Genomic DNA, 144,179 nt, shown 5'->3' with positions numbered 1-144,179 from the left:
TCTTTTATCTTTATTAGCTAGTGTTTTGAAGTGTTTCCTTATGCATGGAGTAAGGGCGCAAATTTTGAATTCTTGGTAAGAGTAGTAAACGTACCGGCTTTGTCTAGGTCTGGCGGCTTCCCCGTTAGGCCTAGGTGGTAGGAGGGACCTATTTGATAGGCTTATTTAATTCTTTCAGCTAGCCCTTCGGATTCTTACATGGGGTAGGGAGTGATCATTTTCTATTTTTGTTTGGGATAGCGGTTGAGCCGGCTTTGCTTGAGATATTTGGCGAACTTGCTCGTTGGGCTTAGGGACGTAGGCCTAGCGATGAAATCGAAGAACGTGAAGGCCGCGGGGGACGGCGAGCAAGTACAGTGCGACGAGTGTCTGCGATGGTGCTTCCTCGACGAGACTAATTTCTAGAATTTAGCAGACGCGGAGGGGTCTAGCTTCACGTGCAGGTCGTGCGAGGGTGCCCGGGAAGTCGTCCAAAAACTGGAAGGGAATTGGGCCGCTAAGTTCGCAGAGCTTAAGGCTGACCTGAGGGAGGTGCAGGAGAAGCGGGTAGCACTGCAGGCGAAAGTTGACAATTTCGTCAAGGTGGAGGGGGCCCAGGCCGCGCAGTTAGTAAGGACCGTTGCCGAGCTTGAGGAAGAGCAAGAAAGGAGCGCCGATCTGGAAATGCGGCTCGATGCGCTTGAGACGCGGGCAGCGGAGAATGTCGGGTCAGGACAACAAAGCGGTGGCAAAAACTCAAAAGGTAGGGTAGACCCTACAGGCGAAGTGGGAGGCAGGGAGCCAAAGCAAGCGGTCGTCAGCTCGCCGCCGGTGAATCGGCGTAGTTATAGTGAAGCAGCGCAACACGCCCCGAGTGAGGCGACGCTGCAGCCACAGGGGCGCCAACGAGCGTGAGGAGAGGAGGGGAACAAGCTAACCCCAAGGAATGAGCTCATAACCAATGATAAGAGGCAGCATAATGTGGAAGTTAGGAGGGAGGGAGGGAATGCCATAGTGCTTATCGGTGGGGATTCAAATATGAGGAGGTGCAAAAGAGCTATAATGGAGCGTGCGAAAGGTGCTAAGCGGGTAGCAGTCGGGACGTTCCCAGGCAAGACAATGGACGCGGTACTTAGAAACAAAAAGCGAGCTTTCTGAGAATGTTGCAGAGCGCAATGTGGTAGTGGTAGCGGCGGGGCTAAACGATGTCTTGAATGGTGAAGCCGCAATAGTAGTGGAAAGATTAGCGGAGGGAGTTGACGATTTAAGGGCGATAGCACAGGAAGTCCAGATCGTGGTATGAACAGTGCCGGAGGTGCAAGGACGGAACGGAGAAATTCCCAAGGACGTTGTGGCTGTTAATCGTGAGATAAGAAAACTAAGCCAGGAGAAAGGATTTGAAGTGGCAGACATAAACAGAGAAGTGCATAGAGCCGGCTTTGGCGGAGGCTTTACACGCGATGACATCTACTTTAATGGAAGGCTAGGAGCCGAGATCGGCTGGCGCCTGGCAGGTCGAGCAGTAGCTTCTTTAGGGGGTCCACTGCGCCTCAGGGCGTAGGGATAGATAGAAACAGTGTAGAAAGTGCAACAAGAGAGGCTGACGCCAATAAGATGGCCACTAGGAGGTCCAGGAAGAAAACTACAAAAAATAAATTTAACACCAGGATCAGGTACATACACATGCAAGGCGGTAGAAAGAGAGCGAAGTGGTTAGAAATACAACAGCAGTTAAAGGACGAAGAAGTAGGTGTATACGCGCTATGCGAAACACATCTCAGGGATCTAGAAGACCCACCGTTTATTGAAGGCTACATCTGGGAAGGGAGCAACAGAACAACAACGGAGAAGAAGAGAGGAGGAGTAGCTATGCTGATACATCAAGGAACAAATTGGCAAAGAATAAAGTCAACTTGCAAAAAACATGTTTGGGTATCAGGTACAATTGCCGGTAAAAAGACATGGCTAGGAGTAATATATTTAGGGACAGGGGCCAAATGCAGGCAAGAGAACAAGGATCTAGTGAAGTGTCTCGATGACGATTTAAAGCAGTTTGGAGAAGGTGCCGATATTTGTCTGCTGGGTGACATGAATGGCCACATCGAGGATCTGGATGGATATACAGATTGTAATGGGAGGTTGATGCTAGACTTCTGTGAGCGACACAACCTAGTTATAGTAAATAGAGAAACTAAGTGTGAGGGAGAAATCACGTGGGAGTCCCGTAACAGACAAACGACTATTGATTACTGCTTAATGTAGCAGGGGTTGTATAGCAAGCTCGCAATAATGGAAATAGACGAAGAAGGGAAGTACAGCCTCGGAAGTGATCATAAGCATATCAGTCTACAGTTGGGAGCCCTGCTCAAAAGAGAAATGCAGGGAAGTCAAAAAGAGTACGCAAAATAAATTACGAACAAATAGCGCAAATAGCGGCCGGCATAGAGGAAGCAATAGAGAAACATCCCATGGAAAGGTGGAAATATAATCAGTTAGAACTACTCATTAGTACAAAAATAAAAGACGTAAAAGGGGTAAACCGCTGGAGAGGAAAGAGGAAGCCACGAAGCGGAATAAGGAAAATAGGGAGGCCATCGAACAACGACGGTTGGCATCTCGGGAACACAGAGAAGCAAGGAGGGCGCAGTTATCTGAAGAGGAAATAGGCCAAAAATGGGAATCTTATGAACAAAAGAAACAACTAGTGCAGGTGCTCGTCCAGGCTAAAATAAAGCAATCCTCTGATCGCTGGCTGGCTGAAGTTCGCGATGCAACTAATAAAGGGGGGTCACGAAAATTCTGGAACCATATAAGCTGGCTGGGTAAAGCGTATCACAGAAAGCAGGAACAGATTCACGGTGCCGAAGGAAATTGTTTAGAGGGAGATGACGCTGTGAACTACATCGGTTCAGTTATAGCAGAGTCATTTAGGAAAGACGATAGGGTAATCGCACCAAATGAGGGAGCAACACAGTATAGCATAATAGAAAACAGCTTAGAACTGACCAATCTTAACTGGAAAAAGGCGGAAGCAAATTTTCCAAAATGCACGTCCGCGGGGATAGACGAAATTCTAATCAAGTTAATTAATGAACTTGGCCCAAGAAGCAAGGAAACGCTGATAGAAGCATTGGAGGCAGTCATAACAAATAAGCAAATTCCGCACAGCTGGAAACAGAGTAAAATGAATTTGATTTATAAAGGGAAAGATGATAAGAAGAACATAAAATCCTTCCGACCAATTACGATAACATCAGTTATATATAATCTGGCGAGGCAGGCGGTGAAATTAAAAATGCAGTCATGGGTACAAAGTAATAGAATACTCGGAGAACTTCAGAACGGGTTCAGAAGTGGTAGGCGCTTAGATGATAGCCTGTTCGTGCTTACCCAGTGCATAGAAATAGCTAAGGCGGAATATAGACCTCTGTATTTAGCCTTCGTGGACATAAGCGGTGCATACGACAGTGTGAACAGGGAACTCCTGTGGAACATATTAAAAGATGAAGGTATCGGTCATGAGGCAATTGATTTTATACAGGAAATATATCGAGAAAATAATGTTGCAGTAACATGGGAAGGAATTAAGAGTATGACAACTGTCTAGGTACACAAAGTATTAAGGCAAGGTTGTCCTCTATCATCGCTGCTGTTCATGCTTTATATGACAAGTATGGAAAGAAGGTTACAACTCAGCAATCTAGGGTATAATCTGTCGTACAGATTAGGCGGAAAGGTTGTTGAGCAACGACTACCGGGTTTAATGTATGCGGACGATATTGTACTGTTAGCAGAGAGCCAGGAAGATTTGCAAACTCTGGTTAATTACTGTGGAGACGAAGGAGACAGTTTAGGTTTCAGTTTTAGTGCAGCTAAGTGCGGTGTGATGTTTTTCAACGATACAACTGATCAGGAGCTTACAATACAAGGCCATGAAATACCCCGAGCGGCCGAATAGAAATATCTCGGGGTATGGATAAACAAAAAGCAGATGTACACGGAAAAGCACAAACAGTCTCTCATAGCAAAAGGGCGAAGAGGTGCCGGGATAATGAAGCATAAGACATTCTCGGGGTACAACAGGTATGAGGTACTGAGAGGTATTTGGAAGGGAGTAATGGTGCCGGGGCTTACTTTCGGGAATGCGGTCCTGTGTCTAAGGGCAGTGGTTCAGTCGAGACTAGAAGTAAATCAGATAGCTGTGGGAAGATTAGCACTAGGTGCCCACGGGAAAACAACGAACGAAGCAGTAAAAGGGGATATGGGCTGGGCATCGTTCGAAGCACTGGAAGCTCAGAGTAAAATCCTATACGAAAAACGCCTGAGGAAATTGGACGATAACAGGTGGGCAGCTAAGGTATTTAAATACCTATACAGAAAGAGCGTTGACTCACAATGGGGGAAAAGACCTAGGAAGCTAACCAGTAAGTATGCCAGACACGAGGACGAAGAAAGACGGAGCATTAAACGACAGGTTAAAAGCGCGGAAGGTAAAAATTGGATAAATTCAATGGAAAAGAAGCATAGTGTTGAACTATATCGAGACTGGAAACAGCAGATCAGGAAGGAAGCGTTTTATGATAACTCAAGAGGCAGTGCCCTCCTTTTTGAAGCTAGGTCAGGATGTCTTAGAACGCGGAGCTATAAAAAGTGTCGCGAAGCACTTTGAGCAGAAAACGTTCGCGACTAGAACGCTGAAGCAGCGAGAGGTAGTGTAGCCGACCGAGCACCGAAACAAGGTTGTTCTTTCTCGTCGTCGCTGTCTCTCTCCTAGCCACAGCCCCACTGCTCCTTATTTTACAGTACAGTTATCTCCCCCGCGGAAAAGGAAGCCGTCCCGGCGACCTACGGGTAGGACAGCACAGGCGGATCATAGTAGGGCTTGAGACGCTGGGCATGCACAATTTCGCGTCCACGACGGCGATGATCCAAAGGTAGCTCGAGGGGTTCCACAATATAGTTGACTGGAGACGTTTGGTTGATCACGCGGTATGGGCCTTGGTACTTCGACGCGAGTTTCGGTGACAGTCCGGTGGTAGAGGCTGGAACCCAAAGCCACACTAGCGAGCCAGGAGCATACGATACAGGAGCATTGGAACTTTCTCGATGGTGCTTCTGGCGTTGCTGGTCTTCTGACGTAAATATACGGGAAAGCTTGCGACACTCTTCTGCGTGTGCAGCAGCTTCGGATAGGGTAGTCGTTTCCGTGGAGTCAGAGCGGTACGGAAGGATAGTATCCATTGTGGAAAAAGGTTCGCGTCCGTACAGGAGAAAGAAGGGCGAAAATCCCGTGGTAGTCTGCGTGGCAGTGTTGTAAGCGTAGGTCAGGAAAGGTAGAACATGGTCCCATTTGGTTTGGTCGGATGCAACGTATATGGCCAGCATGTCACCAAGAGTGCGATTAAAGCGCTCGGTCATGCCATTAGTCTGCGGATGATACGCAGTAGTGGTGCGATGAATGATGCGGCATTCTTTGAGGAGAGCCTCGATGACGTCGGAGAGGAAGACGCGGCCTCTGTCACTGAGTAGTTCCCTGGGAGCTCCGTGGCGAAGGATGATGTGGCGCAGGAGGAACCAGGCGACGTCACGTGCAGAAGCGCTGGACAAAGGGGAAGTTTCCGCATAGCGCGTAAGATGGTCGATGGCCACGATTACCCAGCGATTGCCATTTGATGTGGTTGGCAGAGGTCCATAAATGTCGATGCCTACTCGATCAAAAGCACGTGCTGGGCAAGGCAAAGGCTGCAATGGCGCGGTTGAACGACGAGGGGGATCTTTACGGCGTTGGCAAACCAGACAGGAGCGGACATAATGATGGATGAATCGATACATCCCCCGCCAGTAGTAACGAAGGCGTAGACGCGCGTATGTCTTCAGTACCCCTGCATGCGCGCACTGGGGATCGTCGTGGAACGCTGCGCAAATATCCGAACGCAGGTGTCGCGGGATGACAAGCAACCATTTGCGGCCGTCCGGGAGGTAGTTGCGACGGTATAAGAGCCCGTCGCGAATGGAGAAGTGATGTGCTTGGCGACGTAATGCGCGATTGGTAGTGGGTGTCGATGGGCTGGACAAAAAACGTAGCATGGACACAATCCATGGGTCATTCTTCTGCTCCAGAAGAATGTCCGTGGCAGCAAGGGAAGACTCGGACAATGAAGCCTTCGGGAAGCTAGCCTCGTCTGTTAGCGGCGAACGAGACAAGGCATCCGCATCCGAATGTTTTCGGCCAGAACGATACAGCACGCGAATGTCGTACTCCTGCAGTCGAAGGGCCCATCGAGCAAGACGACCGGACGGTTCTTTTAAGGACGACAGCCAGCACAGCGAATGGTGATCAGTTATGACGTCAAACGGGCGGCCATAAAGATACGGACGGAATTTGGTTATGGCCCAAATTATAGCCAGGCATTCCTTTTCTGTGACAGAATAGTTCGATTCAGGTTTAGTGAGTGCACGACTGGCGAAGGCAACGACGTACTCATCGAAGCCAGCCTTTCTCTGAGCGAGAACGGCCCCAAGGCCAACGCCACTGGCATCCGTGTGTATTTCAGTTGGAGCACTTGGGTCGAAATGGCGAAGGATTGGTGGTGACGTCAAGAGACGACGCAGCTTCGTGAAGGCGGCATCGCAATCTGGTGACCAGGTTGAAAGGTTGTGGCCACCATGAAGAAGCTGCGTTAAAGGTGTTATTATAGAGGCAAAATTGCGGATGAAACGGCGAAAGTATGACGCTAATCCAATGAAGCTGCGCAGTTGTTTCAAAGTCGTTGGTCGGGGAAACTGGGCAACAGCTTGTAGTTTCGCCGGATCAGGGAGTACACCTTCTTTCGACACGACATGGCCGAGGATGACCAGCTGGCGGGCAGCGAAGTGACACTTCTTCAAGTTAAGCTGGAGGCCAGCATCGGCGATGCACTTTAGGACGCGTTCAAGTCGAAGTAAGTGGGAAGGAAAGTCCGTTGAAAAGATAACGATGTCGTCCAGATAACATAGGCATATCTGCCATTTGAGGCCGCGCAAGATGTTGTCCATCATTCTTTCAAATGTGGCAGGCGCATTACACAGGCCAAATGGCATCACGGTGAATTCAAATAAACCGTCAGGTGTGATGAAGGCTGTTTTCGGACGGTCTGACTCAGCCACTGGCACTTGCCAGTACCCGGATCGTAAGTCTAAGGATGAGTAGAATTCAGCGCCTTGGAGGCAGTCTAGCGCGTCGTCAATACGGGGTAGCGGATAAACGTCCTTGCGTGTGATCTTATTAAATCGCCGGTAGTCCACGCAAAAGCGAATTGTGCCATCTTTCTTTTTTACCAGCACTACAGGAGAAGCCCAGGGACTGTGCGAAGGTTGTATGACACCGCGTTCGAGCATGTCTGCAACTTGCTCAGCGATCACGCTACGCTCCGTGGCGGATACACGATACGGCCTGTGGCGTAAAGGCGCATGGTTGCCGGTGTCGATGAGATGGACAACAGTAGAAGTGCGGCCTAAGCGAGATTGTTGTAGGTCGAATGACGTGCGAAAGCGGTCTAGAAGATGGACGATCTGGGCGTGCTGCGCTGGAGTGAGGTTGGGATCAATACTCTGGTAAAATGTTGGGTCACACGGCGGCGTGGGAGGAGAAACTTGAAGGCCCAGAGTGTCAACCGGAGGAGAAGCCGGGTCGTCAGGCACATCGTAAAGGAAACTTGCTTCGATTCCGTCGGCATAACCAAGACACTCATTGTGGAGCAGCCTAGCAGGGCAAGGAAACAGGTTTGATACATAAAGTGCGCTCGAACCTTGTCGAATGGCAAGGAGGGCAAAAGGAAGCAAGAAAGGATGGTGGCGAGTAACAAGCTTAGACGGCGTGAAAAAAACTGTGGAGTCGGAAAACCCAACGCAGGAAACGGGTACAAGTGCGGCAGAGTATGGAGGAATCTCGGTGTCGGCGGTGACGAACACACGACCGGAAGTGTCATCAGTATCTTCAAAAACGTTGGTGCCGAATGGCGACAGCGCGAGTTCAGCACGGGCGCAATCTATAACGGCATGATGAGAGGACAGAAAGTCCCATCCTAAAATCATGGCATGGGAGCAGCGAGGCAGAACAACGAACTCAATATGGTATAAAGCGCCGCTTATAACAACACGCACGGTACACTTCCCTAAGGGTTCAATCGGCGCAGCGCTTGCTGTACGTAATGAAATGGCTGAATAAGTCGTCGCTACTTTTCTAAGGGTAAGACGAAGCTGGTCCGAGATCACTGATATTGCTGCTCCCGTGTCTACAAGCGCATGAACGGCAATGTCTTCTGCATAAACTTCAAGGACATTCGCAGGAAATAAATGAGGTCTTGAGGAGTTCGCTAAGATCGCAGTTCTTGCCTCCGGAACTGCGGTCCTTAGTTTTCCTCTCGGATAGCTTCAGGACGACGGATAAGCGGCGACAGAGAACGCCGACGGGGAGACGGAGACCGACGGGTATTGGAGGGTCGGGAAAGAGGAGACGAGGCTTCGAAGGGCTGAGCGGCAGTAGCACAACGGGACGGATAGTCGAAACCGTTACTTTGTGCCCTCGGAGAATCCGAAGGATACCATCCACGCCGACGGCAAAGCCGTGCTACATGCCCAGGTAGGCCGCACGAATAACAGATAGGCCGATTGTCATGGGTGCGCCATGGATTGAGAACAGCGGGCGGAGACTGTTGGAAATATTGGCGAGGTGGGCGCACGGGCTGCTGTGGCGACCAGTAGCTGCTTGGGGGGGGCAGGAGAATATGTTGCAGCTGCTTGCGGAGGTGAGGGAAAGGCGCTGGTAAGTCTGGATTGATTACCTGCAGACGGAGGCCTTGGATTAGCGACAACGCAGCGTACGTAAGTGGCACAGGCGTAGGAGCGGTTGATGAGCAAGTGGTACTGCGTTAGCGACTTGTTCTTGTATCATGTGACGGAGATCTGGAGACAAGCGCGGCTCTGAGGCTGGAGCGACTGGCAGAAGAGAGAGTTGGCGCGCCACTTCTTCTCGTACAAATTGCTTGATTCTGTCAAAAATTTCTGGACTGCAAGGAGTAGAGGTGACACCATCACTAAGAGCTGAAAGCGCGACGTCCGGAGCGAGTGCTTGGCGCGTAGAAAGCCGTTGTTTGCGCAGCTCCTCATAGCTCTGGCAAAGCGTTATGATGTCGTTGACCGTCTGAGGATTCCTTGCCAAGAGCATTTGGAAGGCGTCATCTTCTATGCCTTTCAAGATGTTCTTGACCTTGGCATCTTCGGTCATATCTGGGTCTATACGCCGGCAGATGTCAACTACATCTTCAATGTAGCTCGTAAAGGTTTCGCCCTTTTGTTGGGCACGACAGCGAAGCTGTTGTTCAGCCCGAAGTTTGCGCACAGCAGGGCGACCGAATACTTCCTGAAGTGCCGTTCAGAATGCTGACCAGGTGGAAAAGTCAGCCTCATGGTTGCGGAACCAAAGATAGGCGACCCCGGAAAGATAGAATGGTACGTAGCCAAGCTTGTCAGCTTCAGACCATTTGTTGTGTGCACTCACTCGGTTGTATGATGACAGCCAGTCCTCTACGTCATGATCGTCAGTGCCATTGAATATGGGAGGATCCCGTTGGCGTGGCGCACCAGGACAGACGACTGGAGGCGGTGTCATGGGTGGCGCGGTAGTACTAGTCTCCTCAGGCATGGGAGATGTGAGAGGGATCGTCCGGCTTCGGAGTTCCAGGTTTGCAATAAGTCCAGCACCTTCCACCAAATGTCGCGAAGCACTTTGAGCAGAAAACGTTCGCGACTAGAACGCTGAAGCAGCGAGAGGTAGTGTAGCCGACCGAGCACCGAAACAAGGTTGTTCTTTCTCGTCGTCGCTGTCTCTCTCCTAGCCACAGCCCCACTGCTCCTTATTTTACAGTACAAAAGAAATTTAACGAAAAAGAAGACACATGTACTGTGTGTGGTAAATCTGTAGAAACAATAGAACACGTCATACTAAAATGTGATGGTATCAATCCCGATGTCGATGCGGCCACAGTCACGCTTCCTGAGGCACTAGGGTTCAGAGATAATAATAGTCATGTAAATAAATATGCGGTGGAAATTAGCAAAAGGCGATTAGAGGATTGGTGGCTAAAAAGCAGAGAGGTGACATAAGGTTAAAAGGGTAGGAAGACGTATTTAAAGAAAATCGAGAATTTTAATAACACGCAGCACAGGTAAAAAAAAAGAAGGAAAAAAGAAGCTGAGCATGGTGGCAACTGCCATCACCCCGTTTCGAAGGGGACGCTCCTACCTTCCATCCATCCATCCATCCATCCATCCATCCATCCATCCATCCATCCATCCATCCATCCATCCATCCATCCATCCATCCATCCATCCATCCATCCATCCATCCGTGCAGACTGCGCGTCGTCTGCTTCGAATATCAGTTTCGCAGCTGTTGTGTCGGTTTCTATGTTTGCGTTTTCAGTGTTATTACAGCGTTGCGTGTTTGTTCTTGGTGTTGTGAAAGATTGAGTGCGTGGTTGTTGTGTTCGTGTGCCTGTCATTACGAGAACTGCTGCACTATGAATGACAGCACTTTACTGGGCCAAATATCTGAAGTTCGTGGCTTCTTATATGACTATGCTAATCATCCAACAACTTTTGAAATTCTGCACATCTAACTTCATTTCAGTGACTCTTTCTATGCCTTATGCTATCGCCTTATCTGTCATTGTCTGCCTGTGAAAATGATTTCAAGTGTGCACAAAGTGGTAGTAAGCTAAAACCTAATTTTCTTGGGCATTGGACTGAAAAAGAAAAGAAGTATGCTATCAGTCATGCCACTTCTTTACCCTTCTGCCAAAAAACTTACTGGAGGATGCTGGCATGAAATATCTGCGACACTCTGGATCTGTTATTTGGCACCAAGCCGAAGGAACTTGTTGGTGACCAAGTTGTGAGACATTATCTGGTGATCAGTTGTTGTGGGATATTCCGTGTTTGCATTTGTGATGTGCTAAAGAATGTGGAAAGTTCTTCAACTGGTCGGTAACTTGAGGCTCAATGTGATTTCGTGCAAACTTCGATGTACACAGCTTTGGCTTTAAATTGAATGTGAAAATGGATCACAGTCCACTGATCCTGCTCTGGTGGCTCAGTGGCTACATTCGTCAGCTGAACAAAAGGCTGCGGGTTTGAACGCCAGCTGCTGCATTACGACGGGAACAGAATGCAAGAGTTCTCGTGTAGCATGCTTTGGGGTCACGTTAAAAAATCCAAATTTTTCATCTGGAGCCTCTCCACTACGATGTCCCTCATAGCCAACGTTCTTGCTTTGGGTCATTTAAGCACCATTGGTCCGACCTTTGTGTGATGCCCTCTGCCGCTTCTGCCTGGGATGGTCCAGACCACTGACCAATCTCTCGTCCGTGTGGCCACTGCTTGCAGGGACAGTTCTGCACGCTGGAAGGCAGCCCCCGTGATAGGGCACCGTGAGTCCTCGCCCCCAGTGTCAGTGCCTCCGGCCTTGTCCAGAGTGGTGATGGAGTTCAGACTCGCGAGTGTATTCGTGTCAACCTGCCCTTGTCCTGCCAACAATTCGAACCACGAATCCTGCCCCGAACCCAGCTTCCGGTCCCTCGTCTCCAGCATGCCTGGACCCAGCACAGGCCACAGCATGTCTGACCTCCTGAAGATGACGCAAGACTGCTCTGTAGCATTGCAGCGGCTAGAGGACATGGTACCACGGCCCCACTACATTTCACGAGAGTGCTCAGTAGTGCTCGAGAAGCTGGAACACATGGTACCTGTGTCCCACTACATTTCACGAGAGTGCTCAGTAGTGCTCGAGAAGATGGAACACATGGTACCTGTGTCCCACTACATTTCACGAGAGTGCTCAGTAGTGCTCGAGAAGCTGGAACACATGGTACCTGTGTCCCACTACATTTCACGAGAGTGCTCAGTAGTGCTCGAGAAGCTGGAACACATGGTACCTGTGTCCCACTACATTTCACGAGAGTGCTCAGTAGTGCTCGAGAAGATGGAACACATGGTACCTGTGTCCCACTACATTTCACGAGAGTGCTCAGTAGTGCTCGAGAAGCTGGAACACATGGTACCTGTGTCCCACTACATTTCACGAGAGTGCTCAGTAGTGCTCGAGAAGCTGGAACACATGGTACCTGTGTCCCACTACATTTCACGAGAGTGCTCAGTAGTGCTCGAGAAGCTGGAACACATGGTACCTGTGTCCCACTACATTTCACGAGAGTGCTCAGTAGTGCTCGAGAAGATGGAACACATGGTACCTGTGTCCCACTACATTTCACGAGAGTGCTCAGTAGTGCTCGAGAAGCTGGAACACATGGTACCTGTGTGCCACCACATTTCACGTGAGTGCTCAGTATTGCTCGAGAGGTTGGAACATATAGTACCCGTGTCCCACTACATTTCACGAGAATGCTCAGTGGTGCTGGAGTGGCTGGAAGACACGGTACCAGGCTTGCACTACAACACATGGTCCACCCGCACCTTGGCCGGAAAAGAGCGGCTCGCCAAAGCAGCAGCGTGCACCAATGGGGCAGGTGCTGCCGTGGCCTTGGATAACGAGTGGATAAAGAGCCACGTGCAGGAGCAGCTGAAGCCCGGGCGAGGTGACAAGGATAGTGTGGCCGTGCGCACTTGCGGTTACACCGTGACTTGGAAGGACCTGAACACTGTGCTGGGTACAAACTGGCTGAATGACGTGGTCATTGATGTGTACATGGCGCTTGTGGCCGAGCGCGCCAAAGAAGTTTCAGGCGGTCTCCGCGTTCATGCGCTGACCACGCACTTCTTCAACGTGATGAAAAACCGGGGCTATGACGAACAGGGTTGACTTGTTTGCTTTCAACCTAGTGCTCGTGCCCATCCACGACCTCGATCACTGGTCACTCGCCATTCTGAATATGACAAACCAGACGTTTGAGTTCTACAATTCGATGGGTCGTAAGAACTGGAACTGCTATCCTGTGTTGATGGCATACCTGAGGAAAGAGCATGAAGACAAACGGAAGTGTCCACTCACTCCAGAAGTAAAATGGGAATGCCAGTACATAAAGGACCTTCCACTCCAGACAAACTCTCATGACCGTGGTAAGTTTGTGTGCCTCTATGCGGAGTGCCTCGCGAGAGGTGCGTCATGCAATTTTTCAGCTTGTGACATGCAGCAGTTACGATATAGAATTGCCTTTGAGGTCTTGTCGGGGAAGTTGATGGATCACTGACACTTACTGCTGCTTCCTCTGGAGATGAAGACAAACTGGTGCGTTACCTGGGAGAGAGACTTTGCGGATTGCAGCCTCCACGCATGTGCCTGTGTTGTTTACATGAACTTACTTGATTACCTGTGCTAGGAAGTCTGTTGACACCTTGTCTGTGCAGACTGGACATTGTCTTCGTTTGTTTTATGCGGGTTGGTGAACCCCGTTGATTTTTGCAATGTGATAAAAATGTTAAAGATCTTCAGGCCTCTGCCTTCTGCCAATCCAAAGGCCAATGGAAGCCTCTACATTTATTTTTGCACAATGTTAATGTGCTCTACATATTTGTGAGGTTCTCGATAAGCCACAACCCTTAATGGCCATTTTCATGGAAAGCTGTTTCGTTTTTGAATACTCCATTTTCATATTTCAGGTGTTCTATAGGAGCTCATAATTTTTACTCATTTAATAACCTTCTTGCCAAGCTCTCTTATTTACAACAGGCCGTCTGTGAACTATACTCAAAGCAGGGTGTTACTGCTTGTTTCCTAAGAGAAGACCTGTTTTTAAAGTCCTGGGCCACCTTTTAAGTGTATTGACCACGGGAAAGATTTAATTTTTGCTGTCCTCACTCTCATATAGAGCCATAATAATGACAATCCAGTGCCCTGGTTGTTCATTATTGCTGCTGCAACATTTATCGCACCCATTACAGCAGACTGACAAAAAGAAAGCTTCTTCCCGAACAAATTTTTGTATTAGGGTTGGTATTGTGGCACGGTGCTTAAATCGATGTTATTGCCGCATTTTTTAAAATTATCGTGTTGAGTTTTGTATGGGCACAAGAAGTGTTGTACATCAGAATTTCATGTCCTGGCATTGGGTACTCTATCACTCTTTTTTTTTTCTCCATTGAAAGGACCCCACGGAGGAAATAAATGTTTATGTATTCTTTTACTGTTAAACATCCTCATTTTGATGCTTATTTCTTACCATCATTTCTGCAGCTGGGCTAGTCTAAGTAGGCTGTGGTTGGTACTTTGATCAAAACGGTGAATCAGCATTAACCAAAGTGTTAATTTGCTGTGTAGTTGGATTATTTGTGAGCAGTGAGTCGTGCAATAGTTGAAACAGGTGTCATGTTATAGCTATGGACTGCGAAAGAATGCAAACAGACATTTGGCTACTGATGCGTTACACCTTGGCCTTTTTTTTATGGCGATATCCACTATACTCGCCGACAACATTCTGTGGCTATGAAGGGAAATCTGTGGAGGCATAGCATGCACATGTGATAGCACTTCCAAAAAGAGTCCCACGTTTTAATCGAGGTTAGTTTAGGTTGGGCAACCCATAGCATGAACATTTTATTAGCAACAGTTAAATAAGACAACACACACCACTGAGTGTAAAGGTTTACTTATTTTGTGGCTTTTCCCTTCCGCGTCTGGGCAGACGCGAAATCGTCGCACATGGAAGCTGCGTCGATTTAGCGTCTGTTCCGAGCAACCAAAAGATGTCAGATGCTGCCGGACTACTTGGCGTGGCAACACGTGCAGCAGCCACATGCCTGTAGTTTTCCCTTGATAGCCACAGAAACTTGTCCACGAGTATAGCTGATATGGATCAGTCGCTCTCATTCTAATCCTTAAGCAAACACTCGGACTTAAGTATTCTGGATCTGCCATTGCCAATACGAACTGCTCCATGCCGGATTGCTGCGGGTGTTGTCAGGTGCAAAAAGTATCGATTTCCATGTGTAAGTGTTTGCCATTGTTGAGGGATCGGGGCAACTTCGGCGTAAATACCAGTCTATTTGCCAGCATAACGACTGCATAACTGCCAATTTTTATTACTTTATCGTAAAATGCCCACTTTTTAGAGCTTGTCTACGATTGTCATATTAAGGCCAATTTTACCGTTTATCATTTCTGGCCAGTTTAGGACAAAACTCATTTTGGATGAGTACAGATAGAGTCGTCCACCAATATTTTAGAGGCTAATTATTCTATGCCCTCATTCATTCTGACCTACCTGCAGCAGTGCCATTTTTTCCATAGAACCAATGGATAACGGCAACTGAAATTTCAGCCTTTGTTCTGTTAATATTTCATCAAAATGTTCATTGGAGGACATCTTCGTTTTGTGTGTGGTGCACATCATTCTTCCTGTGACCAAACAGCAGTGTGCTTGTTCACAGCGTCCCTAGAGAACAAAGTCTGTGATGTTTTTCATACACAGTTGACATCATGACAATTAAAACAGTGTTAGCATTTTGCACCAATATTTAGTAGTTTTTTTCCTCGACTGCAGTATTTCTCAACTGTTAAGGTTGGAAGATCTGGCGTAATCTTGTCAATAGTAGTGTTCAGGTGCAACTGAGTCCCCACATGGGCAGATGAGGCATCATTAAAAAAAAACAGAAAAGGAAAAACTTGCAGTTTCATGCATAAAGTAGGGACACGGTAGTTGGTGCAGTATTATGCTCAGTAAAGTTTTTTTTTTCGTGTTTCATGCAGTATTGGCTGAAGTGAACATTTCCAGATGCAAGCGAGCAATTTCCTTTCAAGAAGAAGTAGAAAAGAATTGGTGCTTCTAGTTCGATTCGTCGTTACCCACTAGCATTATATTGACACGTGTACTTATCTTTATCGGGCGACCACGTTTCGCCGCCTAACAAATGTTATCCCACAGCGCGGGACGCGCCTGCATGCATCCGAAGTTTCTGGGAAGTTATCGATGCTTCTATCCGGCTGTCTGTTGTCGCTGAACCTTGTGTTATCAGATTTCATCGCGTGACGCGAATGGTGTAGAACTTTGTGGAAGGCACGCGGGTCCCAACGATTAGTCTGGAACATTGGACGACTGCTGTATAAAAGCCAACGCGCTTGGCCCGCTGATCAGAATTTCGACGATCGCCGACGATCACCGCCCGCTGCGGTGACAGGTAGCGGCCTGGTGACGGCGAACGGGACGGCCGTCGAGGGCTCCACTGAGTAGCGGCGAGGTAATCGCGAAAAGACCGCCTTCATCACCCCAGACGGCCTCTACGAGTTCAAGGTCATGCCATTTGGACTGTGCTCGGCGCCTGCAACGTTCCAGCGCGTGATGGACACGGTTTTAGCAGGATTGAAGCGGCAGACCTGTCTCGTTTACTTGGATGACGTCGTTGTATTCGCCGGAAATTTCGACGATCACCTTGGGCGGCTTGCCACAGTACTAGAGGCCATCAAGTCATCAGGGCTCACTCTGAAACCAGAAAGTGCCGCTTCGCTTACGATGAGCTTCTGTTCCTAGGCCACGTCATCAGCAAGTCTGGAGTCCTGCCCTGACCCGCAGAAGACAGCTGCCATCGCAAAGTTCCCGCAGCCCGCCGACAAGAAGGCAGTGCGTAGATTTCTTGGCATGTGTGCCTACTACAGGCGATTTGTCAAGGACTTTTCACGCATCGCTGAGCCGCTGACACAGCTAACTAAATGTGACGTCGAGTTCAAATGGGAAACGCCGCAGGCCGACGCATTTCAAGAACTAAAACGACGCATGCAGTCGCCGCCCGTACTTGCGCCTTTCGACAAGCACGCCGATACCGAAATCCACACTGACGCCAGTAGCCTAGGCCTCGGTGCCGTCCTAGTCCAGAGAAAAGATGGACATGAACACGTGATAGCTTACGCTAGCCTGTCGTTGTCAAAAGCGGAAGGCAATTATTCTACAACCGAAAAGGAATGCCACGCCATCGTTTGGGCTACAGCGAAATTTCGCCCTTACCTATATGGCAGGCCATTCAAAGTGGTCAGCGACCATCACGCGTTGTGTTGGCTAGCTAACTTAAAGGACCCTTCAGGACGGCTGGCACGGTGGAGCCTCAGACTACAATACGACATCACTGTAACATACAAGTCTGGACGAAAACACTCAGATGCTGATTGCCTATCACGCGCCCCCATTGAGCCGCCGCCGCAAAATGACGATGACGACGACGCCTTCCTTGGAATAATAAGCGCGGAAGACTTCGCCGAACAGCAACGAGGAGACCCGGAGCTAAAAGCCCTAGTCGAGTATTTGGAAGGGCACACCGACGTTGTCCCTAGGGCATTTAAGCGTGGATTGTCTTCGTTCACGCTACAAAACAACCTGCTCGTGAAGAACTTCTCACCAGTCCGCGCCAGCTACCTTCTTGTTGTACCGTCACACGCTGCGTCCAGAAATACTGCACGCCCTACACGACGATCCAACCACTGGGCACCTCGGATTCTCCCGGACGCTGTCGAGAATACAGGAAAGGTATTACTGCCCGCGTCTGGACGTCGCCCATTACTGGACGTCGCCCATTACGTCAAGACATGCCGAGAGTGTCAGCGACGCAAGACACCCCCGACAAGGCCAGCAGGATCACTACAGCCGATCGAACCTCCTCGCCGACCATTCCTGCAGATTGGGATGGATTTGTTGGGGCAGTTTCCGATGTCAACATCCGGGAATAAGTGGATCGTCGTGGCGACGGACTATCTCACCCGCTTTGCTGAAACTAAAGCTCTACCAAAAGGCAGCGCAGCCGAAGTGGCGAAATTTTTCGTCGAGAACATCCTGCTGCGACATGGTGCCCCAGAAGTCCTCATCACCGACAGAGGAACGGCTTTTACAGCAGAGCACGTCCAAGCCATTCTGCAGTACAGCCAGACAAGCCACAGGAGGACATCTGCCTACCATCCGCAGACGAATGGTCTCACGGAACGCCTGAACAAGACCCTCGCCGACATGCTAGCAATGTACGTCGACGTCGAGCACAAGTCGTGAGACGCGGTCCTGCCGTATGTAACCTTCGCTTACAACATGGCAGTGCAAGAAACAACACAGATCACGCCGTTTAAGCTGGTTTACGGTAGAGAAAAGATAGCTGCCATCTCTATAACTTTTTGTATGTTTTATTTTTTAATTTGAGCTTGTGCAATTTTACTATTGTTGCATCAATTATTACTAAAAATAGCACCCTTTCACAAATAAGTTCTTAAGATGCCAAAGGATGGGGTGGCGCAAGATTGCAAAATGTGCATATAAGAAATTGTATGATTGTGCCTTGTACCTGTGTCAGTGCAGGATGCCACATATCAGACAGGTAGCTGCAAGTTCCTGAAGGAGGCAAAGCCTGCAACAGCAGAGTTGGGGGAAAAGTCATCGGTCTAAAAACAGTGTTTTGCTTTTTATTTCCTGCTGTTTATAGTTTACTGCTGCTTGCGTGCTGCATCTAAATGTAAATCATCATTATTAGAGTGCGTGTGTGTGCCACAAAAGGCGTGTGTTTAGAAAAACATTCATGTTATTCCCCCCTTCCATCAGGTAAGCGTGTTTCTTTTTCTTTTGAGTTTTCAAGCTTGATGGTTGGCAAGTATGCTGCTTTTAAATCAACTAGTGGAGCACATAACACGTTGTAGATCGACAGTAGCAAATTCAATTGGCCGTAGATATATATGACGCGAGCAGGAGGTTGCGGACGGAGACAAAGATGGTCGACCGAACACTGCCTTTATTCTTGGTCTGCTTCTTTCTCCACTGTTGCACCGTACCGTACTATTATGCGGTTCGTCACATGCTTCCCCTTCCCGCCGAGAGAGGTACAAGGGCGGATGATACCATCAGAATGTCATCACATAATGCCACGTGCGTTTATTTCGGCTGGTAGCGACGGCAGCTCGCGTCGCTGCGACACGACCGGCGTCGCTTGACGCGTTTCGATCATGGACGCGAAACGTATAAATACGGAACCACCGCTTGCGCTGGCTCAGTCCGACGAACACGCGCTTGCTGCTTTCGCCGTCACTGCATTGTTCGCTTGATTTAGGGCACAAGTTCGCCCATTAAACTCTCTAAGTCTACCGCCGACGCAGTGTCCCTTTCTGTCTGCCTGCGTGCCAGGTAGCTCACCGTCACCTACGTGACATTTTGGTGGAGGTGCTTATGCTTCGGACACCCCCTCAAAGCCGTGACCAGCCCAAGTGCATCTGGAGCTGGCGGCGCGGAAGACAGCTCCAGAACGAGTTGCAACCTTCAACAAGTGGTCTGACGAAGGCAAACTTCGGGACGTCTTCTTCTCATCTCGAAGACTCTGCTAGAACCTGGTACGAGAACCAGGTGCTGTCCCTGACAACGTGGGAGGCTTTCAAGAGGCACTTATCTGCAACTTTCGCAAGTATTCTGCGCAAAGAACGAGCTGAGGCCTTGCTTCAAACTCGCCAGCAGCATCCAAACGAGTCCGTAAACGTCTTTGTGGAAGAAATGCAAAAAGCTCTTCCGCCACGCGGACGCTAACATGACTGAAGACAATAAGCTTCAGTACCTTATGAGGGCCGTCAAGGAGCAACTTTTCGTCGCTCTCATTCGCAACCCGCTGAGGACCGTCGCCGAATGGATTAGCGAAGCGGCCACTATCGCGAAGACGCTCGAGCTTCGCGCAAAGCAATATGACCGCAACTTACGCGCTCCTCCGTCAGACTGTGACGACTCCCGAAGCGCCTCCGCAGTGGACCTTCGAGATACTATCGTGCGCGACGAGCTGCGCAAGTTGCAACCGGGTGCGCAACCACAAATATCCTCGCTCGTCGACGTCGTAAGAGACGAGGTACAGCAAGCGCTGGGCACACTCGATCCTGTCGAAACGGCACCAACCCTATCGCCACCTTGCCAGGAGCCACGCATTTCAACTTACGCCGCCGCTCTGCAAAGCCAAGTGAGGCCAACCAGCTGGCGACGGGAAACGTACACGCCACCTCAACGCAGCCAAGCCTACCCGCCGCGCCCGCAGCAAGCCGTCCACTCAAACACGTTCCGGCAAACCACCACGAGGAAGACTGACATCTGGAGAACCCCAGATCGACGACCGCTTTGTTTTCACTGGTGAGCCGGCCACCTCCTACGAGAGTGCCCCTACCGTCAGATGGGCCTCCGCGGGTACAAGATGGATGCCCCACGACCCCTTCCAGGCCGACGGCCTCGAGAAATTGAAGCCTATCTTCGAGCGACCGAAGATGCCGCCCCACGTCGCTTAAGGTCCCCGTCACCCTACCCACACGGTTCGTCTTCGCCGTACCAAGGGTACGCGAGGGAGAGGTCACCGAGCCCTCGTAGGGGAAACTAAAGCCAGCGACGTCGGGAGGTGACGCCGCTCTCGAGCGAAGACCGAAAAACCCGCCTACAACCACGACGCATTCCGACGCTTCGTTGCATTCCGACAACACGACGCGACCCGACGCAGCGACACCACAAAACACGAAGCCGCGACCCGACACCACAAATTCGATGGCGCGGCTGAAGCCCACAACAGCACCTTGCCACGAGGCTTCCACCCGACGCAGCCGCGACCATGCGAAGCGACAGACCACACAGCAGTCAGTGACCGACCGACATCGAACCCGAACACCAAAAAGTGCCGACTTACAAGTTACCCCAGATGGACATCCAGTGGTTGCACTCGTTGACACGGGGCCGACTACTGCGTCGTTAGTGGGCGATTTTTGTCACAACTCAAGAAAGTCAAAACCGCATGGGAAGGTCCTCAAATACGCACAGCAGGAGGCTACCTCATAACCCTGACGGGACGATGCACTGCGCGAGTGGCTCTTCACGGTCACACCTACCCTGTGAACTTCATCATCCTACAGCACTGCTCTCGCGACGTAATCCTCGGGATGGACTTCCTGAACGAAAACGGTGCGGTAATCGACCTGTAGACGAAAACCATAACACTGACGACAAAACGGTCAGAAAGAATGCAAAGCAATCATTATCATCGCGCCGCGTTCACCATCCTGGACGATCAAGTGAGCCTCACGCCAAATGCCTAGCGTCATGGCACTCGTCGAAACAGACGCGTTCTCAAGTGGCGATGCGATTGTCGAAGCCAACTTGCAGCTGCTTCTGGATCGCCAAATTTGCGTCGCACGTGGTGTCGTCCATCTGCGTGAAGGCAGAGCGGCTGTGCTAAAAACCCATTTCAGCACGGAACACAAGCACCTCAACAGGGGTACGACGGTGGCTGTCTTGGAAGAGTTCGCCGAAATAAGCGACGCATTAGCACTCTCCGAGTCGTCCCATGAGGCGTCGTCGACGGTGACTGATGAGGTGAACTTCGACATTAGCCCCACCCTGTCTCAACAAAAGCAAGAAAAGGTACGTCGCCTTCTGCGATATTCCGAATGTTTTTCAATGTCGTCGAGGATCCGGCAAATGCACATAGCGAAGCATCGCATTATAACCGATGAATCAGCTCGTCCCATCCGCCGAAGTCCCTATATACCGCGTTTCAGAGCGGGAACGTGAAACAATAAAGACACAAGTTGAAGAAATGCTTCGCGATGACGTCATTCAGCCGTCCAAGAGCCCGTGGTCTTCACCCGTGGTGCTTGTAAAGAAGAAAGATGGTACCCTACGATTCTGCGTCGATTATAGGCGTCTCAACAGCGTCACGAAAAAAGACGTCTACCCGCTTCCGAGAATCGACGACACGTTAGATCGACTGAGCGGTGCCAAGTATTTTTCGTCGATGGACCTCCGGAGCGGCTACTGGCAGATTGAGATCGACGAGACGGTCGGACCGTGAGAAGACTGCCTTCATCACGCCGGACGGTCGTAACGAATTTAGAGTCATGCCATTCCGACTATGCTCAGCGCCGGCGACATTTCAGCGTGTCATGGACACCGTGTTGTCTGGGCTGAAATGGCAGATATGCCTCGTATATCTATCTCTACGACGTAGTCGTTTTCGCATCCACCTTCGACGAGCACCTTAACAGGCTGGAGACCGTGCTAGAGGCAATTAGGGCGTCGGGACTCACTGAAACCAGAGAAATGTCGTTTCGCCTACGAATAGCTCCTGTTCCTCGGCCACGTAGTTAATCGCAAAGGCGTGCGTCCGGACACCAAAAAGACGGCAGCCATCGAAAGTTTCCTGATACCCATTTGTAATGTCTGCTCCCGGCGCGGGAGTTATCTCTATTCAAGGTAAGAAGACTGGACTCAGATAAAACTCAAAGGAACGTTTATTCCACTCCGTGTAGAGCGCCGCGCTTCCTGTGGCCCTCTCTTACCCGCCCAGTTATCGCACCAGTTCTTCCATAAAGCGCGTAGGGGGCACTACTCGTAGGTTGGCTTTTCTTGGCGATGTTACATCGCCCCAGACTTTTATTCAGTCTGCACTTGGCCGACGATGATTTCTGAAAAAAACCTTCGGCTGGGTCTTGCGGGCTTGACGATCCGGGTTTCGCCAGGTATTCCGTTGAGATGGTTCATTGTTTCCAAGTGAAGAGGATCTAGACCCTGTGTTGTCACCCTGGGTTATACCTGTCGGAGTGATGCAGTCGTCCCAGTCTTCGAGTTCTGGACTATGCTGCTGACCTACTTTGATACGTTTGAAGAACGACGCATTTCTTAAAACCCTCCTGCCGTCTCGCTCGGCAGTTACAGCTGTGCCTTGAATTCTCGTCACCGTGTAGGGGAAAGGCTCGTAGGCCGTCTCATGGGAGAGAGGCGAGTGTCGCTAAGGAGTACTGCATCTCCCATTTGAATTGTGTGTGGCACAGCGTGTTTTCTGTCATCAGCGTAGTCCTTCATTTGTTGCATCTTCTTTAGGTCTGTTTCTGCCAGCTTTGCATGCATGCGCTTCTCTGGAACTTCAGGAAGCTTCGTTTTGATCTTTCGTCCAAACAGCAGTTCAGCAGGCGTGAAACCTGTTGTTGAGTGAGGTGTCGCCCTGTAGTTTGGAAGGAATGCGTTTAGCTCCGCTTGCCAGTCTCTCTCTTCAGCACCAGCACTCTTCACCAGCTTTTTGACGTTTCTCATGAATCTTTCGACCTCTCCATTGGCTTGAGGCCATAGATGAGTGACGCGATGATGGTGAATTCCACAAGATTTCATGAACTCTGGAAACTCCTTCCCGATGAAGGGAGGTCCATTGTCTGTCTTTAGTGTGTGTGGCATTCCGTGCACTGTGAACATTTCGCTTAGTTTCTCCGTCACAGATTTTCAACTTAGCAAGGAGAGTGCTGCTGTCAGAGGAAAACGCGAGTACTCGTCGACAACCACTAGAACGTACTTGTTGCCAGGTAGGGGCCAGAAAAGTCTGCTGCCACAGACTGTCATGGTCCATTTGGAAGTGGTGTGAAGATTAGCGGTGATGTCTTGTTTTCAACCACGGTTCTCTGGCACGCTTCAGTCTTTTATAGCCGCCTCTACTTTCTCATCAATCCCCGGAAACCACACTTTTTCTCTAATCAATTGTTCGGTCTTCACCATTCCTTGGTGACCTCTGTGTGCTAGACTAATGACTTGGGCTTGTGCTCGTTCAGGAATTATCAGTCTCGTCCCTCTTAGCACAATGTCATTTTCGGCAAGTGTGAGCTCGTCCTTGATTTGAGCAAAAGGTTTCAGCCTGTCGCTTTTCCACATGTCGTCACAAGTCTTTTGGTTGTTCGTTCGCAGAGCCTTGATCAAACGCTGCATCTGAGCATCTTCTGCGTACGTTTTCTCGATTTCTTGCAAAGTCAGTGCATTTGGAACAGCTGATTCCACGATGAAGGAGACATACTCTTCTATCGCACTTGCTTCTTCACTGGGGACGACACTGTGGGTAGGTGGTGCATGCCTTGACAGGTAGTCTGCAGGGTTGTTCTTCCCTGCAATGTATTCAATCTCGAAGGTGTAATGCTGTAACCTCAGGCTAAGGCGTTCAAGCCTTGCTGAGAACTTTGTGCTGGGCTTTCGAATGATAGACACCAAAGGCAGGTGGTCTGTCTTCACCGTGAACTTTCCCACTGCGAGGTAGATGTGAAAATGTTCAATAGCTGCCACTATGGCCAACATTTCACGGTCGATGTGGGGATAACTTTTCTCTGTTGGCGTCAATGCTCTGCTGAAGTACGTCAGAATGCTGCGGCTTTTGTCGCTTGGATCTTCTTGAGCCAGCACTCCTGCTATACCTTCTGGTCCAGCATCAGTGATGACGTGGGTCTCTTTTGTGTCGTCGAAGTATGCCAGGGTGCGCATTCGAGATATTTCTTTCTTCACATCATCTAGGGCCTTCTGGTGATCTTCGTTCCAGCAGAATTCTGTGCCGGCATGTGTGAGCTTCCTCAATGGATCCACCATCTGGGCTAAGCGAGGAATGAATCTAGCGAGGAATGAACCATGCCGAGGAGGCTTCTAACCTCGGTTGGGGTTTTTGGTGCTGTCATTCTGGCTACTGCTTTAACCTTTTCTGGGTCCACACTGACTCCTGCAGATGAAAACACGTGTCCAAAGAATTTCAGCTTGTTAGTGCCTAGGACACACTTGTTTTCATTCAGAGTCAGCCCGGCATCTTCCAGGTGCTTCAACACCAGACGTAGTCTTCGGTCGTGCTCTGTTATGGTGCGTCCAGAGATGAGGATGTCGTCACTGACATTGATGATTCCGTCCTCATCCGGAAGTACTTGCCTTATGGCGTCTTGAAAAATCTCTGCGGCGGCATTGACACCAAACAATAGTCTTTTGTATCTCCTCAGACCACAGTGTGTAGAGAACGTCGTTATCACCCTGGATTCTTCAGCAAGCTCGAGCTGATGGTAGTCCTCTTTCAGGTCCAACTTTGAAAAGTAGGCGGCTCCGTTCAGAATGCTGATAACATCTTCTACTGTGGGCATGACGTGTCTTTCTCTAGCAATGGCCACGTTGGCTTCTCGCATGTCGACACACATTCTGACTTCGTTGGGATCATGGCGTTTGGGAAGAATGACGATCGGTGACACCCAAGGTGTTGGTCCGGTTACTATCTCTATGATGTCTAGCTCCTCCAGGCGTGTGAGCTCGGTCTCCAGCGCTTTTCTCATGTGGAAAGGAATTCGACGGTGTTGTCGCACGACTGGTTGGACGTCTTGTGACATGTTCAGCTTGACTTGAAAGTTCTTGAGCCGACCGACCTTGCCAAACAACTTTGGAAACTCTTTCTTCGCGTCAACACTACTGTGTTCTGTGACCAGCTGAAGTATTCTGATGAGCTTGAGATCAGAAGCTGTCTTGTAGCTCAGAAGCGATCGATGTGTCCCTTTTACGATGTATACTGTCACTTCGATGACTTGGTCTAGGGCACGGAATGTTGCAGAGAACTTTCCCATGACTGAGATTTCTTGGGTGATTCCATATGGTACCAGCTTTGTGGTTGTGTGCTCTAGCTGCATCGTCTGTAGGTGCTTTTGCCACGCCTCTCCGATGACGTTGACACCTGCTCGAGAGTCTACACAAAACTCAAGTGGTGTGTCGTTGATTTTGACTGTTACCACTGGTAATTCTTGCCTGTGACTCTGCACGTGAAAGACGCAATCCTCCACGCTTCTGTCCAGGTGAGTGCTTGCGGGGGTGCCCGTGACGTCAATGGAGTGTACAGTAGGTCTTTGTCTGCAGAACTTGGCGAAGTGGTTTTTCTTTTGACACTTGTGGCATGTAGCTCCCCATGCTGGACAGCGCAATTTCCCTTCTTTGTGAGGCCACGCTCCTCCACAACAGCTGCACTTCGCAGCTTGCTTGTTCTCTGGACGATTGCTCGACAGCGTGTGTTCTGACTGGTTGCTCGAAGACGCATTGCGACGCCACTGCTTCTTTGTGACTTTCTGCACAAGTTTGACGCGCTCGCGGCCTTCCATGCTGGTCGCTTGAAACTCTGCTGTCTCGAGGCTGCGGCATACTTCCATGAGTTTCTCCAGCGTGACATTGCGCTCTCGTAGTGCACTGCGGCACAGCTTAGCTGAATTGGTGCCTTCTATCATTTGCGATACGATTTCTTGTTCTTCGTTCGCAAACTCGCATGTCGCAGCCAACTTTCTTAGTCTGACTTGAAATTGGTCCACTGTTTCTTGGGAGCTTTGTTTTGCTTGACGAAAAACATGCCTCTCGTAGACTACGCTCTTTCTTGGTGCGAAATGTGCGTTCAGCTTCGCGACTGCCGTTCCATAGTCCGTGCCTCGATCCGGAAGCGTCAGAAAAATGTCGTGCACCGCGTATCCTGCGTAGTGTAGCAGCATAGCGTGTTTGCGGGCTACATTCTGTATGTTTGCTGCTAGTAGAAAGTTGTCAAAACGGGTTTGCCATTTCGTCCACCGCTGGGCGAGCGACGTCGGGTCCGAGTACGGGTCGAATGGCGGGAAGGCGGGCATGCAGCATAGCATCCATCTTGCGTGGCTTTTTTTCTTGCTGGCATCCGCTGATTTGTTTCTTGGCCTCTTCTGGTGCCGTAAGGGCTTCTTAAAATTGGATGATCCTCGTCGCCCGTTTGTAATGTCTGCTCCCAGCGCGGGAGTTATCTCTATTCAAGATAAGAAGACTGGACTCGGATAAAACTCAAAGGAACGTTTATTCTACTCCGTGTCGAGCGCCGCGCTTCCCGTAGCCCTCTCGAATTCCCCGCCCATTTGTAGGTTGGCTTTTCTTGGCGATGCTACACTAGTGAAAAGAAAGCTGTCCGTAGATTTTTGGGGCTCTGTGCGTATTACAGGCGTTTTGTTCAAGATTTCTCTCGAATCGCAGAGCCTCTAACTCGCCTTACGAAAGCCAACGCGCAGTTCACATGGAAGAAGCCCCAAGAAGACGCTTTTCGCGATCTTCAAAGACGCTTGCAGTCACCGCCAGTACTCGGCCATTTCGACGAGAGCGCTGACACCGAGATCCACACGGATGCAAGTGGCATATAGGACTCGGTGCTGTATTGATTCAAAAGAAGAACGGCCTGGAACGAGCCATCGCCTAACCGAGCAGATCCCTGTCGAAAGCCGAATTGAACTATTCGACGACCGAAAAGGAATGCCTCGCTGTCGTTTGGGCGGTCACAAAATTTCGGCCGTATCTTTACGGGAAGCACTTCAAGGTCGGCAGTGACCACCACGCGCTGTGCTGGCTCGCTAACCTGAAAGACCCGTCAGGTCGCCTCGCTCGTTGGAGCCTGCGACTACAGGAGTTCGACGTCACCGTCATGTATAAGTCAGGCCGAAAGCACACAGACGCCGGCTGCCTTTCGAGAGCTCCTGTTGAATCCGCCCCGCCCTGCGACGATGACGACGATGCCTTCCTTGGGCCCATAACCTCTAACACCTTCGCACAAGATCAACGTGCCGATCCTGATCTACGCTGTGTCGTTCAATATCTCGAAGGGAAAACTGATTCAGTGCCAAAGGCATTCAGATGTGTGCTTTCATCGCTGTGCCTGCGCGACAAAGTGCTTGTGAAAAAAAAACTTCACGCCGTACAAAGCGGCATATCTACTCGTCGTGCCAGTCAAGCTAAGGCAAGAGATTTTAGAAACGTCTCACGATGAGCCGACAGCAGGGCATCTGGGATTCACTCTAACTCTCAGAAGAATTCAAGAAATGTACTACTGGCCGTGCCTGAACGCAGACGTCGCACGCTACGTGAAAACCTGCCGAGATTGCCAACGTCGGAAAACACCGCCTACAAGGCCAGCCGGCCACCTGCAACCAATCGAGCCACCATGGAAACCATTCCAGCAGATAGGCATGAATCTGCTCGGCCCCTTCCCGACGTCTACTTGCGGGAACAGGTGGATAGGGGTAGCAACGGACTATCTGACGCGCTATGCCGAGACAACGGCGTTAGCATCGAGAAATGCAATCGAGGTCGCCAGATTCTTCATAAAGAACATCTTTCTCCGTCATGGTGCACCCGAGGTCCTTATTACGGGCAGAGAGAGAGTAAAACATCTTTATTAATAATATTTGAATGGCGAGAGCAGTGCGGGAGGAACCCTCAGTCCAGGGTCCCTAAGATGATTCCGGCGATGTTTCGAGCCCGTTGTATCACAGCTCGGAGGACCTCGGGAGGTCCGTCACGGAGGGGATCGTCCCACAGCTCTTTGTTGCGTAGGGGGTAAAGGAGAGTTGGCAAGGGAGGAAAGAGGTTTGCAGTGCACTCAATCGTGACGTGGAAGATTGTGGACGAGCTGCCACAGCCAGGGCAACGATCTGAATAACAGTGTGGGTAGAATTTATTGAGAGAGACAAGATTTGGAAAAGTTGCGGTTTGTAACTGGCATAATGCCACTGCTTCCTCCCGCGAGAAGGACGGCGGTGGTGCGGCGTGGGTGCGACGAATGCGTGTATAATGACGGAGTATGTCTTTGTAACGGAGCAAGGGACTCTGAACTAGTCGCCTCACCACGCTGAGTCGCCCGGAGGGAAATTTCTCGGGCAACCGCATGTGCGCTTTCGTTACCCGGCAGCGAGGTATGACCAGGGGTCCAGAGTAAGTGGATGCGGGGAGGTGTGGTTGGTGTATTTTGCGGGATTTGTTTGAGAATTTGGTGCGCCACTCTCGGGATGCCATTTCCTGATAGGAACGCCCGGCATGCCTGTTGCGACTCCGTCAATATATACACTTCCTCGGGAACACGGATGGCGTATCGAATTGCAAGAGCAACACCGAGAATTTCTCCGTAAGCGGCATTAGTTCCGCGCATTGCAGCAGAGTCTCTCAGGGATTCGGTGCCATCCAAAACTACCGAGGTATACATAGTAAAATATTTTTGCGCGCACAATTGAATGGCGATAGCAGTGCCAAATATTTCATACCAACTCGCCCAACTATCAGTTCTACCGAGGTATAGCCCTCTTGAGTGCGTTATGTGTCCGTGTATAAAGTATGTGTTTCCGGGATGTTTGCAAGCATGCGGCCAATGTATCGTACACGGGCTTTGCGCCGCCCTTTGTCATGCTCGGGGTGCATATTACGTGGTAATGGATGAATACTTAGTGCTTGGGGTATCGCTGGCGACAAGATCGTTGGACGGGTTTCAGACTCAAGGGGTGGTACAGAGTATCCTATAGCCGTGTGAGAAGATGGCGGCCAGTAGGAGTGAATAGGAGGCGCTGGCGATGGCTGACCCAATGTGCCTCTAGCAGCTCGCCTAGTGTGATGTGTCCCGAAGTTAAGGAGACGGCGTGTGGAAGTATAATTCGGGAGGCCATGGGCCAGCTTCGTCGCTTTGCGAATCATTGCGTCTATGCGAAGTTGTTGCGCTTGGATCAACCGCTGAAATGGGAGAGGGTATGTAAGGCGGATGATCACGCATGCCTCCACCAAGCGCAGCAGGTCCTCTTCTCGAAGGCCCGAGCGCCTGTTGGAGACCCTCCGGATCATCGCCAGAATTTTCTCAATCTGTCTGGATAGAAGGGAAACAGTGTAGTTTGACCTGCCATCCGCTTGGACGTGTAGGCCGAGGATACGAGCACGATTAACATGTGGTATCGGTGTGCCATCCACGTGCACAGTGATAGGGGGAGTAGAGGAACGGCTCCGGGGGCGAATGATTATGAGCTCCGACTTTCCCGGAGCACATCTTAAGTTGCATTTTCTCGCGTACTCGGAAACTGTATCGACTGCTTGCTGCATTCGGTCCTGGATGGCTCCGTCGGAACCCCGTGTCGACCAGATAGTAATGTCGCCCGCATAAATAGCGTGGGCGACATCAGGGATCTGCAGTGGTCGAGTAGCCGGGGAAGCCCTGCGAGCGCGATATTGAATAGAGTAGCGGAAAGAACTGAGCCCTGGGGTGTCCCACGTCCTACAAGGCGAATCGTACCGGATCGATGCGGTCCCATTCCTACGGTGGCTGTGCGATCTCGAAGAAATGCGCGGATATAGTTGTACATACGAATTCCACAGTGTGAATGTGCAACATTGCGAAGGATGAGGTCATATTCAACATTATCGAATGCCCCTTTGAGGTCTAAGGCGATGAGTGCTCTCGTTTGGGCGGACAACGGAGGTCCTATGACTTCCTCCCGCAATTGTAAAAGCACATCTTTGGCAGACAGATGAGCCCGATATCCGAATTGAGAGTTAGAAAAGAATGATTTTTCTTCGAGGAAGGGCTGCAGACGCCGCAAGAGTACATGTTCCATGAGCTTACCAATGCAGGATGTTAGGGAGATGGGTCGTAAGTTTTAAACCTCAACAGGCTTGGCCGGTTTGGGGATCAGTGTGATGTCGGCGTGTCGCCGTGCTTGGGGAAGCATGCCCTTGCGCAAGCAATCATTGAAGATATGGGTGAGGTGGTTAATATCCGCGTCACTGAGGTTACGAAGGGTGGCGAATCGGTTGTGTTCGGCTCCCGGTGCCGTGTTGCGGCGTAGGTCTTGTAGGACCACCCGCACCTCGTCAGATGTGATGTCTGCATCGAGCAATTCGTTCGCCTCGCCTGCACAAGGATAGTCAGGGTACTGCGGCGGCGGGCCTGTGGGCATGAAAAGGTTCTCTAGCTCTCTGGGGAGTGTCGAGACATCGTCCCTGTACTTGTGCATTAAGATGTGCAGTTGTTTAAATGTTTTTCCCTTTGTTGTGGTGGGATCTGTGAGTGAGCGAAGAATCGACCACGTTTTTGTTGTGCTCAATGTGCCTGAGAGGCGATCGCAGAATCCTCGCCAGTTATTACTCGTAAGGATCTCTGCATACTCCTGGGATTCCCGTGTAATTTGATCTATACGTTTCCTAAGTTTGCGGTTGAGGCGTTGTCGTTTCCATCGTCGTGTCAACCCTCTGCGGGCGTTCCAAAGATGAAGTAAATGCGGGTCTATGTCTGGTGTCTCGGTTGTAGTGTGCAGTGTGCTCGTGGTGGCCTCTAGATCTTGTGCGAGAGAGTCAAGCCAGCGTTCGTACCCTTGGCGCTCAGGTGGGTCCTGGCGACGTTCCCTGAATTTCGCCCAATCCGTTATACGGACATTTCGCTCGGACCTGCGCGCACCCCGTAATGACAAGGTGGTCGCGACAATGTAGTGGTCACTACCAAGGTGCTCCTCTAAAGGCCCGTGCGCAACGACTGGGCCAGTATTGCGCACGAAGGTAAGGTCAGGGCAGGTGTCACGAGATACGTTGTTGCCTATCCGAGTGGGGTGCTCTGGGTCGGTAAGCAGCGTGTATCTCATGTTACAGATGGCATTCCATAAGCGGGTCCCTTTAGCTTGCGATTTAACGTAACCCCATGCAGTATGCGGAGCGTTAAAGTCGCCGGCAACCACACACACCCGTCCAAACCTACCAAATTCTGTTAGTAGGTGCTTAAAACAGTGCGTTCACGAACGGGGGGAACTGTATGCATTGAGTATAAACAGACTCTCGCTGCGTTTACCTTGCGTAATTATTTCCAATATTTGGTGAGGAATGTCAATGTTAGTGGTATGCATGCGACATGTAGCATGTTTCGAAACTAAGGCTCCCACAAGAGGAGAGACACCCGAGAGCGTGCTGTAGCCGGATAAAGAAGGGGTGCAATTGACTTCCTGTAAGAGGATGACATCGGGAGGGTTCGTGGATGTGGCGATATACTGCTGTAAGGAACCTCGTTTTCGGCGGAATCCCCTACAATTCCACTGCCACACCACTAGTTGCTCCGCGTTACGCGGCGCCATCATCATCGCGAAAGAAAGGAGGTGGTCGTGCGTAGGGATGCGGGCGCCGGATGCCCACATTTGAAGGTTGCGGCCGAGAGCCTTGGTCGGAAAGCGCGCTTTCGTTGTTACCGCTAAGCTCAGTAACTTGCATGCGTGCGAAAGTGCACTCTATACATGATTTCACTTGCTCCGTAATCCCTATTTGAAAGGCCTCCATTTGGCGTTCTATTCTGTCCAGAGCCGCCTGCATACTAGTGCTTATATCTGCCTCCAGCGCGTCCATTTGTTTTTGCAGGCGCTCAGAGCGCGCCTCCATGTCACGATGTAACCCGCCGTGGTTGCTCAGTGGCTATGGTGTTAGGCTGCTGAGCACGAGGTCGCGGGATCAAATCCCGGCCACGGCGGCCGCATTTCGATGGGGGCGAAATGCGAAAACACTCGTGTACTTAGATTTAGGTGCACGGTAAAGAACCCCAGGTGGTCGAAATTTCCGGAGCCCTCCACTACGGCGTGCCTCATAATAAGAAAGTGGTTTTGGCACGTAAAACCCCATAATGTAATGTAATGTATGTCACGATGTAGGCGGGCTATTTCTATTAGAGGATCGGGATTTGATAACGAATTGGTAATAGGTGAAGGGATAGGGAGAGATTTACGTGGCGGAGCGAGCTGTACGGGACCCTCCGCCCGACCTACCTCCCGAGGCGCCTCCATTGCTGTTTTCTTCTCCGGGGTCCGCTGCACCCCTGAAGGGACCAGGGTCACCTTGGCTGGGGCGTTGGTCTGCAGGGCCTTCTTGTAGGGCTGTTGGGAAGATGGGGAAGGAGGGTGCCTCTCTGGGAGGCGCACCGATGCCTCGCGGGATCGGGACCGAGACTTGGAGCGGGTCCGGAGCTTGCGACGGGATCTCGAACGGGTCTCCGACCGGTCTTGTCTGGTCTCCTTCGTTGGGGCGCGCGACGGTCGGGTCTCCGCCGTATCTGTGGTAGTGGTCGGGTCGCTGGAGGGTTGGAGTTCACGCTGCTCTTTCTCGAGAGCTTTCCGCACCCAAGCTTTGTTCAGTGTCTGCCTAGCACGCCGCGGGCACTTTGGATCCGCTGTAGGGTGGGTCCCGTCACAGGATCTGCAGTGTGGGGTGCACGGATGTGACGGGGTGGGGTTGTCAGTCCCACACGTCGCGCAAATGACCACGTGCTGCGTAGGACAGTAATCAGCCCAATGGCCGAGCTTGTGACATATCTTGCAGACTAGTTGGCGGGGTCGATGGGGGTAGCAGCGGAGTTCTGCACCATAGAAACGCACGTAGCGAGGCACTTTAAGTCCTTCAAATGTTACCAACGCAACGTTGGTTTGACCCATCATTCGTGCTTGAAGTATTTGAGTTCCAGGAGCCAAAAGCTCATCCACTAGCTTGGAAGACGGTGTACCGGGCAAAAGACGAGGAACAATTCCCTTGCATGAGTTGTCTGGGGCCGCAAAATATGTTGTGATGGGATAGACCCGCTGACCAAGGTTCAGCTCCCTCACCTTGTACAATGCGTCGGCTACGTGTGACTGGGGTGTGCTGATGATTGCCAAGTTCTGCTGAGGTCGCAGTCGGAATATGATGTCCTGGCGATCGTCGGTGGTGAAGCCGGCTGCACTCCACAGAGCACTGGCGAGTTCTGGGCGTGTCCACTTATCGAGGCAAAGTCCTCCGTGAGGCCGCAGAATTATCTTTTCGTCGTGCAAAGGAAGTTGAGGCAGGTTCTGATTCCGACTGCGCTTGCGTACGGTAGGCTGGGAGGCGTCCGCAATGCCCGAGATGTTCTCGGATGGTTGCGTCTTAGCGTGCGTTTGACGGATGCGTCGCTTATGTATGACTGTCTTCGAACAGCCACCTGTGTCGACGTCAGTTTTGTTGTCGTAAATGTTCGGGGTAGCATCCTCCTCCATCCTTTCCCCGGTCGGAGTGTCTACCTCTCGTTGTTGGCCGGGAAAATTGGCGACGATGGGATCGGCGGCCACTCCCGCGGTATCCATCTCGGGCGTCTTCGTTGTTGTCGAGGAACGCGCGGCGGCGTTCTCCGTCGCCGATTGCGACTTCTGCTCGTTGGAAAATGACGTTGCGGTAGATAAATGCTCCATCGAAACAGAGCGGTGAATTGGCCGAAAGCCCTTTGCACGCCCGTTTAGAACATGGGCCTCGGAAGAGCTGGTCGCTTGGCGCTCTTGGTTCATGGTGTAGAAAACACGCCAAGGCAGCTATGGGCCCGGCAGGGGCAGCCGCATTGGAACTGCTTCAGAGCTGTAGAGGCGCGGGGAGCGGCAAGAAATCCCGGGAAGAAAAGGCGGTCGGTGGGAAACGGCGAGAAATTTCGCAGCTCGAAAGATTAAGCCTAACGACCACGGGCAGAGCTATCCTCGAAATGGTAGGCCTGCAAACAGGATCGAGGCAAGTCAAACATCCCGCTGGATTGCCAAGAAAATCTAATCATTCCCCCCTTTCCTCGTGACATGCATCCCATATTCAACACGGAGAGGAGGGAAAAGAGAGCAGAAGCACTAATGAAACGCTTCGATTTGGTGGACAGTAAGTCGGTTGCGTACGTGGACACGACAAGTGGCAAGTCGGGTGCGGCGGTCGCCTCTGTGGTCGACGGCCGAGGTGCCCCCGTATCGGCCGCCACCATTAGAAGCCACAACACGGAAACGGCTGAAGTTGTGATAGCGCTCGCTTGCTTGGGAACGGAAGCAAATTTCATAATTAGCGATAGCAAAACGGCCATCTGGAATTTAGGAAAAAATAGGATCTCGCCGGAAGCGGCAAGGGTTCTGGCCAGTAGACGGCTAAACCGAAAAATTAGCCTAATTTGGACCCCCGCACACACGTCCGTTCCTGGCAACGAGGCGGCCCACGAGTTAGCCCGAGCTCTCTACTTCCGGTGGCTGTGGAGCCGCCCGACTTCGGAACATGGACGAGCGTCTGCAAAATACGGAGACTGTCGAAAATTATCGGCTACGCAGGAGACTGGTGCCACCACCGGATAAAAGTCTAAACAGAGGCCGTCGCATGGCGGCGCCTGCAAGCTGGGAACTTCGTAAACCCGGTCTGGGCATACCATGTTATACATGATAGAGAAAACGATAAGTGCAAACACAGTGGGGCGAGAGGGACCCTCGACCACATAATCGGGGAATACGCTAGCTCCCCAGAGGCTGAAGCAAACAAATTGTAAAGAGGCCTGGGAAGCCCTGGTACGGAGCGAGGACCCTATCTCCACAGCAACACGCCATCTGCCTGGTGGAAGAAGCCGCGAAGAGTCAAGACCTCTTTGCTTGCTTCTAATCGTGGAGGCCCCCGTCCACTAGGCCTGTGTGCCGGGGACGGGGAGTAGGGGGCCTGGTTCTGCTGCCTCCTCGCAACCTTTAACATCATCCTTCTATATGCGCGAGAGCTGCTTTGCAGGGTTTTTTTATTCATATTTGCTGGCGTTATTTATAAGTATTGTTACGATGGGGTGCGTTTATTTAAAGATGAATTAATGAAAAGGGGCCGCGCCACCGCCGAACCGCTGCAAAGACAAGCGCAATTCGTTCTCCTTTTCCTCCGTTCTCTCTATAGCTTTAGCGTTACACTCCTCCCTTCACAGACGAAGCCCGCTGGGCGAGTAACTGTTACGTCCACTCGGAGTCACGGGGATGACAGCGTTTCAGGCGGGCGACGTGAACAAGCTGCGTCTTCTCAGACAGGCAGCCATAAGAAACGAGACGAGCAATCGAATAGGTCACATCACTTAGGCAATTGGTGATGACGGAAGACCCGGTGTAACGAGCCTGAAACTTCTGGCACAGGCCGCGCTTGCGAAGTGGTGTCCAAAGGCATACTATGTACCCTTTGTCGTACGACACATTCTTATGGTGTGAATCGTAGCTGATCTTGGAGCGGTCCTGGGATGCCAAAGTACCGAGCTGAGCTATGCGTCGTGCTTCCTCAGCGCGGCAGAGAGTCTGGACAATAGAAGAGTCCGGGTGAGAAATAAAATGTAGAATGGTGTCAAGGAAGCTGCGGGGTGTTCTGATATAAAGAAGATAGAAAGGACTGTAGCCGGTAGTTTCATGCTTTGCAGTGTTGTAGGCGTACGTGATAAAAGGTAAGATATCATCCCAGTTTTTTTGCCTGGAATCGGCGTACATCGAAAGCAGTTGGTAAAAGTTCTGTTAGTGAGCTCGACGAGACCATTTGTCTGCGAGTGATACGGGGTCGCTTGGCGAAACTGGCAAGCCACGCAACAGCTCTTCGACTACGTCGGCCACAAACTGGCGACCACGATTACTCACAGTAACACGAGGGGGTCCATGACGCAGTATGACGGAGGACAGGATGAAGCTCGAAACATCAAGAGGCGTGGCCGTTGGCATCGCTGCGGTTTCAGCATAACGCGTCATATGGTCGACGCAGACGATAATCCAACGGTTGCCGTCTGTTGAGCTTGGGAATGGACCGAGGAGGTCCACTCCAACTATTTCAAAAGGAGATGTTGGTGGCGCCACAGGGTGAAGGAGTCCGACTGGAGCAGTATTAGGGCGCTTGAATTGCTGGCACTTGATACAACCGGCGACATACTTTTCTATATCCCGTCGCATACTAGTCCAGTAGAATCGGCCCTGAATCCGGTGGTATGTTCTGGTGAAACCTAGGTGCCCAGCGGTCAAGTCGTCGAGCATAGCACGGAGCATGTGGGTTCTCAAATCTTTAGGAAACACTAAGAGGAGGCGGCCGCCATCAGCCGCGTAATTTTTTTTGTAGAGCAGGTCATCTTCGATGACAAAGTCATTTTTACCTGTTGGCTGAGCAGCTGAGGCGAAGAGGGCATCCAGGCTGCGGTCGTCACGCTGTTCTTCCCGGAAAGTGGTTAAGTCGGGAAAGAGAATGTCGTCGATGGCGGCCAGAAACTCATCGAAATTGTCGGCGTCACAGGCACTTGTTGGGAGAGGGAGCCTCGAAAGACAGTCGGCGTCCGCATGATGTCGGCCACTCTCGTAAAGGACTGCAAAGTCAAACTCCTGCAAACGTAGCGCCCGTCGAGCAAGGCGGCCAGACGGGTCGCGGAGACCAACCAACCAACATAGTGAATGGTGATCAGTAACGATCGTGAAGCGGCGCCCGTAGAGATATGGACGGGACTTCTGGACTGCAAAGACAACAGCGAGACACTCTTGCTCAGTGACCGTGTAATACTGCTCGGCCTTGCTCAACGAACGGCTGGCATAGGCAATGGCATGCTCGGCGTCACGAAAACGCTGGACGAGGACGGCGCCGAGGCCAATTCCACTCGCGTTGGTGTGCAATTCTGTTGTGGCAGAGGGGTCAAAATGGCGAAGTATGGGTCCGGAAGAGAGCAGGAACTTCAGTTGACGAAACGAGGAATCGCAATCTGCTGTCCAGGTGAAAGGGTTATCCTTGCGCAGCAATGAAGTCATACGGTAGGCAGTATCGGCAAAGTTGGGCACAACACGTCGGAAGTACGAGCAAGGACCCAAGAAGCTCCTCAGCTCGCGTTGTGACTGCGGTTGTTTAAAGCCGCTAACTGCAGCGACCTTCTGTGAGTCTGGTCGCACGCCCTGCTTGTCCACTAGATGTCCAAGTACTAGTGCCTCTCGTTGGCCAAAGTGACATTTCTTGGAGTTGAGGGTAAGGGCAGCTTGTTCAAGGCACGTCAGAACAATGTCCAGTCGGTGGTTGTGCTCCGCAAAAGTGCGGCCAAAAGTGACGACGTAGTCTAGATAACAAACAAAAAAAACATTTCAGGCCGCGCAGTACCGTGTCCATAAACCTTTCAAATGTTGCAGGCGCGTCGCACAAACCAAACGGCATGACGTTGAATTCAAACAAGCCGCCTGGGGTCACAAAAACAGTTTTCTCTTTGTCAGCTGAATGCATGGGTATCTGCCAGTAGCCCGATCGGAGGTCTACAGATAAAAAGTAGGATGCGGAATCAAGGCAGTCGATAATATCATCGACCCGGAGAACTGGATACACGTGCTTTTTCGTCACAGAATTGAGACGCCGGTTGTCGACACAAAACCTCCAGGACCCATCTTTTTTTTTTTTTCAAGAGGATGACCGGCGCAGCCCAAGGGATATAGAGGAATCTTGAATGACGCCCTTGGCTAGCATGTCGTCGACCTGTTGAGCGATGATCTTGCGCTCTGACGCGGACACGCGGTAAGGCTTCTAGAGGCCTGATGGGATGCGCAGACCCCGTGTCGATCCTGTGGCGAGCTCGCGTAGTTGGAACGCGAACTTTATTAGCGTTCTGCGCGAAATTAAATAATCACGCATATTTGATAAGGACGCTGACCAGGGCTTGACGCTTCTCTGAAGACAGCGACTTGTTGATCATCTTTAAAAAGGCGACGAGTCTTCGGGGACACCAGGGTCAGCCCCGTGCTCTCGGGATTCGTGTGACATGTCATCAGATAAAGCGCCTATACTGAGACTGGTATCCACTTCAAAAGAGGCAAGTCGCACACCGCTGGGCAGCACAACAGACTGGGAGTCTAAATTGTACATCCACAGTGTAGTTGTTCTGCAGGCCACAGAGAGGACGGATCGAGGTACGAGCACACTTTCCTTCACAACCATCGAAGGCACAGGCTCAACAATTGCATCAAATGTAACGGCGTCGACACCGCAAGCAGCAACTCGAACTCTGTATAAGGAACGTTCCGGTAAGACAGTATCTTCAATGACGGCGAGAGCGCATGAACAGGTAGCAGGTTGGTCGGCAAGAGGACACAGGAAAAGCTCGCCAGTACCGCAGTCAACAGTGGCACCGCAATGTTGTAGGAAATCGAGCCCAAGAATTACTTTGGGAGTGGATTGAGCAAGCACTGCAAATTCGGCTTGATACACGTTATCGGGGAAATAAACGTTCGCGGTGCACACACCAATAGGTCGGAGCAGCTCTCCATTTACAGCACGAAATGCAATAGCGTTATCCCAGCGAAACATCACTTTACGGCCTAGTCGGGTTTTTAAATCCAGGTTGATAACGGAGACAGTCGCTCCTGTGTCCACTAAGGCCAACGTAGCATCATTGTCCACTGAAACACGAATCTTGTTATGACACATGTTGACTGGCGGAGGCATAGGGGCTTGTAGTTGATGATGACTGGCGACCTCACCTCCATTGGTCACGCCGCCTAGTTTCCCGGCGGTGGTGACGTGAGACGTCGTCGGGGAGATGGAGACCTGCGCTGTCGTGAAGGCGGCGGCGTCAAGCTCCACACAGATGCTGGTGAGTCGCTACAGTAATTCGCCTGGTGGTTTGTCCTGCTATCGGAGTCAAAAGGCCAGCGTGTCCCGTCGTTGTGCCGATTGCTACGCCGATAGAAAGTGCGCGGTCGTCATGATGGTGACGCGTGACGGCGATGCGGACAATATCTGGCGACGTGACCACGAACACCACATTGGAAGCAGATGGGGCGCTCACGGGACGCACCGAAATTGTCAGTAGCAGGATAACTGGCACGGCCGTCCCACTCTTGAGACACTGCAGGCAGTCTGGGTGAGTAACCGTCGTGGAACTGATAACTGGGATGAGCATTCATAGTAGAGTTTGGCGCTCTTGAACGAGGAGCGAAGTTGTAGGCGTGTACGAAGGCGGCGTTGATGGACGTCTCACGGAAGTCGCAGTCAGAAAAGTGCTCTAGAGCCTGCGCAGTCGAGACGGAAGCCGCCTCATGTCGGTGAAGCTCTTCGCGCACCATTTGCCGAATAACTGACGCAAGGTCGGATGGAGCTGGGACCACGTCGACACTGGCGACGTTAGTTACGTTGGCCAGGCGGCCGAACTTCGGTGTGACACGCCTATCTTTCAGGACTGCAAATGTGCGGCAGTGCCGAATGACGTCACTTACGGAGTCCAGACTGTCTTTTCCGATGAGGAACTGGTACACGTCCTCGGCGATCCCTTTTAAAAGATGACCAACCTTGTCCTCTTCTGTCATCTGAGGGTCCAGGGCCTTGCACAACTTCAGCACTTTCTCGATGTACGTCGTGCAGGTATCGCCGGGTACTTGGGCTCACTGCATTAGGTTTGCTCTGCACGCTTCCTTTTAGTTGCCGAATCTCCAAAGCACTTCCTGATTTCGTCTACGAACTTTTCCCACGTCATCATGCTTTCTTCGTGATTTTGTAGCCACACAAACGCGGTTCCCTTGAGGAAGAAGGCAACGTTGTTAAGCTGGGCGGTGGCATTCCAGCCATTGAACCGACTTGCGCCTTGGAAAAAGCTGAGCCATCTGTCCATGCCTTCCGCGGCTTTTCCGGCGACGGTTCGTGGTTCGATGTAGGGCTGCCATAGGTAGCTGGAAGAGTGTGGCGGGTTGTCGCCGTTGGAAGCCATCTGTGGTGGCAGACCGGCAATTCGGCGACTTCGGCGAAGCTCCACGGATTGCGCTTCTGCGGGCGGTTCGTCGTCGTTCTTCGGGGGCGCCGTTGTTTTACCCAGCATCTCCACCGAAACTGTTACTATGGGGTGCGTTTATTTAAAGATGAATTGATGAAAAGAGGCCGCGCCGACACTGAGCTGCTGCAAAGACAAGCGCACTTCGTTCTCCTCTTCCTCCGTTCTCCCTATAGCTTTAGAGTAACATTATTATAATAAGTATTTTGATTGTGTTTGTCGCGTATTTGCCGATCTTGCTGTCCTTGTTCGTGACCGCTTGCTTTGTCCATCTCTTGCACGGATTTCTCGGCTTCAACATATTGTTACGCGCGAAGGAGACCGTTTATCACCCTTACGGATGAAGGGCACCGTTTACCGGTCGCGAAGGTGAGCGCAAAAGCGGCCAGCTGGTTGATCAACTCAGCGTCGTTCTCTTCTTCCTTCCACCACTCGGAACCGCAAGCACGTTCACCGGTCTTCGTTTTCTTCATGCGTAATTCCTCTCGTCGCAGACGAAGCCCGCCGGGCGAATCAATCCATTTGTCTTGACGTGGACGATTTCAAGCGGGCGACATGGACCACTTGGGTCTTGGCAGCTCTTCTACCACTCGCCGTGAGGCGAGCTATGTTACAGGTGACTTACGTGAGTCTCTTAATAATCACAAACGCTCCATCGTAGGTGGCCAAAAGCTTTTGGCATAACCCGCGTTTCTCTACTGGAGTCCACAGCCAGACTAAATCACCAGGGCGATAGGTTACCGGACGGTGGCGAATGTAGCGTGCTTTTGATCTGTCCTGCGATGCCAAAGTGCGCAAACGAGCAATACGAGCTTCTTCGGCAAGGCAGAGAGTCTCGGCGACAGTGGGATTTTCGTGACTACAGAAAGGGAAAACAGTGTCGATTGTGTACCGAGGTGGCCGTGCGTACAGCAGGAAGAAAGGGCTATAGCCCGTAGTCTCGTGCTTGGCGGTGTTGAACGCGTACGTGATAAAAGGCAATACGTCATACCAGTTCTTGTGGTCGGATGAAACATACATAGATAGCATGTTTACAATTGTTCGGTTGGTGCGCTCCGTAAGCCCATTCGTTTGTGGATGGTATGGTGTCGAGTGACGCATGTGGGATTCACACAAACGAAGCAGCTCCTCCACGACGTCCGCTGTGAATTGCCGTCCACGGTCGTCGATGACCACGCGAGGCGGACCATGTTGCAGGACGACATATTGCAGCAGGAATGTTGAAACGTCAATGGCAGTTGCGGCGGGCACGGCCACCGTCTCGCAGTAGCGTGTGAGGTAGTCGACGCAAACAACTATCCAACGATTTCCCTTGGCTGATTTTGGAAAAGGGCCTACGAAGTCAATGCCCACTTGTTGGAAAGGCGTGCTTGGAGGCGGGATCGGCTGCAGGAGACCAGCTGGAGCAGTAGATGGCCGTTTGTGGCGCTGACGCTGCATGCAGCTGGCCACGTACATACGTCTCAACAGACTGTCGCATTCCAGCCCAATAAAAGCGTTTCTGAATCCGGTAGAGCGTCCTCGCCAAACCTAAATGGCCAGACGTAGGGTCGTCGTGCATAGCACTCAGAATAGCTGTGCGAAGGCTCTCCGGTACCACTAGGAGAAAACGTGCGCCAGTGCTGGAAAATTTCTTCTTATACAGGAGTCCATCACGTACACAGAAATGGTTTGCTGTCGTCGAGGTGGTCGTAGCGGTGAAGAGCGGTGTTAGTTTATCGTCTTTTCGCTGTTCGGCTTTGAAGCAGTCGAAGTCTGGAAAACGCGGCGACACAGAAGCCACGAGGAGATCGAAGTCGTCGGCGTCACAGTCCGTAATGTTAAGTGGCATACGCGAGAGGCGGTCCGCATCAGCGTGTCCTCGACCGCTCTTATAAGAGACGGTGAAGCTGTATTCTTGCAGTCGGAGCGCCCAGCGCGCAAGGCGGCCACAAGGGTCACGCAGATTCACAAGCCAACACAATGAGTGGTGGTCGGTGACCACTGTAAAGGGACGTCCATACAGGTAAGAACAAAACCGCTGAAGCGCGCAAATATTACCGCGAGGCATTCTTGTTCCGTGACAGTGTAATTCTGCTCGGGCCTACTTAATGAGCGGTTTGCATATGCGATCACGTGTTCGCGGTCACCGTAGCGTTGAACTAGGACGGCACCAATACCTGTGCCACTGGCATCCGTATGGAGTTCCGTCGGAGCTGAAGGATTGAAGTGTTGAAGAACTGGTCGTGACGTCAGCAGAAACTTCAACTGATGAAAAGAAGAGTCGCACTCCAGAGTCCACTCAAAGGGGGTGTCCTTTCGTAGCAGGCATGTCAGCGGACACGCGACGTCGGCGAATTTAGGAATAAAGCGGCGGAAATAAGAACAATGCCCCAGAAAACTACGGAGATCCTTGACAGAGCGCGGTGCACTGAACGCTTCAACGGCTGCTGTTTTCTGGGGATCACGGTGGATGCCATCCTTGTCGACGAGGTGCCCAAGCACAATGGTTTGGCGGTCTCCGAAGTGGCATTTCTTAGAGTTTAAAACTAGACCAGCGTTTCTGATGCAGTTCAGGACAATATCCAGACGCGAATTGTGTTCGCTGAAGGTGCGGCCGAAGATGACGACGTCGTCGAGGTAGCACATGCAGATGTTCGACTTCAAGCCGCGCAGAACAGTGTCCATAAATCTCTCGAAAGTTGCCGGAGCGTAGCACAGTCTAAATGGCATCACATTAAATTCGAAGAGCCCGTCAAGGATTACAAAAACAGTCTTCTCCTTGTCGTCAGGATGCATCGTAATTTGTCAACAGCCAGATCGTAAATCTACTGAGGAAAAGTAAGAGGCGGAATGAAGGCAGTCTATTGCGTCATCAATACGTGGGAGTGGGTACACATCCTTTTTTTGTTACAGCATTCAAACGGCGATAGTCGACGCAATATCTCCAAGATCCATTTTTTTTTAACAAGAATCACTGGAGCTGCCCACGGTCTCACTGACTCTTGTATACAACTCCCTTTTTCATCATTTCGTGCACTTGTTCGTTGATAATCTGGCGCTCTGATGGTGAAACACGATATGGCTTTTGTCTAATAGGATTTACCGAACCCGTGTTGATGGTATGGCGCGTTCGAGACGCAGGGATTGCAGGTATTTTGTCCTTCTCCGCTAAGTCGAATACCGAAACATGCTTCGAAAGCACACCCACTGACGTTCGGCGTTCACTCGTGCTGAGCGATCTATTTACCATTGACAAAAGGGCCGTTTCCGAACTGGGGCCATCAGGTTCTTCCGGAACATCTGTAAGTTCAGCCACCGATAAGAAGGCGTGTTCCCTGGCAAAGGTTAATTTGAGGCCATCTGGTAGCATAACGGGATCCTTAGAACAGTTTACGGTCCATAAGCCAGTGCGTGCGCCTTTGATCGACACCACAAAATGTGGCACCAACACATTCTTCTTCACACAGTTAAAGTGCATCGATTCTACGGTAGCTTCGAAGCTGTCGGAATCGGCGCCGCAACAGACAACGGGAACACAAATGGTAGATGATGCAGGTACGACCGTATCACCACAAACACACGGTGTAGTTTCGCGATCTACAGGGTTCTCCAGGAGTCCTGACGGAATCCTACCACTTATGAATACCTTCCCTGTGCGGCAGTCGACAGTAGCACCACACTCCCGCAAGAAGTCCTTGCCGAGAATAACATCATGGGTCGACCGCGGAATAATTACAAACTCTGTCGTAATAACATGGCCTCCGAAAAACATATCAACACTACGCACCCCAATAGGTCGCAACGGCTCGCCACTCACTCCACAGAACTTTGAATCTTCGTCCCATTTAAACAAAAACCTTTCGCCCTAACACGTGTTTAAAAGAGACACTCATGACCGAAATAGTTGCGCCTGTGTCCACCAGAGCCATCACTGGGACATTATCTACAAGAACGCGCACTTTGTTTTTCAGCATCAACACAGGAGGTATTTCTGTCAAGCACGTCTCCAGCGACCTCACCTCCATCGGCCGCGCTAGCTATAGTTTTCCGAGGGGACGTGGTGCGCCGCAGCGGTGAGGGAGAACGGGGAGCACGACGTTGCGGTGGGGGTGTCAAACTCCTGTCAGATGCCGGGGAGCGATTCCGGGAGCTGCTCGGCCAATACTCGTCGCCAGGTGATACGTGTGCTGGCCACGGGGCGCCGTGTGGCCGTTCGGAGGGCCGATAAAACTCAGAGGGCTGGCTGTACCACGTGGTCATAAGCTGGCTGCAAAACCGCGATATATGACCCGGGACACCGCAGGAATAACACACCGGGTGGGGTCGGAACCTTGGTTGTTCGTCGATGAAGCGGATATTGTCATTTTCCCGCGTGTATAGTGGGTTGGTTCGTGGCGTGTGTCACGACGATACATCGGGCGTCGAGAAGGCGTGCGCTGAGCGCGTTGGCAATAGCGCGGAGTCGGAGGGCGTGTTGTCATCGTCGACTGTGGCGCTGCGCTGTACTCTACGGCCGCTGCGGTAACCATCGGTTGCGAAAGGGCCGAATGTGGCGCCATCATAGCCTCACGTGACGTGTACACGCCATGGTGGTCAGAAGTTGAATGCAACTCTTCGCGGCGGCAAAGTTCCTCGCCTACAATCTGTCGGATGGTCGAAGGAAGGTCGAGGCAAGGACTCGTGTCCACGCTGGCAACCGTCGTAACGTTTGCCAACCGACCAAACTTTGGCTCAGTCCGACGCATCTTGAGCGTTTCAAAAGTTCTGCAATGCCGAATGACGTCGGACACAGAACTGTGGCTCTCCTTTCCAATTAGAAAATTGTACACATCCTCAGCCTCTCCTTTCAGCAAATGTCCAACTTCATCTTCTTCCGACATGCGAGCACTGACCACCTTGCACAGCCTTAACACTTCTTCGATATATGTTGTGCATGTCTCACCTGGTAGCTGCGCCCGTTGTGACAGTGTCTGCTCCACACGCTTCTTTTTGGCGACTGAGTCTCCAAAACACGCCTTTAACTCGTCAACAAAATGTCCCCACGTCGTAAGCGCGTCCTCGTGGTTCTCGTACCACACGAGGGCGGTATCGGTCAGGGAGAACACCACATTGGTGAGCTGAGCGGTTGCATCCCACCCGTTGGACTTGCGCATTCACTTGTAGTGGACGAGCCACTCGTCGGCATCTTCCCCCGCTTTGGGAGACGTTCCCGGACACTCGAAGCGAGCGGTCGCATCGCCCCTCGCTCCGACGACTACGGCTCGCCCGCCACTTCTCGCGCGCGTATACGTCTCCGCCTTCGACCGTGCTTACGAGCGCAGCCCTTTTCAGGGCTCGCACGACAGACGGAGGCCCCATCTCATGGGCGACCCTCCGAAGAAGCAGCAGAGGAAGAGGCCGGCGAAGCAAACTCCTGACTGCACCGATGGCCGGCGTCCACACGAGCCCTGCAGCACCACCCACGTGGACGGCAATCTCGCTCCGGCAGATCGCCTCCTGCCTTACGATGGAAGCGCGGGCTGCAAGCACGTACACTACGTGCACTCTCGGCGGACTCGACGAGCTCCGCGCCGTCATCGCCGCCTCCTCAAGTGAGTGCGACACCGTCCACGCGCGCCCAATTTGCGCTGGATACTCTCTTCCGCGCATTTCCCTTTGATGCACCGAAAACGACTGCCAGCGACCATTACGCCGCACGGTCCGCTTCAACGGACACCACCGCAGAGGCCCCCACTTCAGCTGCCTCCACTGACGACACTGCCAGCTGCCCGTCGACCGGCGACACCGACGAGAGTGCCGGCCCCTTCTTGCCAACCGCAAGCATGATTGGTTCCGACACTACGTCCTTCCGCACGGACGCGACCGTCTCACCCGAGGCAAGTCCTGTCCGCCCGGAGAGCCCCTTGCTTTCGTCGCCGGAAGCCTGCGCGTCGCCTCCGCTCAACACCGCGGATTCCACCGCACCAGACGAGGGTCCGTGCGCGACGGCGGTGGTTCCTCCCGGCGATCACGAGGATCCCGCCGACGGCCCCTCTTCCAACCACAGCCGGCCGAGAACGCCTACCCCAGTTGCTGAGGGAACAGGGCAGCACTTCCTCAGGAACTCTCCGCTGCCACCCGCGGCCGCTGAGGACTCCCAAGCCTGCCAGCCCGCAGCGGAAAAGCCGAAAAATGCCGCAAGAAGGCGACGCCGATTCCGACGGTTCGTCGACTTTGAGCCGCATTCCCCACCCGTTGACGGCGGTGTCGCTCACGATACCACTGTCACGATCCTCTACCGGCACATCGAACACAGAGCCACGTTCCTGGCTCTCTCGTGGGACAGTGTCGCCGCTCAGCTATCCGCCGTGCCGGGCGTGAGGCGCGTTCGTGTCAACTTCCGTCGCAACGTAGTGGCTGTGGACGTGACACGCGGTGCCGACTCGGCGCCCCTTCTCGAGGTGTGCGTCATTGGTGACGTGGCGGTGCGCTCGAAGGCACTGCACAGCAACTCCTGTGTGGGTGTCATTTATGGGGTCGACCCTTCTTTCGACGCCCGCACAGTGAGAGAAAACCTGGAAGCACCCGTCGCGGTGCTGTCATGCTGGCGGAGTGGCACAAGCGTCACCGTCACTTTCGTCGGGAGCGTCGTGCCTCCGAACGTGCGACTTTTCAAACAGCTGCGCGCCGTTCGTGCCCGTTTGCCCCGACCACTTCAGTGCGACCGCTGCGGCGTTTTTGGCCACGCCGGCGCCACCTGTTTCCGCGACGCCCGCTGCCTCCGCTGCGGTGAGTCGCATCCTACAGGAGACTGCCCCGCGGAGAAGCCACGCTGCGTCAATTGCGGTGGCCGACAGAGCCCTTCGACAGAGCCGAGCTGTCCCGAGTGGCAGCGCGAGAGGAAGGCGGCCGTGTTGTTGTCTTCGTCTGAGCGGCCCCTTTCGAGAAAAAAAGCGCTTGAGCTGGCCGGCGCCACATCGTACGAGCCGCATACAGCCGCTCCGTCGACGTCTCCTCGCACCCCGCAGGGCCGACCTTACAGTGACGCCCTGCGTGGCCGCAACACCCAGACGGCCGCTCCTGAGCCGTTACGCGGCCCACAAGCCGCTCCGAGCAGCGATCCCAGGGACGCGCTCATAGCCGCTCTCGCGGCTGCACTCCGTGCCCTGCTGGTCCAGTGCCCAGCTATCGACGGCAACGTGCGACAGATGTGCGACGCGGCTCTCGCCGCGCAGGGAGCTCTGCTTCGCTACGACTAGGCGCGTCATCGCGCCACATAAGCGAAGGCCATCAACTTGCCCACGCGCGCTGTTCGGGCCGCCGCCGCCGCATCTCTTTCAATTCCCCTCTCCCACTTGTGCAGCGCGGTTGAGGTGTCCTCAAATGAGAGACAGTTACTGCGCTGTACTTAACCCCATTTTTTATGCAAAGCATATTACTAGAGCTCAACCCAGCTTCTCAGGCGCGGCGGTGTCGCCTTCAATACCACGTGACACCGTGACGTCACGACAGAGGAGAAACGGGGCTCCAACTCGCGCCGTCGCTCGCGGCGTCGTCTTCAAGGCTGACCACGTGACACCGTGACGTCACGACAGAGGAGAAACGGGGCTCCAACTCGCGCCGTCGCGGTGGTATATAAGCAGCTGCGCTTGTGTCTAGGTGGCTTTGGCTCAACTCTTGCAAGATGAGCTGGGTGGGAATCGAACCAGGGTCTCCGGAGTGTGAGACGGAGACGCTACCACTGAGCCACGAGTACGATGCTTCAAAGCGGTACAAAAGCGCCTCTAGTGAATGCGGTGTTGCCTTAGAAACGAGCTGTTTCTAAGGCTCAGGCGTGCGTCGCTTGCTCAGGCGCACATTTCGTTGCCGCGCCGAACGCTGCGTTGCTCGACGCTCACCGCGTCCAATGCGGGGCGCGTAGTCGCTGCGCCGTAGCCCATTGTCTTACACCCCTTGGCGGGTCGACGGGAACGCTGTCGCGTTCCACTCTTGAAGGCGAAGCAGAGTAACGCATGAGTTGTTTCTTCTACCAGCCGAACCAAATATAGCCAAGCAACAGCAGTTCACCAGGCTAAACAACTAAAATAAAGGCTAGTATGCTTCGTATCCTGGGCTTAACCTTAGCTAAGCCACAGCCATTTTTTCTAGGTGGCTTTGGCTCAACTCTTGCAAGATGGGCTGAGTTGTCCAACCAGCTGGCCGCTCTTGCGCTCACCTTCGCGACCTAAAGTAAACGGTCCCCTTCATCCGTAAAGGTGATAAACGGTGTTTCGCGCGTAACAAAGTGGTGGAGGTGCGGGGTACCTCTCACAACAACGGAACCGTCACTGCCGCAGCTTCGTCAAAGCCGTCGACTTGCCGGCCTCCCGCCATCAGCCTTGACCGTCTTCGACACGCCAGACGAAGTAGCCGCTGCGAGGGCAGCGCCTAGCAGTCCACTGCCATACTACCGAGTTCCACCCCACTTCGGAGGCAAAGCGGGGGAGAGAGAGATTCTTGCTTGCAGAAGGAAAAAATGGCTGTGGCTTAGCTAAGGTTAAGCCCAGGATGCAAAGCATACTAGCCTTTATTTTAGTTGTTGAACCACTGTTTAGCCTGGTGAACTGCTGTTGATTGGCTATATTTGGTTCGGCTGGTAGAAGAAACAACTCATGCGTTACTCTGCTTCGCCTTCAAGAGTGGAACGCGAAAGCGTTCCCGTCGACCCGCCAAGGGGTGTAAGACAATGGGCTACGGCGCAGCGACTACGCGCCCCGCATTGGACGCGGTGAGCGTCGAGCAACGCAGCGTTCGGCGCGGCAACGAAATGTGCGCCTGAGCAAGCGACGCACGCCTGAGCCTTAGAAACAGCTCGTCTCTAAGGCAACACCGCATTCACTAGAGGCGCTTTTGTACCGCTTTGAAGCATCGTACTCGTGGCTCAGTCTCACACTCCGGAGACCCTGGTTCGATTCCCACCCAGCCCATCTTGCAAGAGTTGAGCCAAAGCCACCTAGACACAAGCGCAGCTGCTTATATACCGCCGCGACGGCGCGAGTTGGAGCCCCGTTCTTCCTCTGTCGTGACGTCACGGTGTCACGTGGTATTGAAGGCGACACCGCCGCGCCTGAGGAGCTGGGTTGAGCTCTAGTAATATGCTTCGCATAAAAACAACTTGCAAGATGGGCTGGGTGGGAATCGAACCAGGGTCTCCGGAGTGTGAGACGGAAACGTTACCACTGAGCCACGAGTTCGATGCTTCAAAGCGGTACAAAAGCGCCTCTAGTGAACGCGGTGTTGCCTTAGAAACGAGCTGTTTCTAAGGCTCAGGCGTGCGTCGCTTGCTCAGGCGCACATTTCGTTGTCGCGCCGAACGCTGCGTTGCTCGACGCTCACCGCGTCCGATGCGGGGCACGTAGTCGCTGCACCGTGGCGCATTGTTTTACACCCCTTGGCGGGTCGACGGGAACGCTATCGCGTTCCACTATTGAAGGCGAAGCTTAAGCGTCCTCCAATTTTTTTCTTTTTCCAAGGTGTCATTTTAAATTGCACTGCTTGCAACATGATACGTGTTTTGGTTACCGGCGAGTCGATGGTGAAATACGCGGACCAGTATTTCCAATCGCGTCGCAGTGTTGCCGCGCATAGAGGATACTGGTCCGCGTATTTCACCATCGACTCGCCGGTAACCAAAACACGTATCATGTTGCAAGCAGTGCAAATCTAAAATGTAAGGATTGAGCATTTGCTGTCAAAGATTGCTGACAAGCTAGCTGGTTTTGCTGTTGTCGTGCACGCTGGCACTAACAACACCGTTGACAGCGTCAGCGTGTGCATGGACAAATATCGCCAGCTCGCTCAGGGGATCATTGAAAGAAATCCCATGGTGCATGTAGCTTTTTTCTGCCATTCTTCCTCGGGGGCAGAATCTGTACAGCTCATGGGAAGCTCAGTTCTCTTGATTGCGTGAAGGGGGGCCCGGAGGGCGGGGGGGAAGGGAGGGCGTCCCGCGCCTCCCCTCTCCCCGAAATTAATCGGCATACGCTCTCCCTCCCCGCCCACACCAACATTCCTCACACACATTAAGCGCCGCCGAACCAATCTTGAGACTTGACAGCTATTCGGCGGTCAATAGTTTGCTGCCTTTTTCACTCCTTTTGGATGGCGGTAGTTATCGGCATCTCCTGGGGTATGAAAGCCAGTTTTCTCATCGGTTCGGTGCCCGCTGTTAGGAATGGCCGTACGGGGTGACAACGTGCCAGCTTTCAGCCCGCTGCACGTGTTCCAATCCGGCCGGACGGGGCGCACTTCGGAGAACTCCGAATGGCCGGCAGCCACGTGGCGCGCGGTCAGCTCAGGAATGTGGTGCTCGGCCGCGCCAGCCGGGACAAAGCAGAGTTCTACGAAGCCCTCTGACGTCGGCTCCGGCCCTTTTCACCTGTGTGTATGTGCGGCACGTGTATGTGAGTCATCATCCTCCTCCAACAGCCCTCGCCCTCCTCCAAAAGGGCGGGTCATCTACGGTGACGTCGAACGATGACTTGACGAACGTTTCCGTCCACTGGGACTCAAGGGGGGACCAAGGGCTTATAAGCAGCGATTGCCGGCTGCTAGAGTGTGCTCGTCGTTGTGCTCGTCGTAGTGAGCTGCGTGCTCGTTGTCATGCTCGAAATGTACTCGTGAGTTGTGTGCTCGTAAGGTGTTTGCTGTAGGTTAGTCTTGCGGGCTCCATATGGGAGTCACGCTAGACTGTCGATGTATATCTTGCCTAAAATGTTAATATGTAAATAAATCCTGTTCACCGAGTTCCTCTCTAGACCTTCAACTACTTCAAATTGTGACAGCGGCGAGATCGTCCGACGAATCTAATACCGCGCGATTAACTCGAGGTGCGTTCAGCTGTCACCATCTATTCAACGATCACGCGCAGAGCTGTTGCTTCGTTAGTTAAACCTGTTTTGTTTAGACTGCTCCAGAGACCACGAAAGGGATTCGGTTCGTAGTGAGCTGGTCTGTATGTTCGTGGAACGAGTTGCGGCCGGAGAAAACGCCAGTTGCGTTTAACTTTTCCTTTTGCTTCATTATTTTCTTGAGTGACGGCTCACTGCGACGCTGACAGATCGTCGGAACCATATGCCCGCGATATAGGTTAGATAAGGTAGAAAACAAAACATAAAACAGCGTCCATCACAAACCTTGCAATAAGCATTAAACTCATAAGCAACATGACTGTCACCCATTACCTCGTCTGGTTTTTCCCTATTTTTACAGCACTTTTCGTGTAAAAGTGGCAACTGGAAAGAAGAGTCGCAAGGAGTTGAGAAATTAAGCGATCTATGACAACAGCCAAACAGGTAGGAAAAGCAAAAATTCATAAATTTAACTGTTGTTGGTTAAAATATGTATGGATTAACATCTCTTTATTTAAAAATGAAGTAGAGAAAACACCGCCGGAAGTGGAGAATAATTTTTTGTGTTTTCAATTACGGTTATACAGCTGCCAGTCCAGCCGCCTGGCGTAGCCACTTCCTTGCTGTGCTAATGTGGCTGTTCCGTGGAAGGCGTGTGGCCTTCCACGGTGGGCGCAGTACGTCTAGAACCGCGGCGTCCTGAGCTCTACGCGGTTGTACGGGACTGGCAGCCGCGCATCGTTACGCAACTTCCCAAATAACAATACGAGTCGGTTTTAGCACTAACTTGATAGAGCAGTAAACGAGGAATCCAAAAGAAATGTGACTCTTTCGCAAATATATAGTTCTCTATAATTACTCCAGAGTTAATTAAAAAATGCTACTAGAAATCTTTATTTTAAACTTTCGCTTGTTTACTTGTTCTTGGCAGTGTTCTTCCTGCGCTTCTTTCATGCGCGAATCCATTTGATGTAGTTACTTGTTTGGCAAGTAAAGGAGACGTGTATCTCGCAGGAGTACCTGTGAGATGCACCATATTCCGTGTCTCTTTTGTGGGTTTACGCGTCTTTATGGCGAATGGTGGGCATTGTTCACATTTGTACTAGTAAAGGTACCCCGCCCTCATTTGCATAGAAAATTTACCTTTGGTATGCCCCCCCCCCCGAAAAAAAATCCTGCCGCCCATAATGCTATAAAGCAGTGTGTGACTGTTGGTAGGATTGAACCTGTATTCCAGCACAGCGGCCCAATGTTCTAACCATTAACCCATAATTGTACATATACTTCTCTTGTGCCAAAGTCACTCTTTGAAACATCTGGTGCATGCAAAACGTGCCAGTTTCTCGCATTCCTCGCTCTTGACAGGTAGTACTTTGAGATGCTGTGTTAGACTGCACTGCCTTTGGGATCAGACTACATTTTCTGCTAGATCCTTCAAAGTGGTTGAAGTTCACCTATAATGCTATCACATTAAAAGTAATAAAGTAACATTGTACCAATAAGATCCTATTAATTTATACTTGAATCTGTTTATATTGTGAGCATTATATTACTCCTTCATCTTCTTCATCTGTATCTGTTTATCATCATGGCCAGCGTCATCGTCTTCAGCGCAACCTGAGAAATAAACCGTCGAGGTTTAACAGCTGTCTCGCAAGTGGTGGAGGCTGCTCTCGATCTCTTGGTCCTCAACGACTTCGAATTTCCCTGGAGCTTCGTTCAGGTCGCCGCTTGCTCCGCCTTTCCGCCGCCATGCCCCAAGAAGATCCACCAGGTTCCTCCGGCGTCACCGTCTCTGTCCCACCGGCCGTTCCTTCAAGGACCGTCAGCACGCGGCAGCGCGATCCTACCATATTCGCTGGCCTTCATAGTGCCGACGTTGACGACTGGCTGGACAATTATGACCGCGTGAGTGAGTCTAACCGGTGGGATGATATGCACAAGCTTCGCAACGTCGCATTCTACCTCACTGACGTTGCCAGGACTTGGTTTCTTAACCACGAGAGCACCTTGCCTGACTGAGCGGCATTATGCCTGTAAGATGGTTCGTAGCCAGTGTATAATGTATTGTCTGAACCTCATGCGGTGACCGATTGCTGTTTAATTTTGCTGTTATGTCACTTGGTTACGGTCGCATTGTTATGTTTTTCGAATATTGCGGCCTGGTCGGTTGCACTGGGAAGCAGTCTCTCGAAGTAAGCATTCGCTCCTGCAGCCTGCACAGCGACATGGGGCTCTTGCATTGCCCAGGGGGCGCTGCGAAAATGGTGCTAAGAAGCGCCCTCTGTCCTGAACTGGGTAGTACCAAGCTCGGTCGTCTGCTTCGGAAAGCACGCTTACAATATGGACCCGCCACTTTCGGTTTTGTTGTACCACGGCTTGCAGCGAATATCGGGCGCCTAAGATTTTTTCAGGGGTGGCACGCTGCGTAAAGGCAAATTATTCAACGCCGAATACGTGTACGCCGTTCCAGAAATAAGCGGCGAAGTTTTAGCGCGGTGTCAATCGCAAGTGAAGAGAGTCGCGTACGAAGTTTAACTTCAGGTAAGGTTTGCACGCTGCTAGATTCAGGCGCACAAACGCGAGGAAATGCTTGCTATAAATGAATTCACAGCAGCGATAAGCAGACGTGTACGGAACTGCTCTAGCGCACGACGGTACGCACCGCGACGGCAGCGGTCTTTCGACATGCCGTGAAACGGCGGGCCTCCTGCAATTTTTGTTGACTGCATGCCGCTAGACAAGTAGTTATGCCTGCACTGTAGTAGCGGCCATCTGTCCCTTTAGCAACTGATAAATAAGTGATGAATGCATATGAGCTCGCAGTAACGTACGTAGGAATCGCGCTGCAGCGCGAGGTCGTGCGCTGCTCGCTTGATGTAGCTTTTAATGACAGCGCTCGAACATCGATGTGCTGCAATCAATACTACCTTGCTGCGCTGCCTCAACGTGCTGGCTTGAGGTCAAGAATGAGCACATTTAACTCTTTAGCCTGTGCTGCTCGTAGTGGTGTAGTGAATTGTCACCAAATCAGCCCGACCATTTGTGGTCATTTGTGCACACACCTGGTCACTTCACCACTTAATTCGCACCAGTCGAACTCTTAATTCTCGCTGTGGCCGGGTCTCGAATCGTGGATTACCAGCCATGCCTGCTGCTATGTCGGTCTGCCGTCGGGACTGTAGGTGCAAAAGACTGAATTTTATAACGCAGATAATCAAGCAAGCTTCAAGACAGGCGAAGCAGTCAGCATGGCGCGAAGTTTCGCTTAATTACCCAGCGCGACGAACTGCAGCTATCCAGCGCGCCCGACGTTCCGCTTCGTGAGGCCTTGAAAGAAAACGGTAGAATCTGATGTTGGGATTCAGGCCTTCTTGTTCATGGCAGCCCAAGACGCAGAAGTAACGACGGTGACGCTTTTTCGAGGCTGAGCTAGGTCTCTCCGGATCGGCGTCGCCGATTCCTTCTGCTTCCGGCATTACGTCTCACGGAGAGTCTGTTTTCGTTAAACTATAGGCTGCGGCTAGCTCGCAGCGTGGTCGGCGTGGTCTGTTGAGAAGTGACGAGCCTTTTCGCACTCGCAACAGGGCCGAAAAAAGTGCGAATCGACGCGAAACTCGGCTAGAAACGTGCTTCGCCACAGCCAGGGCTCAATACTACCCAAGCCGGTACTACCCAGATGACGTTTCGCACGCCGCCACCAGGCGCCGCTACTATACCTCAAACTCCAGCGCAAGCCGCCCATAGACTCCCAATTTTCATTCACCGTGATTCGTGCTCCTCGTTCGCCCTTTCCTGCTGCAGCAATGGGCAAATTGTGCCTCTGGCCTTTCTTGGCCACGATTAGGCATGAACGGAGACCAGCATACGTGCTTACATAATCCGATGCGTGAAGTTGATAGCCAGATGGTTGGAAAGGCCCGCAAAAGTAGCTGATGAAGGCGATGCCCACGATAGCGACTTGTCCATATTGAGACAATGTGAGACACCAAGTGTAAGCCACACATTAGCGGCCCCCGAAAGAAAAGAAACGTGCAGGTTGGAAAGGAATGAACGGCTAAAATCCGGGGTAGTCCATGTCGCTGTGTAGGCTGCGGCAGCAGATGCCTGCGTCACCCTTGCTTCGCAATTCAATTTGGGCATTTTTAACGGCGACTGTCGCTGCGAACAGGTGGCACACTCTGTCCAATCTGCTTGGCCGCTGGTTGTCGCTCGTTAACCTGACCACCACGTGCGACGACGATGGTGTACCGTTTACGAGCTCGTGTCAATGATTCCAGCGTATCTCGACATGCAAATTTTATTTCTGCTATTGCACGAGAATGTACACTGCTTGTCTTCTGCCAATAAAGTCGCACGTTCTGTACACTCACTTGTGGCTTGTTTGTATGGGCGTCAGTAGAGGCTCTTGGCAATTAGAACGCACCAGCTATGCGGCAGCGGAGGCATTGAGGCATGCTGCATAGCCGGCAGGGCAAGCACGGCGCGTACCAGCGTACGCGACCAGCAACGTCATCTGGCGTCCACCTAAGTAAGTTCCATGCGCTGCCGCTGCTTATTTTCGAACAACTGCGGAAGGTACAGTTTCCCTTCTCTAATTTGGTTCTTTATTCTATGGTGACGCCTTAGAGATTTCCGAGCACTAATCTATCACTTTAGCTTTACTTACTAATAGCAACTTAGGAGGGTGATGGTTTGGGCTAGTTGGTTTTCCATTTTAGACTGTGTGGTGCAGTGTGACAGGGGACACAGGAAAAAACGAGGACAAAACGCATGCTTCCGACTCAAATTTTGTCTGATACAAGGTGTCATATAGAAGAAACAGAGGGGAAACGACGTCAAAATATGTATGTAAAAAACAAACAATAAAGATGAAAAACATTATAACGATGCCATCACCGCTCACTGTTAGCACGGCAATTGTCCAAGAATGCTAACTGATGGCTTATGCACGGGCATACTTCACGTGCCATGCTAGCTGATTCAATGATGATACACATTCGATCGCCCATATGGGTGAAGATTACTTTTGTTTTTCCAAACAGAGGGGTACATCCGCATGTGCTGCAACATTATTTGCATGTTCATGCAGATGATCGTTTGGACACCTGCCTTTCTGACCAATGTAGCATGCGCCACATTTCAAGGGGATTCCGTATGCAACCCTCGGCACGCGATCCACGTAACGGTTGCGGTGCTTGACTTCACACTGGGCTTTTTCTTTCTTGATAGGGGTGCTTTTCTTCTATATCAAACAAAGCTTGCATGGGGCAGAAAACACTACACGTACACCAACCCACTCACCAACTTTTTAAGTCGATGGGCGATTTGATGCTTGTATGGAATCACCCCAACCTTACATTCCTTTTCTGTGGGCTGCTTTTCGGTGACCATGGCTTCTCTGTTAGGTTTCCTTCTTTTTCTGTGGATTTCCTCAGCTACTGAGACGAGTAATCCATCAGGATAGCCCAGGGCTTTCAGGTGTTTAGTCTGTGGTGGCAGGACTGGTCTAATGCATTATAGAGAAGCAGGCCTGAACAACAGACCTCTTTACCAGTTTACTGTGTGCTGTTGAAAAGGGTAGGAGTGGCTTGTGCGCTCGGGGTTCATATGTCCAGCAAACATGATCATTAGAACACACAAGCTTGAGGTCGAGGAAACGAATGGAATCATCTTGTGGCATTTCATGTGTTAAGACCAGGGCGGATAGACATTCTTCAAATATACCATCCAGTTGTGATGAAGTGGAGAACTCCAAGGCACCACACTGTAAAACTACCAATAAGTCGTCCATATATCTGAAGATTCTGAGAACCTTAGTTCCTTCTAATTGTTGCTGCAAAGCTCTGTCTGATTTTGCCAAAAACAGGTCACTCAACAAATGCACAACACAATGGACACTCCTTTGTTCTGAAGATATATTTCGTCATTGCATTCCACGTATATGGATTCAAAGTAAAACTGCACCAGAGTGAGGAAATTTCCTGTGCTTAACCCTGCTCGGTCTTGAAAGTCAACCTTACCGAAATCTTCAATGCATTCGCTGATGCATTCCAACAGCCTACTGTGTGGGAACGAGTAATAAAGGTCCTTAATGTCGATCGAGAATGCAACAAGCTTACCACATTCATTAAGCTTAAGAAAATTAATCAAAAACAGGTTCTCTGTGGATAATGACTACAGATTTTGTTGCAGGAACAGCCCCACTTCTTTCTACCATGCTCCTCTTTCTGAAACGATGATGCGGAAGAGAACACCAGATTTTCTAGTTTTTGCCGAAAAGAACATCTCTGAACCCGCGTTCTTGCTTTTCTCGATTTGTTTTTCCAAGGCATGTAATTCTAAATCCTGGCAAATTTGCTTCGCCCTAGTCTTCACTTTCAATAAATTCACACCTGTACGAATGAAATACTGAGCTAATGGCATTCTGAAATTTTCCTATTTTTTAAGTCATTTTCCCTCAGCTTTTTTCTATATAACACCTCATATCGGACATTAAAATTTCAGTTGGCAGTAAGCGCTTGTCGTTTTTTCCTGTGTCCCTTGTGCCGCTTTGCGCTGCACCACACAGTTAACTATTTGCCTTTAGTGTCGCTTTAACCACCTGGCGATTTTTAAAGATCATTTTGCGTTCTGCTGCCATCAGAATGTGGCCACTGTGGAAGGTTATATAGTGGGTGCACATGCTGCCCAAACATTTAAATAAATCATATATGTCTAAGGATGTGCGAAATGTCAGTGCGAGTGGTTTATAATGGTATTTGTCTTGTTCGCTAGCTGAATAATTTCAGGGTTCAAACAAAATTAATGCCACATGACTCAAAACTTTTCCACTAACTCAAAGTGGCATGTCTAGCAATTTGCAGGGTTGGCCTTGCTTTGAACTTTCGCCTAGTACATTTATAACAAACTGTTCTTGTTCCTGTGATGAAGTCAGCACGAATTCACTTGCAGCCACGCTCACAGATGGTAGTTGTGACCTCAAGCAGCCACAGCTATCAAATAAATAGCAAAACGTACCACCTCCTGGCTTCATCATGCATCCGAGTGAGCAGCTGCACTGGAGAAGGAAGGAGCAGCAGGTGCTTTTTACTCAGCTGCAAGTGCGTGATTTCCTACAGACCTGATTACTTCCTGCTTTTGATGTAATTCAAGGTGTTGCATTTTAGATGGAGGATTACCTTAGCTACAGGCTCTCGTATACTCTCATTCGTTAAATTTCTGATGCCTCCTCAAGGCTTTTCTTGGTCTCTGAATGCTATTCTCTTCATGGCAACTTTGAAGATCATCAAGCAACCTAAACCTCATGAATTTGCATTGTTTTGGGACCATATGTAATTTTCAGTTCTATATAACATGGTCAAATAGAGGCTGAATTCTCTTAATTTCTGGATTGCTAGGTGTTTCAAATCGAGTCACCGTGGTCGTTTCGTGGAAAACTGACAGTGCATATGCTCACTCAGATTTCTTTATTCTCTCTTTAAGTATCTTGCTTTTTACTTGAATAACTGAAAAAGCACACCGGGTGTACTTTTCTTGTTCCAGAACGGAATTTTCAAAAATTGCCCATGGCAGATATTGCAATTGTATTCCTTGATCTAAGCTGCTCGAAGCAGTGGACTTGCCCAATAAATCAAAATGCATAGCCAACTAATTAGCCAAATACTCTCTTAAGCTAATTACTCTATGGCACATATTGTAATTTAGAAATTATAGCCATCATATCTGCAAGGCATATCTACTCGGAGTAAATAGCGAGCATGGCGCTGGGTTTGAGATATGCACCGTTAAACTTCAGGTAAAAATGCGCTGTTCCACTCTTTTGAGAAAATCTTGTTTTGTACACTGAAGCACAAAAATTACAGAAGGCCAACATATTCTGGCGTCAACCTGAAACTTCATTCTATGTGGATTTGTCTCTTGACCTCACTGGCTATAACTCGGAAATTGCAAAAGATGCCATGATTTAGTTAATATTGCAATTAGTGACTTTTTTGTCAGTTGATTATGCATTTAGATTTTGCGTGCAAGTAATGTCCGCCGCTTTCAGTAATCCAGCACAACTACTAGAATTACACTAGCTGCCACAGACGAATTTTTAAATTTTGTCTGGGCAAAAAAATGCACTTGACATTTTTTGCACATAAAAGAGCGTTCAGTTACATGCTGGCCTACATTTCATCATTCGAAGCTTTCATTATTCGATACTAATTTCCAACAGTGCCTGTGTAATGTACAGGCGCCGACAAAAGTGGTATACTCCATGCAGCGCGAGGCGGAGCAGCCACAGAACACCTATACAAACTTAGAGAAGGGAAACTGTACCTTCCACAGTGCAACGGAAGTAAGCGTAGCGGTGGCGTCGTGAACTAAAGTATGCGACCACAGATGGCGCTGTACAACAGAAAACGGAAACAGTATTGCCGCTTTACCAGTTGTTCTGTGGCTTTACTGAGTTTCTGGCTGCTGCGCCTCGATCGTGCTCGTTTGGTTGCTGTGTGGTAAACGTAGCGCCTACATTACATTTGCCACACAGCAACCAAACTGGCGGGAGCATGATCGAGGCGCAGCAGCCAGAACCCAGTAAAGCCACAAAACAACTGGTAAAGCGGCAATACTGTTTCCGTTTTCTGTTGTACAGCGCCATCTGTGGTCGCATACTTTAGTTCACGACGCCACCGCTACGCTTACTTCCGTTGCACTGTGGAAGGTACGGTTTCTCTTCTCTAAGTTTGTATAGGTGTTCTGTGGCTGCTCCGGCTCGCGCTGCATGGAGTATACCACTTTTGTCGGCGCCTGTACTTTGGCTTTGCTTCTTAAATGTTTTTTTCAATTTGTTTCTTTCCTTTTTTGGGGGGCCTCATGAGTGTTTGCAATACTCATCCACTTAGGTCGCCTGATGACAATTTGCAATAAATTAAAGCTGTGCAAGTTTTACAAGGTCGCTCTGCTAATTTGCATACAAAGGCTACCATGTGCCTAGAACAAGCCTGACTAACAACATTCATATTACGTCGTGAACCTGGGATACAACCTCCATCCCGCATCCAGATAAGATCCGAAAAAGACCCCGCCGGGACCTCCATAGGACATGTTTCGGTTTTTCCCATGGAAGGTTTTTCTGGATTAGCGTAGGACATTTTAGGAACATCCCTAGGATCTTCTCAGCATCCTTACAGGGACATCCATCAAACATCCTTAGGATGTCTGCGCGTTTCTGGGAATCAATGGATGGCATATTGTATCTCACAGAGAGACCACAGGACTCGGGCTACTCTCTCGCACACATGCGCATGTGCAAAGACACTCCTGTGCGCCACTACGCAATGAAGGATGCCACGGCTCTGCCAATCTACTCTTTGCCACAAATGCAGCACAGCTTGCTAGCATGAACTTTTTTAGCTCGTGATATGCATAAAATAAACCAACAATTAGAATGATGTACATGTATTAGTACATCAATTAGTATGATGCACTTAACAAACGCCAACTTATGTACAGTAATTTGATTGCACACATCTCAGGTACTAAAGTTTCACTGCCAGTATGCACCATATACCGTTTATCGAGACTTTCTGTGGCAACGTAAATTTATAATTTCTACATAAATTGAGAACATGGCCGATTCTATCACTATAAATCAGGGTCCTTTAATTTTCACCAAAATCCCATGATACGTTCAGGGTGGCTGTTGGTCCTTTTAACTGTATACAGTCAAAACTCATTGTAACTAAGTCACATAGACATGCGTGCGTTATATCCAATATTTGTCACATGCAAGTGCCAACACAATTTTTTTAATTTGTTCTTTCTACGTGTGTTTTGTTAAGGTTTAATGACAATGTTAAGGTTTAATGCAGCGCTACTGCCTATGTGAGAGCACTTGTACGAAATAAATAATGTCGTCGATGTGCTCCAATATGCACAGAGGGCAAAACCACAGGGAACTCTCTGCTATGCGACTGCACTCCACTGCTATTGATGGAAGCATGCATGGCTTCTGCTGCCTTTCAGTGTGGTACTCCATGCAAGACATATAACCAGATACTACTAAACCACCGGAAGAGGCAAGAAATGTTTCACATTAAAGTATGTGGCTCTGTGTGTTGGTATGTTTGCCGACAAAAAAAATTGAGCTTTCATAAGATCGAGATTCAGCTACACTTACATATTCTTTTTTTCCTAAACAGGAGCAGATGATTGATTGAACATCCATTCAGGCTTAGATACAGTGTAATTCGAGTAATGGAGCTTGGAGGATATGTAACTTCAGTTTCAAGAAGAAAAAAATACACTACAAATTCAAGAAAAGAAAATATTACAACACAAAAGCTTAGAATATGTGGTATAATTTAGATGTAGTACCTCCGCAGGCATGAATATGACAAGACACTTCTTTAATTGTAAACAGAGTGATGCAGCTGCTGGAGCAGCCAGCATTTCCATAATGATGATTTTCTTCCCATTGTGTGCCACATGTGCACCTACATGTGGTCCAGCTTCAAAGTCCGACGCTCAAGAGTAACTGACACTAGCATTCCAATTTATGAACCAGTATAGCAGCATGCAGCTAACTTGGAAGCAACTACTGATGTGTTGTCGTGTTTAGTAACGTGCGAGCAATGGCCAGGCTGCTTTCTAAGATGAGATGGTGACGCTAACAAGCGATGCAACAGGAAAAAAAAGTGAAGACTGTTTTGCCGTTCCAGCAATATACATGAACCCTTACATCTTCCATTGTCTGCTTTCTTTGGATGTGGAGCGCCTTTAATCTAAAAAGATAACACACTGACCCATTAAGGAGTGCAGCGGGTCACTAAGGAAGTCTATCTTCTGGGTTGGCCATTTATACTGCTATCGCTTCATGATACACATGCCACATCGAAGGAAACCAGACGACAGAATGCACAGGGTTTGATGCGCTTTGTTGGAACGGCAGAACTATCTCCACTTGCTCCTTGATTGTGTTACTCGTTATCACTAGCTCAACCAGCAGAGCACACCAGCCACAACTTGATATTCATACCGAACATACTACATAAATACACAGGCGTACCCTTTACAGAGTGACACACATGCTTCACAGGTTCATTGCGCACAGCCTTAACTTGCAGAATTTGAAGTCAGAACAGCACAAAAACATGGGATGAAGCAAAAAGACGGACAACACAGTGTTGACTTGTGCCTAATGTTTATTGAGCATTGTGTAGAGAATACATATACTACATTTACACTGAAAAGTGGGCTAGACAAGTGGAAGGGCAATCTGCACATGCGATTCCATATAAAATGCCACTAACCCAGCTGTGCACTTCGAAATAGTACATCCAAAAGTTTGGCCTCTTTATAAAACAGATTAATTTAAGTTGTGCTAATCCATCTTGTGCCTTTTATTTGTTATCCTATATGCTTAGTATATGCCATTTGTTCTCTGGTTTTTAGACTGTCATAGAATGTTTATGTTATCCTTAATGAAGTGCACATGATAACAAAGAAAAACATAGCATGTGTTTGCATCCCTTCAGTAAATCTGTTCAACAAATTGGCCACATTTTTGGACTTAGAATTGAATCTAATCCCCTTCTCAAAATTGCCATTGCCTTGTGTTGCCCTTCTTTCCAATCCTGTTTGATGTGACCCCGATGGACTGAAGGGGTTATAAGCCAGTGAACCATTGGAAAGGGAGAGACGTTCAGAGACATGCTTCTTGCCGTGGGCCACAGCGCACAATTAGCTGCCGGCCAATGATGACTGTTCTCTTTTATTTTACTTGTTTCCAAGTCATGTACTTAAAGTAAATAAATCTTTCATTCTTAAAGTCCACCTTACCGTTGGCCAGCTCCCGCACTCAATGGATGCATACTCTACATGTAGCACGCGATAAACATCAACTGCAGGTCGTTGCTCTGATGTTCATCTTGTTTCATGTCATACTTTTACGCTGTTTTTGCTCCAAGACGCACCAGATAGCCCACTTTAACACCTTATTTGTAATGTTTAAAATACTTGTTTAGATTGACTGTTCTCTACTTAGCCCGGCATGACATACAATCATAATTGTTCAGTTAAAAGGGTGTGAGAATCTTGAATGTTGCTCACACATTTCAACATCTGCACATAGTGAAGCACAGTTAAGTGGGCTTCCAATATCTGAAACTAGTTGTGAATTTTCTGCCAATGTATTATTTTCTTTACTCAGCTGTTTGCTCTTGTACTGCAGCATGCGGTTGCTAGATGAGCACTGACTACTATTCCACTACAGAAACAATGCTGTCACCTTTACACTTTAGGCACCATAAAGGAAGATGCTGCACCCTGCTTGAAACTTGACTTCCACTAATTGGACCCCGACAGGACGAATGAAACTGATCGAATTATCTGGCGAAAAAATGTCGCAGTCACAGCCAACAGGTGAAGCATCAATTGTGATGGCAAATTAGTAGGCAGCTATACGAAGTAAGGATAGTAGCTTTATCGGCCATATAAATTCGCAAACATTCGCTAACTAAATTAACAAGCATGGTGCCAAGTGCACACAGACATAAACACATGTCACTCGATATTGCGAACACTCGCTCAGGAGAGGCAGCAGCAGCAAGCGAATTGACCTTTGTGCTGTCTCTCGCTTTAATGTGAACTAAGCAGCAACAACACAGCGTACAAGAAGCTACGAGCCCGCAGTGCAGCTAGACTAATCTGTCTCCATTACAGATTGCTTTCAAGATAGGACTCGCGTGGCAGTGCTCAGCCAAGTTATAAGCAGCTGCCGCTGGAGTAAAACTCCCCCGTCCAGTTGCCTTGCACACACTGAAAGACAGCGTGTATCCTCCCCCCCCCCCCCCTTCCTCGTCCAAGATCAAGCCACCGACCTCGGCTCACCCTCCCGCCCTTTCAGTCCCACCTACAGCATGCAGTGTGGGACCATGATGTTATCACAATTAAGACTATATACAGAACATCACGCCGACGGTAGAAATGCACCTGGAAGTGTCCATATAATTACTATCATAATAACATGCCAAAACACACCTCTGATCCATCTAGCAGCATTGGCCAGATTCTAACGCCCCCGAATCAAACGCACACACACTTTCTATGTGCCCAAAGTATAAAACAAACATAAAAATGACATTCAAGCTCCTAAATAAAGCCAACACCAAATGCACACCTAACTTTTTATCAAGTAATATAGGCAAGGTTATAATATGCATTACATAATGGCAATTGGTTTCCTAAATCGCCGCATTTCATCATGCAGTAAAGCACACGAATGCCGCAAAGCAGGTTTTTTTTTTTTTTGTGTGTGTGTGTGAGTGCATCCATCTGCACCGCATATCCAATTTTAGGCCCAATTTTCTAGAGAAGGAAAGGTGCGTGCGAGAATGGGGTAAATACCATAGTCAGACATTGTGAGCTAAGGCTGAAAATAGGTGTTTTCGATGACGCATGGCATGTGTCGAATGCATTTACTTTCCTCTAAGCTCCGTCGAGACTGATGCTGCCGCTATAAGGTGTTGCTACTGGGGTTACTAGGGATAAGGCGGGTGTGTGCTGATAGGTCAAGTTTCAATTATCTGGCAAAGGCCAATTTTAGGATCGAACTAACGAAAGATTGGGCCAGTGAAATGCGTGGGCACTGGCCGGGACCTTCGGCGTGGATCGAATTTCAACTGAACCAGAGTCGAATTAACGGAATTCTATTGTATTTTATTATGCAGTTTCTGGTCCATCCAATGTCTATATAATGATATGTACAAATATAAGTAATCATGTAATGTACCTCCCTTGGCAAATCTCGGTAAAAGAAGTATACAAAATAATCAATAGCAAAATTCGTAGTTGTTTCTTAAGTATATCAAGAAGCAGCACTTATTTCTTTCTCTCTGTCTCATGCACTATGACTGTGCTATACTATGTAAGGGTTAATAAATAATAAGCAATAAGGAAGACCTGACTAGTATTCCTCAATTATTTGTTCAGGTATCACCTGACTAATACAATTTATTTTCCCAGTTTCATAATACTCTCGAAGACACTCTATATTACACATGATATTTATCTGTAATGACAAATGTGAAAAAGGGAGCAACAGTTACAAAATCCCTTGCACCGCCGTATCGAAGCATCTACGTGTCTCCGCACTGTCCAGTGACTCCCAGAGACGTTCAGCTTTTCTGCACAGTCCCTGAACATCTTGAGTGTCCAGGTGCAAGCGGGCAACACCCTCTGCTAGCACCATGGTGGTCTTGTTGCTCATTTCAGCTGCTTGCTGAGCCACCTCCTCAATGCGCCGCAGCTTGGCTCGTAGTTGTTCTCGCAAAACAGCTTGTCGGGCCAGCTCTTCCTTAAGGGCCTGCTGTCGTGCAGTCTCCTGAGTGTACACACAGAATTCATAGCAGTATTTGTGGAAAAAAAAAATTCACCCAGAAAATACATAAACAAAATAGCACTGTTTCTAGATATTACCATGATGTTCATGGACTATCTAGCATTCTGGCATTACTCACAGAGATCATTTAATCAGTGCTCAATTTTTTTCTCTAAGCATTCAAAAGTTATAAAAATGGTATAGCTGCATCCTGCCTCAAGTCCCTTGAGTAAGTCATGTGCGCAGAATGAACATTGGCAGAACAGAATGAACCAGCGAGATCGTGTGTTTAATTACAAGCATGTTTCTCTATCGTTGCCACTACTTGTGGATGTGGGAAAAGGGTACTACTACACCACATCGTCTAGTTCATGCAAAGGTAGCACCAACCAAACAGCGTAAGGAGAACATAGTGTCACGGGCATACCTTACATTCACTCCTTGTCACCTAGACTTAAAAAAAGTAAGCAGTCAATCTGAGGTCAACATGTTTACAGTTGGCAGTAAGCTACGAAAGACATGCACTTCCATGCAGAACATTTGAAGTCAACATGAAAACTTGACAGGTGTTATGAAGGCACACAAAGAAGTTTATAGTATGCCATATCAGAGAAGTGTATAAAATTACGTTTAGCTGCAATGAACGAGAAGAAGAATGGGATTGGGATCTGAGAGACTCAATTTTTTGTTTATCGCAACAATATGAAGTGACAAAGATCCACGGAAGCCATAGTAGACGTTAATTGGTATGTTTACATTAAATGTATAAACAATAAAGTGAAGTGAAATAAAAGTGGCTGAAAAGAAATCTTGCCAAAGCTAGGGGTCAAACACACATCCTTCACATTGCACATGCGATGCTCTTATCAATTAAGCTATTGGGGCACCATCCTGCGCCCATTTTATTCGGTGCTTGTGTACGACATTAGCCCTGGACATACAGAATGTAGCCTCAAAAACCTATCGAGTGAGTCGTTGACTGGCAGAATGCTGTCTGACCATCAGTACACTGTCACAGATGTCATGACAGTGTAATGCAATCCCAATTTCAAGGACAGAAACGTTCCATGCTGTCACAGGAATGAAGAAGTGCATCTTACAGTCAAAGCATGCCATATAAATAATTGTGGTAGCATGAGCGTAAGTCCGCCTTCGATTATCTTCTGTAGAGAACTGTCATGCATTTCAAGAGTGAACATACGGCGTCCATGGTTGACAGCTCAGTGCTGCCTTCCCTGGGGCACGTGCAAACATTTTTTCTTGTTGTCCTTCATATCCACCACAGTGCGACCTTTTAGTTCATAGCAGGCATTTATGCCACCCTTTTCATTCATCTTGTGTCCACATTCTCCACTGCTGCCTTTTTAATATCACGGCTAAAACAACATTCTTCGGGATGCAGTGAAACAAACCAATGCTGTCAATGAAAAGGAAGCTTTTTCCTTCATTACCCACAAGAAATAAAAGCTAAGGTATCAAGACACTTTTGAAGTAACAATTTCCTTCAAAAAATTGAATTTTTCTTTTAATTTTATGGTTTTATGCAATCAAATGTACTCCTCTACCTATCGCCAAAAGAATATTGGCTCTACCTTGTGCCGTTCAAAAGTTATGGGCTAATTTGCAGTATATACCGTAATTCGTGGAACTTAAACTGACAGATTTCAGTTGTACATTTCTTACCTTTATATTCTAGATCGATAATATGTAAGTATAATTTTTCCGCAAACATCAATTATATGATGTGAAAAACGTAATAGTTTACAATATTTCGGTAATATATTGCTTAAAGGGCCCCTCACTAGGTCTGGCCATTTTGAGCTGACAAGCACAGAGAACACAATGCACGATAACGATCATCTGCAAAGTATTACATCGCTATGCACCATGGAAAGGCCTGAAATTTCAAGCCGAACACCATTTTTCCTTCTCCTCGTGGTCACCTTGCTCCAAGCCAGAGGATGACGTACACATGCTAGTGCGCCTACGTACATATGTTTGAGCTCTGACATCCCTCATTGTGACACTTTGAGAATTATTCAAGGCAACATCTGTTATTTGAGTAATATGTTGCTTGAACAGATGAATTAAAGCTTAGCGAAATAATAAAATATACAAACTAAATGTCTTCATGTTTTTGTTTTACTTCGCATCGCAGCAAGAGAGATGTACTTCCGTTTCGTCTGCTTGCTCCAACGTCGCGTATGCAGACGCCGAAACAGTCATTTTCTAGCGTGTTCCAGCATGAGACCATGCTCTGTGATTCGCTTATGTCTGTCTCAGTATTCGTGTAGCACTGACTCATACCGCTAGTCAGGTGTCCTCGTGCACAGCGCGCAAAATTGTGCGCTGCGCGAAACGAGACAATCACAACAGCTTGTGCACGACGTCAGTGGAAGTGCACTGCACCACAAAAAGTGAGGTGAAAAAAAGAATGAAGGCGGGGCGGCTCGTGACGTGCGCGTCGCGCAATCTTTGAGCTCCGGTATAAGAAAACGCAGAGAAGGAATTTCGCTTGCAGAGGCTAGACGAGGCAAGTGGAGAGAGCGTATATGTTTGCAGTAAAGCTCGCCTCTTGAAATCATGGGTTCGTGGCACTGAAATATTTCTATCTAGGCATTAATGAGCCGATTTGAAAAATTTTTGCGGCAGAACACTCCCTAGAGGACACGTAACAACTTCCAGCGTATAACCGAAGTTTGCCGTGTGGCCTGGTGAGGGGCCCTTTAAATTTCACATAAGAAGGCACTTCACTGGCCTGATCTGGCAATAGCCGTAGGAACAGTCCACATTTCAGAAGCGCCAGCAATCAGAGCATATGGAAGCATTTACTGGTGAGCAGTTGAGATAAGCAAGAGATGGTTTAGAGCATTGATGGGGGGAAAAGGAAGAAAGAGATGGACAGAACCAGAATCATTACAGGCACAGGTAGCTAAAATTTGTATATAGGTTTAGTGAAGAAAGAAAAAAATCAAGGAAAGACAGGCAATACGCTAGACTGTGGTAGATGTAAAACCTGTTTAGATCAAGTAGGCTAGGTGAATATTTGTTGCATATCCTCCCCCCTGCCCCATATATCTGCCACTTTCACAGCAGGAACCACACAACTTTAGATGCATTCCAGGAAATTTAATTGAGCTCCACTTTCTTTTCATGACGGCATCTTGTCAGATATCTGATTGAGCAAAGCAGCCCAGAAAAAAATATGAGGTTATAAATGGGTAAAACACGACGAGGAGGATGCTCAAGAAGAGGCTTGTTACATCTCTAAAGAGTATTAGTCCTCGGGCGCTTTGCTTTCATTCCTATCATTCAACGTATAATTCTTATTCTCGTTTTTCTTGAAACGAAAATTTGACAATTTTTGCACTGCAATATCATTTATGGACATTTACTCAAGGAAAATTTTCTAAGGAAACTTGGCAAGCTGTCTTATTATGTATCAAGGTAAGTGATCAACTAGGATTATTAAATTCCACTCATTTTATATTATTGCCAGTTTTCTCAAAGTATTGCTTTGTGAAAAGGCAGTTTTTCTTTGTGTTTTCAGTTTTTTTTTCTCAATAATTCCACAAATATGCATCACATGTTTTTTATTCTGGTTTATTGCACAGCTCATAGGTCGTCCTTAATTAACTCTAAAGCATTTTGGGATAGAGCAATTGGTTTCAAAGGTACCAATGCTCGAGTGCTGGACATTTATTTATTGGCACCTTTTAAAGAAAGCAATCGAAATAAAAAATGAAATTTTTTTAGAACATTAAATGCATAAATAGCATTAAAACAGTCTTTTTGACAAGGGACACCAGTACCATAATTTTATCTACTACATAAACATTTTGTGTCTCCTCGTACGTTAAATGAAGAAGGCTTAGCAAGCAATAGACCACCAACAAACACAAAGCTAATAACTAAATTGGATTGGCTTGACTCTTCAAATACAATGACCTTGTGGATAGACAAAGTCCAAGAGGCTTAGCCAGAAATGAAATTTGTGGCTTTTAAGCACTTCGTGAAGACTAAAAGGCTTTCAAGGCCATTCAACCCTTTCAGGGTAAATTTCTCTCGCCACATGTGACCACCCAGGGTCGATATTTTTTATTGCAGATTCCAATTCTGAGGGACCTATGTTGAAAAAAATTTACCGTAATTTTTCTAGGGTGACCGTAAAGTGAAAAAAAATATTTTGCGTTGGTATATATGTACTGTTTATTCATGAATAACAATAAAGAAAGGAAATGAACTTGTAGGAATTAAAAGATTGATGCATTGTTATACATATAGTTCAAGGGTTAGAAAATGCGCACACGAGAATATTTCACAAGTGTCAAATGTTCCTGCTCTTACACTAACATTTACGTTCATAGTGTAATCAAACTGCGTAGGTGAATGCACTCAAGAAAACTCTGTGGCTGTGTGCCTGTCAGAAATGCAATACGTGTGACAAACTTCCGCTAATCTTCATGCTATTGCCAACCAGAGGCGATTTGTTTTCGCGAGTATCAAAAAAAAAAAAAAAAAAGATAAGGAAAAGCATGCACGGCGGCATTCTTCCTATGCGCACCCTTGTGAGCACTAAACGAGCGAGAAACAGGTGGTCACCCTTTGAGCGATTAGTAACGAGATAGCCATAAGTTTTGCAAGCGCAAGAAGCCGAAACCGCCCGCGGAGCAAAACCCGAACTGACGCCCACCCACGCAGGCGCCAATAAAACAAACCATGCAACGAAAACTGACAGGGAGGTGCAAGAAAAAGGTTCTCTGTATTCCCACATAGTCGCAGCATATGCCAGAAAAGAAAAAAGGAAATTGGCACGCTCTTTAAATGTACAGACGACGCCGTAAGTATACGGCATCGCCCATTTTGGACATGTTCGTGGTGCCTTATACTGTATTTAGGTCATTGACCTTGAAAGGGTTCAATGAAACCAGGACTGCTGCGAACCCCACAAACACTTGCACACAGACAGAGCACATCACCGCATTGTTTACCTAGGCATGACAAAAGGCAAGAGGTGTGGCTGAATCAATGTGGCAAGAGATAGCTGGAGAAAAGGCAATGGCTTAGTGCACAAGTCAGTAAACTGCGAAGCACAAGGTGGAGAACAATGTATATTTGGCCTGCAACTGGAGGTGGAGCATGGAAATGCCTATGTGCAGGGATTCCAATGTGCACAGTGCCCCTATCTATCTATCAGCGTTACACAACAGCCCTTCATGACGCACCCACAGCCCAGCAGTAGTGATCAACTGTCAAGCTTGAGCTTCCTTCAACACTTGTGCCTTGCTTCGTCAGTTTGCGCTCTTTCATCGCTGTAGATGTGAGGACATTACACGCTATAAGTTGCCTACACGAGTTGACGTAATGGTAAAATATGGTGAAGTAGGTTTACACGTCACACGAGCTCACATTCACTCAAAAGTACACTCTGCTTTTCAAGAAAAATCATTTCTCCATTAGCATTAGTGCTTTAGTGCCTTCCAGTTTTCTTTTTTTAAATGAAAATAAAATAAAGATGTTTTGCGTGTGAACTACAAAGAGCTAGGTAGTTGCAGTATGTGACACTGCTTCTGCCCCATGCAGAGTGCTACAACAGCTGTCCATCACCCAGAGTGACGAATCCAAGTACCTTAACAGCAGATGTAGAAATATGCATGTTGTTGAAAGATGTACCATGACGCCATAAAGTACGGTAACGTACGGTTGACCTTGAATTTTATTTTGGTATCTATACAACGTACACATGAAAGGGGCACAGACAAAAAGCCATAAAATCGGCCTGACTAGGTCCGTGTCCCTTATTGGTTTCCTTTGGCATCACATGGCAATGCGTGCATAAATACAAGATGAACAGATGTATTGGAAAAACAATATAAATATAAACAATGTGTGGAGAAATGGGACTATTTGTACAAAGTTACTTTCGCACAGCGGCGGAAAATTGACATGAATGCTGAAATTGTAATTGTCATACAAGTTACGAAAAACAGGAATAGGAAAACAACAAAATGCAGACAACATAAATCACTTTTCATTTACGGGTAAAATTCACAGAAATACAAAACTAAATAAGTCACTGTGCAATTACAGCTTAGAATGCCTGTACATCAGAACAAAACACAAAGAAGAGCACTAAGCATACACGTGAATGACAATATGAGTAGCAAGTTTGGCACCTAATTGAAATAATAAGTATGGCGATTAATGAAGAGAGTTAAGTAGAGATGGTAGTTCATGGTGGAGCATTTGATTCACATAGTTAGTTTTTGAGTGTGGAATATGCCAAGTTTCTCTGTGACGTATGCGGAAACTGCTTGTATTTAATGTTAGCCTTGACATGTGCACGAGAAAATTAGTGCTACCGTTCTGTTAAAAGCATTTTAGCAAAATTGTATTGTAGACCGATTTTATCGGCGCTATATCTAATTGACAAAAAAGAGGATCAGTACGTACATCAAATGAAGAGCTTGAAATTGCACGGATGGCTTTCTTTTGCAATAAATATAGAATGTTGACATTATTGTAAGTCTTGTTGCCCCATACGAGGTGACAATAGTTAACATGAGATAAAAAAAGAGAATTATAAAGTAGGAGCTTCACTCTTAATGGTAAAAGGAAGCGTAATTTTATTAGTATTCCAACAACTCGTGCAAGTTTTTTAGCAATAATGTTAACATGGTCATTCCACAGCATATTCTCTTGGAATATGACACCTAAGGTTTTAACCGATAGTACTATGTCTATGAAAGAAGCACCTATTCTTAGATGTCCGTCAATGCTATGCCTTTTGTTTTTTGGCTGAAAAAGCACGCCTTTTGTTTTGGTAGTATTAATGGTTAATGAGTTGAATAAACTCCACTTGTTTATTTGGGCTAGTGTATCATTAGCAACACACAGCAATTCTTTCACGTCCTTAGAAGTTATGAATAAACTAGTGTCATCAGCATAGATAACAGATTGTGCGCCGGTATTGATATTAGTTATCTCATTTATATACAGGTTAAACAATACTGGTCCTAGTATGCTTCCTTGAGGAACTCCAGCGAATATAGGCAAATCTTTTGAACAGTTGTTACCTACGACAACGGTCTGATACCTGTACTGCAAATAACTTCTAATTAAGTTCAGGAAAGTTTCCCTAAAGCCATAAATGTCAGGTTTTGTTAGTAGAGTATTGTGACTAAGGGTGTCAAAAGGCTTTGAAAAATCAATAAAGACACCGAGAGTAACTAAATTGTCTTCAAAGCCTCGCAAAATTATCTCGTTTTGCATCAGTAAAGCTATTTCTGTTGAACGACCTTTTCTAAACCCATACTGGTAATCTGTAATTACATTGTGCTTTTTACAAAAGGGGGTCACTCTTGTATTAATCAATTTCTCGAGACATTTAGAAAAAATAGGCAGGATAGATATTGGCCTATAATTTGAAAGCTTGTTTCTGTCGCCAGATTTGAAAAGTCCTGTTACCTTTGCTATCTGCATGCACCGAGGAAATATACCATTTGCCAATGAAAGATTGTACACGTGCTCTAAGGCAGGACAGATTAGGTCTAGAACATGCTTAGTTGGGCGAATCTGCTAATCATCAATATCGCAACTTTTGCTATTTGGAAGGCTAAGAAACATGCTGCTGATTTCATGAGTGTCAGTGGGGCTTAGGAATGCACTTTCGACGACTTTTGGTTTTTACATATTCTGTGCAACGAGGATCGTAGAAACTATTCACCAGCGATACAAAATGATTGTTAAAAACGTCAGCCAATGCCATACCTGATGTCAGCTGATTATTTATTTCTAACTCTGCTGCATTCTCTAGATGATTGTTTACACGAAGTAAACCGTTTAGTTTTTTCCAGGTGATATTGGTTCGCATTATTGTTTCTTCATTCAATAATTTCTCGAAATATTGCGATTTTGGTACCATTAGAGTACCATTACCGTTATTGCAGAATTTCTTGAACTCGGCTAAATCTTTGCATTCCTTGTGTCTAGGAATTGCTTGAAAAGAGCATCTTTTTGTTTGATCAAATTCAACCTACTGTAAGTAATCCAAGGTTTCCTTGCTTTTTTCGCTTTTGTTGTTTTGCCTTTAAATGACTTTCTGTAAGCGCTCTGAAAAAAGGATAAAAACAACTCGTCCACTTTGCCACAGTCTTTTTCGTTATACACGTCTTGCCAGTTTATGCGCAATATTTCGTTGTGAAATTTCTCAAGCGTGCATGGGTTAATATCCTGAAATGTGAAGTGTTGATCTTTAGAAAAATGCGAGGGCAACACAGGTGAATTAACAAGTAGAAAAATAGCCAAGTGGTCACTGACGTGAGCAGTGATGACGCCTGATTCAATGTCTTGTGTGTCAAAATTCGTAATGAAAACATCGAGTAAACTTTGGCAGTCACCTTGAATGCGAGTAGGAGCAGTAATTGTATTAATGCAAGCATTTGATTGAAGTACCCGCAATGTGTCTCTGTGAAGTGGGCTATCATGTAACATGTTAATATCAATATCACCACCCAAAACTAAACTATAGTCGTTATCATTAACCCAGGATAGCAAATCGTCAATGTATTTAAGAAAATTAACCACATTCCCTCCCGGTGGGCGATATACCACAGAAAGAATGCTGCGACCATGAAGAACATTCAAAATTTCAAAGTCAGCAGTAATTTTAGTAAAGTCTTTCAACAATTCACAATGCAAGTTAGTCCTAGTAAGCAACAGAACACCGCCACCCTTTCTATTGCACCAATTCAGATAATGAGAGACACAGTCTGATATTTGCAGTGCTTCTTCGTTGCAAAACCATGTTTCGCACAGCATGACAATGTCGAATAAAAAAAAACAAAAGGACAGCAATGCATTGAGATCATCGTCCTTATTGCATGCAGATTGCATGTTTAAATATAAAAAGGATGTGCACTAATTTCTCTTAGAAAATATTTTACCAACATCGGTTGGTGTGAACAGTCTTTCAGCCATGTTTAACTTTTGCAGTAAGGACGACGTCTGATGCACACTTGCAAGCGCTTACTCCATTTTATCAAGGTCTTGAACTGCAGATATGCGGAGCGTCCGTTACGTGTCAGTTTCCCGCGCGAAAATTTTACCATCTCAAGTCCATGCGTACTTCCACCATTTGTCTTTCTTTCGCGCAACAACTTGCCCAAGAAGCTTCTTTAGTGTTGGGCACAGGTGCTCATTTACGAAAATAGAAGCATGACCAGATTGACCGAGATCAGTGGCAGATATAAGCTTTTTTCACGCCTTTTCAATGAGCCCATCACACTTTGAACGCAAACGAAACTGAAAGACAATATTCGTACAGCCACCGTCTTTCCGCGGCACATGGTGACAAACATCGACGTCTGTGTCACAGATAGGCTCATTGACCAGGCTGCCGAGCTTCGCTACTACTGCAAAAAGATTTTCATTTTCAGTGAATGGCACACCTTTAATTTTAATGTTTCTATTTCTTGAGTACTGTTCCTGGGTTGTCACCCTCTCCTCAAGGCCAGACACTTGCTCTCCAAGTTCCTGACATATGGCTGTCAAAGCAGTGTTTTCCTTTTTTAAAGAAGCTTTTTCTTTTTCAATTGCAGCACACTGTGTTGTCATCGCATCACACTGGTTGCTGAAGAAATCAATAGAATGCTTCATATCTTTGAATTCCTTTCGGAGTTCTTTTTCAATAGCACTTCACATGTCACGCATTTCTTGCCGAATGTCTTTTAGGAACTTGGCTAGTTCAGGCATCACTTTAGTACCGGACATTTACACTTCACGTTTGGCAGCAGCGACGGAGTAAGTAAGAAAAGGAAACACACAAGATTCTGCACAAACCCGTGTGTAGGATGGTCAAAGTAAGTAAATATGTCAGCTCCGCCGCCACTGCTGCCAAAGTGCCGGTCAGGTAGAAGATGCAGGTCCTTTATAGCCAGGGGCAGTGCCAGTCGAAAGTCACGGGGCGCTGATTTCACTCGAAAAGCTACGTCAGCCGTAACTGTGTATGCCACCCAACCGAAGACGGTATGATGTGGCAAAATGGGAACAATCCTGCGCAGACGCAGCCGTGAAGCCCCCAAGTGGCAGTCGACATTGTTGTGCCTCGAAGCAAAACCTGTGTGTAGAACGATCAAAGTAAGTAAATATGCCAGCTCCGCCGCCACTGCTGCCAGAGTGCCAGTCAGGTAGAAGATGCAGGTCCTTTATAGCCAGGGGCAGTGCCAGTCGAAGGTCACGGGGCGCTGATTTCACTCGAAAAGCCACGTCAGCCGTAAGTGCGTATGCCACCCAACCGAAGATGGCATGATGTGGCGAAACGGGAACAATTCCATGCAGATGCAGCCGTGAAGCCCCCCAAGCGGCAGTCAATGTCGTTGTGCCTCGAGGCAGGCAAAACCTGTGTGTGGGATGATCAAAGTAAGTAAATATGTCGGCGTGCTGTACCACGGTTACAGCACGTGGTCCCGACCCACTTGCACAAGTGTAACCAACCAGCCCTAGCCACATAATGGACTACATCCCTGCTGTTATTACACTACACGTGTCTGACAACACACTTGGAGAGCTACAGCAGCAGTGAGTGAGCCAAGCGATCACACAATGCCTATACTAGTCAGTTACAACTTAAACACTACAAACAAATATTGTCTGCCTGCAAAAGTGTACTGCACATGCCTGCGTGCCTCCATGCTACAAAAAAGTGTAGTTCCCGACAAACGTGAGTATTTTCCAACTATGGGAATATGTGTTACACTGCTACATTACAAATGAATGTCACAAATGTCACAATGTTACAAAAGGTCAAAAAAAAATTCACGAAGCTAATGTAAGTCAGTTGTGAATGCACAGAGTTCAGTCAATAAAGCTATAGTATATGTGTTGCTTAAAGGAATCCTGAAATTATTTTTACAATTTTGTGCAAACGTACCGAGTCATTAGGGTAGGTCCATCTGATCATTAAGTGAGACATCTAAGCATTCCGCATAAAGCATGTAATTTATTATAGGGTTTTAAAAATGTGCATCGCTAACCAATCGCAACAGTGCTGCTCTTGGGAGTTTTCAGCCGCCCCATTACCTGCTTTGTAGAGACGTCAGTCAAGCGAGCTATTAGATTGGCTAACCAAGTTGCATCATTGGGAATGTTTGAGACATGCTGCCTTAAACTCATTTTTAATAGCACACATACGCATCGTAACTTATGTGCCCTTAAAAATAAGCAAACAGATGTAATAATCCTAGGCGTTCCTTGCAGCTCGTCTGCTGTTGCTCTGGCAATGGGGCAGCACGAAGGGGTTTTCACATGAAGATAGTAGCAGCAATGTCTTCTTTGGGAGCAGGAATGTGAATGGTACCAGCGCTGTATTACGCCAGACTTGAACTGCAGGTATGTACAAGGAGTTAAGTGCAGCGACTACATGGTGTAGAAGACGACAGCGCTGCCCGTCAAGGTCAACATCAACTGAGCTTCACCTTTCACGCTAATCGCATTTGCTGGACCTACCAGCCACAAAATAACAAACCTGTGCTGCCATATCATTCCGCGCACTCAAAACTTGTAAAATGAGCTATTGTCAGCACGTGTTTCCAAAATTTCTCTCCGAAAATCGTGCACACACATGATGATAAACAGTTTTAAACAGCAGTCAAAGAGGCTGACTAATCCTGGTTACCGAACGCATTTTCAAGTGTCTGTTGCCGAGAAGCTGCTCTGGCAACTAAAATCAGAAATACAATGTCATCCGAATCCGGTGCTTGGTGAACAGAAGCATTTTGTTGTATTGCCTTGCATGCATAAGATTTCCCACAATCTGAAAAGAATTGGACAATAAGCGAATGCAACCGTCGCATTCTCGGCCTTGAAGAAACTTGCCACATTGTGCAAGATAGGAAAGGCTGACAAAAGTGCGAGAATGCATGGTCAAGCATCAGAAACCTTACGTCACTTGCGATGAAGGTGTCGTGTACCGAATTCCCTTGTCATGCGGGAACCACTATATCGGACAAACCGGTGGGTGCTTGAACGAACACCTTATGGAACATGCTCGCAATATCAGGTATGGGCGAAGGGAAATACTTGCTGATCACATCCTCTCCTGTTAGTCAAAGACGTACAAGCCGTTCCTTGATAAATGTGTTGTCATAGGAAGGAGCAAAGACAGGGTAACTCGAGAAATCATTGAAGCTGAAAAGATAAACAGAGCAGGACGCACATGTGTGAGCACATCTTCTATTTTCCTCTGCGATAAAGAGCTAGCGTTTTCGAGACACTGATACCGGTTGTATAGGCGATAGGTTTTTCTTCGGGCGTATAAAAGTGATGTATGTAAAAATAGAATTTGTTGGTAGTTAGCGCTTATACTGTTAGTGTGTGTTTGAATTTTTACTGTCCCGTACTCTGCACGCTATTCAGTGCTATTCAAATCATGCAGCAACAAGGCCAAAAAGCTACGCTGCTGAACATCAACCACTTAGTCAACATAGTGGTCACCTGCAGCTTTGAAAAGAAAGGTGTTTCAGCCGTAACCACAGGTTCTGCATTTGTCAGAGCCAAGTTTTCTAGATAATTTGCCAAGAACGATAGCTGAGAAACGCCCTAACAAGCCAATATAAAAATGATTGCAAAGGAGATTGCTTGTGCTTAATCACGTGTCAAAACATCCATCAGAAAGCCGCAATTTTGAGTTAGACTTTGGTGTAGTGACTCCAAGTGATTGAGCCACCATTTTGGTACAGCATTTTGCTATCTATATATTTCAAAAAATCTTGCTTGAATGCTTAAAAAGATTTTGAAACTTCTCAATCACACAATGATTGGCTGCATGTGTAAATGTCTCTTAATATTTGTAAGGAAATAAGAGTGAGACTGCCTGTTTAGTCTGCCATTTTAATGAACTTCCTCTTCTCTTCCTGCACCAGTACAGTATGCAAGTTATTAGGACATATTATTTTAAAACACGTAAATGCTTATCTAGAAGTAAATGATATCCTAACCCCTTGTCAGCATGGCTTTCGTAAAGGCCTTTCTACTATTACGCAATTAATTGAATTAACACATGACATATCCAAGAGCATTGATAACCAGAAACAAATAGACCTCATATTTTTAGACTTCTCGAAGGCATTTGACCGCGTGTCACACACTAAACTTCTTGCAAAGTTAGAACTAACTTTGGGAAGCAGCCCTATCCTTGATTGGATCAAAAACTATCTTAGTAATCGCACACAATTTGTTGAAATTAACAACGAGAGGTCCGCGACAACTAACGTTACATCAGGAGTACCCCAAGGAAGTGTCTTAGCCCCAGTATTATTCTTAATCTTTATTAATGACTTACCCGCATGTGCTTCACAGAATATCAAACTTTTTGCAGATGACTGCGTTCTTTTCCAGGAAATTAACTGCCTCGATGACCATAGAACTTTAAATAACGCCATAACAGCAGTTTCCCAGTGGTGCAAGGACTGGCAGATGGATATCAATCTAAAAAAGTCCGTTCTATTATCTATAACCAGAAAAAAACATACATCAGCCTACCAGTACACCCGTAACAACATTCCTCTCGCATCTGTTCATGAGCATAAGTACCTTGGTGTGACACTAACATCTGACTTCAGGTGGGATTCTCACGTTAACAATATCACATCAACCGCAATAAGACAGCTATTCTTCATTAACAGACGCCTTAAACTAGCACCATCTGAAACAAAGTTACTCGCATATAAAACACTCATAAGACCAGTTCTAGAGTACGCCAACACCGTTTGGTTCCCGTTTACTAACAAACTGATTAAAAAACTTGAAGGGGTACAGCGAAAAGCGCTGAGATACATATATAATAAACACTCCATCACAGACTCACCAACATCATTACTGAAACGGGCAGAACTTCTAACCATGCATAACAGAGCCAAGCTTGCTAGACTAAAAATCATGTATCAATTAATACACAATCAACTTAAACTCCCTATTATCAAATACATATCAACGTCATCGAATAGAATAACTCGTCGTAAACACACACACAAATTAAGCGAATTTCCATTCCGCACTGATATTTTCAAATACTCTTTTTTTCCAAGGGCAACACGCGAATGGAATAATCTTAGCACAAGTATCACTGACAGCTCATCCTTAGATACGTTTGGTACCCTGATTGCGGATCAACTATACGCATTGCAGCAATAATTCTTCACATTATTTACGTAGTTCCTTGTTGCCTTGTTATTTTAACGGTGTTTGTGCTTGACTATAATTACGGCAATGATGCATTAAATTTCTTTTCTTGTTGGCATTATTGTAACCTTGATAGTTGCGTGACTGTTATTACCTCAATACTGACCTTGTAACTGGTTTCTGTAGCTGCAATTATCTTTGTCATAACCTCTCCGTTCTATTTATTCTCTTGTATAATCACGTAATCAAATTGTTATATGCCCAAGTTTTTTATTGTATAAGATTTAGTAAGTAACACCTTATACCATGTTCCTATGTATAACATACAGCCCTTCCTGTTACAATCCCTGATGGGATTCACAGTATCAATAAATGAAATGAAATGAAATGAAATGAAGTCTCGCTCGTCGTCTTTTTCTTATCTTCACGGAGGTTCCGCTTCAGGCACTTCACGATATTGTAAATATTGTGAGCGTAACACATGCTTGACTTTCAACTTCATCTCCACATATCCTCATCCATTGTACATCTTCATCTGTATATATCATCAGCAGCAGCACAGCTTGATCCTTGTGGTAGTAGCATGAGCTTGGCTGGAATAAAGTGGTTCTTTAGAAGTGGTGGACAGTGCTTTTCATTCCCCAAGACCTGTCACACATTCTCACTGGAGCTCCGCTCGGGTCGCCGCATAACACCTCCGGCCATGCTCGCTTCATCGAATCCGAGCACTCCGAGGCCACTGCTCCACAGAAGCCTTCGCCTTTCGTCGTGACCATCAACAGTCGCCAGCGCGACCCCCAAATCTTCACTGGTCTATGCGGGCATGACATAGAGGACTGGCTCAAAAACTACGACCTTGTCAGCGATTTCAACGTGTGAGACAGTTCACAGAAGTTACGGAACGTCCCGGTCTACCTGTCCGATGTCGCAAAAACCTGGTTTTGGAACCATGAGCCCGATCTTTCTGACTGGGTGACGTTCACGCAACAGCTTCAGCAAATTTTCGGTGCCCCAGCTGTTCATGCTGGGGCCATGAAGAAGCAGCTTGGTGAGCACATCAAATTCGCTGGGGAATCGTACAGCTCATACGCTGAGGATGTCCTTGCATTGTGCAAGCGTGTGAATGCCACCATGTCCCAGAGTAACCAAATATGCCACATTATTAAAGGCATAAGCACCGTTTCCATCAATGACCTTGCTACGCTAAATTTTGCTACCATCCAGGATGTGATAACTACTTGCTAGCGACTTGAGGAGCACCAGTCCCTTTGGCTATGCACCTATACCTCCAACATTCATCTCCCTTCGACCATGGACTTGCGAATGCTTATCCGAAACATTGCCTGTAATGAGCTTCATGGGCGATGCTCTTCCTGCCCTCAACAAAGTACCATCTCTTCTCCACTTACTGCCTTGCGTGACATCATTAGGCAGGAGATCACGTCCGCATCGCATCTACCGTGCTCCGACGGCCCCTGCACTCATCAGGTACCAACATATGCCGACGTTGCGGCGCTCTCTCCAGCCATCATCGCCCCTTCGCCTACACCAGGAGACCACCCTTCAGTGGCTTTGTTGTCCCTGCCAGTGCGTGTACAGCGTTACTACGCTCCACGTCCTGCTAGGCCCACTTGCTACTACTGTGGCTATCGAGGACACATATCCCCATTTTGTCGAAGGCGTCAATAGGATGAGCAACGTGGCTACACTCCCGAGGAACGTACAAGCGCCCATCCAACATTGGGCTATCAGCGCACATCTTACTGCTCCTTTTATCACCAGTCAGTGTCAGTATTTCAACAGTGCCACCTGAGTCAGGGTCGCTGCCAAGTAATGCCTCTTCTACACCATTGTTGGCAACCATGAGCCCTGACCTAACGCCTGCCCAAAGTCAAGATCTCCTCCCATTATTGAACAAACACCATTCCTTGTTCGACGTCAATTCGCCCGTCCTCCCTATGACTACCGCCGCTCATCACCAAATACCGTTTGATGGCTCCCGCATTGTTCAGCGGCACCCATATTGCGTGTCTATTACAGAGTGCAAGATCATCGAGGAAAACATATCAGCCATGCTTAGACGAACTATAGGTCCTTCCTCGAGTCCCTGGTCTTCCCCAGTTGTTCCAGTGCAGAAGAAAGACAGCTCAGTGAGTTTTTGCGTTGATTACCATGTGCTGAACAAAATCCCGCATGAAGATGTTTACCCCCTGCCACGGATTGACAATGCACTAGATTTGCTCCATGGTGCCGAATATTTAGCCTTGACCTTAGATCAGGCTACTGGCAAATACCAATGTCCGAATCTGACTAAGAAAAATGGCGTTTGCTACATATGATGGACTCAGAGTTCAGTGTGATGCCTTTTGGACTCCGCAATGCGCCTGCCACCTTTGAACGCATGACCGGTAACGTCTTGCGTGGTTTGAAATGGCAAACCTGTTTGCGCTATCTCGACGACATTGTAGTGTTTCCGACCACATTCTCACAACATTTTCAACGTCTTGAAGTCCTTGCCTGTCTAGAAAACCCTGGCCTACAGCTCAATAAAAAAAATGTGCAGTTTCGCCAGCAAGACCATCAAAGTTCTGGGGCACATATTCAGCAAAGAAGGTATTTGACCGGACCTTGAGAAGCTTGCCGCCGTCGTCGAATTTTGCGGTCTATTGCGTCAAAAAGAACTGTGCAGTTTGTTTTGGACTTGCTTTTTAGTTCTGGCGCTTCATACGCAACTTTGCTGAGCTTGCGTCCCCGCTCCATCAACTCCTCGCCAGTAATGCGCCCTTCATTTGGTCCGACGAATGTGAACATGCTTTCCTGGCTTTGAAACATGCCCTTACGTCAGACCCAGTACTGTGCCAGTCCGATCCGAGTACGCGCACCATCCTTCACACTGACGCTAGCAGTCATGGTCTCGGTGCCATTCTCCTGCAACGTAATAACACCTTTAGTGAACGAGTAATTGCTTATGCTAGTTGTACACTAACCACTGCAGAGAAGACTTGCACTACTGTATAACCGAGCAGAAGTGCCTTGCTGTTGTTTGGGCAGTGCAAGAATTTTGCTTAGATCTTCACGGCTGCTATTTCACAGTCGTTACTGACCATAATGCACTGTGCTGGCTTTCATCGCTAAAGAATTTATTAGGTCGCCTGGGTCGCTGGGTGCTTCACCTACAGGAGTACGATTTCGATGTCACCTACAGGGCTGGAAAGAAGCTTCAAGACGCCGCTGCTCTATCTCGCTACCCTCTGCTGAATCATGACGATTCACCATCGCCTCTCCGTACTAGCATACGTTCAGAGTCCTCTTCATCAGCTTTACTCCTCACTACCGTCGGTTGCCTAAGACCTGACAGTCCATCTGTCCTTGTGTCCCACCAACATATCAACCCATAGTGCCGAACTATTCTCCAACGCATGGAAGGTTCTTCGTCACCTCCAAACGCCCGAATTCGTTGACAACTTAATCAATTTAAGCTGCACAATGGGGCTTTACATCACTACATTTATCACCTCACAATGGCTACAAATGAGTCCTGGTCATACCATGTTCTCCACAACGTGAGGTGCTCGAAGCCTTTCACAATCATCTGATGGCCGGTCATCTAGGCTACCACAAGACTTACGACAGAATACGAAGTCGCTGCTCCTGGCCTGGCCTGTCTTCAACCGTTGCGAACTACGTTGCATCCTGCATTCATTGTCAAAGCCAGAAACGACTGACAACAGCTCCTTCTGGCTCTTTACAACCTCTACCTTGTCCCGCTTCGCCTTTCGAAGTAGTTGGAACATACTTGTATGGTCCTCTTCCCACGACCTCACATGGCAATCGTTGGATTATAATGGCCGTAGACCATCTAACACGCCATGCAGAGACAGCATCTCTACCATCCGGGTCTGCTGCTGAAGTCACCGATTTGTTTGTACAAAACATTTTCTTATGCCATGGTGCTCCGTGTGTTCTCAGTGACCACGGCAGAGTCTTCCTCTTCTATCCTTACCAAAGTTCTGTGCACCTCTAACACAATTCACAAGACGACTTCCAGTTACCATCCGCAGACCAACGGCTTGATGGAGCGTTTTCATCGTACCCTCTCTGACATGATTGCGATGTACACCTGCCCAGACCACACGAACTGGGATGCAATCCTGCCGTTCATGACATTCGCCTATAACGTGGCTACGCAACGTAACACCAATTTTTTACCTTTTTTCCTTGCTTATGGCCGTTCACCAAGTTTCGTTCTTGATGTGTCTCCTTTCGACTCCTGTACTCCCAGAAGCTCCTTTCTCAGAGCAATTTGTGTCTTGCCTCGCGGACTGTTGTCACCTTGCCCTCCTTAACACCAGCATATCCTAGGACGCTCGCAAGTTTCGTTACGACTTGACCCACCGTGCTGCGACTTTTTCTCCTGGCAATGAAGTTCTTCTTTGGACTCCTGTGCGCATTCCCGGCTTATGCGAAAAATTTATCATGCATTTTATTGGACCTCACATAGTCATTGAGCAGACATCAGCTTTCAATTACCGCATCTCGCCCCTTAGAACGCTGCCCGATTCCCGTTGCCGTGGGACAGAGATAGTGCATGTCTCTCACTTAAAACCACATACAGCATTTCATAATACTTCCGCACGGCCAGGCGGCCGCTTCCACAGCGAGAGGGAATTAGTGTGAGTGCAACATATGCCTGACTTTCAATTTTGCCATCTTCACATACCATCATCCAATGTACATTTTCTTCATCTGTATATATCATCACCAGCAGCACAGCTTGATCCTCGTGGTAGTAGACAAGCGTGGCAGGAATAAAGCGGTTTCTTACAATATCACTGCATTCTGAGCAAAGGCAGGCAATGAAAAAAAAGAGAGCGGTGCAGTAGTAATGTCTCCGCCTTCCACGTAGAAAGTGTGGGTTCGATTCACAATGGATGTTCTTTCTTGAATGCTAATGGCATTCTTTGCCTACTTCAGCTGTTTTGAGCCCGTCCATCAGTCCGTCCGTCCGTCCGTCCATTTAGTTATCTATACTCTTACGCCGACTCAGTGTCTCAAGTTTGTTACCTGCTTGGGCCGCTTGCTAGTTATGTGCTCTTGGTCGTGATGCCATCATGGTTGTTCCATTGCATCATTCCAGCTGCATGATTTTACTCTCGTCATGCCATCGTTGTCATGTCTTCTATGCTGACCCAATGGCCCAAGTTGTCTAATAGCTGGGGCCAGTAAGTATGGGCTCCTGGTTCTGACGCCGTTGTAGCCGTTCCAGCTGTCATCCAACACTCGTCTTGTCGTCGTAATAGTCGTCGCACAGTCGTCATCATTAGTTGCCACACTGCCATAGTGATTTTATCATGGTCATAATCATCATCATTCCAGCTTTGTGATCTGACTCTTGTCATGCTCTCATCGTCACGCCTTCTACTTTGACCCAGTGGTCCAATAGCTTGGGTCACTAGGTATGTGTTCAGGGTCAAGATGCTGTCGTGGTCATTGCACCATCATCATTCCAGCTTTGCCATCCGACTCTTGCCATGCCCTCGTCTTCACAACGTTGTAGTCGTCATGCTGTCATTTTATCATTGACATCACTTCTGTAACGTCATCCCATTATCATGCCACCTTCGTTTCTCTATCAACGTCAATCTTTCTTCTTCACTGATTTGTAATCATACTGTCATCATTAAACAATGATTATGGCGCCTTAGTCATGTCATGATCAGACCATCGTCGTGATGCTGTCATGGTTGTGCCACCATCATCACTTTACTCTCGTCATATCACCGTCAAGTAATCTTCGCCATACAGGTTTCATGATACAGTCATCATACACTTGTCATCCCATTGTCCTCATGCTGTTGTCTTGCCATCGTCCCTGCAACACTGTCATACCGCTGTTGTCATGCCATCGTCGTCATGTTGTCATTTCACCATCGTCGTCACTTCAGTATTGTCACCTCATCGTCCTCATACCATCTTCGCTGATAAATTGGTGCATTCCTTGTTTGCATTCCATTGTAATCATGCTGCCGTCATTCAATCGTGATTTTGCTGTTATTGTCATGCCATCGTCGTCCTTGTGTCACGGTCGCACAGACACTATCATGCAACCCTTGTCATACCATCATCATCATGCCGTCTTGGTCATGTGATCGTCATTTTTGTTTCTTCATCTGGCAGCTGTCATACTGTCTATGTCACACCTTCGTCGTCATCTCATTATCGTCATGCTGTCATCATTATATGCCTTCGTCGTTCCATAGATATCATCACTTTTTCCTCATTCCATCATCACTGCATCAGTCTCATTCAGTCATTGCGGTGATGCTACTGTCCCAACCCATTTCGGAGCAGCTTATGGAGCAGCCAAAAATGCATTTCGGAGCATTAAAATTTACTTTCAGAGCAGGTTTATGAAAGTGATTGCAAACTATATTATATTAGGCTTTTACATTGACAATGCACACAAAAGCAGTAAGTTGTCACTTGTTCATAAATTCAAACAGTAAAAATGACCCCTCCCCCCTTCTTTTTATCACAGTCCTTGCTGTGGACTGCAATGGGCGGTGGTGTCCGAAGATGTGCTTAAAAAAGCATGGAAGCACTTGGACGTGCTACATGCAGAATTCAGAAGCATTTCAATAACATTCAGGATGATCTTGCTCCTATAAATGTATTCTTTAGGATGGAGCACTCTTTTGAGAAAAGTCACTGCCAGTGGCATGAAATATTTACTTATTTTTCCCTGTGCTGTGATTCACTGACAACCATCTACACGAAATACTGCGATGGTCGACACTACTGGAGCAGTTCACTTTTGCTCGTCATGCAGCTCGATGTGCGCCGCACCCCGTCGCAAAGTGCACACATATGCGCATGACCTTTAACTTTGCACTGCAACGCTGTCAGATTAGGCTGCGATCAGTGAATTCAGTTTAGTGCTTTCTGGCTACACGCGAACTTTCCCCATTCTGTCCAGTAAGTGCAAAAGCAACTTTGCGAAAGTGTTTGCTGCAATTGCCAGCCTGTCACTTGTGGCTTGAATCTCGGCTTCCGAACACCAGTTGAGCCGGCGATCTCACGCCCAATCAACAAAGTGGTTTACTGGTTCGAACAAAGTGGAGGTCATTTCACCGCAATGACCTGCCTGCCACTGTGTCAGCTGGCAGCGGATTTTGTCAGGGCCGTATACAATACAGCAAGGTTTAGCCGGCGGCCCTTCGTCATTACCCAACGGTGAAAGTTGCTGTTTGGTGCCGAGTCGACCAAGTTCTCGGCAGCAGCTGTACAACATTCTTACGCCGTTAAATCGCCACTCCAAGAAAAGCGGCGGACAGCCGGCAAATTGAAGAGCAGTAAAGTTGTTCATGGCTGCCATGTGCATGCCAATGTGTGCGTTATGTTCCAAAAGTTGAGCGAGACCCCACACAGCATCCGAAACTTTAGTCACCATTTTACATTGGTCATACAGAAGCAAGTGGTCTGGCTCAGCGCCAACGCAATTGCTTGCTGCTGCCAGAAACTCGAGGTTGTCCCGTTGCCTGAGTAACCCTCATGCATCGGGTTGGAAGGTATTGAATATAGATAGCAACCCACGGGAGAAACATCAGTAGAATCCCTTGACTCGGCCCACCGCGAAGTGCAGCCGTTGGTCAAGGCGACGCTACTTTACATTGTGCGGTAAAACAGCACTCAAGGACACAGTTCCATTTTTTTTTTTTTAAAGCATGAGCAACCCTTTTGGTGCAGAGTGGGCGCAGATTTCTCACATTTTGCTGAAATTTAGAAGGATGTAGCAGAAGTTGCCTCTCAGGGCAGTTCAGCGCAATTGGCGCAGCAACAGCATCACTGTCATTGTCATGCTTCCATGCTCATGGGAGTGGAGGCACGGGCGTGGAAGCCATTGGCAAGTGAGTGCCATAGCAAAGTGGGATGACATCAGAGTATGTGGCATACAGCCGGGACAACGGAAGTCTCAGCAAGTTTCAGCGAGGAAGTCTCACCATTACAAGTGTCAAATAAGCAGTACTTCAGGAATAAGGTCTGTCGCCACATTGTCCGACTGCTATTTTCATTACCGTCGAATGACGTGATCAGACGAGTTCTGCAATAATATATTTTTGTTTTGCTTTCCTCCTCAATTGTTTTCTTTTTTTTTATTCTAGAGCACTGAAAGTTTCACAAATGGATAATTTCACCACATTCACAAGTTGGAAGCAGTGCTCTCTTTTTTCTGCTGACAGCTACAACGAAATCTTACAAGTGCAATATAGAAACAATCATATTAAATATTTTCATGTTATTAAGTGATTATCCAAGTGAATACCAGAAACAGCTACGTTATAGTGTATACACTGCATATAGGCTCACAGCAATGCAGTGAACTCCCACGGCAGCATCCGTCTGTTTCGCTTCACGTAGAATAAAAAAAAAAGATAGCCACCGAACATTGTGCGTAGTGTCGCTGTGTCTCCATGCAGACTGCGCACAGTTTGTCCTTAAACTTGGCGTCATGTATGTAGCACAGGCGCAGGGTAAAAAACTGCCTAGGAAAGAGATGTGGGAACATGCTCATTTCAAATCAACCGCAAGTAGACAACACTTGCATCACCGCTTGAAGGAGGCGGGACATGGCGATGGCTGCATGGTGCAAAAGCTTAGGGGAAATGCCACGGCTTGCAGAGAGGGTCACATTTAACCACTTGAACTGGTGTTATTACAGCACACTGATACGGAATTCTTGAGAGGTACCCTTTGTGCCTAGGTGTACGACAAAAGCCATTTTAGGGACCCTCAAATGGCACCTTCCACAGATGGCAAACTTGGAGTTTAGGAAAAACGAAAGCAAATTTCAAAGGCAATGCTTTTCAAAACTATTCATCATAATCATCATCAGCCTGTTTCATGTCCACTGCAGGCCGAAGGCCTCTCCCTGCAATCTCCAATTACCCCTGTCCTCCGCCAACCGATTCCGACGAGCACCCGCGAATTTCCTCATTTGGTCGCACCACCTAGTCTTCTGCCATCCTCTACTGCGCTTCCCTTCTCTTGGTACCCATTCTGTCACCCTAATGGTCCAACATGACCAGCCCAGCGCCATTTTTTTTTTCTCTTTTTTTCTCGTGAATTTCCTTCTCATGGTCATGGTTCCCTGCGATTAGTTGACCAAGGTAAACGTACTCCTTCACAGACTCTAGAGGCTGACTTGCGATCTTGAACTCTTGTTATCTTGCCTGGTTATTTATCATTATCTTTGACTTCTGCATATTAATCTTAACCCCTCTTACACTCTCCCTGTTAAGGTCCTCAACCATTTGTTGTAACTCTTCCGCAGTGTTGCTGAATAGAACAATGTCGTCGGCAAACCGAAGGTTGCCGAGGTATTTGCTGTCGATCCTTACTCCTAAACCTTCCCAGTTTAATATTAAAGCTTGAATACTTCTTCCAAACATGCAGTAAATAGCATTGCAGAAATTGTGTCTCCTTGTCTGACCCCTTTCTTTATAGGTATCTTCCTACTTTTCTTGTGTAGAATTAAGGTGGCTGTGGAATCTGTAGATATTTTCCAGGGTATTTACGTAAGCGGTTTGTACTCCTTGATTACGCAATGCCTCCATGACTTGCTGGTATCTCTACTGAATCAAATGCCTTTTTGTAATCTATGAAAGCCATATAGAGAGGCTTATTGTACTCTGCGGATTTCTCGATAACCTGATTAATGACATGGATGTGATCCATTGTAGAACATCCCTTCCTGAAGCCCGCCTGTTCCCTTGGCTGACTAAAGCCAAGTGTTGCCCTCATTCTGTTGGAGATTATTTTGGTAAGTATTTTACATAATACTGGGAGTAAGCTAATGGGCCTATAATTTTTCAGTTCTTTAACATCTCCCTTTTTATGAATTAGTATAAGGTTTGCATTCGTCCAGTTTTCTGGGACCCTTGCAGTCGATAGACACTTCGTATAGAGAGCCGCCAGTTTTCCTAGCATTATGTCTCCTCCATCTTTGAATAAGTCGACTGTTATTCCACCCTCTCCTGCCGCTTTTACCTGTTTCATCCCTTGCATCCCAAAATACTTTGTACTTCTTTAAAATGTTCTTGAGCGACCACCAAAGAAAGAAGGTTTGGGCCGCACCCATAGCAGAAATTTCCCAACCAGTGCCCCAAATGCGCCTGTGGAGGTGGGGCCGCCTCCCCAACCCGGAGCACCACGCCGGAGGTGTGCTTGTACCTATTTTACCAGCAGGCACCCGGCGGCAGCACTTGCCTCCCACAGACACGGCGAATACTCTTCAGTGAGGCTGTCTGTGGTTGGATAAGAGGCACTCAAAGACTGTGCATGAAATCTCTATAGAACCGTCTCACAGTGATCCCGTGGGCGCCACCATGTTTTATGGCGTGGTGAGGCATCCATTGATTGCCTCAGCTGCTCCATATTTACAATGGATGTGCACGACGCCCCGGTGCAGTTCAGCAAACGCCTCTTTTGGCAGATATTGTAAACGGTGTATGGGTGAACGACACAAAACTTTGGCCATAGCTTCAGAGTACGATGTAAGCGCTCTCGGAGCTCATTATGCCTTGTCCAAATGCTGCAAGCAGAGTATATGGTGCTTGTTCTAAAAGCAGCACTAGAAATGTATTCCAAGCTGTCGAAACTTTCCATTTATGAATCAAATCAGGATCAGTGCATTTTGCTCTTCTTTCTTTATCTGGCAAACACTTTAAGGCAGTGGCTTGTCATTTTTCTGACTCAGTAAAGTTCCTTGGTGCGGTCACTATGGTATTGTTTATTTCCTGCCCAATCACTCACGGGTGTGCTCAGTTCCGATAGATTTGTTCTTGCTGCGCACAAGGCTTGGTACAAAGATGTGTACTTTGTAATACAGATGTATTCCAACATTTGTGTTGCCAAGCTGGAACCGCATGGCGACGCGGTTCCAAAACACGACGCGACAGCACCCGTAAGAAAAAAACAGAGCGGTGCTTTCACGCCATGTTTTCCGAATTGCCAGACAACCTAAATCCCAACGACATGAATTGTATCTTTTACTGCATATTTTATATGCCCTTAAACTTACAGAACATTACAATAAAACAGTCCTCGGGTAATTAGACCGACATTTCTTCCGAAGTGTATTTATCAAGCTTCATTGCAAACAGCAAGATTGTAGAATTGTGTGCGAAACTGCGACTATGTACCTTCCGCATCGCGGTTGCATGTGTTTCCGTCGACACGTGCGCCAGTTCTGCAGAGAAAAAAAATGCGCAGAGAGCAGGGCCATCTGGTGGCAAAACCAAAAAGCCATGTGACCAAACACCACGTGACTTACCTGAACTCTTATTGGCGGACGCACTGCGCGATGTGTTTTTGTTTTTCTACTCCGAGCAGCAGCACACGGCGGCGCGATTTCGTGATGGAACATGCTGGGCACGCGTCAAAATTATGCACACGTCCCACCATCCGCATGTCAATCGCGCCTGAAATCGTGCCAAGCGGTTCCGCCTACACAGAGTAGCCACCGTCACCCTTGCTTCGACGGCTTGATTCAAGTATACGCCCACGAGTAATTTCTTGAAATGTTGGTGATAGAGTGAGCGTAAGTTTGCATGCGAGTTGGGGTGGTTGGGTACAGATAACGTGGAAGAAGCTTAATATGCCAGGATGCGCCGCTACTGCCTTTGTCACTGTGTAACCAGCGTTTCTCACTAATTCTGACGTTCTGGGGTGAAAGTCTTTTCTTTGGAGATTAGCAATACTAAGCTGGCAGATGAGTGATTTTTCTTTATCATTGAGGAAAGCCATGCATCATGAAGACCTGGCAATACAGGCAGTCCCTATGTAGCAGCGATCTGTGGTCTTGGTCACACAAATTCATTCCATTCCTTAATACGCCAGTCACCATTTTTGCAGCCAATTACGGCACACGTCTTCCCTCTACTGTGCATTTTGCAGCATGAATGGAGCACAGTGCGTTAACGAACACCCAGTTGGATTTCAGACAGCCGATCACACAGTAACAGGGCGGAAGCATTAACGGTTTTGTGTTCCTGCACTTTTGCCGAGGCAACAAGGCGGCGCACCACCGAAAGTCCCATCTCATACCTCTTCAGCAAACCTGTTCGCGAAAAGGGTCTGCTGGGTCCCCTTTAGAGGTGTGAAACCCCACAAGGAGCCGAGCACCAGACCAGGAGACATCTCTGCCCATTGGAAAAAGAACGGTGGGTTTCCAGCAGCACTGGGATTTCAACTCAGTGCCTCCCGCATGTGAGGAGGACGCTCTACCGCTAGGCCACCATTGCGGTGCCTAGGGTGGAATCGGAGGGCCCATCTTACCACTGGCGAAAAGTGGCACAGAAAAGGCATCGCACAAAATCGCAGCCCTGTTATGTTGCCAGGGATTGAATATTCGGTGCAAGCATTGGTTGTAGTTTCATTTATCTGTGGTGACAGCCCCACAATGGTCGAGATGCGGACTAATCCGATCATAGGCAAGCATATATGTGCGCAGCAGCATGTTCGCAAATTCGGCAGAAACCAGTTTTAGGACCTAACTAACAAATGTTTGGGCCCATATAAATGCAGGGGCGTTTGCCGGGACCGTCGGCCGGGATCAAATTACAACGAAAAATCTAAACTGGAGAAGAATTAACAGAATTTTACTCTAATGTAATAAGACATTGTGCGCAACGGTTATTGCTTGAAAATCGTCTTGGCTGTGCTCACACTTGGGAAGCGAAAAGAGAGTGGAAACGTCGATGCGGGTAGAAATTCTTTTACACACAGGTATAAGATGTTCACATTTGTTTTGCCACAGCCACTGCCACTCTCGCCAAATCTACCTCCGCGTGGTGGCGCTTGTCACCACGCCATTTTAAGCAATATGTTCCTTCATTGATCTATTGGTCATACATAGGAGTAATTGCATACCTCTGATTGCGTGCGACTTCACCTGCACTGATTTTACCTATGCATATAACAGACAAATAAATAGTTTTAGTCGACTTAGTCTGTTGTTTTCTGAAGATGCGCAAAGAGCAGCCGAAGAAGTGGATGCCCCAGAAGAGGTGGCGATAGACTCACCCGGCTCTGCAACAGCGTGAGAAGTTGGGAGACAGCAGTGCTTCGCAGCTGCACCTTCTGCTAATCACAATCTCCTTAGCAATCTTCATCCAAATCTCGCTGTTGCAGAGACTGAGTTTTATCGTACAGCACAGGAACGCTTTTGATTGTGTTTAACTACATCGCTGCTCACACTTTGGCGGCCACATTCAACGTTCACATGCCAGTGCAGCTTCCGGCAATGCTGAACGACTTTTCACTTTCGCCGATGCGAAAAAATTGTTTGGAGAGCGATCCGGCTCACCTCCTAGTTTTCCACCAGCATAGGTGGAAAAGCGAGCGGATTTCTTGGGTTTTTTCTGCTTTCGCCCGCAATCGACACCAAGTATGAATGCAGCCTTAGGTCAGGCCGAAAATAGGCATTTTCAATGGCAGATGACATGTCAATCTTCAACGCATTCATTGTCTGTTCAGCTTCGCTTGAGACACACTGACACTAGCAAGGTCACTAATGGGGTCACCATCAACGGCCCATGGCACGGGCGTGCTGGCTGGTCAAGTTCTAATTATGCAGGAAAGGCCAATTTCAGGATTGAAATAACAAAACTTTGGCCGCACAGCAATGTATTGCCGATGGCCTGGGACTTTTGGTCAGGATCAAATCAACTGGAAAATCTAAATAACCGGAGCCGAGTTAAGGGAAATCTATTGCAGAACCAATCTGTATCACAGTTTCACTTCAAAACAGGCCAAGCAGAGGGGATATTAAACATGACTTTTGGACACTACTAAACATGGTTTTTGGGCACTAAATGGGTGCTCAGAAACCATGTTTAGTGATCCCCAAGAATTTCTATTGCATTGTGGGGAGTATCAATGTTGTCAAATTTAGTTCAAACCAAGTTTTCAGTACAGCCAACAAGTACAGCACGAGTGCTAACTACGAAATATAATGCTTGCACGAGTCTTCCATGCTTGATGGCATTGCCAATGCCGGCCATTCAGTGTGACAACTCAATCATGTTTCACACAGAAGCGGCACACACAGTTGAGGCCATGTTTGGGTGTACTACCTGTCTCTTTTGTCCAGGGTAAGTCATAATTAAGCATTCTCTGTGGCAATGCAAAAGTGTAGAATCTGTAATGGTATGGCGGCCGCACCCGTAATTGCTAGAGCACTGACAATGATAGCAAACAGCTGAAAAATGTGACCTCGTGGCCAGGCCTCACCTGTGACCTGCTGTAAAGCTTATTTTGTGTCATTTATTTTGCTACCTAGATCATAATTATATGGCTGTAAAACATGATTTTGCAGTTTTCATTCAGTGCTCAAAATGCTACTGAACACAGATTGCACATTACATTCATATACATACAATCATTACAGATTGAGGTCGAAGGTCTGAACCATGGCAACTGCATTTCAATGGGGACCAAATGCAGAAATGCCTGTGTACTTAGATTTAGGTCACAATGAAGAATTCCAAGTAGTCAAAACTAATCAGAAGTCCTGTACTATGACGTGCCTCATGACGAAATTGCGGTTTTGGCACATAAAATGATAGAATTCAATTTTCTGATTTATCATACTTTTAATTGTATCGAATGCACAATATCACCATTGTTTTACAGTGTTATTGATGCTGCCTGAATGTGTTGTAGAGTCCCCTTATTGCACTGAGCCTGTTCTTTTTCCTGTCAATGACACTGCGACAATGAGGCACACGTGGTGTTCCCAACATGAAAGTACCAGGTGTGCACTGTTACTGAGAAAAAACACACATGCCATAATTGATTGCAATTATTGTTGTGGCAACATTGTACCCTAAAGGGAGTAAAACTTTCAAGCATAGAAATGACTGAAAGCCAGGTGTGCAAAGATGTACACAAGAAGGAACTTAAGGGCATCACAAATTCCAACTATCAACTGAAAGGATGCACAGCAGTGGAAAGAGAAGGAAAACACAAAGACTATCTTCTCCTTTTTCTGTTACTGTGCACCCATTCATTTGAAAGTTGGCATCGGTGATACCCTTAAGTTCCTGCCTCCGTACGTCTTTGTAACCCAGTTTAGAAACGGGAATCCCAGCGAACTTGCTTAAAGGGACCCTAAAACGATTTTGACAATTTTGTACAAACACATTGAGTCGTTAGAGTAGGTCCTTCTGATCATTAATTGACGCATCTAAGTGCTCTGCGTAAGGTGTGTAACTTATTAAAAGGTTTTAAAAATGTACATTGCTGCCGATCACAGCACACTGCTCGGCAGAATTTTCAGCCGCCCCTACCCATATGCCGTAAATCACCCAATTGACTTCAGTAGGGCAAGCTATTCGAATTGCTGCCCAGGGCGCGTCATCTATAATTTTTCCACCTTTATGGTGAAAAAATGATGGTCGTAACAGTTGGAATGTTAGTTCATTTGTTTCTATAAAAAGGAAGTAACAGAAGAGAATGCACAAGAACAATTTCTCACTACACTTAAGCATCTCCGGCACACAGCAACCTTCGTCTGTTTGTGTTACAACATGCTCCATTTTGGCAAGAGCTCTGCGGTCAGAGTCGGTCTCAGTCTTTTCGCGAGCACTATGATTCGACTTTGTTGCGTTATGGACTGCAAATGTAGCGACTGGCAATATGTTAAGCTGCGACATCGTGTCCCTCTGCAAGGCAGCAGACGAGCAGACTGGCTGCAGTGCATCGGACTGCCACTATCTGATGGGCGCCAGGATTTGTGCGTTTGTAGCCGTCACTTTACACCGGAAGATTACTAACGCAATAGAATTTCGCGAGTCCAGTATTAGGGTAAACGCAAGTGCAAATGTGAATGGCCTGCACGGTGACCCCACCTCGTGGCACAGAGCTCAACCACACACAGTAGTAGTAATGAAATGTATTCTTCTTTGCTGCTGGCATAAATTTTTTGCAGGAGTGTAATCGTTAACACATTGTTTTTGTAAATGTTTAAGATGTTTTACACTTGGTTAGAGCAATATTAGCACTTTCTTTGGTGGCTCTGCGCCAACAGGTGGCTGGACCGTGCAGACCGATCAGGTCGCTCACGTACATCTACGCTGAAGTTCCTTCATCAGCTTGAGTTTATGCCTCCAGCCATCCGTCGAAACGGCCAGCTTGCCTGTGGTTACAGGAATACCAGACACGTGCAGCGCTGCGACAGAATGCTCACAACGCACGCTGCTTTGATATCTCTCGCTTGGGATCGGCTGCCAAGCAGCTGGCAGAGAGTTTGGAGAGGCTTCGCACGCTAGCCCGCTACCTCCTAGAGAACCGGAAGTCGACGACACGATGTGCCGCCATGACGCAGAGCCAGTGAAGGCAGAGCTTAGCCCTGATCACTCGGTGAAGGAGTTGAGGAGAAAATGCATGACTATGGAGGAGGGTAACTTGTAATCATCCCTAGCTCTCTTAATATGAGACGTTTCACACAAATTGTGGTGCAAATTATTAAATATAGCTGTACCCTACACATTCCCAACCGTTTCAGGGGCCCTTTCACATTTCACTGTTCTATCGAAATATAATGGCTAACTTGCGACTGCTCGGAGGGGACCACTGCTTAGAGAATAGCAAATGCACCTTCGCAATCACACAGGAGCTGTTTTCATTTTTGTTTCCAGGAAGTGGGCCTTGTGTAATTGCCGCAGTGATTAAGTGCAAATGTTCCCGGAATAGAATGAGTATGGATGGCCATCCGGCGATGCAATGCCAGAAGTGTGGTTGTAGGCCAGTGTATCATGACTGCAATGTATTATGAGAGTGTGCTGATGGGCTTACTAAGGAGATCATCAAAGCCTTCGTCATTCTACGCAAACAGAACCAAGTACACATTGTTCGCAGTCGAGTAGAGCAGCCACCAGTAATTTCGTTGTTGATGCCATTCAACATATTAATTGCAATTAGATATTAGAATTAGATTGATAGATATTTTTTTTAATTGCTGCTCCAAATGGCACGCTGTCAATTAAGAATTCATATGAAATTTGAAGAAACTTAATACTGGCATGTTTCCAGCCAGGTACTTTTGCCCCATTATTTTTTCCGGCTGATAAAGAAAACCCACAAAAAATAAATACCATGTGACTAACCATCTGCCTGCATCAAAAAGCAGCACCCTCAAACACACTGCACAAGAACCAGTGAGCGCACTATTTCCACAATGCATCAACTGCCAGTTATCAGCACTCATTTATTATGAACACCAAGGCACTGCGTTGTCACGGGGAGGGCATGCCAGCTCATGCACTAACTGCTATGGCTCTTGTTTGAAAAATTAAACAATTTTACAGCGAAGCTGTTTATGGCTAGGATCTGGAAAAAGATATGTCCGAGATGTTGACAAAAACAAATCATCATGTGGGCTGATCTTGATGATAGTGCAGAAAGGATCCAAGCTCAATGACACATACCCCTGTGGGATCGCAGACCTGTAACATGCCCTTGAACTACCTTTGTCATACGTAGGACCCAAACAGGTCCCAGACACAAAGGTAAGAACAGATGCTTTTGAAAAAAATGTTTTATACAACTTTTTCAAAAAAGACTGCTAAAACGTTCTCCGCACCAACCGCGCAAAACGTGCTAGTGCCACTGCTCGCGCGTTCATTGTCGTCTTCTTCCGCAACTGCTTCCGTTGTGCAAAAAATTATCATCCGCGATGGCTAAAGCGTTGCCGTCTTCCACAGCTGGCTTCGTGGCCGCTCATCTTTCCAGCATAGAATATCACTTCTCTTCGGTCGCTGTAAGGCCGTGTTTACGGGGTATGAGCCATTCATTGTCTTATGTGGCGGACACATTTAATAACAGAGGTGATCTGGGAAGGTGAGGGCGTACCTATGTAGCCATGATGACCACAGATTAGGACAATAAATATGTTCGTACCTTTGTTCAAAATTCCAAGTCACCTCTGTATCGTGTGCTAAACCGCTTCGCTGGTCATCCACCTTCACAGAGTGGAATGGCTCACAATTTTTTTTTATTATTAATTAAGTTTACATTATGGGGTTTAGCATCTCTAAACTGCACAGTGTGCTATAAGGGACGCCGTAGTAAAGGGCTCCGGATTGATTCGACCAGCTGGGGTTCTTAAATGTGCACCTCAGGCACGGCACAATAGCATTTTTGTATTCTACGTTCATTAGGCTCTGGCTGCCACGGCCGAGATCGAACCCACGACTTCGTGCTTACCAGTGCCACGCGAGCGCCACTGAGCCATCACGGTGAATTTAGGCCAGTCTTTCCTGTGCAATAAATCAATTGCTAGACAGCACCATGTTTGTGCAAGGAATCTAGATAATGTGGTTGCACTGCCTTACCTGAGCAATGCGCCTGTGCAGCGACCCGAGCTGTGCCCTAAAGGAGGACACGCTCGGCTTCCTCTCGTCGGGCAACTGCCGATGCACGTCATCTTCAGGGAGCAGCTCATGCGATGGCGCGTGTATGATGTGCTGCATGAACTCCTGCATAAGCAGTTCAGGGGAGGCTTGTGTGATGTCAATGTAAGAGCTCCAGGCATGGCCACAGCAAAGGGAGATGGCAAGACATTTCAGTTTAGTGCACTAGTGCAAGAGTTGTCACCAAGGGAGGGTACACAGCAGGAGCTTGTCACTAGATGACGCACCAATGCAGTTCGCTCAATGTTCGCACACCCTGTCGGAATTTTGACACCAACAGTACTGCTCATAGATTTTTAACAAACAGAATGCACATTGGCAAAGAAAGCTTCACATGCAAGTGATTTCATAGGAGATGAAACAAAAATTTATAGCTTTCAGAATTGCAGAATCAAGCAAACAGCCAAAGACAAAAGTGCAGAGGCACTTGCTCGTAAAAAAAATGCACTGAAATGTGTGCATGCTGCTCTCAGATCTCAGATCACATTTGCACTTGCTTTATCTTTTGCTCACACAGAAAATGGTAAAGATCCAAATATATTTCATCATTTGAAGGACTAATTTATTTCCAGCTTGTCATGAACGCTTGTTAAGTCAGTTTCTCCTTGCCACAGTTATCTTCAAAAGGAACACAATTGGTGTACGTCAAGAAAAATGAATTCAAATTTCACTAGCATCAGTTTGTCTTCAGCTACCACTTCCAAATGCATAATAGACATTGCCCAATGCTTTGACTTGTGATAGCATCAAGCAAGTAGTACCCCCATTACTGATACCAGAATGATGCATGTGGGTCTTACTTGAAAGCAGTAGCAGCACTTAACCCTTTCAAGGTCAATTATTTGTGTAAAGAATCAATGTTTTGCAATAAATATCGGACAAGAAGCAGCGAAACCGTTCTTATATATGTGTGTCAGCAATGCTAATAACATAATTTGTTGACTTTCAGCCACAAGTAAATATAGCTCTCCCTTATACATATTTCACAAATGTCTGCATGTTGTGTCACACTGACATTAGAACGCTGGTGTTTGGAGCCTGCTACCTATGGCATATCACCTGCAATGGATGGCACAAAAATTGTCTTCAAATAACCAGCGGTTATATTTTAAAGAAATTATAGGGTTTTACGTGCCAAAACCACTTTCTGATTATGAGGCACCCCGTAGTGGGGGACTCCAGAAATTTGGACTACCTGGGGTTCTTTAAGTGTGCACCTAAATCTAAGCACGCGGGTGTTTTCGCATTTCACTCCTATCAAAATGCGGCCGCCGTGGCCGGGATTTGATTCCGCGACCTCGTGTTTAGCAGCCCAACGCCATAGCCACAAAGCAACCACAATGGGTACAGTCATATCTTGTACCATTACGATTGTGCAAAATATCTTAGTCTCAAGAACCACATGCTGCTTAGTTGATTTGTTAACAGTTCACAAGAAGAAACTTCGATTTATTACCAAAAACGCAAGTGAGAATGTTTTCTTCGTTTTTCCAGTTTGTCGTTCAGACGTACGACATATTTTCGTATTATTGACAAGAAGAAATGCAGACAAGAAAGGTTTCCAAATTAAGTGAAGTGACGAGTGCCACTAACAACATGGAGAGCTTTGGTTCCAAGAAACTACTTCAAACTTTCAGCCCTATGTCACAATCTCCTCAAAAGATCAAAGCGGAAAAGAATACCATCAGCAATGCTACCTGTGCTTTCTTCATTTTATCGCTTCCTTTTCTTTCAAATGCTCGCTACCTTGCACAAGTTACTGCGTCGCCTCATTAGCACAGTACCCACCTCTAACTTGTCAGCCTTCTTGTCAAAGTCAGTGGCCATTTCTTGAAAGATGGACTCCACACTTGCTTCTAGCTCATCAGGAGGAATGCGGCCAGATGCCTGGAGAGCAAGCGAAACAATCTTGTGGATTAACCTGGCGCTATGGCTCAGCACAATGCTGCCAGCTGCAGTGCTCAGAAATGAGCGGGCACACTACTTTTACACTGGCACAACAGCACACCTAACATTAGACATGTCTGAAGATCCCACCTAATGGCAACAAGAAACATGTACCTACATTGACATGTCCTGCTGTGCAGAGGCCTGCTAATGAGACAGACAACAATTGCCTGAGTGAACATTTTTTTTCTAAAAGCACGAAATTATTATTTGGACTTGTATGGAAGTTCACAGAGGCGAACATATTGTGCTCTCATTTTGCAACGTGCAGTTACATATTTCACTGCATTCTGAGAAAAAACTCAGCTCATATTGCTGTAGGTCTAGTCCCGGTGTGCCGTTGTACATAGAGTGCATGGGCTTGGGCCCATCACATTTACCAAGACCAGGAGGTAATTCACATGTGAGACATACTGTCATGGGTGGGTGCCACTACTGTTACACAAGAATGGTACCAGCCGCCGAGGACATTTTATGTCGTTAATGATTAGTGAGCAACATTAGCTGTACTGCATTTGAATATGAAAGAAAGTGCAGTTTAGCCAATTTATCTTATTTTCCAACTGAACTACTTGCAAAGGGACTCATTTGTTTCAAACATCAAGTAATTTGAGTTGCTTATTATGCTTTGCACTGTCATTTACCAGCCTCCTGGCACGGAGGAAGAATATTTAAGAGTTGAAACTCCAGTCAGCATGGGCGACCAGATAACGTCACAAAAATATGCGCTGACAGGGTGCATGCAGTGGTAGCACCTTGCGGCGTGTCATGCAAGCCACAGTGACAAAAAAATAATGCAGACGCCAAAGCATGCAGCTCAGGCGCGCTCCCTTCAGCGGAACCCGTGCCTTCCGCTCAAAGCAGATGACAAGCAGACGACACAGACGTTTGCTTCAGCAGGCACGCTGTAACATTGTATTTGTAGACCCTCAAGGCAAACAGCAACATTTTTTATCAGTATCTGTTAGAGGGCCGTAATACTAACAGCACTGCTAGGCACAAATTCCCTTCTGAATTTGCTAGACTAAGATGCGACCGCAGGTGTTTCGTTGAAAGCTGCAAAAGCAGGTACAAGTCTTGCAGGAAAAAGTGAGCATCTTTAGGGCTCTGAATGATCCTGAACGTCTGCAAGCACGGGCTGCGGCAATTCCTGGGGACGGCCGTCAGCTCACATTGAGAGATTACGTCTGCGAGAAGCACTTCACGAGCAACATGATGAGACAGGATAAATACTTTATGATTATGTTGCACTTAGTGTTACACTGACGATTTGTCCTGGCCCAAAGTATGAGCGCATGTCGTCACCTTGTCATGTCTTTTTATACCTCCCCCCTCCCCCCCCGTGCCATATCTCCTTGTATATAAGCGCCTTCTTTAACAGTATTAAACAGTTGGTAGTTTGCGCTACGTACGTCTACGTCCTTCACTTGAATCATCAGTGTAGCACGTAAGTGCAACATAATCATGAACGTCCACCAACTACCCCCTTCATTGCTTTACTAACGGGATAAATAGTATGGTGAGCTTAGAGGCAAGATAATCCTGGACCACCCGAAAAAAATCTTGACTGCGTCCAGAGGCTGTTCCCTGCATCTTTCTTTCATCTCCAGCATATGTGACATCCCCGAAAAAGAAGCGGACTCCCCGGGAAGCATCATCGAATATCAGTCATGCTCCAGTAAAAGATCAAGAATGAGTGTATACAACAAGTCAAGAACATGAACGACGGTGAATGAAAGCGATGTTCACACAGTGTGCGAGGCCCATGAGCTTGAGGAAAATCAACTTAGTCACATACTCGAAGAAATTGAGGGCACGTTTGCCTTCAATAAATGCCAGCAGCCATCGCGTGGGCATCAAACAATAGGGTCTCGTACAACTGGAAATTACAGATCGCCTTATTATAGTGGTCATCGAAAGGAATGCATGTTACTTTTTTACTCTGCTCAAATGGCTGAAGCGTAACACCAATTGCTGTCCAGGTTACCAGCACTAAAGAAGCGTGCGTGAGTGCCCTCAATAGAATCTTGTGCCAGGCAAGCAGCTGAACGTGAGCAACACATGCCTTGGCCTTGGCGACCGAAACAGCGGACCTTTTCTGGTCGCAGCAAAGAGCGGAGTTTCCACTCCTAAAGGTTTCTTGCTCCGTGCCTCCTGGTTAGCTCAGATAGCAGACAGACTGACCCAGAAAGGCAGCAGTGCCAGGTTCAAGCCCCAGAACAGGACAAATTTTCACTGAAATGAGATGTTTACTTTTCAAGAACACCAGAAAGGGTCGTTTTGAAGCATTCTGCTGCAGCCAAGTGGATGGAAGCTTGTTTTTTTTGTGTGTGTGTGTGCATAAAGTGCTCTCGTGCTACATTTTTCTCAACTTCACAAGATTCAAACTTCTGATGACTTTTGATAACTACAAGATAAATTTATGCTCGCTAAATGCCATGGTGAGCAGATATCAACTGCACTTAGATTATCGAAGACCATAAGAAGCAATCTCTCACCTTGTCCTGTAATGCGGTCTTGAGGTCATCCAGACATTTCTCTGTGAAGCTAAACCAGATATCATAGACTAGAAAAAAAAAAGGAAAGAAAAAGAGCTACACCTTCTGCTGACACCAAGCACATAAAACCACATGCCGACTAGGCCACTCATTAGGTCAGGTGCCACACCAGGTTGTTGGACGAAATAATCAAGTGGGCACTACCCAAAATTACAATGCATGCTGTAAATGCTCAAGATGAGACATATTAGTCAAATGCTGCATGTGATCTGGCAACAGATCTACTGGCGGTTCTTTGGCCTTATCGTGAGGTGTTGGTTTCACAGATTAGCACATCCACTACACTTCAGCACCACAGAAATTGATGAAGGATTAGAAATAAGCACAGCACACACTGAACTTCCGACTGAAGTATGATCGGACAGGTCAGACATGCAAATGTGATGACGCAATAATTCACACAGTCTTTCACCATAAACTAACAGCAAAGGCAGGGCACTCTACAGGTTCTGCCTCTTAAGTGAAAAATTTATCTGTGATGGGCCCCTCATTGAGTGCCATCGTAGCAGGTATGGCCTTGCCCACTATTCGAAACATTTTCCAGACAATTGAAATATAAATACAAATTATTAGTAAGTAACAAAGGACTTGCAAAGAACACTCCATGCAAACAGCACTCTTGGAACAAGGGGTGCAGGCTACTTTGAAATTGAAAATGGGGAGTGTGCACACGTTTGTGCAATTTATCATGCAATGCAGCATGTCAAGATATTTGCCATAGCAATGACGCAAGACTGTGGCCAAAAGCCCCACAACCCTTAGTTTGACAACTTAGAAAACTGCTCTCAGAAAACTGTACAATCACTCTGACCTCTCTTGATCTGGCCCCGTTTTTTTATTGTTTTTTTTTCCTGCTTACTGTAGGTGCCAGCACAATATCAGCAGACCACACTGCTACATGGTATAGTACTCCATCTCCCCTTTCTCCCATGTTTTCAGGAAATAGAATAAAATGTCTGAATTATTGACAGGTATAAGCGATTCCACTCTTTTGAGGAATGCCTCACACAGGCAACGATGTGACTTTGTACTGTACATGGGGAAAATGTAGCACTAAAATAATGAGTACAACACAATAGATATTACGACACAAGTACTTACTAACAAATGATAACTTAATCCTGCAATGAATGTTCTCCATACTATACATTTATTCCGTTTTCAGTTCTTTATTTGCCATATTTGTAAGTCTGCTGCTTTGCGATTTTGTGTTCTATTTTCTGAATAATTTATTTTCACTCTTACTTTTCTATAAGATATTCATCACTCTGAGCATATTATAAATTTTCATGCATGTGTATGCATGAAACAAAGATATGCTCGAAGTGGTAGCGCTGAACTTAGCGTCACAAGATGGTCGCTGCGCAAGCTGATGCCTCGTGGCCGGTGTGCTTTTATTTCTTGAATTTCATTATTTTCTTTTTTTTTTCCACATTGCGACAATGTGTCATTATTAATTACACTTTGGTGGCGCCTCTAGCACACAAAAGGAGCCGGGGGGATCACAGCTGGAATTCGAAATGGTCCACAGGTTTTGGGCTTGCCAACGCCTCCATGTCCCAGGGGTGTAACCACTGCACACAATCGCAACTATGTTCTGTTTTGAAAGAAGCAGTTTTAATATACATACGCACCAACACACCACTATGTGAAAGTAACCACTGTGCAACAGTGAATGGCACTATTTAACAACAGGATCAAAACATTCCTGTTTGAAAGCAATCTTACCATGTTTTTGCTGGCTTTCCAAAAATGGTAATTCGAACTTATTTAGCACCACAGATGGTTGGCTAACACACGTCTTTTCATTTTGCAATATGAAATGCCTCTATGATTTTTCTAGTTAGTTGATCCCTATGGTTCAAAAGAAGTGTGGTTTCACTCAAAAGCTGCAAGCGACCGCATATTGAATGATGCTCTATTATATGCGAATGAATGTCCCTCTCAAGTGACCTTTTGTGTTGCGACAACTGTGTATTCATAAAGCGACATGATAGGATGGCTTTTAAATAAGAATGTTTTGTTCCTGTTATCTAGTTAAATAGTGCCATTCACTGTTGCATGGTGTTGCGCTCGTGCATACATACATATTACCGTTGCTTTCTCGAAATAAAACGTAGGTACGAGTGCAGCGGTTGTCTTGTCGGTTCATTCTGCTTCTTTATGTCATGTTGCAGTGCAGTGCCTCACTTGTTAACATGATTGGTCACCAACTCGCTCAACAGTCAACATTTCATTTTTTTGGCATCATGTGGTTGTGTCTAACAAAAATTCGGGCTTTTATTTTCCCCTTCTTCCCATTGATGCACGGGTATAAGCAGACAAGGTGAAAAGATACGACAGTCTCGGCGTTGGCTGCCGCCATCGTCAGAACGCTCATGTTGTCCTAAAGATACGAACTAGAAGAGACGAGCGTATGCAGGACGACTTTGCCGGTTTTACCAACAAAACAAGGAGGGCGGGAGCTTTCACACAGATTTGCAGCACGCGGAACGGGAACTAAGTATCAGACTCAACTTTGATAAGCTCGGTAAGCAATCGCTGCAAAAGCAACGACCTTATCGCATCATGAGCAATTGCTCCACGCCTTCACATCATAAGATCCGGCCCAGTACGATCATACACCTTTCGCGACGCCACTGTCAAAGAAAACTACACAGTAATCTTCGGCTGCAAGTTGTACGACGGCGCCCGCAAACAAACTGCATCGGCTGCAGCGTTTTGAGCAAATGTTACCACCTGACCACAGCTAAAAAATTGCGGGGTTTTACGTGCCAAAAACACCTTACCATAGTCAACAATAATCTTGGGCGAGACGCCAAAATGCTGGACAGCGTAGCTGTTATCCGTCATGCTTCCGGTCGAAGGGAGCGCCAGCGCTCGTCCGAGCAGTACAATCGCTACTCTGAAATGCTGGGCGACCAGCTAGAGCTTAGAACTTAAGCTAGGGCCGTAAACCGTGCGAGCTGCTGCAAAATACGCGCGCTTCACACGTGGTAGCACCATAGAATAAATGGTAGCACACTCTCAAGTTCAACAAATGGCCACAGAGGGCGAAAAAATCGACCGCGCGCCGCTGCTAACAAAGTCAGCGTAGTAGAATCACCTCGGGACGCTTACGTTAGTTCCAACGTTTCCCGGTAGAGGCATCGTAATAAGCGGAAGAAACCTGCCATCAGTAACTACTTAAGAGGAAAAAACGAAATCAGGAAAGAAACCATTTATGATAACTCAAAGGGAAGCTCATTACTTTTCGAAGCGAGATCGGGATGCCTTAGAACACGCACCTATAAAGCGAGATATAAGAAGGAAGAAGAAGCATGTGCTTGCTGTGGTAAAGCTAGGGAAACGACGGAGCATATTTTATTAGAATGTGAAGACGTCTACCCAGCGGTCGATTTAGGTACCACTGGTTTTCTTGAAGCCCTTGGGTTCAGCGGGAGCAGTGGTAAAGCAAACAGGTCCGCAATATACATTAGTAAAAGGCGATTGGAGGATTGGTGGAAGAAAACTAGGGAAACGACAAAAGACGGAGACGTACAAAAGCACAGTTCGCAATAGGGGTTAAGAGAGTTTGGACGTGATAGTTCATAGTGTTTTTTTTTTTTTTTTTCATTGGTTAACGTAGGTAGGATATTAAGCAGCATAGTAGCAAGAGCTTGGTGGCGTAACCCACCGCCCCGTTCCAAAGGGGACGCTCATAACATCCATCCACCCATCCATCTAGTTTATCTTACAAACTTTCTCTTACAATTACCGAAGCATTTTTGTTACATAAAAAACAGGAGAAAATTATCTTTGCTAATTAGATGTTGTACTCTTTGTTAGTAAGTTTCTTGTTTCTTCGTCATTATAAACGCAAATAGCGTTCAGCATCATCGATTTTTCACGTGACTTCTGGCCTGGATTTAAAATTTTTACCGGTATTTTCGAGTGCACGGCGGCACGGATTCATTCGTTCGTACACTCAGACTGGCTGCTTCTTTGTTTCTAAAACTAGTTTCTTGCGCTTCGATGTCTCGCCTTATTTAACTTGGGGTGAAGTTACGTGCTTGCAAGTGGACATGTAAGCCCGGAAGTTGGGTTTCGGTCGTGAGCCATTCGGAACACGTCTGCATCGAAACGGGAGCTAAACTTTGCCGCGGCTGACAACGGCAATAACGGTGTGATTCGTCATATAATATCCGTCTCATTACCTTCCAGGCCGGCACAAGTTAACGAACTAGATCCTGCATTACATATGGGCAGTCAGGATCTCAGTTGCTGTTTCCTAAATAAACCTTTACTTGCGAGGCTGTCGTTCTACACACACAACCAGGAAAGAAAGAGCGATATCGGAACGCGCGTCTCATTTTTCATCTTGTTGTAGCCGTGGTCGTAGGTGACTGAGTAGCCTTATCAATATACATATTAAACTTCTTTTTCGAGTCCGCCGGCAACTTCTTTCGTACACAAAACGTAATAATCCTTTGGTAAAATGAAGTGAAAGTACAGAATTTAATGTATTAAACAGTTGCAAGCATGATAATTCACCCATATTTCGTACTTGTTGGTTCCAAATGTTCTTGCTGTTCAGTTTGTTTACCGTAGGGCATTTATTTTCGCAGTAGTGAAGCGGTGCATCACGTTCGTGCAGAAAAATAATGCATCAGTTCTAATAGCTTCATGACTCTCATGCATTTGCTTGTGGAACCAGCTGGTTCGAACATAAAAGAAAACACACGAGTTTGGTTAATCTGTGCTGTATCTCATGTGTCACCGTTCTGCCTCAACAGAGTCTATGCCAAGCACATCTTGGTCATCACACTAGCTCCTATCTGCACCAACAGGAAGGGGCTGGAGCCGAATTTGCAAGGCTTTTACACCACGAACAAAGAAGCGCATGCAGAAGAATATAAATGAGATATCAAGTCTGCAGAGGACTGTGTTAAGACTGAAAAGAGCTTGAGTCGCCATTCCACCAGCACGGACATTTGGCTGAGTCATCCAGGTAACTCAAAAAGGACTTTCTAGAAATTCTTCGTCTTCAGATGCACCTGCAACAGCACGGACAACGCTGGCCAAAAGATAGAATTCCGTCAGTTTGCCCTTAATCAGCTTCCTAGCCATGTCAATTCCGTTTGTGCCAAGTGTATTTTTTTTTCTGTAAATGTAAGCTTTTTCATTGCCCATTTTTGTTAGAGATCATTCATCCTCATCCAAACATAAAGGTCAACCGGTTCTTCGCTGATACTTAATACCAGTCACTGTCTAGTAGCCTAACATATCTGTAGCAGTATCTTCTAGTGTATGTTGTCATGCACAATTCCTCTCCTGAAATAGCTGATGCAGCGTCGGCATGTGTCTTGCATTAACCTACGCACTGTGTGCTATACACCATTTTACTTTTATTGATGCTTTTAGCCTTCAATGCTTGCAGAGCGGAGTGGCTTCTCTCTTGAATGCAAGCTTTCTCATTTTCCATATTCCTAGTCTCGTTGATGATTGCTCTTCTTCCTCGATAGCCTGGGTCTTTGAGCAAGCTACACTGAAATGTTTGATTGCAGAATCTGGTTTTGCTGCCCCACTTGGTTGTGGTAAATGTGTTACGTTTCTCGGATGTGGGTGCCTGGTCAATTGCATTGGTAAGCAGTCCCTCGTGGTACGCATTTGCTCCTGCAGTCGGCAAAGCGACATAGACTCCCAGCAAACACACACCTTACCGGTGCTCCCCGTTCGTTCTTGCCTGCTGCAGCCGTGGGCAAATTGTGCTTGTGGCCTACCTCGGCCATGATTTGCTCAATACGGAGACCAGCATAGGTGCTTACATGGTTTGAAGTGTATGAAGTTGATGGCCGTATGAGTGGAAAGGCCCACAAAAATGGCAGCCGAAGGTGATGCCCAAAAAAGCGACTTGTGCACATTGAGGCAAAGTGGGACACAAAGTGTGAGCCACACATTAGCGGCCCTCGAAAGAAAATAAATGTGCAGGTTGGAAAGGAGTTAATGCTAAAATGCGGGGTAGTCCATGTCGCTGTGTTGGTTGCTGCAGCAGATGCCTGCGTCACCTGATTGCTTTGCAATGGAAGTTGCTCATCTTCAACAGCAACTGTTGGTTCAAATAGGTGCGAGTTTCTGTCCAATCTGCTTGTACCGCTGGTTGTCGCATGTTACCAGACCACCACATGCGACAAAGGCAAGCATTATGCCTGTAAGATGGTTCGTAGCGAATGTATAATGTATTGTCTGAACCTCATGCGGTGACTGATTGCTGTTTAATTTTGCTGTTATGTCACTTGGTTACGGTTGCAGTGTTATCTTTTTTGAATATTGCGGCCTGGTCGGTTGCACTGGGAAGCAGTCTCTCGAAGTAAGCATTTGCTCCTGCAGCCTGCACAGCGACATAGACTCCAAATTTACACACACCGTGATTTGTGCTCCTCGTTCACCCTTTCCTGCTGCAGCCATGGGCAAATTGTGCCTCTGGCCTTTCTCGGCTGCGATTAAGCACGAACGGAGACCAGAATATGTGCTTACACGGTCGGACGTGCATGAAATTGGGTGGAAAGGCCCGCAAAAGTGGCTGATGAAGGTGATGCCCACGAAAGCGACTTGTCCATATTAAGACAATGTGGGACACCAAGTGTGAGCCACACATTAGCGGCCTCCGAAAGAAAAGAAACATGCAGGTTGGAAGGGAGTCAATGCTAAAATGATGGGTAGTCCATGTCGCTGTGTAGGCTGCGGCAGCAGATGCCTGCGCCACCCAATTGCTTCGCACTGCAAGTTGCTCATCTTTAACAGCGACTGTTGCTGCAAACAGGTGGGACACTCTGTCCAATCTGTTTCTGCTGCTGGTTGTCGCTCGTTACTAGACCACCACGTGCGACGAAGGCAGGCACTACGCCTGTAGGTAGGCGGCTGAATGTACCCTAAGAGACCTGTGTATGTGAATGCTCACTGTTGCCATATGGTGTGGTGAACACAAATATGCCGCGGATAAGCCGCGGTGCTGCCAGCGCGGCACAGAGCCGAGAGAAAGGCTTCGAGGTTGTCGAAGTAAACAGGGAAGTGAGAAGTTGTGGTGGTTTTAAACGAGATGGGGTCCACTTCAATTACAGGCTAGCACGAGAAGTGGGCTGGTGACTTGGGGGTCGCGCTGTTGCTTTTTTAGGAGGCCCGCGAGCGCACAGGAGGTCAGAGTAGGTAGTAATAAAGAAGGCCCCCTAGGGGAACATCAGAAGAGCATCGCCGTCGATAACAGAAAAAGGAGGAAAGCAAGAACAAGAGCTCGCCATGCAATAGGCTACATAAACATGCAGGGCGGCAGAAGAAAGGAAAAGTGGGCAGAGATTGAGGAGCAGTTACATAGAGAACAAATAGGGGTGTATGCGGTTACAGAAAGGCACCTTAGAGACTCAGAAGAGCCGCCAGTTATTGAGAATTATGTATGGGAAGGGTGCAACAGAACTAAGTCGGAAAGAAAGGGAGGGGGAGTCGGAATGCTCATCCATCAGGGAGCCAAATGGAAAAGAGTAAATTCACAATGTCAAGAGCATCTTTGGTTATCAGGTACAATGAGTGGGAAAGAAACTTGGCTTGGAGTTACGTATTTGTGGACCGGAATAAATTGCACAGAGAAAAATAAAGAGTTAGTGGAATGCATAAGCGCCGATATTAGGGGTTTCGGGAATGGTGCTGAGATAGTCCTATTAGGTGACATGAATGCCCACATACAGGATTTAGATGGCTATACCGACAATAACGGGAAGTCAATGCTAGACCTTTGCGAGCAACATAACCTCGTGATCGTGAATACAGGGCCTAAGTGTGAAGGACACATCACGTGGGAAGTGGGAAACCGGCAATCGACCATTGATTACTGTCTGATGACAGAAGGAATGCATGATAAGTTGAGAGAAAGTGTCATCGATGAGGAAGGGTTTAGCAGCATAGGGATCGAGTGACCATAAACGCATCATTTTGAAAATGGGATATGTTGTTGGGAAAGAGAGCAACGAAAGCAAAATGGCTAGTCCAAATTTGAACGCTGAACAAATAGCAAATATAGTCACTAGAGTGGAGGAAGAAATTGGCAAGTCGCCAAGTAAGGGGTGGGAATACGGTGAGCTTCTAAGTGTAGTAATGACAGAAATACGGAAAGAGAAACAACATGTTCATTGGAAAGGAAAAAAGAAACCGAAAAGCTGGTGGAACAAGGACATACGAGAAGCCATCACCGAACGACAGAAAGCATCTCGAGAGCACAGGCAGGCAAAGAAGGCGCAGTTGCCACAGGATGAAGTAACTAGTAAATGGGAAATATACCGGGAGAAAAAGTCTATGGTTCAAATACTGGTGCAAGCAAAATTAAAAGGTGAAAGTGAACGTTGGTTGTCAGAAATACGTGAGAAAAAGAAGGCCGCACCTAGAATATTTTGGAATCACATAAAATTATTAGGCAGGAAGGCAACAACAATACAACAACATATCCTAGACGAAGATGAAAACAGACTGGAAGGAGAAGCAGCAATAAATTACATCCAAAAAGTAACAGCCGAATCTTTCCAAGGCAAGGACAAGGTTGTATTTGAAGAAAAAAAGAGCATGAAAGAGACCCAAGGGGGAAAGGAGCTAGTGCTTACAAATTTACACTGGAAGAAAGCGGAAGAGAAAATTCCTAAGCGCACAGCCACAGGGCTAGACGAGGTTCCCGTTAGGCTGATAAATGAACTGGGACCAAAAAGTAAGGAAGCTCTCGTGAAAGCAGTTGAAAAAACTTTAAAAGATAGACGAATACCAGACAGTTGGCGACAAAGTAGAATGAACTTAATTTATAAAGGTAAGGGGGAGAAAGACAGAATTCACTCGTATATAGACCGTTGACCATTACATCGGTAATATACAGGCTAGCAATGCAGGCAATCAAATTAAAGCTTCAAGCATGGGCAGAAAATAATGGCATTTTGGGAGAGCTTCAGAATGGCTTTAGAATAGGTAGGCGTTTGGATGATAACTTGTTTGTTCTTACTCAGTGTATTGAAATATCAAAAGCAGAAAGCAGACCGTTGTATGTGGCCTTTTTGGACATTACAGGAGCATACGACAACGTAGACCGCAGCATTTTGTGGGATATTCTGGAAGGGGATGCTTAGGCAACGATTGTATACAGCTTTTGAGAGAGATTTACCTAGAAAATACTGTTTGCGTTGAATGGGAAGGGATGAGGAGCGCGGAGAAAGTTCATATCAACAAGGGACTGAGGCAGGGGTGCCCTTTATCCCCGCTGCTGTTTATGATGTACATGGTGAGGATGGAGAGGGCGCTAGAAGGAAGTAATATCGGGTTTAATCTCTCTTACAAACAGGCAGGTACAGTAATAGAGCAGCAACTCCCAGGTTTATTTTATGCGGACGTCGACGACATTGTGTTGCTCGCAAACAAGCAAAGTGATTTGCAACGTCTGGCTAATATCTGTGGACAGGAAGGCAACAATTTAGGTTTGAAATTTAGTGTTAGAAAATCAGGTGTTATTGTATTCAATGAAAACAGTGAACAGACAGTGGAGATACAGGGCCAAGAAATACCTCGGGTAACAGAATATAAATACCTTGGTATATGGATAAACGAAGGCAACGGATATATGGAAACACAGGAAAAAACCATAACAGTCAAGGGGAAGAGAAATGCAGCCATAATGAAGCACAGAGCGCTATGGGGATACAATAGGTACGAGGTCCTCCGAGGTATGTGGAAAGGGGTAATGGTTCCAGGACTTACTTTTGGAAATGCGGTTGTTTGTTTTAAATCAGGGGTACAATCAGGACTCGACGGGAACGAAAGGTTAGTGGGTCGCCTCGCATTGGGCGCTCACGGGAAGACTACAAATGAAGCTGTGCAAGGGGATATGGGCTTGACTAGTTTTGAATAAGTGAGGGAAGCTCGCGGTAAAATTGAGTATGAAGAATGGCTGAGGAATATGGAGACAAGTAAATGGGCTGGGAGAGTGTTCAGGTATCTGTACAGGCAAAACATTGATTCACAGTGGAGGAAAAGAACTAGGAAGCTTACCAGCAAGTATGCGGCCTGTGGGGTGGGCAACACAGCAACAAAGAAGGTCAAGCGGAAAGTCAGAGAGGCTGAATTAATCTCATGGGTGGCGGCAATGGAAAAGAAACCTGCCATGAGTAACTACTTAAGGGGAAAAAACGAAATTAGGAAAGAAACCATTTATGATAACTCAAAGGGAAGCTCATTACTTTTCGAAGCGAGATCGGGATGCCTTAGAATACGCACCTATAAAGCGAGATATAAGAAGGAAGAAGCATGTGCTTGCTGCGGTAAAGCTAGGGAAACGACGGAGCATATTTTATTAGAATGTGAAGACGTCTATCCAGCGGTCGATTTAGGCACCACTGGCCTCCTTGAAGCCCTTGGGTTCAGCGGGAGCAGTGGTAAAGCAAACAGGTCCGCAATAGACATCAGTAAGAGGCGATTGGAGGATTGGTGGAAGAAAAGTAGGGAAAAGACAAAAGACGGAGACGTACAAAAGCACAGTTCGCAATAGGGTATCAGAAAATTTGGACGTGGTAGTTCATAGTGGGTTTTTTTGTTTTTTCATTGGTTAACCTAGGTAGGATATTAGGCAGCATAGTAGCAAGAGCTTGGTGGCGCAAGCCACCGCCCCGTTTCAAAGGGGACGCTCATAACATCCATCCATCCACCCATCCAGAGCCGACCGTAGCCAGCCGGCTGCCGATAGAGGGCCGGCGCACAAAGAATAAAGATTAGTTGGCACCGAGACTCCAAGCCCCACGCCTGGTCTCTGCTTTCCTCGCGCGTGCCAATAATTGGTGACCCAGGCGTGATCGCCATGAACCAGCCAAGCGACGCCGACAGCCCCACGGTAGCCGTACTTGATGTCAAGCTACCTCCGTTTTGGACTGGCGACCCGGAACTTTGGTTCGTGCAAGTTGAGTCGCAGTTCGCTGCACGCCGCATCACTGCTGAGAGCACCAAATACCACCACGTGGTGGGCAGCCTCCCGCCTGCGATGGCCAGCGATGTGCGGAACCTACTGCTAACACCACCCGCAGAGAACGCCTACCAGACGCTAAAAGAGACATTGATTCGCCGCGTCACACCTACAGAGCCCAAGCGTCTCCAACAGCTACTGCGGGAGGCCGAACTTGGCGACCGCCGACCCAGCCAGTTGCTACGCCACATGCAACAACTGGCCGGCGACGCGACAGCAAGCGACGGTCGCTTAGTGCGGGAACTGTTCGTGCAAAGGCTTCCCACAAGTGTACGGATAGGCCTCACGGCGTCGGGCGAGGCAGATCTTGCCAAGACGGCCGAGCTCGCCGACAAACTCATGGCTGTCGCCGTGCCCACAGTCGCTTCGGTGCACGCAGACGCACCGTCCGCCAATTCCTTGCAAGAGATGCGAGAGGAAATTTCTCGCCTCGCAGACACCGTCGCAGCGCTGCACTCGAGCGGAAACCAGCGGCCACGACAGCGTACCGCATCACAACCACAACAACGTAGGGTGTGCTGGTACCACCGCAAATTCGCAATAGGGTATCAGAAAATTTGGATGTAGTAGTTCATAGTGGGTTTTTTTTTTTTTCATTGGTTAACCTAGGTAGGATATTAGGCAGCATAGTAGCAAGAGCTTGGTGGCGCAAGCCACTGCCCCGTTCTAAAGGGGACGCTCATAACATCCATCCATCCATCCATTCGGCAACGCTGCACGGAACTGTGTGTCGCCCTGTGAAAATTCGGGAAACGCCCCAGGCCAGCACTGAGGGTGACCAGTGCACCCGCCCCGCCGGACAGTCGCCCATCGGTTTTATTCCTGACCGATCACGAAAGAGGTGCTCGTTTCCTGGTCGACACAGGGGCGGAAGTTAGTGTCGTGCCGGCGTCGCCAGCCGACCGCAAACGACCGTGCGCTGAACCGTTGCAAGCTGTCAACAATACGACGATACCGACGTACGGGCAGCGCTCCCTCTCGCTGGACTTGGGCCTCGAGAGGATGTTTCGGTGGATTTTCGTCGTGGCTGACGTAAAATTTGCCATCCTGGGAGCGGACTTCTTGCGCAACTTCGGACTGCTTGTCGATGTCCGCAACCGGCGTTTACAGGACCCCCTGTCACAAGAAGTGCGCGGAAGCCAACCAGGCATCCACCCCTCAGCACCACGCTCGTAGCACCGCCGGGCGCTACACGATTCACCGGCATCCTCCGCGATTTCCCCCAACTGACGCGGACCCCGAAAGAAAAGAAACGTGCAGGTTGGAAAGGAGTCAATGCTAAAATGATGGGTAGTCCATGTCGCTGTGTAGGCTGCGGCAGCAGATGCCTGCGTCACCCGATTGCTTCGCAATGCAATTTGGGCATATTTAACAGCGACTGTCGCTGCAAACAGGTGGCACACTGTCCAATCTGTTTCCGCTACTGGTTGTCGCTCGTTAACCTGACCACCACGTGCGACGACGACGGTGAGGCGTTTACGAGCTCGCGTCAATGATTCCAGCGTATCTCGACAGAAGCGTTTCCCCGCAGGCCGGCTGTACCCGGTTTGGAGGAAAACCGGATATGACGTCGGCCAGTAGCGTTCTCTCTGCCCCCAGATAGGTACCAGTGTTGCCAGGTTTGGCTATATATAGCCAAATTGGGCTACAGCAAAAAATTTTTGGCGTCGACTTGGGTGAGTTGGCTACGTGGCTATATTTGGGCTACTGAAAATGTGCGACTTGGCTTTGTTTGGGCTATGAGTGGCACTTTAATCCACGCTTCAGAGGTGACTCTCATAGAGTAGAAACAAAACTTGAAGGCTATGTTTTAGCTGGCTGAGCCAGCAGCGCGGCTGTGCGTGTGTGCGCGAAATGCCCCCCCCCCCCCCCGCCCCACTCCCCCTCAGTGCATCATTCTTTGAGCCGATGATTTTATCCTTCACGAACATAAATTTACACCGCGCTTCACCGTGCTAGCATTTACTCCAGCAATGTTGTCTCGTCTTCGTCTTATCCCGACACCCTATCACCGTGCATTGGGATGAGCCTGGGAGTGGAGGGTGTTTCACAGTGCACTGTACTAACAGAGAGAAACGGAGAGCAATATGGTTGGGCCATCGTGGCGCCGACATGAAAGAAGGGAATCCTGGGTAAATGACACGCTCCAGTGTGTCCAAGGCGAAGGTGTCTGGTTGAAGTATCGCGCTGGGCACAGTTTTCGACATAGTCCGCGTTTCCCACGGTAAGCTTTTTATTGCCATTTTCCTTTGCATGTGAAATGAACTTTAATGCGACAGACTTTAAGGGCCCCGTGTCGCAGCACATCCGGCGTCAACGCCGTTGCCGTATGAAAAAATGGCACCGAACAACGTAGGCCCTTCGGCTGGCGCATATGCATTACTGAAGTAATTGATTTTCTCAAAGTAAAACGCGTCAGAAAATTCGTAAAATACGACTTATACTCACTCTATAGACATGCTAGCGTCGAATTGTAATTTGATTATACGAGAAAACATATGTTTGTTACGCGGAACCTTGAACACAAACCCCTTTTCCAGCGGCTGTTAGACATCTTAGTAGGGTGGGGGGGGGGAACGATGGTTTGGGCTAGTTAGTTTTCCATGAGACTGAGTGGTGCAGCGGGAAGCAGGAAAGGGGACACAGGAAAAAAAACGAGGACAAGTGGTTACTGTCAAGTAGGAGCGGCGCGCCCCGCTCGGTTCCATGCAACACCATCCAGATGGCACTCGCCTCCGCAGCAGCGGCGGCGCCTGCCATGCGAGTGGAATGAAAAAAAAAGAACCAGAAAGCTCGCCTTCATGCATATTGTTCGCCGCCAGCGTTTGCAGGTAAACATTGTGGTTGCATACGCTGCAGTTGCCGGGAAGCGTGAGAAGCAGTCAGGGATCTTTTAATGCTATCACATTCCACACTTAAATGTGAATATTGAAGAGCTGAGAGCCAATTTTCATGGTACATATTTTTAATGCAATGGAAAGTTTGCTAGTCAGAGTGTGTAATCATGAAGTGGTAACGCGGAAAGCGCCGTGGAACATTTTTTTATCTGCAGTGAGGATGTAGTCTTTCACTGGCAACTTGGTGGCAGCGGTGGCAGGTCAGCGCGATAGTGATTTTACGCCGGCATTAGTGGGAGGCAGACGACAAGTCCGGCCGTAAGTGTGTCAAAGTAGTTTGTCTAACGATTCGACGTTCCTGCGATTCATGTTTTCCGAAGTGTTAAGTACTTTTGCGGTAATAGGCTACGTGTTTCCATTGTTTCCTGCCCAACTGCTTTGGTATTTAAACAGTCAAAGCGAAACCAATCGAATTGAAAACGAAACGACGATTTTACGCGTGATACGCAGTTCACCGTGTTGCCGTAGCCATGCGTGCGCTTTTGATTTCTGAAGCATAGAATAAAGCGGAAGTGTCTAATACTATAGCAACTGCAATTTTAAGCAATAATTATGTTGTACTAAATACCAGCCGACTTACTTACAGTAATCGCATAGACTACATTCGAAGTACCAAGATTTCATTGCCAGGCCTAGCCACTTTCTGGCCTTTTAGATATTCTTTGCCAATTTATTATTATAATCCGTACATCAGTCCCGAACAGCGTGCCTGTTTCTATCGCCATAAATCATGATCAGTTCATTTCCATCAACGTCCGACAACACTTTCTGACCAGTTGTCCTCCAAGCGTCCTCCAAGTTTTTGTTCGTGCTTCCATTCGAGAGTCATTTCGATAGGTTCTCCCTCAGCAGCGATTCGCTGGAACTTGAGTTGCCGGGGCGAACAAAAAAAAATGTTGTGTGTGCAAGCATCATGTAGCTGTCGTGGAAGGATCGACATTTGGGCGAGTTGGTACTGGCTGAACATTTTGAAGGGGCAGCGCAATATGACGAAGACACAAGGCAGAAACACACAAGACGGTGCTGATCTCACAACTAACTTCATTCGAAGGCATTCACAAACTGATGCACACATTCCTGTGTTTTTCTTTCGAGGAATCCGTTTGGGTTTCCTTTGTAGCAGTTGCTACAAACGGGTGGATGTCTGATTTTGCCTTTAATCATTACTTCTCTCCACCTTGCGGGTTTCCGCAGAACAACTACGTCAAACACTTGCCTTTGCTTCGTGTTGTCGACAAATTCGACTTCGCCCTGCCATCTGCTAGCCGCCTGGTTAGCTCAGATGGTAGAGCGGCTGCCCCGGAAAGGCGGTGGTCCCGGGTTCGATTCCCGGACCAGGACGAATTTTTCTTCATCTATGAGGCTTTTCCTTTCGAGGAAACCGTTTGGGTTTCCTTTGCAGCAATTGCTAAAAACGGGTGGATGTCTGATTTTCCCTTCTTTCATGATGTACGCAACCTATGGCCACGTGCTCTCCCATCGATGGTGTCATTATCAGTGCGCAGGCAAAAAAAAAAACGCAAAACCCTGTAATCTAATGCTACGCTATGAGACGGCTTAAAAATTCAAATTCACTGCCATGCAAATTTAATGATGGCATGCTTACACAATGTGTCCCTTTTTTTCTGATATAGTAGGCCTCAATAATCTCCCTCGTGCTCTGATTTCTATGCGCGGATTTCTAGGCCCAGGCTGCCTCTACTCATTTTGGGAAAGGCTGTACTGTTAAGCATACTTCCCTGTCTGTCCACTGTAGAATGGGAGTTGTTTCCGAGCTTCCATTTTCCTGCGGTCACATCTATATCGGCCAAACAGGTTGTTGCCTGAACGTTAGAGTGTCTGAGCATAGGCGCTCGCTAACGGGTGATGCCTACTCACATGTCGCGCGGCATTGCTCTGAGAAAACACCACACTACTTTCCGCGCATAGAAATCAGACCACGAGTGAGATTATGGAGGCCTACTATATCAGGAAAAAAGGGTCGCGTTGTGTAAGCACGCCATCGTTAAATTTGCATGAGAGTGAATTTGAATTTTTAAGCCGCCTCATAGTGTAGCATTAGATTACAGGGTTTTGCGTTTTTTGCCTGCGCACTGTTAATGACGCCATCGATGGGAGAGCACGTGGCTATGGGTTGTGTACATAAGTTTGTACATGCCTTCGAATGAAGTTAGTTGTGAGATCAGCGCTGTCCTGTGTGTTCCTGCCTTCTGTCTTCGTCATATTGCGCTGCCCCTTCAAGATGTTTAGCTGTTGTAGATGTCAAGGCTCGACCGTCACAGCATCACGGACATTTTTTTTACGACGGGTTGTACAAAAAGCGATTACCGTAGTCGAATGTGAAAATGTATATACAGATAAAACTAAAAATAACAATGGCTATATTGGGCTACAAGTTTGTTTTGCTCTTTTTTGTGTTTGGCTACATTTGGGCTACAGTTTCTCTAGTTTTGGGCTACGCCATGTCCGACCTGGCAACACTGATAGGTACTTGTACGCCTAGGGAAAGACGCTGCTAGGTGCTGCTGCTAAATCCCTGTGGTTTCTGCCGGCTCACGTAGGTTGACGTTCACGTGGTCTTCTTACCCCTCGCTGGATCGTGTTCAATCATGCCTTCCTTGCGCGGTGTCATTGTCGGCGACAGTCAGGTTAAATTCTTAAATAGGTCGCGCCTGCGCCTAATTGAGTCAATTAAAACCTGCACATTCAGTTTTGCTGGCTACAATGCAGTGCGGCTGGCGAGAGCGGTCTCCACGATGCGCTTCGAGCGTGTCGATTTCGCCGTTGTTTATGTTGGCGGAAACGACCTTGACAGCAACGTGGATCCACAAGAAATATGCGACAACATAAAGGTAAGTCTACTGAAATCACAAAATTCTAAACACATAGTTGTGATTTCTTTTAAATTTTAGGCCTTGGTTGTTCAACTCCAACGAGACGTGGCCCCCGTCGTGCTTGTTTTCAAGGTGCTCCCGCGCTGCCTAGAAGATGCTGATGCGGAGCAGAAAATTAAAAAGCGTCGCTTGCTTAACCGCAAATTGACGGCTACGCTGAAGCGCATGCCGTGTCTGCGGATTTTTAACCCCGAGGTATGCACCCCCTTTTTCCAGCGGCATGCCGTTGCATACCGTCCGGAGCATGCTTGGCTTATTTTTGACTCGGTTGAAAATGTTTTACTTTTTGTCGCTGCTCGCTGCGGTAGAAATGCAGACCGTTTGTCGTAGTTGTGTCTCCATTACAGAATCGCATTACTGCGGTGAACAAAGCAAGTGTTGAGGTACATACTGTGCGCACTTCACCCTTTGTTGGACGGTCGGAAATATTAGTCCCACTTTTCAGAGCAACTTCGCTACTCTGTAGCGGTGAAGTGTAATTCCAACAATTGAACATTCCTGTGTGGATATATGTTTCTGAAACACTTTAAGCACATTTTTTTCGTCCATTTCTTTGTCAAACAACGCGATAGAGCGATTGCGCAGATTTACATCCCTTTCTACAATGTTTAGTTTATTCTATCGCCTTCCTTCAAACCACCATAGCGGCAAATGGACTCTTTTGATCGAAATTCCGTGTTTTCATAATAGCTGGATTTTGGTGCAGTTAGATGCCTAAATTTCTCGTGCCCACAGCTACCAAAACAGGTGATCAAATTATTAGCATCGCGAACAAATCACATTGCTACATATGAGAACTGCATAGCCCTCAAGGATTTTCAAGAAGCATATTTTTTCTAAGAACCCTTGCGATATTGGAAAGCCCTGAATGAGGATTCTCATACAAAGCATGCTGGATAAGTATAATGAAAACTTGCACAAACTTCATGTATAATGTACTGGCTACTCTGGCTGCTTGTAATCAGATTGCAGGTGACCACGAGTAGGTAGAAACGAGCCTTGAGGCTGTATAGTGGGACGTATTCCCACCTTTTGCTATTACAGAATCGTCGGCTTTGAGATTTTACGTTATGTGAAAAATACTTCACAAAAAAAAAGCACTTGTAATGTCTTGGACACAAAGCAATCGGTTCTCTGCTTGCGTCCATGAAAGGGTTAAGATGCACACACTATTCAAAGGTAAAACCATGTTCATAGTTTCTAAAACGAAACCCTCTTTGACTCTTCCTTGATCAGTGGGTGGTGGCTGCTGCAGTCCTGCCAATATTGGTCACTGTGTCTGGCACTGGATATGCGCTACTTGGCATGTGTCCAAACAGGAACTTGGATTACCGGTTAAGTGCAGCTCAACATGTACCACTGGGTAGACAAGTAGAACAAGAGACAAGAAATTAAGTATACAACAGAAAATTTAAAAAGTCAGCCACAGATAAGTCTGAAAGCCAGACTCAAAGGCAGTCGAGTGTGGACAAAAATGAACTAGAGACCAGGGCATGCATTGAGTGTTGAGCTATAGAAGTGAACGAGTAATTACATTTTACTGAACATTACAAAGGCTTCACTTATAACCGATTTTCACGTATGCATGGAATCTGCTAACTTTTCTATGCAAAACTCTACCGAAAAGGATACATTGCATCAATTGGTTAATAAATTTTCTAGCATATTTTCTTGTTTTCAGCCAACACACACATCCCCGTTATATGAAACAGATCACTGTAGATAGATGCCACAAGCATATTACAAGAACTGTGAATTGGAAGCTGTTAGCTACCTGTGGCACAAAGTCATGCTACATTTGTGTGCACATTGACTTCATATGTTTTACTAATTTGACTGGCTCCTATTACGCTCAGACTGGATAGCAATAACACACAGGCCACCTTACGTTTGAGCTACTTGAAAGCCTGCGAAAGCTGAAGGTACATTCATGAAAGTTCATAAGTCCAGGGCATTAGTGAAAATTTTAAACCTTTTCTGTTACAGCCGTGCGCTGTCAGAAGTGTCTCAATGCATTGCATTGGTTGAACAGGCACGTATTGGCTGTACCACTTGGATTTCAGCGTGCATGCGTAAGCTGGATAAAAAAATTCTACCATATATTGCATCCAAACTTTTGCTCACGAGTGGAAAATGCTGTTTCTGTTGTAATAGATGTGGCTTGCACACAAGGCATGTGCATGCTAAATTTCTGGGTAAAAAAAAAAGCAAAGCTATGCTGCATGAACAGAAGGTGCTGCAGCCACATAACCTGACCTTTGATCTTCATTGCGCTCACATTGAAGGGATGGAACTAAGCGAATGTCTTTTAAATGCTTGATTTCAGCCAGTTAAATTTGCCAACACAGGGATTCAAACCATGGGTGTCCATCTGCTGTTAGGCTGGACTCTATTTAATAAGAACACTAACTACTGCATTCATTGGTGCTGACAGATATCAAGTCAGTTGTAGCTCAGCATACTGTATTCCATTTGTCACCAAAATGCTTGAGAACCACTTGAGATCCTTCGATGTCAGCATCCTCATAATCAGTGGGCACCCCATAAGAAAAATAGACAAGGTCAATCTTGGATGGTATCCTTGCAAGTGCAGAAAGTTCTTGAGATATGGGATCAGGTGACACGAGCAAGTGTGAGAAGGCTAGGCCACAGAAACTCGTGTTTCAGATTTGTGCACTATTTGTTCAGCCACGTTAAAATGTATGGAGCTTTAAGATGTGAGGAGCCTAGACATCTAAAAGACTAGGTAGGAGCAAGCAACTTGAATGCGCTACCAAGCATAAAAATGTGCAAGTGTAAGCTGTTCATTTCGACTCTAAAGGCACATTCACACTGAAGACGGGGCGGCTAAAGCAAACCTCCTCGCCAGGCGCAAAATGAGGCGGCGAGTCCGATCGCTCGCGGACCAATTTTTTTCCCGCCCGCTGGAGCCTTCCGCTTTGCCACAGCCATTCGGAACACCAGACGATGGCGGCGCAGTAACGATGCCGGTGTGCCCGCGATGAGGATGGACGACCGGTGCCACGAGATGGCGAGACGTGCGCCACAAAAACATTAGATGCTCCGCCTCCTCAGCGGTGCGGGCAGCCACGCAAGCTGTCCAGTCTGAACAGGCCCGCACGCTCACCACGTTGAAAATCTGCCGAATGTGCCTGAAGTGTCCATGTTTGTGCTCCAGACTGTACATATCGCAGTGATCTGAATACATTACAAACATTTGTCCAATTGCACTGCTTTTTTTTCCCCTCCAGCATCGATTTCTCAATGCATCTAAGCCGAGGCGCCCCATGTTTGCAGACGATGGGTACCATGTGCACAGGGGCCGAGGAATCGACCAGTTGGCAAAGATCGTTGTTAATGGTCTTGCTCAGCAGTTTGGCCATTGTGTCAAGTCACCTGCACGTGCTGAACCAGGCGCCGTCTACAAGGCAGTCAAGTGCTGCTTCTGCAACACCAAGGGCCACAAATCATATGAATGCATGAAGTTTTGTAGGCCAGCTTTTCGGCACATGTCAACACAACACTAAATGTTGCCTGCCATCAAACGGCCCTTTTCAGGGCCACCCATACGTTGTCCGGCAGGTTTGAGATGCTCCTGACCGTTTCCCTCTCAATTTTCCTGTTTAGCTAGGAATCGCTTTGCTTAGCAAGGTATGTCAGGAAGGTAAGGATGCACATCTGGCATAATGCTAGGATTTTTCCTTCCAATTCCATACTTATAGTTTCTGCAATAACATACGCAGAGCACTGCCGAGACCATGCAGTGCAAAAGGGATAAGAATGGTAGTATAACTGTTACTCATAGTGAGGGTGTTTGTACAATATGCAGTGCAATATACAGGGTGTTTCAGCTAACTTGTGCCGAGGCTTTAAAAGAGAAAGAACGAAAGATACTAAGCCTGCAGTACTGAAATGCAATCAATTCAGTAGACTGCCCTTTAGAGCAACTTTAATACTGACGGCTTATTGAGAAATATCTAACTGCTTCATTTTTATGAAGATAGCCGCTGTGGTTATTTTTTCAGCACAAAAGTGCACGAAATCGGAAAAAGTACCATGCAACTATGCACTTTTTAGCAGTGACGCGAGTGCTCTCATACATGCTTTAAACAAATGAACAATGTGGCATGCAGACAGGATGTAAACAATATGCAGATCCAACACTGAAAATTATTTAAGCTAAGCTTTCTTTGCTGTTTGTGTTCATTGATGGCATTTGGCAGTGATGTGTTAAATGTTATCTTGCGTGCACCACTTGTGTTTTGCAGTACACAGGGAGACATGCGCTCCAACGCTCGAGGTGGTGTTGTGCACCATTCATATCCTGCAAGAGTAGTGGCACTGTCATTTCCTCACACGGCGCATCGCATGATGTGTGAGGTAGAGAAATTCTTTTATTGAATTCTTAGGAGAAATAGTTGCTGCCACGTCCTGTGCCCGACGGACCAGCGCCTGCTGGCCTGTGTACACAGGCTTATGTCACACAGCATGGCCTCCCAGTGTTGCAGTGTGGGGACATTGCTTGAAGTTTTGATGCTGGACCACCACTTGCGTACTGTCATTTTGACGCCGTGGTGCTGTATTGCAGCTTTGCATCTGTGCCAATTGTTGGCATGGACACACTTGCCATGTCTATTTTTCATAAATAGCATAAACATGCCATACCATACCTTGAATTATCATTATAATATTTTTAGTTTGGCCACAACTGTCACCATGTCTAGTTGTAGTGCTTTCTTTTCCATACAAAGGGTGCTTTCCGAGGGCAACTTTACCTTCTCCCATGATCATTCAGCAAGCACAAAGGTAAGCACTGCAGCTTCTGCAATACTTTTGTCTGGGCACACTACTCCCAATGTATCCTTAGCGCTGAAAGAAAACACCGCTCGTTGCTCAAAGCAGCTTCAATATAGATTCCAATTGGAACAATAGGCATAGACATGTGGCAGTATACAACTTTCTATAGCCATAAAAGGCAAGCTAGCATAGTGCGGCATCTCGATGCTCGTAAAAGCATTCAACTCCATGTATCTCCAAATAACTAAGCTCAAGCAGACACTGTCAAAATCCGCGCTTGTCACGGCGAGTTGGCGCGGGAACTTGAAGGTGTCGCTATTCACTTTTGTGTCTTATGTTTTTGCTAAGGCTCTTGCCACAGTTAAAGTTGCTCTTTGGTATTTTAGAAGGGTAATTTAATAATCACCTAGGCGATGTCATTTCCTTTATTTGGTTGCACTGTATGCATCAGTGCAATAAATGGGTCAAACGGCTTAATACGAAATGTTGCCATGCCTTTTTGGCACGACACTCGTAGATAACATTTTGGTGCAGCTTGGGCGAGACCGAAAGAGAGAAATTGATGCATACAAGCACAAAGGCCAGGCACTGTTCCCTTGCGGCCTGCACAACTACTAGGGTAGCAGCTAGTCTTATCAATTCATACTATGCATCACAAAGTGAAACATTGCAAGAACTGTAGCTTGATGAGAAAAGGCACAGCTGCAGCTGAAACGTGGTGTGATCAACATGTACAAGGTTACAATACTCTTCATCCTTTTTGTATTTGCGACTTTTTAAACTTTGCCCCCAATCTGATTACAGCTTTCCAGAGGGAATTGTTGCAAATCCTCCCATGCACCTGCCATGTACATTGCCTCTCCTCCTCAAGATGGCAGCAGCAGCAGTGGAGCAGTTGAAGAGGCGAAGAAAGGTGGACATTATAATAGGTTGTATGTAAATAAAACTTATCGAACACAACTGATTCGGCTTCCACTTTTGTCAAGACAATCGTCGGCAAAGCAATGGAGCAAGTTCAGTAGGGCGATACTAATAAATAGTGCATATAAATTCTTGGATGCGCTGTCAGCTTTCTTGCTGTTAACAGGCTGTGTTGGTGAGGTGGTTTAGGCAGGGGATGCCAATGCATGAGGGATGGTCAGGGCCATTGTCTCGCATCCACCATGTTCAATGAATGTGCAGCATTAATCAGTTCTCCAGACCGAGTGCACTAATGTCGCGGAAGGCCAGCACTCAGTCGCACGATACATTTTCAAACCTCGCATGCTTTCTTTGGGGCTCTGAGAAAATTAATGAAGCATGAAACTAAAAATCGGCGTGTTGCAGTTTTCTATGCAATCATCACTGCATTTGTCCATTCTTGAAACAAATTTTATTGTACCAAATGCATACAGAATGAATTTGTGGAATATCCGAAGTACATTTTGCTTGTTTCGGTCAAGCAGCTGGCAGAGCAAAACCACAAAGTTCCAAAGCAGAAAGGTAACACTTCTATTGAAGTACACAACTGGCGAAACAGTGTTGCTAAAACACGAGTGCAAAACTTGCCACCGATTAAAAAAAGAAGGGAGCTGCTAAACACCATTTCTTCGTTCCTTGACCATTTATTTTTTCTTTTGTGGCTGTTTAAAAATCCTTGCTATAGCAAATGCAAAGACAAAAAAATCAACGCACGACAGATATTGGTGCTATGGTGTAAAGTAATGAAGATATAATTTTTCATGCACATTATTTAGTCTGGAATAGAGGGATACAATGTATACAGCACAAACATTACTCTTCAATCCCAATAAACAATATGGAACTCGTGGGCTACAAGAGGGCTACGAATGAATCTTGGGGACCTCTGATTCTGCAATGTGCAGCTATTGGCGGCGAGGAGTTACGGAGTCGCCATCTATCAGAAGCGCCTCGCTGGCGTAGTATGAGGCATCACGTGGTGCACTCCTCAGGTTTTGCTGTCAGCGCTCACTGAAAACACCACTCGCGAGCTCTCCCGGACATTTCTGTAAGTACTTTCAAAATGAGAGAAGTTTTTTACTGTCTAAATAATAATCTTTGGAAAACTGTAAGCACAGAATCGTTTACAGACACTGTCTTTACCGAATGCGTACAGTGAGCGCCACTGCGCACGGTCGCCGCGATGGAGGCTCCCGAACCGGCTTCTTGCGTGAAACGTAGGCAAACGCTGAGAGCAAACTATGTGAAATATGTTCTTATAGTGTTTGTATAACTAAATGGAGCGTAATAGAACGAAGCCTCAATGCAGCGATCGCGCAGATTCGCAGCGACCGACTGCGCGTCTGCATGCTTGTCCGCGCACTGTTTCGCACCATGCCATGAGCTCTAGGCCGCAGAATATGAGCATTTGACAGTATACAAGCAACCATTGTTGCGTGGACGCTATCAGAGCTGTTCAAAAATAATTACATTGTAGAGACTTCGACGCCTACGGGGACTGTGATCTGCCGTCGCGACAATTCAATCTTTTTTTTTTCTTCTAAATTCTTTTCTTCTAAATTCGGTGTTCTCAGCGTGCAATTTCCCGCTGCTCCTTTTTTGAAATCCAGTGCATTAATTCATAACACAAACATGACCATATGCCATGCTTTTTTAAAATGTGCTTCTTACCGCTGCCTTTCCACTCCACTGAACTTGCCAGTATCTATAGCATCGACAAGTTCATAGACCAAACCGTCATGACATTAGTCGGGCAGCGGACTTGGGCGAGCGTCTCAGTGCGCGTTTTCAGAACATCGCAGACCGGGCACCGTAGCAGAAATCTTCCTTGCGTCTGTGCTTGCTGCATATCAGAGTTGTAGCCGATGACTGTTTGCCAGTTTTATGTTTCGCGAGCCAAGCTTCACGCAGCTTCTTGTCCTGCGGCTACGTGTGAATAAGGCTGACACCGGCCTCCGTTACGTGCGTCCGGCCCTGCGGTACTGAGCAGTATACTACCATGTTGCGCGCCTTCAAAGGCAGCCACTACCTATTGTAGCGTTTTGAAGCGTTCTAAAGGAGACACTCGAAACGGGAAAATTTCGCCACTAAATTAGGACCGCAGCGTACGAGGGAATTTAAACTCGTTTTCAGCTCGCTTATTGCGCCATTAAACACCACATATCATCATCAGCTCGCTTCGGCGCGCCCGAAGCAGCCAACGCGGCCGCTATGTCCACGTGATCCCTCCTAGCACGTCACGCCGACGGTGGCGCCAGCTTTTCCAGTGGTGGAGCTCGAGGCCAATACCTAAGTACACGAGCATTTTTGGATTCTGCCTCTACCTGGGTGCAGCTTTGTGACCTGGAATGCAGCTTTGTGACCTGGAATGAAAAGCCACAGCCATCGAGCTGCTGCAGTGGCGACATCACAGTAAAAGGTAACAGCGAAAATTAAAACAATAATATGGCCATGCTACTTGCACATCAGATAGGTCACCTGAAGCTTCTATTTCCAATTTTTCTGGTGTTGCATAGAAGGACAAAAATTTTGAAAAGTGATAGCGTACGATTTTTATACATTAACAATTATGCATATGTAGTTTTTTTTAACCATGCAGATATTTCGTAAAAAGTTTTGAGCACAGAGAGCCAGGCATTTTTGCAAAGGAGTTTCTAGGTGAGGTGGACACACTTTGCTGCTAATAATGCGAGCTTCAGAAAATTAATTTTGAAAAATTCAGACACTTTTTTATTAGTACCTTGGCGGCAGCCGTCTAAATGGCATATTTGGAGGCAGTCACATGTGAATGCACACCCTTTCTTTTTCTAAATCTCGAAAATTGCACTTATTTTGAAATATTCGTTATCACGCTCAATTGAGTACAATCAAAACTTGGTGCATCCTGCTCCACATCAGGCAGCAGTGCCCCATCAAGAAGTGTGGGACAAAGCTTAAATGATAGCCTGACATGGCACACTGACGCACATGCTTGCCAGGCAAAGTGTGTCGTATCAGCAGCTACGATGACTGGCCAAGATTTTGTTTCAGACTTTCTCGTGCCTGTTGTCAGGGGGGGGGGGGGGAGGGGTGTTTCCATCTGATAAGATAGCGGGACCTTCTTTTCTGCACTCCCAGCACACTCTGTTCCAATATTGCCTCGATTTACCAGTGAAATTCAATGACGAATATCTTGAATTAGGTGCAACTTTCAAGATTTGTAAGAAATGAGGGTGCATTAAAATGTCACTGCCTCCAAATTTGTGGAGTTCCAAAATAGAGGAATTCCTCTGCAAGAATGCCACATTTGCTGCGCTCATAACTTTAAAACAAGAAAATCTGTATGGTAATAAAGGACACCCTGTATGTATACAGTGTGCATTGGAGCATTTCATGCAACCAATATTCAAGCACCTTCTGTCTACAAAGAATTCATAAAGCAAATTTATGCACAAAGACAGGAATCGGATACGAGCACCGAAATATCTCTATGCAGGAAGGACCTATTGAGACAGTTACAGCAATATGAAAAGGGGGGAAAGCTTGCATAAATGCAGCTCTAGCACTTTTGTGCTACTAACAGATAAACACACACACCTTGATGGATAATGTTACAAGCAAAGAGTGAGGATACAGAAAGTTTCACTGCTACCCACACTGGTCACATGCCAGGCATTGTGTTGCTGCTCTCTGCGTAGGGCCTATGAATGAAAACCACTTTCAACATCGCACAGTAAGCTACCAATTGCTATGTGTAGGAAGACTTACAGTTCTTCAAATGCAATTATGACCTAGACATTCGAAAGCTTTTCTATTAATGTACTTGTAATAAACAAGTCCCCCAATCTTGAACAACTCTGAAGTTATAATGCCATTATTATCCGAAAGATGCACCACACATTTTTTTAACGCAGTAAGGAAACATTCATAATCGACAATGCCACCATAGACATGAGAGCCATATAATATTGCACTGTGTGCAGCAAGGATAGCCCAATCTCACACAAAAGATTGGTATCTCCCGCAGCCTTTGAGGCCCCCTTTATTATGTATCGCTTATGGTGCCGTGACATGGTACGAAACCATGATGACGTAACTTATGATCGTGAGTTACTCTTGAATGAAAGCTTGTGCACACATGCATATTCCTGCATTGTAACTCTGCAGTGCACTTACAGTAAGGACACTGTGAAAAGAAGAAAAATAAAACCAGCAGCAAGAACCAGGCAGCGCAGTGCTATTTGCACCTTCTCGGCTGTTGTCAGTTTAAGTCACCTTCGCCGCAGCACAGTCGTGTTATGCGGCGAAGCATATTTACCATCATGCAGTGAAGCATATCTGAAGTTAAACGGGACACTGTCACGGGGTCCCTGCTGGTGCTTATGGTTACCCGACACTATCAGCTTAAGTACCCACACTGTGACCTCTTCATGCATTTGGACAACACCAATCGCCATGTGAAAACCTCTGTGTCCGCTGTTAATCTCGCCAAGAGCCTAAATTGTTTCCAAACTACAAATTTCACCAAGTGGCAAACTTGGCAATGCTTCTGGAACCTCATTCTAAAGTACTTTAATACTACCAGGATGCTTCAATGTCAAACTGGATTAAAAACCTGGGATGAGATTGCGCTAGCTTCTAGCTTTCTGAATGTTCGCTTCACCAAGCAGACGACCGCTGACGAAAGCATGGCAAAGGCGAATAATGAGTGCAAGCAAAAATTCAGAAAGCGAGATGCTTGTTTGATCTCGCCCTTGGATTTAGAGAAAGCAAGGATAATTTCAACACCAAGGAACCCAGGTATGCATTCAACAACAAAAGCTTCTGAAGAGGCCACTTCCACATCAGCACTGTGGCTAGACACTGATGAGCTCATCAACTAGCAGGAATTTTCAGTGCCACAATCACAGGTTCAAAGATATTTGCATGATGACATTTTGGGCCAAAAAAAGAAAGATCCACTTGAGCGATGGTGTAAGGATGGTGCCCACTGTTGGCTCGGCTTGTGAAGAGCGACGTGCTGATACCAGACACTCTAAGCAGGTCTTTTCGATGTCTGAATCGATGGTGATATGCAGTAAGGTGTCACTGCTCTTCAAACATGTCGAGCTGTTGTCCTTGCTTCATGAAACATTAAATAACTAGTTATGACATTGTCAAACAAAAGTGTTGTATTAGAGAATTTTGTTAACCACGAAGCATAATATCCCTGTACATTATTTACTATGCAGTAAACTATTTTGCACCTCTGGTTGGCAAAAAAATGCATTTTTACAATACCAATAGTATTCATATTAGAAAAATATTTGTTTTGCACTTAGGTTTCATTATTCAAATTCACTTTGAAATTGAAAAATTGATATTTCCACTCCAATAGTTTTTACTAAAACTTCAAATATCTGGAGCATAAGTTATTTGAGGACATAACTTCAGGAATAGCAACAGTATGCCACCAAAGAGTTAATACAGTTCAAATTTTTTTACATTCACAATTGTTTCCTAATGTGCATTCATTAAAACCATCTTTAGCCTCAATAACTGACTAAACTGAGCTTCGATAACAGCTGCATGCTTGGATCAAACGGTACATGTTCCGGCCACTCTAGGGTAGCAGTGTAGGAGAAAAAATATCCGTTACTTAGGAATGCCTTTTGGTGACCTTGTGCACAGAAAGACCGGCTGGACTTTGCCACCTTAAGCTGCTGCACAATGGCTATCACTGACTTTTGGGTGTTCTCGATGGCAGCCACTTGCTTGAGAAGCTCAACCTCAATGACGTCTGACCGCCGGCAGCACTTCCTTCTCTTTATCACAGATGAAAATTGCCCACGAGCTCTTATTTAGCCCAAAACATGAGCTTTTGCCATATTCAAGAAAGTGACACTCTCCAAGTCGGTGTGGTCAGCATGTCTGGCATGCACTTTCATCTTCTGCATCAGAGTGTAGTTACTATCCCAGTTTAATGTGCTACAGAGATGACAGAGAGGTTGGTGAAGAAGTCATGTGCCCAGACAAATAGAATGATAATATTGATGTCTATTGCAATTCAAAGCCATCTATTTGAGCGCCTTGCGTCACCAGAAAACTCCTAGTGGCTTCCTTTTCTTTCATCTCATAATATCGGTGGTAACACCCCATTAAACGGTCCCTAAGATGGCTTTTGTCAACCCTGAGCAAATCTTTCACAGAAAACTTGTAGACAGTCTTGATAAGTGTTGTCAGATTACTTTTCAATGTGTTCTTTATCAATACTGTGGTGATCGTAATTTCAATTCATGTGCAGCGCTCACACAGTGTGCACTCCTTGCAGACATCTAACTAGCGGCAGTTCACCAGCATACTTGATGGGAGAAAACAGTGCATGGCCACACCAACCACATCACAGCATGTGCATGCATCAGATGACGTTGCTGAACCTAATTCTATGTCAGCAGGAAATGCATGGCTGCTGTCACTATTTCGAGTGCAAATATTCGTCCAACGGGTATCGAGAAGTCATTATGGCAACCACATAATCCAGGCAGTGTAGCGCTGGGCAACTGCAATATTTACGAAGTAGCACACTGCATTGAAAGCCAGGCACTGCCACACTTGTCTGGGGAAATCGGTGCTCGTACACACGGGGGCTGGACCATTTCAAACCACAGTTACATTGGAACTCTGTCCACTCTCGTAGGGTGGATTTTCTGTGTAGTCACTGCGACTGCAGGAATAATTTTCTTCCAAATGCGCAAACAGAAAATTGCAGCACTGTGCTTTGCAGTGCTTGGTGCACAGGCAGAACAGCCATGAGCCTTCTCCCCTCCATAATTCTCAAATCTGCCAATTTGTAGATAGCTTTCAGTGGCATCCCTACAGGCAGCACACACAACCTATATGCCGCTACTTGGATTGCTACACACTGAGGGTCTCCATGCTTTATGTAAATGCTCAAATATACAACACAGGATCTTTAGGGAATAAAAGGTTCTTTCACAGTCCTGACATCTATGCTACGACAAAGCCAACTCCAATTGCACAGGTAGAAATTTCTGTGGAAAATTAAATTTTACAGTTCCATGTACCATATTTTCCATACAATACTATAGTCTGCAGGATCTAATTTGGGCTGAAAAAGCCCCAAGCACCATGGCAAATTTTAATTATATTGCCACTTGGTGTTTTGAGCCAGCGAACATTCAGCATTGCGTGCACAGCAAAACGGCGAAGAAGACGACGAAGTCAAAGATCCCGCGCCAGCTGGAGAACCGTCGCTTAGTGCTTGGCATTTTTCGCCTCTGGCTGCTCGTACTGTCACTTAGTCTTGTGTTAGCGCGTGACAATATGTACATTGGAAGTTGTAAGACGCCGTCAAGGGAGCATTTTATCAAACAAACATTTCTAATTAGTTCATTATTAAAGGAAATGGCAGAAATTGAAATGTTGCATTTTCATGCTGCCAGGAGGTGAGCGCTAAAAGCAACGGCACTCAACCGCTTTGCCTCCCTCCAAGTGATCTTCCTTCTTCGTCTTCCCCCATACCAGAGCCAAGGGTTCACGTCACACTTGCATGACGAGCCTTGTCTTTTCTTTTTTCTTTTCCTTCTCTTGCTTTTTTGCTGTGGGGCACACATCCAGGGATGGCATTTAACATTGGTTGACGACTTACAAAAGTCATGTGCCATGGTTGGTGATGTTGCAGGCAGCACATTTTACATAGAGACATTTGTGCATGCAACCTTGACTCTGGCTGAAGCAGGGCCTGATGGCTTTTGTTTAAAATTTCAGCTGTTTTCCCGCTGTGCATCATTTTGATAATTTGGAGACAGGATTGTTAGTGTGTGATCTATGCACTGCACTTGTCGGTTTGCAAGGTCCAATGTTGGTGAGACGCCTTTTAAAATAACAAAGTGCGAGTGAACTTCCCAAAGGCATTTGCCTCCTATGTTCAAGGAAAGCAGCCCACATCCATATACCTTATTCACAGATGTCAATTCTTTTTTTTTTTGCTGCTGCTCCGTACTAAAGATGGGAACCCAGAACTGTAGAAGTAGCGTGGGCTTGGTGGTCTGGAGCTTGACCATTGGTTGTCGGGTCGCACCGCTGGCACCAATCGTTACAAATTGTGCACCCAGGTTCTAAGGATCGTGCCACTGACTGAATTTTGCAGCAGCTCATGAGTACCGAGGGGGCCAGGCAGGAGATACGGCAACAACGTAACAAGTAACAATGAATATTTACTTCACATTGTTAGGGAGTGGTCAGCTCTGCAAGTTTTCTGATGGAGAGCGACAGACATTCTAGTTTGCTCAAAAACTGAAGGCTGAAGTCGATTCGCGAGGATGTTCGTTATGGTGTTTGGAATACCCTCGCTCAAGAGAAGGAGAGAGAAAACACTGGTGGCCGCCGCTTGATACATGGATGTGTTCAACGGATTTTCTAACCGCCACTGGCTCAGCAGAAGGAAAGGCACTGACGTGCACACATGCACACACAGACACCGCCGGCATCTTCCCTGCCGAGGAGGAAGAGAAAGAGCGAATGCACACACGAAGCTTAATCGTCCCACTCACTGTGGAGAATACGCAGGCATCAGGGTGTCGTGCAAGGCGTGGGTAAGAAGGGGAAAATGCCTGCACAAAGGGTAAGGTCTCTTCGCTATTGGGGCCTCCTAGGCGTTTTCCAACAGTTGCGGGTGGTTCGGCGTATTTAAAACGTCCAGCCTTTCGCTGTTGCTTTGGCGGCGCGACACAAATTCTTGACCATACAGGCCAGTCATGACATCAGTTAAGACTAGTTCTTGTGCACGCTCAACGACACTGAGCTTGAACGACGCCGTGAACGCTCTTGTCTTTTCAGTGATATTAGAACTGTTCTTGCATTTTGTGTATACAAGTCTATTATAAATCTCTTGTGCATTTTGCAACATCGCCTTAGATATCCAAGCACTGAAATGCAGGCCACATGATCAGAATGAGCAGCATTCACTAGCATATCATGAGTTGCCAGAACAAATTCAAAATATTGTGCTGTGACTATCATTACTGCGTCATGAAGCAACCAGAAATGACAGTACCATGCTTCACAATACGACATTCATTTCTCTTCTGGTGCGCTTGTACTTCTCTGGTCCTCTTTCCACTGTGTAGGGCTCCCAGAAAAGCTTTTCTCAGGACAGGGGTGTCACGATCCACCCCGGGTCGTGAACGAGCGAGGGCTTCTCAGCGTGGTGGTGCTGAAAGATTACTGACCGGCAAGCTGCCGTGCTCGTCGGTGTTTATTGTGGTGCGGGTGACCACTGTTGCCTGCCGAGCTATAGCAGGCCGCCGAGCTTGGCGGGCGAACCAAGATTATGTCCGAGGGGGCGTCACCTACTTGCTACAACCCCTCACCCCCAGTTTGTTTGTTAAATAAAAAAAACAAACGTCCAAGTTCACACTATGAGGCTCTGCCTCCACCCTAGCTGGGTCGACGGTGCCTGCTACCCAGGCGAGTAACGGTCTGGTGGCCTCCGCCGTCGAGTACTCCGCCTGGGCACCGGTGTCGACGGGTCGGGTGTGGCAACGCCGGGTGCTGCCTGGGCCAGCCTCGCTCCATCCGGAGGGTCCGTAGTGGTCGGCCTCGTGAGTGGTGCCGAGCTAGACACCGGTCCAACGGGTGCCGCACCACTGGCTACGGTTGCCGCCTCCGAGGTAGGTACTCCGCTAGAAGCGACTGGTGCTGCCGCTAGTCCTCCTGCGGGCTGGAACTCAGTGGCAGTCGAGGGTGCTGGCCAGGTCCCGAGGCGAGGTCTGACATGGTGGGCGTGTCTGTGCCACATGGCCCCATCTGGCATGCGGACAAGCAGCGATGAGGCGCTGGCAGGAGACACCACCTGTCCGGCAGACCAGGGTGGGCCAGGACGGAAGTTCCTGGCGACAACTGGAGCTCCCGACTCTGGCAAAGGCCCGGGACGGCATCCTTGGTCAGCAGCCAGCTTCTGCTTCTCTAATTGAGCCTTGCGCAGCTTGCGCTTACTGCTGGAGACCTCGCTCTTGAGCTGCCTGTTGCGGCTCTGCGGGCTCGTTATAATATGCCGCATCTCCCGGTTGATTGGCTGAGCCTGCTCGCTGGACACCGACGACGCCTCAAACTCAGTGCGTAGATTCTCGTACTCTCGACGAATCTGCGCGATGTTGTCCTCGAGGCGGATGACCTCCGAGCGAAGCTTCTTCTGGACAACGAGCTCCTCGCTTTCCATCTGCTCAATGTGGCGAAGGTGTGAGGTTTTGGCTGTCGACAGCAAGGAGCGACACTCGTCCAGCTGAGTCTTGAGTTGCATGCTCTCGTTGTACAGCACGGAGAACTGGCTCTGCAGGCACTTGTACTCTGCCGTGCTCACCACCAGGCTCTTGGGCAGCGACCGCAGCTCTATCCGCAGCCGGTCCACCGTCTTCAGGGCCTCCTTGTGGTCAAGCTGAAGCTGCTCCAGCTCCAGCAGCCGTGCCGATGCCAGCTCCCGCTGTCCCTCGAGCTGGCTCTGCAGGTCCTCCAAGCGCAGGGAGGCTGCTCCGCCACCACCGCCACAGCCCCCAAAATCCACATGTAGGCGGGACCAGGGTCTCTGTGGGAACGGCCAGGGGCAGTGTTGCCAGGTCGGACAACATGGCGTAGCCCAAAACTAGAGAAACTGTAGCCCAAATGTAGCCAAACACAAAAAAGAGCAAAACAAACTTGTAGCCCAATATAGCCGTTGTTATTTTTAGTTTTATCTGTATATACATTTTCACATTCGACTACGGTAATCGCTTTTTGTACAACCCGTCGTAAAAAAAATGTCCGTGATGCTGTGACGGTCGAGCCTTGACATCTACAACAGCTAAACATCTTGAAGGGGCAGCGCAATATGACGAAGACAGAAGGCAGGAACACACAGGACAGCGCTGATCTCACAACTAACTTCATTCGAAGGCATGTACAAACTTATGTACACAACCCATAGCCACGTGCTCTCCCATCGATGGCGTCATTAACAGTGCGCAGGCAAAAAACGCAAAACCCTGTAATCTAATGCTACACTATGAGGCGGCTTAAAAATTCAAATTCACTCTCATGCAAATTTAACGATGGCGTGCTTACACAACGCGACCCTTTTTTCCTGATATAGTAGGCCTCCATAATCTCACTCGTGGTCTGATTTCTATGCGCGGAAAGTAGTGTGGTGTTTCCTCAGAGCAATGCCGCGCGACATGTGAGTAGGCATCACCCGTTAGCGAGCGCCTATGCTCAGACACTCTAACGTTCAGGCAACAACCTGTTTGGCCGATATAGATGTGACCGCAGGAAAATGGAAGCTCGGAAACAACTCCCATTCTACAGTGGACAGACAGGGAAGTATGCTTAACAGTACAGCCTTTCCCAAAATGAGTAGAGGCAGCCTGGGCCTAGAAATCCGCGCATAGAAATCAGAGCACGAGGGAGATTATTGAGGCCTACTATATCAGAAAAAAAGGGACACATTGTGTAAGCATGCCATCATTAAATTTGCATGGCAGTGAATTTGAATTTTTAAGCCGTCTCATAGCGTAGCATTAGATTACAGGGTTTTGCGTTTTTTTTTTTGCCTGCGCACTGATAATGACACCATCGATGGGAGAGCACGTGGCCATAGGTTGCGTACATCATGAAAGAAGGGAAAATCAGACATCCACCCGTTTTTAGCAATTGCTGCAAAGGAAACCCAAACGGTTTCCTCGAAAGGAAAAGCCTCATAGATGAAGAAAAATTCGTCCTGGTCCGGGAATCGAACCCGGGACCACCGCCTTTCCGGGGCAGCCGCTCTACCATCTGAGCTAACCAGGCGGCTAGCAGATGGCAGGGCGAAGTCGAATTTGTCGACAACACGAAGCAAAGGCAAGTGTTTGACGTAGTTGTTCTGCGGAAACCCGCAAGGTGGAGAGAAGTAATGATTAAAGGGAAAATCAGACATCCACCCGTTTGTAGCAACTGCTACAAAGGAAACCCAAACGGATTCCTCGAAAGAAAAGCACAGGAATGTGTGCATCAGTTTGTGAATGCCTTCGAATGAAGTTAGTTGTGAGATCAGCACCGTCTTGTGTGTTTCTGCCTTGTGTCTTCGTCATATTGCGCTGCCCCTTCAAAATGTTCAGCCAGTACCAACTCGCCCAAATGTCGATCCTTCCACGACAGCTACATGATGCTTGCACACACAACATTTTTTTTTTTGTTCGCCCCGGCAACTCAAGTTCCAGCGAATCGCTGCTGAGGGAGAACCTATCGAAATGACTCTCGAATGGAAGCACGAACAAAAACTTGGAGGACGCTTGGAGGACAACTGGTCAGAAAGTGTTGTCGGACGTTGATGGAAATGAACTGATCATGATTTATGGTGATAGAAACAGGCACGCTGTTCGGGACTGATGTACGGATTATAATAATAAATTGGCAAAGAATATCTAAAAGGCCAGAAAGTGGCTAGGCCTGGCAATGAAATCTTGGTACTTCGAATGTAGTCTATGCGATTACTGTAAGTCGGCTGGTATTTAGTACAACATAATTATTGCTTAAAATTGCAGTTGCTATAGTATTAGACACTTCCGCTTTATTCTATGCTTCAGAAATCAAAAGCGCACGCATGGCTACGGCAACACGGTGAACTGCGTATCACGCGTAAAATCGTCGTTTCGTTTTCAATTCGATTGGTTTCGCTTTGACTGTTTAAATACCAAAGTAGTTGGGCAGGAAACAATGGAAACACGTAGCTATTACCGCAAAAGTACTTAACACTTCGGAAAACATGAATCGCAGGAACGTCGAATCGTTAGACAAACTACTTTGTCACACTTACGGCCGGACTTGTCGTCTGCCTCCCACTAATGCCGGCGTAAAATCACTATCGCGCTGACCTGCCACCGCTGCCACCAAGCTGCCAGTGAAAGACTACATCCTCACTGCAGATAAAAAAATGTTCCACGGCGCTTTCCGCGTTACCACTTCATTATTACACACTCTGACTAGCAAACTTTCCATTGCATTAAAAATATGTACCATGAAAATTGGCTCTCAGCTCTTCAATATTCACATTTAAGTGTGGAATGTGATAGCATTAAAAGATCCCTGACTGCTTCTCACGCTTCCCGGCAACTGCAGCGTATGCAACCACAATGTTTACCTGCAAACGCTGGCGGCGAACAATATGCATGAAGGCGAGCTTTCTGGTTCTTTTTTTTTTCATTCCACTCGCATGGCAGGCGCCGCCGCTGCTGCGGAGGCGAGTGCCATCTGGATGGTGCTGCATGGAACCGAGCGGGGCGCGCCGCTCCTACTTGACAGTAACCGCTTGTCCTCATTTTTTTCCCTGTGTCCCCTTTCCTGCTTCCCGCTGCACCACTCAGTCTCATGGAAAACTAACTAGCCCAAACCATCGTTCCCCCCCCCCCCCCCACCCTACTAAGATGTCTAACAGCCGCTGGAAAAGGGGTTTGTGTTCAAGGTTCCGCGTAACAAACATGTTTTCTCGTATAATCAAATTACAATTCGACGCTACCATGTCTATAGAGTGAGTATAAGTCGTATTTTACGAATTTTCTGACGCGTTTTACTTTGAGAAAATCAATTACTTCAGTAATGCATATGCGCCAGCCGAAGGGCCTACGTTGTTCGGTGTCATTTTTTCATACGGCAACGGCGTTGACGCCGGATGTGCTGCGACACGGGGCCCTTAAAGTCAGTCGCATTAAAGTTCATTTCACACGCAAAGGAAAATGGCAATAAAAAGCTTACCGTGGGAAACGCGGACTATGTCGAAAACTGTGCCCAGCGCAATACTTCAACCAGACACCTTCGCCTTGGACACACTGGAGCGTGTCATTTACCCAGGCTTCCCTTCTTTCATGTCGGCGCCACGATGGCCCAACCATATTGCTCTCTGTTTCTCTCTGTTAGTACAGTGCACTGTGAAACACCCTCCACTCCCAGGCTCATCCCAATGCACGGTGATAGGGTGTCGGGATAAGACGAAGACGAGACAACATTGCTGGAGTAAATGCTAGCACGGTGAAGCGCGGTGTAAATTTAAGTTCGTGAAGGATAAAATCATCGGCTCAAAGAATGATGCACTGAGGGGGAGTGGGGCGGGGGGGGGGCATTTCGCGCACACACGCACAGCCGCGCTGCTGGCTCAGCCAGCTAAAACATAGCCTTCAAGTTTTGTTTCTACTCTATGAGAGTCAACTCTGAAGCGTGGATTAAAGTGCCACTCATAGCCCAAACAAAGCCAAGTCGCAGATTTTCAGTAGCCCAAATATAGCCACGTAGCCAACTCACCCAAGTCGACGCCAAAAATTTTTTGCTGTAGCCCAATTTGGCTATATATAGCCAAACCTGGCAACACTGCCGGCAAGCTGCCGTGCTCGTCGGTGTTTATTGTGGTGCGGGTGACCACTGTTGCCTGCCGAGCTATAGCAGGCCGCCGAGCTTGGCGGGCGAACCAAGATTATGTCCGAGGGGGCGTCACCTACTTGCTACAAGGGGACCATATTGTGTGCTCAACCAGGTGGCACCCATCACCACAACATTGCCCCAGTCAGTCTCACCTTGTCATCTCTCGTCCTGTACAGTGACGCTCTTCACATTTTAAGGCTGAAGGTTTAGCACTGCACTTCCGATGACTCTCTTTAGAGCTCTAGGACAGTGCTTCGACTGCTAGGGGTAATGCTACAGAACAGCTATTCCACTGACCCCGGACAGGTACGCTATGTTTGAAGAGACAAAGATAAAACTTTGTGCAGGCTGTCCGACATGCATATACATCTTTTTCTCTGCGCCTCTTTCTATGCAACAATACTTTCACTGGTGAACAGGAAGGCAGCGTTTCTTTCCTTTTTTCATTATCTTTTCTCAGTTTTACAAGGCCATAAAGTAAAATAAAGAAAACAGTATTGACAATATTAGACAGGTGGATAGCTATAAGTACATGACATGCTCACATACATGAGTGTAAACATGCATGTAAGGAACATACCTGGTACTCCGCAGACACAGCAGAGAGGTATATGTGTGGTTCATGTCAGTCACACTTATGCCTGTCTGGTGTGCTGCTGCTCCAGACCCACAATCTGGTCCTGTCCCTCGTGAGGCTTTGGAAAGATTGTGAACCAGCCCTGCAATTTTCCTGAATTATTGGAAACGAATATGTGCGAGCAGAGGATGCCAAAGTGAGCAAATGAAATGAACAGCCAGGTGCAACAAGTGACATCATTCAGGTGGTGCAGGTGGTTTGGCGGGCTTATAAAATGCCTTAATAATCAGATTTATTTGAGCGTTAACATGGTGAGGAGGTTGCTTCTGCCTTGCAGTGGTGCCAAGACTGCTGCATGTCTGGAGGTTAAAATGCTCATTATTCTATCATACATGGAAGTATTCCGACTATTTAATGGAGGCACGGAAAAGCTACTCAAGCCTACATTAGCAAAATCTATGTGGTATTGATTACAGCAAACACACTCCCTCCATGTTCATGCAACCGAATGTAAACATACTGAAACCTGAGGTATACCTGACGAGTGCAGCACTGTGTTGCTTGCCAACAGCCCATAGGACAGGAAAGGCAAATACCCGTGCACGCATAGTAAACTTGTCACTAGTTTGCACACTTATTTCGGCAAACTGGCATAACAGATGCATTGCAAGTGCAATATGTGACTGTAAACCATGTGCTGCGTCTTCGTCACCATAGCTTGAGCTCGGTGAGAATCAAGCGGTTTGATAAATGTACAACAGAGTCAGCAATGGTGGGACAGTTCTGCATGTGGGACAGTTCTTAGGAACTGCACAGCGTGCTCGTCTGCCTCTACAATCTAAAAAACAATTGGCTTTGATACACGAGCCAGATCTTTCTGACTGGGCAACATTCATGCACCAGCTTTGTCAGTTTTTTAGTGCTCCAATTACTTGTGCTGAGGTCGCAAGAAAAGCCCGGAGAGAGTATATAATTCGAGAGTCACGTACCTCTTACATTGTGGATGTCTTTGCACTGTGCAAACGCATGAACACCACCACACGTATCAAAATGATCGACTGCAACATGTTATTAAAGGCACAAACACTGTTACCTTTAACGTCCTTTGAACGCAGAACCCCAGCACCTCCAACACTTCTAGGGAACCATTTTATTGTCGGCGAGCTAGAGCTATGGCAAGGAAGAAACAACACACACTATGTACGGATGAGGAAGATGAAGGAAAGTCACGTATTGCGCTCACAATATTGCTAACGTGCTTCCCAAAGGAAGCGGTCACACCACCGCATTTAAAGTGTATGCACAGGGATTCTCATGTCTTCCCTGTCCAAGGGACTGGTAGCAAGCAGCACAGCACAGCACTGGTAAGGTGCATTCAAATATAAATTCTTAAAAATTGAGAAAAGGCCGATTCAACACAAAGCAACGACCTGACACCCTTCCCAACAAACCTGTTGAACTGGCATTAAGTTTCAGATGTTTGTGGCCACACATAGGTAAACCAATGGGCTAGCTGACTGGTGATGTAGAAGTCGCGGGGCGCTTTTTTCGTTGCGGCGATAGATCGGATTTTTTTGCAAGTACGGCTCCACGAAGGCGCATGTAACCGGCAAACAGAGGCCTCAAGAGAGCACCTTAGATTATAATCAAGGAAGATGCGCAAGGTCTCCAGGGTACCCAAGGGGCATCGGGGGAATCCCATCCGTTCATACAGCTTGTGGGACATTAGGCAGTAGTCGATTGTCGAGTGGGTATTATTTCTTTCCCATGTTATTTTCCCGTCGCATTTAATTTCAGTATTAACTATCACCAAATCATGAGCCTCACAAAAATCTACTAACATCTGCCCAGTTGCATCTGTCGCCCCGTCAAAGTATTCCAAATGTGCATTCATGTCCCCTAGGATGATTATCTCCCGTTTCATAGCTAACTCCCTGATGTCCTTGGCCATACATTTGAAATGTTTTGCATTCTCCTCTTTCGACTCATTCCCCGTCTTTAGATACACAACTCCCAGGATTGTCTCAACATTCCCTACGGTGCCCTTGAGCCACATGTGTTCACTGCAGCTCTCCCTTTCCCAGTCCTGTCCCTTCACTAGCGCCCCAAGGCCTCCTCCTCTGCGTTCTTTCCTTTTTCTGTTGCACCCAACCCAGGTGTATCCGGCAACTCCATATACCTGAAAATTTTCCGTTTGTAACTGTTCTTCTATTTCGCCCCACTTAATGCGATTTCTTCCCCCCTGCATGTTGATGAACCCCACATTTACTGCCTTCTTCTTCCTCTTCCTCCTCCGTGCTCCTGTCCTGCCCCCCCTCCCCTGTCCTTCGTCTTTTACGTTTTGGCTTGCAGGGTCGCCCTGCGTGCCTGCAAAAAAGCCTGAGCCCTACGACCCACCCTCGTTCCTACCTGCCATCCCGCTGGTGTAGTGTAGTGAATGCCATCCGGGCCGAAAGGGGGGAAGTTTTTCCCCCCAGTCATTCTGTTCACCTCCACCACATCACACCTGAGGGCTCGCCCCAACTCCCTAATCACTACATTTGCCGCCACTACCTGTTCTTCAATGAAAGGGCCCTGTCCCCTGACCTCTGGGACCGTACACAGGGCAATGTGCACCGCCTCAGAGGTCGCCCTTAATTTCGCCACTCCCTCTTGAATCTGTCTGCCCAGCATTCGCCCCCTATTCTGCAGGACGTCATTCACCCCGGCGTGCAAAATTACCAGGTTTCTTCCCTCTCTGTTTTCACTCAGTTTGCTTTTGGCTCTCTCCGCCACAGCTTCGAATCGAGCCCCCGGCATGCATTCGACCTTCACTCGTCTGTCATACTGCACTGTTCTGAGGAGTGCTGTTTGCATTCGCGATACGTTGGAGCTTCCAACGACCCAGACCTTTCTGTCTTCAAGCAAATCTTGTCTCCCTCCTGTCTCTGTCGGCTGTGTCTTCCCTGCCTCCTCGCCTTCTCTGCCTCCTGTCGTCTCATCCCTCTGTACCTGTGTCTCCTGCGGTCCCCACGTTAACGTGTCCGCCCCCAATTCTGCTCCACTGGGTGATCCTCCTGCTTCCTTTTCCTTCAGTTCCTGCTGTGCTTCCCTCTCAGCTTCTCTCTCTCTCATCTCTTTCAATTGTTTTTCCAATTGCTGCCTTTTCTCTCGCTCCTCACTCCATTTCCATTCTACAGCCTCCATTCTTGAGGCCCACTCCCTCTCGACCCTTTCCTCAAGCTCTGCGCGTTTCGTTTTTTCTTTCTCAAGTTTCTCCTTTGTCCTCGCCATTTCACTCTTTAGCTGCTTCTCCAAATTCTCAATCACCTTACACAGCCTGCACACGAAGCCGTTCCCTTCCGCCTCCGCCACGGTTTTGAATGTCGTTTCATCCAAATAACACCATCGTTCACACCTCTCACACTGGACGAGGTCCCCACCTTCCTCCTTGGCTTTTCTAGCCGGTCGTCCCATGAATTCTCTTGTCCTACTGTTATTTAACAGTGTAAAGGCGAGGAAAAAAAGGAATCTCTAGAAGAATAAAGAGAGCTAGTAAAATAACCAAACCAATAACCAGGGGAAAAAAGAAAAACAAGGAAAAGAAGAAAAAGGAAAAAAAAACACACTTTTAGCCCTAACTATTAAACCTTTAGTCCTAACTGTTATGTGTTGGCCACGACCTACTTTATCGCCCTACTTTGGCTAAGTGTTCTCCTGGCTTCGCAGCGCTCCAATTCTCTGCAACCTACGTTTCTACGCTGGCTCTATCTCCATTCAGATTTCCCGCCGCTGCAATTAGAAATAAAAATAGAAATAGAACTTAGCTGTCGGCATCCGTCCGTCTCGGCTCCGCTCGTGCTTCCATGCTCATCACGGAGGAAGGAAATGTTGGATGTAATGAACCCTGCTGTCAAGCCGCTCAAGCACGTGCTTTATACCTGGATGCAAAGGCGGGTATCGACCTTGCTTGCAAAAGCTTTCTGTGTTTAAAGCCCCAACTGATGTCTTGCGAAGGGAGCAGTGGGCCTGAAATATTAAACGGGCTGAAAAAGCGCTTACTAACGACAGCGTGGTTTGTGAACGGCACTTCGACGAAAGATTCGTCGAAAGGACCTACCGGCACACAGTGAACGGAGAGGTTGTGGAATTGCCGCGCGATCGTCCGCGTCTGAAAGAAGACGCCATGCCCGATGTGTTACCTGAGGCACCTAAGTAT

The 144,179-nt window shown here is 47.5% G+C and overlaps 1 protein-coding gene, 1 long non-coding RNA gene, 2 other non-coding genes and 1 pseudogene across 5 annotated transcripts; 3 read left to right on the top strand and 2 right to left on the bottom strand.

The window, feature by feature from the left end:
• The first annotated feature begins 11,263 nt into the window (after positions 1–11,263).
• On the top strand, positions 11,264–13,489 carry LOC129387068 (uncharacterized; annotated as a pseudogene).
• Positions 13,490–62,092: 48,603 nt separating this feature from the next.
• On the bottom strand, positions 62,093–105,474 carry LOC129387044 (uncharacterized). 2 transcript variants are annotated; one of them, XM_055075724.2, is made up of 5 exons: positions 105,232–105,474; positions 102,383–102,450; positions 99,726–99,824; positions 97,860–98,003; positions 62,093–65,289 (listed from the first exon to the last, which is right to left on the bottom strand). In XM_055075724.2, exons 1-5 carry the CDS (start codon positions 105,293–105,295, stop codon positions 65,011–65,013), a joined length of 654 nt encoding a protein of 217 aa, XP_054931699.1. In that variant the 5' UTR covers positions 105,296–105,474; the 3' UTR covers positions 62,093–65,010. The 2 variants fall into 2 exon arrangements, with proteins under 2 accessions (XP_054931699.1, XP_054931700.1); XM_055075725.2 differs by lacking the exon at positions 102,383–102,450.
• Positions 105,475–117,620: 12,146 nt separating this feature from the next.
• Positions 117,621–117,695, top strand: TRNAS-GGA (transfer RNA serine (anticodon GGA)). Its single transcript has one exon. It is a non-coding gene; the product is annotated as a tRNA-Ser (tRNA).
• Positions 117,696–123,433: 5,738 nt separating this feature from the next.
• On the top strand, positions 123,434–125,004 carry LOC129387046 (uncharacterized). Its single transcript, XR_008614360.1, has 2 exons — positions 123,434–123,627; positions 124,849–125,004. It is a non-coding gene; the product is annotated as an uncharacterized lncRNA (long non-coding RNA).
• An 11,724-nt stretch (positions 125,005–136,728) lies between these two features.
• On the bottom strand, positions 136,729–136,803 carry TRNAS-GGA (transfer RNA serine (anticodon GGA)). Its single transcript has one exon. It is a non-coding gene; the product is annotated as a tRNA-Ser (tRNA).
• Between the last annotated feature and the right edge of the window lie 7,376 nt (positions 136,804–144,179).

This window comes from Dermacentor andersoni, chromosome 2 (assembly GCF_023375885.2).
Source record: "Dermacentor andersoni chromosome 2, qqDerAnde1_hic_scaffold, whole genome shotgun sequence".
NCBI classification, from domain to species: Eukaryota; Metazoa; Arthropoda; class Arachnida; order Ixodida; family Ixodidae; genus Dermacentor; species Dermacentor andersoni.
The sequence above is the reverse complement of the archived record's forward strand: the minus strand, read 5'-3'. Positions and strand labels throughout refer to the sequence as shown.

What these genes read in the sequence shown, in the direction of transcription:
- LOC129387044 (XM_055075724.2), bottom strand. Translation starts at nt 105,295, where the DNA reads ATGACGGATAACAGCTACGCTGTCCAGCATTTTGGCGTCTCGCCCAAG. An exon ending in CAAGATTATTGTTGACTATG is followed by an intron (nt 102,451 to 105,231) that starts GTAAGGTGTTTT and finishes TTTTTTTTCTAG; the next exon opens with TCTATGATATCTGGTTTAGC. An exon ending in TGCACAGGCGCATTGCTCAG is followed by an intron (nt 65,290 to 97,859) that starts GTAAGGCAGTGC and finishes GTGTACACTCAG; the next exon opens with GAGACTGCACGACAGCAGGC.